Source organism: Trichomycterus rosablanca, chromosome 25 (assembly GCF_030014385.1).
Source record: "Trichomycterus rosablanca isolate fTriRos1 chromosome 25, fTriRos1.hap1, whole genome shotgun sequence".
Taxonomy (NCBI): domain Eukaryota; kingdom Metazoa; phylum Chordata; class Actinopteri; order Siluriformes; family Trichomycteridae; genus Trichomycterus; species Trichomycterus rosablanca.
This window is the reverse complement of record NC_086012.1, coordinates 12,438,699-12,582,877: the sequence shown is the minus strand read 5'-3', so window position 1 is coordinate 12,582,877 and position 144,179 is coordinate 12,438,699. Positions and strand designations below refer to the sequence as shown.

General features: G+C 39.5%; 10 protein-coding genes across 13 annotated transcripts in view; 6 read left to right on the top strand and 4 right to left on the bottom strand.

Moving 5' to 3' along the window:
* Positions 1 to 1,171, top strand: part of abhd8a (abhydrolase domain containing 8a) — a 10,568-nt gene extending 9,397 nt beyond the window's left edge. For both annotated transcript variants that reach the window (XM_062987680.1, XM_062987679.1), the window contains one exon: positions 749 to 1,171. In XM_062987680.1, the coding sequence (XP_062843750.1) occupies positions 749 to 940 (192 nt within the window). In that variant the 3' untranslated portion in view covers positions 941 to 1,171. The remainder of the gene's footprint in view (positions 1 to 748) is intronic.
* A 43,687-nt stretch (positions 1,172 to 44,858) lies between these two features.
* On the top strand, positions 44,859 to 46,596 carry LOC134302904 (neurturin). The gene is made up of 2 exons (XM_062988156.1): positions 44,859 to 45,105; positions 46,160 to 46,596. The coding sequence occupies exons 1-2, from the start codon at positions 44,859 to 44,861 to the stop codon at positions 46,594 to 46,596; spliced, it is 684 nt and encodes a 227-aa protein (XP_062844226.1).
* An 8,133-nt stretch (positions 46,597 to 54,729) lies between these two features.
* On the top strand, positions 54,730 to 58,304 carry capsla (calcyphosine-like a). The gene is made up of 4 exons (XM_062987868.1): positions 54,730 to 55,021; positions 56,411 to 56,588; positions 56,683 to 56,892; positions 58,077 to 58,304. Exons 1-4 carry the CDS (start codon positions 54,948 to 54,950, stop codon positions 58,176 to 58,178), a joined length of 564 nt encoding a protein of 187 aa, XP_062843938.1. The 5' UTR covers positions 54,730 to 54,947; the 3' UTR covers positions 58,179 to 58,304.
* Positions 58,305 to 60,765: 2,461 nt separating this feature from the next.
* Positions 60,766 to 74,817, bottom strand: ranbp3b (RAN binding protein 3b). Of its 3 annotated transcripts, none has more exons than XM_062987933.1 (17): positions 74,789 to 74,817; positions 70,922 to 70,980; positions 70,541 to 70,577; positions 70,248 to 70,334; positions 69,301 to 69,372; positions 68,438 to 68,503; positions 67,989 to 68,102; positions 67,702 to 67,826; positions 67,369 to 67,488; positions 67,173 to 67,267; positions 67,011 to 67,086; positions 66,417 to 66,510; positions 66,164 to 66,288; positions 65,879 to 65,999; positions 64,718 to 64,860; positions 63,354 to 63,564; positions 60,766 to 61,592 (listed from the first exon to the last, which is right to left on the bottom strand). In XM_062987933.1, the coding sequence occupies exons 1-17, from the start codon at positions 74,808 to 74,810 to the stop codon at positions 61,546 to 61,548; spliced, it is 1,614 nt and encodes a 537-aa protein (XP_062844003.1). In that variant the 5' UTR covers positions 74,811 to 74,817; the 3' UTR covers positions 60,766 to 61,545. The 3 variants fall into 3 exon arrangements, with proteins under 3 accessions (XP_062844003.1, XP_062844006.1, XP_062844005.1); XM_062987936.1 differs by having other exon boundaries at positions 67,702 to 67,802; XM_062987935.1 differs by having other exon boundaries at positions 67,989 to 68,090.
* A 15,982-nt stretch (positions 74,818 to 90,799) lies between these two features.
* Positions 90,800 to 94,396, top strand: ccl25a (chemokine (C-C motif) ligand 25a). Its single transcript, XM_062988003.1, has 4 exons — positions 90,800 to 90,863; positions 92,747 to 92,864; positions 94,097 to 94,213; positions 94,315 to 94,396. Exons 1-4 carry the CDS (start codon positions 90,800 to 90,802, stop codon positions 94,337 to 94,339), a joined length of 324 nt encoding a protein of 107 aa, XP_062844073.1. The 3' UTR covers positions 94,340 to 94,396.
* A 6,602-nt stretch (positions 94,397 to 100,998) lies between these two features.
* LOC134302229 (serine/threonine-protein kinase NIM1) lies at positions 100,999 to 103,735 on the bottom strand. The gene is made up of 3 exons (XM_062987264.1): positions 103,522 to 103,735; positions 102,460 to 102,728; positions 100,999 to 101,691 (listed from the first exon to the last, which is right to left on the bottom strand). The coding sequence occupies exons 1-3, from the start codon at positions 103,733 to 103,735 to the stop codon at positions 100,999 to 101,001; spliced, it is 1,176 nt and encodes a 391-aa protein (XP_062843334.1).
* Positions 103,736 to 107,787: 4,052 nt separating this feature from the next.
* pnhd (pinhead) lies at positions 107,788 to 113,858 on the top strand. The gene is made up of 7 exons (XM_062988193.1): positions 107,788 to 107,860; positions 108,779 to 108,874; positions 109,065 to 109,204; positions 109,660 to 109,936; positions 110,725 to 110,906; positions 111,872 to 111,930; positions 113,708 to 113,858. Exons 1-7 carry the CDS (start codon positions 107,806 to 107,808, stop codon positions 113,856 to 113,858), a joined length of 960 nt encoding a protein of 319 aa, XP_062844263.1. The 5' UTR covers positions 107,788 to 107,805.
* A 4,353-nt stretch (positions 113,859 to 118,211) lies between these two features.
* admp (anti-dorsalizing morphogenic protein) lies at positions 118,212 to 120,705 on the top strand. Its single transcript, XM_062987948.1, has 5 exons — positions 118,212 to 118,518; positions 119,211 to 119,347; positions 119,452 to 119,574; positions 119,695 to 119,890; positions 119,981 to 120,705. The coding sequence occupies exons 1-5, from the start codon at positions 118,212 to 118,214 to the stop codon at positions 120,406 to 120,408; spliced, it is 1,191 nt and encodes a 396-aa protein (XP_062844018.1). The 3' UTR covers positions 120,409 to 120,705.
* Positions 120,706 to 121,263: 558 nt separating this feature from the next.
* Positions 121,264 to 136,056, bottom strand: LOC134302227 (GRAM domain-containing protein 2B-like). Its single transcript, XM_062987263.1, has 11 exons — positions 135,964 to 136,056; positions 128,344 to 128,416; positions 127,948 to 128,051; positions 126,015 to 126,110; positions 125,744 to 125,815; positions 125,324 to 125,392; positions 125,013 to 125,133; positions 124,676 to 124,732; positions 124,009 to 124,108; positions 123,467 to 123,574; positions 121,264 to 121,521 (listed from the first exon to the last, which is right to left on the bottom strand). Exons 1-11 carry the CDS (start codon positions 136,054 to 136,056, stop codon positions 121,506 to 121,508), a joined length of 909 nt encoding a protein of 302 aa, XP_062843333.1. The 3' UTR covers positions 121,264 to 121,505.
* Positions 136,057 to 139,046: 2,990 nt separating this feature from the next.
* Positions 139,047 to 142,132, bottom strand: LOC134302669 (uncharacterized protein DDB_G0287625-like). Its single transcript, XM_062987844.1, has 11 exons — positions 141,781 to 142,132; positions 141,519 to 141,632; positions 141,124 to 141,432; positions 140,872 to 141,000; positions 140,459 to 140,779; positions 140,196 to 140,324; positions 139,979 to 140,119; positions 139,703 to 139,882; positions 139,523 to 139,609; positions 139,298 to 139,417; positions 139,047 to 139,214 (listed from the first exon to the last, which is right to left on the bottom strand). The coding sequence occupies exons 1-11, from the start codon at positions 142,109 to 142,111 to the stop codon at positions 139,069 to 139,071; spliced, it is 2,007 nt and encodes a 668-aa protein (XP_062843914.1). The 5' UTR covers positions 142,112 to 142,132; the 3' UTR covers positions 139,047 to 139,068.
* Between the last annotated feature and the right edge of the window lie 2,047 nt (positions 142,133 to 144,179).

Sequence of the window (144,179 nt, the reverse complement as noted above, 5' to 3'; positions counted from 1 at the left end):
ACGTAGCAAACAGGATCACCGTGAACAAAAGTCTTTCTGTGCTGTAAGAAGTGTTACGTACGTGCAGAAGTCATTGTGGGGGTGGCAGATGTGTAATGATGGGAAAACAATAAAACAAAGACGTCCATTATTTTAATGCCAAACATTAAATGGTGTCTAAAATAGCTGCTTGAGTCTAAAATTGATTCATCTTCGAGATGGCAGAGCGATTATGGAGATTATTTACCAGCTCATAAGACAGAAGAATGGGTTCTATATGTCCAAAAATATGTGGACAACCAACCATGGCATGTATTCATACACCACCAACCAAGTGGTTGAGGTACTGCCAGGTACTGTTGGGCCCTTGAGCAAGGCCCTTAACCCTTGATTGCTTAGATTGTGTACTACTAGTTGCTTTGGATAAAAGTGTCTGCTAAATGCCGAAAATGTAAATGTAAACTGCACGACCAAAAGTATTCGGACGCCACCGACTGCAAGACCAAAAGTATTCGGGCGCCATCAAATACATGATCAAAAGTATTCAGACGCCATCAAATACATGATCAAAAGTATTCAGACGCCATCAAATACATGATCAAAAGTATTTAGACTGCTGAGCTGCAAATGCACCTCTCTAGTTTTAAATAACATATCCCATAAGGTAGGGGCATTTGTGAAAGGGAATTGGACATTACTAAACTGGAGCAATGGGTGTATAAATTTCACTAAAATTATACATACAGTATATTATTTTTTTTATTTCCAGATTCTCCTGTTCGCCTTCCTCAAAGTGATCGAAGAGGGCAGTCACATGGTCATGATGGAATGCCCTGACACAGTCAACCCACTTCTACATGAATTCTTTCTCTGGGAGCCAGACATCTCCAAAACAAATTCTGCTCCCGATGCCACCGTCGCTCCGACCGGCCCTACAGACAACGTGCCCCTTAACAAATAACCAAGTAGGATTTGTACTTCGGAGGTAAACCAATCAGAAGGCTTTTGTCTGCAGGCTGCATTAAGTGGAGTCTTCACCCTGAGGTATGGGCTGTTTTTTCTGGAGCCGAGGTTTGAGCTGATGTTTCGAGCTGGTTGCGCCATAAAGAGCAAGAAAGGCCCAAATGGTGACAGACACTCTGCCAACACTGGCTGGAGGGTTAAAGAATAAAACCTGATTTCACAGCAGAAATGGTGGTTTATTGCATCTCAATGGCATATATCTCTACTACCTATGGATAAACACCTTTCCTTATTGTGGTGTCTAAACAAAATGGAAAATGAATGGAACTCGGGTATATTTACATGCTTGGCTGGACCAAATCAGACCAAAATATTTTAAGCCCATACAGGCTGAATTACAAATTTGTCTCCATGCTTGTGGCAGTGCTTGTGAATCTACTGTGCGATATTTTATGACCTAAGACCTAAGCAGTTCATCAAATCAGACAAGAGAAAGGAGCTCAGAGTCAATATGCACATCCAAGGATGTCTTGTTTTTCTACATGATGCTAATAGTGATGGTACAACAATACAGAAGTGATATTATCATCATCCTCTTTAACACATGCCTAGAGCCCCAGAAGGAGCAGAAAATGGAGAAGCTGGAGCTCAAAGGACAAACAAAAAGGAAAATCGTATTTAAATGTGTCACCTTCTGACGATAAAAAATATTATTCAACACAAATGTCACCATATTGTGTAATATACTGCCTATATATATACAGGGGTTGGACAATGAAACTGAAACACCTGGTTTTAGACCACAATAATTTATTAGTATGGTGTAGGGCCTCCTTTTGCGGCCAATACAGCGTCAATTCGTCTTGGAAATTACATATACAAGTCCTGCACAGTGGTCAGAGGGATTTTAAGCCATTCTTCTTGCAGGATAGTGGCCAGGTCACTACATGATGCTGGTGGAGGAAAACGTTTCCTGACTCGCTTCTCCAAAACACCCCAAAGTGGCTCAATAATATTTAGATCTGGTGACTGTGCAGGCCATGGGAGATGTTCAACTTCACTTTCATGTTCATCAAACCAATCTTTCACCAGTCTTGCTGTGTGTATTGGTGCATTGTCATCCTGATACACGGCACCGCCTTCAGTATACAATGTTTGAACCATTGGATGCACATGGTCCTCCAGAATGGTTCGGTAGTCCTTTGCAGTGACGCGCCCATCTAGCACAAGTATTGGGCCAAGGGAATGCCATGATATGGCAGCCCAAACCATCACTGATCCACCCCCATGCTTCACTCTGGGCATGCAACAGTCTGGGTGGTACGCTTCTTTGGGGCTTCTCCACACCGTAACTCTCCCGGATGTGGGGAAAACAGTAAAGGTGGACTCTTCAGAGAACAATACATGTTTCACATTGTCCACAGCCCAAGATTTGCGCTCCTTGCACCATTGAAACCGACGTTTGGCATTGGCACGAGTGACCAAAGGTTTGGCTATAGCAGCCCGGCCGTGTATATTGACCCTGTGGAGCTCCCGACGGACAGTTCTGGTGGAAACAGGAGAGTTGAGGTGCACATTTAATTCTGCCGTGATTTGGGCAGCCGTGGTTTTATGTTTTTTTGGATACAATCCGGGTTAGCACCCGAACATCCCTTTCAGACAGCTTCCTCTTGCGTCCACAGTTAATCCTGTTGGATGTGGTTTGTCCTTCTTGGTGGTATGCTGACATTACCCTGGATACCGTGGCTCTTGATACATCACAAAGACTTGCTGTCTTGGTCACAGATGCGCCAGCAAGACGTGCACCAACAATTTGTCCTCTTTTGAACTCTGGTATGTCACCCATAATGTTGTGTGCATTGCAATATTTTGAGCAAAACTGTGCTCTTACCCTGCTAATTGAACCTTCACACTCTGCTCTTACTGGTGCGATGTGCAATTAATGAAGATTGGCCACCAGACTGGTCCAATTTAGCCATGAAACCTCCCACACTGACAGGTGTTTCAATTTCATTGTCCAACCCCTGTATATACAGTGTATCACAAAAGTGAGTACACCCCTCACATTTCTGCAGATATTTAAGTATATCTTTTCATGGGACAACACTGACAAAATGACACTTTGACACAATGAAAAGTAGTCTGTGTGCAGCTTATATAACAGTGTAAATTTATTCTTCCCTCAAAATAACTCAATATACAGCCATTAATGTCTAAACCACCGGCAACAAAAGTGAGTACACCCCTTAGTGAAAGTTCCTGAAGTGTCAATATTTTGTGTGGCCACCATTATTTCCCAGAACTGCCTTAACTCTCCTGGGCATGGAGTTTACCAGAGCTTCACAGGTTGCCACTGGAATGCTTTTCCACTCCTCCATGACGACATCACGGAGCTGGCGGATATTCGAGACTTTGCGCTCCTCCACCTTCCGCTTGAGGATGCCCCAAAGATGTTCTATTAGGTTTAGGTCTGGAGACATGCTTGGCCAGTCCATCACCTTTACCCTCAGCCTCTTCAATAAAGCAGTGGTCGTCTTATAGGTGTGTTTGGGGTCATTATCATGCTGGAACACTGCCCTGCGACCCAGTTTCCGGAGGGAGGGGATCATGCTCTGCTTCAGTATTTCACAGTACATATTGGAGTTCATGTGTCCCTCAATGAAATGTAACTCCCCAACACCTGCTGCACTCATGCAGCCCCAGACCATGGCATTCCCACCACCATGCTTGACTGTAGGCATGACACACTTATCTTTGTACTCCTCACCTGATTGCCGCCACACATGCTTGAGACCATCTGAACCAAACAAATTAATCTTGGTCTCATCAGACCATAGGACATGGTTCCAGTAATCCATGTCCTTTGTTGACATGTCTTCAGCAAACTGTTTGCAGGCTTTCTTGTGTGGAGACTTCAGAAGAGGCTTCATTCTGGGGTGACAGCCATGCAGACCAATTTGATGTAGTGTGCGGCGTATGGTCTGAGCACTGACAGGCTGACCCCCCACCTTTTCAATCTCTGCAGCAATGCTGACAGCACTCCTGCGCCTATCTTTCAAAGACAGCAGTTGGATGTGACGCTGAGCACGTGCACTCAGCTTCTTTGGACGACCAACGCGAGGTCTGTTCTGAGTGGACCCTGCTCTTTTAAAACGCTGGATGATCTTGGCCACTGTGCTGCAGCTCAGTTTCAGGTTGTTGGCAATCTTCTTGTAGCCTTGGCCATCTTCATGTAGCGCAACAATTCCTCTTTTAAGATCCTCAGAGAGTTCTTTGCCATGAGGTGCCATGTTGGAACTTTCAGTGACCAGTATGAGAGAGTGTGAGAGCTGTACTACTAAATTAAACACACCTGCTCCCTATGCACACCTGAGACCTAGTAACACTAACAAATCACATGACATTTTGGAGGGAAAATGACAAGCAGTGCTCAATTTGGACATTTAGGGGTGTAGTCTCTTAGGGGTGTACTCACTTTTGTTGCCGGTGGTTTAGACATTAATGGCTGTATATTGAGTTATTTTGAGGGAAGAATAAATTTACACTGTTATATAAGCTACACACAGACTACTTTTCATTGTGTCAAAGTGTCATTTTGTCAGTGTTGTCCCATGAAAAGATATACTTAAATATCTGCAGAAATGTGAGGGGTGTACTCACTTTTGTGATACACTGTATATATATATATGTATATATATATATACATACATTGTTCATTTTACACAAAATGAGTCTTCATTTGCTCTGTAAACAAAACAATAAATAGGATTTGTGGATTGAAAACAGTGCAATAAGCAGAAAACTGTCGGCAGGAGACTTTAAAGGTCTCCTAGCAACCAAAACGGGAGGAATAAAGAAAGTGATGCTGGTGTATTGATCACAGCACAACACAGACAACTCAGAAATGGTTCTAATATTGTAACAACATAATGAAATAAGCTAGAACTGTCAAAATACTGTTAATATAATGTATTCCATATATGGTAATCATTTAGTTATGACATCATAACTAAAATACAGTTCAGACCATCATGTCCGGTATAGTTAATAATAAAACAACACGGTACGATGTTAATCCGAATCTGAACTGATGTCAGATCAGGCTTTGGGACGATGTGCGAGACAAGTAAACAAAACCAGACAGGATGTGATAAGCAAGGCACAGATCTAGGCAACGGAAGGAGGCAGGTTGCTATGACAACAAGAACCGAATGCCTGCATAGTGAAAGTCCAATAATCCAAAACTAAAGTGCATATAGGTCGCAGAGAACAATAATAATAATCAATAATCACATTTTAACATGCACATAAATACAAAATGAACTTGTCCATGCACCCATTTGGAGGCTTTACATTACATCTTGTAAACCACAGTGGGACCAGATGGCCACCGTTTTTATTGATGAAGTATATTTCGTTTTGTGTTTTATTTTGATGCATCGTTTGTGTTGCCTGGGTCGCGGTTAAAATCACAAACAAAATGTGGGACCCTGTTCTACGTAGAGGAACACAGTCACAGGCGTGTAGCTGTTTATCAGGATGCAGTTTAAGTGATGCAGCAAAACAGTAAAACTGAAATGATGCAGCTTTAAAACAAGTTATTGGATGAACAGAATATCATACGCTGTTATTACAGTTGTTATAATCCACCAAGGTGAATATTGAAATAGATCCTGTTCCTGCATTTCCAACTGGAAAAAAACCCCTGATCAGTTACATGTAAAGCTGTCTGGCTGGACTAATTTCTTAAAAGCACAAGTCACAAATTTTTTGAGACTAAACACAGTAGTAGTGCGTGTTTTTTAAATTCCTTTACATCAGTCGTTTTGGTGGAGGGTAGCAGCAGAACTGGTGCCACCAGTAACACTGTGTGTTAGGCAGGAATACCCTGAACAGGGCACCAATCTATCGCAGGGCTTTGGCCATCCACCCCCCACACTTGAGGGTTAAGGGCCTTGCTCAAGGGCCCAACAGTGACAACCTCGCAGTGGTGGGACTTGACTACTAGTCCAGTACCCTAACCACTAGGCTACAACATCCCTCTAATAGAGCGCTGCACCACCCAATAACTGGTACTGCATAGTTTCTAACCAGTATCCAGATCTATGCATAGTAGCATAAATCTAGTTAAAAGTATGTGTCCAGTTAACGCCATATTTTTTTAAAAATCAGAAAGCACTAATGACCACAGACAATCTACTCATCACTTTATTAATCGTGTTACTAACTCTTAGATTAGTAATCTTCAACTATACATTTAGAAAGTTCTTTATTGACCAAAAAATTAATATAAGGCCTAGAAATGTTCTGTTCCAGACTGAAAAAGAGAATCTATATAAACTAGACACATCTAACCCTAACCACACGTCTGCCAGGCAGACACTATTAAATCATATTCTTTGCAAAGAGCTCACCCTTTATGTTTGAATGACTGATTTAGCATAGCCCAACGTGATTTATTTGCTTACATTATGTACAATGTTAATAGATGTGAACAACAAAGTATCTATTCATAAGAACAAACAAATATTTTTGTAATGGGAGCATTCAGGCACCACAAATTTACTACTATTTTGCTATTGTACAAACTACAAGGGATCTTCAATAAGTTTCCACACTTTTATATTTTGGTTATAAGCGGTGAGGGTAGGAGGGAGGAGGAGTAATCGGTCGTGTCTGAGAGATTGAGAGACGCTTATAGTCTGGATATAGCACCATCTGATTTCCACCTTTTTGGACGCTCAAAGAAGCTTTAAGGGGAAGAAGATTTTCATGTGATGATGTGAAAGCAGCGCTGCACCAACCAAAATAATTTTTTGCTGATGGCATTAAAAAGTCGGTACAACGATGGGAAAATGCATCGAAAGGTGACAGTGTAGAAAAGTCATGTCTTTTGTTTTTTAAATTCTTAATAAATAGTTTTTAAAAGTGCTGAAACTTTTTGAAGAACCCTTGTATTTTGCAAAACCATTTTTGGCACTTATAGCTTTGCAACACGGTACAATTACCCACATCCCTTAGATAAAGTCCATAGATTTTCAGGTCAGAACATAAGCTGTCATGCAACCTTAACCTTTTTTTTCAAATGTAGTTATTTTTATTAACAGGTCCAGATTGACTTGTCCCAAAATATATGCTGCCTTAATCATTTTTTTTTCATGATGTGTAATACCACAGTAACATTTACAAAGAAGCAGCACAATACTGTATAATGATGCTCCCACCATCGTACTTCACTGTGGGTGTGGTGAGCAAACCTTTCTTTTTCTTTTTTTTTTTAAACGTGACAAGCTGAATTATTGCCAAAGAGTTGGAATTTTGTTAAATTGTTAATTGTTTTAAATTTTGAATGCTTGTAAATAAATTTTTGTTTTTCATGTTTATAATCAGACAGCGTTATTGATATACATTTAAAGTGGATTTTAATGTGCAATATTATATAACAAACAAGTGTGATTGAATAATTGATTCTTTCCACTGTCTAATGACTGTATAATAATAATAATAATAATCTTCTTCTTCTTCCTCGGCCTTTTCCGGTTCGTTTGTGGGGTCGGCTCTCGGTGGATCGTGATCCGCATTATTGATTTGGCACAGTTTTTACGCCGGATGCCCTTCCTGACACGACCCTCCCTATTTATCCGGGCTTGTGACCAGCACTACAATGCACTGGTTTGTGCATCTAGTGGCTAGGTACCTATAGGACAATTCAGTGTTTCCAATTAGCCTGGTGGCATGTTTTTGGACTGTGGGAGGAAACCGGAGCACCCGGAGGAAACCCACGCGGACACGGGGAGAACATGCAAACTCCGCACAGAAAGGACCCGGACCGCCCCACCTGGGGATCGAACCCAGGACCTTCTTGCTGTGAGGCGACAGTGCTACCCACTAAGCCACAGTGCCACCAAATAATAATAATGATGATAATAATAATAATAATAATAATAGGATTTAAAATCTCGACTCATTATGAGCACATACTGTATGTGGTCTGGGTGCTTAGCAACTTGCTTTGTGATTGGTTACATTAAGGGTACTTAACCCTTTTTAATTAGTGGCCCTATTTTAAGGGTTAAAAACGTCTACCCCACGACAACCTCATTCCCTATGCTAGTGCGCTTTATTTCCAGAGTGCATATTTAAGCCACATTCATTGGCCCTGAATGCCCAAGGTTAAGAACCACATGGCTGCACTTTGAATCAGTCAGCCAGCAGAGGTCAAAATTGCATCAGTTATGAGGAATCTCCGTCCGGCATCCCACCCTGTATGAACAACATTCCGACAAGCCAATAGTTGTTCATGTAGGCGTCCATCCTGCTGGATGGCAGAGCTGAGATTCGAAACGACAAGTTCGAAATGTCAGCTCTGGTGGGCTAGCGTATATTACCTCTGCGCCACCTGAGCGCCTCACTGGTTCACAAACCTAAAGTGAATTATAGTATATGTTATATATACTACCAATTTAAGTTTGATTTAGGAATGATGACTATTCAAGGGCTCTTAGATGCACCATTAATACATTTACAGCTTCTAAATGACCCAAAATAAAGCACAATTTTTGCTGCATAATCTTCTAGGTCCAAAAATAAAGGCTACACCAGTACACAATGTGCATCCCTCTTTATATTCTGCACATATAACGACAGAATAATAATAATCTTGGTTGTTATTATTTATATAATGACAAAATAATATTCTTTGTGGACCTTGGTGAGTGATTATGTGCTAATAAGGTGTGAAGGAACATTGAAGGCTAATGTGTTAACACTAATGCGTGATCTTTACCTGCCAGTACAAATACACCGATCAGGCATAACATTATGACCACCTTTCTAACTAACTGTGATGCACTGTGTATTCTGACTCCTTTCTATCAGAACCAGCATTGACTTCGGACATTGACATCGGACCACACGTGCCATTAATGAGCCTTGGCCGCCCATGACCCTGTCGCCGGTTTACCACTGTTCCTTCCATGGACCACTTTTAATAGATACTGACCACTGCAGACCGGGAACACCCCACAAGAGCTGCGGTTTTGGAGATGCTCCGACCCAGTCATCTAGTCATCACAAAACTCGCTCAAATCCTTACGCTGGCTCATTTTTCCTGCTTCTAACATCAACTTTAAGGATAAAATGTTCACTTGCTGCTTACTATGTCCCACCCACTAACAGGTGCCGTGATAGAGATAATCAGTGTTATTCGCTTCATGTTATGCCTGGTCGGTGTATTTATACATTTTCCTAAACTTTACAAAATGCAGTGATAACTATGCCAACTACAAATATCTACGTGTAAGTATGAACTTTATAAAAAAGAGGAAACATATTAACACGACTGTTTAAACTTCACTTTGAGAAAATGAACCCGTGATACATGTTGAATGACTGTAAAAGAAGCAGCTTCGGGTGCAATGGTGTACGTGTCTACACAAGCATATTGGAGTTCACGTACGGGAAAGGAAGGACTGACGTTTAACGGCTTGCATATTGTAAGAGGTTTTTGAAATATTTTAAAGCTGTCAGTCAAGGGTGCTCCAAGCTTTCAGCTCTGAATAATAAAGCTATAATAAAGGGACTGACGTTGAGGATAAAATATGTATTTTTCTCCTCTTCTCTCTTCTGAGTATGTGTGCAATGTCAGTGCTACAATGTACTACTGTTTGTGTTTCAATCTATGCCAGAATCTATGTTACAATATCTATAAAGTACACACTGCCTGAAATGTGTGGATGTACAAAATAAAAATCAACATAAAACCTGCTTTTGTTATGTTGTCTGTATTTGTATGAATGCTGGGGATGATTATTATTAATGATTATTATTATATATATTTATTTTATCAACCTACATTGGTCAAACATAGGAACGAAAGGGGTCAGGGTGGTGACAGGTGTTATTTCACCAGGAAATACTGGGCACATAGCAGGAATACCCTGGACAGAGCGCCAATCTAGCACAGCTTCTACCACCAAGACATAGCCGATCATGTCTGTGTGGACGCCTGGCCGGCCAATAGCACTGCTGAGATTCGAACCAGGCCTCAGCAGTGGTCTACGTGTAATTTTACTAACAGTTACTCATTTGTCCTTAGTAACTGCTTTATCCAGGTCAGGGTCGAAGTCTATTAACAAAGCCTATTAAAGCCAATGCAAACTAGAAACAGTGCCGGTCCATTACGGCAGCCGTCCCCAATCTTTTTTGCACCACAGACCGGTTTCATATAAGATATAATTCCACGAACAGGTGGGGGCGGGAGGATTTAAAATAGAATAACTATAGAATGGAAAATCAATGTGAATCCTGAGCTTTTTTCGCTGCAATGAGACGCTGCTCCCACCTAGTGGTGATTGGGGACAAAAACACCCAAAGTGTGTTGGAAATATAATTGCTCTTGTAGCGATCTCTAATTAATTATTCTTTCTGTGCGGCCCGGTGGTTGGGGAACACTGCATTACAGGCCTCCTCATACCAACAGCTATATTCTAAAATTAAATAGTCAAACATGTCCCACTAGTGACACTAAGCAGGAATACACCCTGAATAGGGCACCAGTCCAACTTAACCACACTCACACAATTACACACTCACTCACACCTAGGGGTAACTTCAGAGCACCATCATCTACTTTTATACTGTTTATTTGTTTTTTATGTTACCCACTTTAGCCTGGTCTGGGTTGAAGTGGGTGTGTCGTGACCTTAGAAGCATATGGTATACAACCTGGAGGGGCCACCAAACCATTGCAGGGAGACACACACTTACACATTCACTTACACACACCTAGATGAAACTAAAGTAGCCAGTTCACCATCTGCACGTTTTCAGGGAATGGAAGGAAATCAGATATGGGAAGAACATGCCAAACTCCTAGGATAGGAATCAGCGATAAAACGGGAGGATTAAACACCTGTATCTCAATGCTTGCATACTGAAATATTGAAAGAAAGACCATGACTATATTGTGTTTTGTGTGTGGCTAAGAAGATGTAGTTTTACAAGCTACCACACGATGGCGCCACTAAAAAAGAAACGCAGTACAGTTATTTTGCACTTACAAAACAAGCTATACCAGGGGTGTTTAAACTTTTCTTGATGGTTGGATGGTTGGTTGGATGGATGGATTTATAGATATTACTTTCAATTCAGCGTTTAGACCTAAACAATAATAACAACAAATTAAGTAGTTCAGCTATTTTGACAGAATTTGGGGCTTTCACTGCGTTACATAAACCTCTATCTTAATGCTTCCTAAAGATCCCGACCAAGACAAAACACAGATTCTTTCTATAATTTGTTTGTGAATTATCATTTGTGCTTGAGCATTTTTTAAATGCATTTTCTCCCTCTTTTAGCGAGTCCAATTGCTCAATTGTGTCATGCTTCCTCTCTGTCTATGCCGATCCCTGCTCTGACCGAGGAGATCGAAGCTAACCCACGCTCCCTCCGTCACGTGAGCAGCAAGCCGCATGCATCTCATCACCCACACATTGACGAGTGCTGCGCCACCTAGCGTTGTGTACGGAGGGACACACCCTAAGAGCACTACTTCCTCATCTCCGTGTAGGCGCCTCTAATCAGCCAGCAAAGGTCGTAACCGCACCATTCTGACAGAGAGAGACCCGTCCTTTACTTCGGCTTTAGTCCCGCCCACCTGAACAACAGGCCAATCGTTGTTCATGTAGCCGCTCAGCCCAAGCCGGCAAGGCAGAGCCGAGATTCGACACGATGTATTCGAGATCTCGGCTCTGGTGAACAGCGTGTGTTTTACCGCTGCGCCACCTGAGCGGCATTGGGCATTTTTAAGAGAAGTGCAAGGAGGTGGAATCTAAAGAGAAAGGTGAAATCTGTGCAAAAAAACCCCACAAAGAATATCGAGTGCACACAGACTACAAAACCAGAATCCTGGATATTTTTGGTGATTTAGAAATCCAGGCCAGATGCATTTTTTAGGTCCAAAAAGAAGGACATGTCCGGGAAAAAGAGGATGTATGGTCACCCTATGTATATTCCACAATACCAAACATCATCAGCATCATCTTACTGAACCCACATTATCATATAATCACATAACCCCTGCTGAGTGCATATTTCTGAACTGACTGAAACATCAGTATGACTCACGATGCATGGATGACTAAACGTCTGATGACTATCAGCTGGAATCACCTCTTGGCACCGCATGGCATCACAGCTTTAGCACTTTTATAAAAAACACTTTAATGAAGACAGAAACGTCACACAGGTCATGACACGCTCAAGCGGTCTGAATTCGTAGCATCGTTTTTATATTGTAAGGTTCTGGGTTCATCATTGTAGTTTTATTCTTACTGACGTTAGAGCTAAAACAAGTCATGACCAAACTGGGTTTACTTAGGCAAGGTGAAATTGTTATACAAGGTACATTTAGATCCATTAAGGAATGCCAAATATTCAGGTTCTATTAGATACATAATAAATATAGAACTACAATCACAAAATGATATACTTGTGTGATTATATGCAGACACATTACATGCAGTACATCAGTATTATCAGTATATGGTAACATACTGGACTAGTAATCAAAAGGTCACTGGTTCAAGCCCAGTAACTGCCAGGTTGCCACTGTTGGGTCCTTGAGCAAGGCCCTTAACCCTCAATAGCTTAGACAATATACCGTCACAGTCCTGTAAGTCGCTTTGGATAAAATGTGAACATAAATATTAACTGCCAATAGAAGAGATGTGTTAAGCCTACAGACCCGAATCAAGTCAGCCTTGATGGGACAGTGACCACATCTCATATTTAATAGCAAAACAGTGAACTCTTTAGACCCAGCTCTGCCATCCGACTGGGCTGGGCGCCATATAGGAGCTCTCTCATAACAAACAATTACGACCTCTGCTGGCTGATTGATGGCACCCACACTCAGTTGATCAGGGCGTGACACTGATCCGCATATGAACTCGCCTTGTGCAGAGGGGGCGTGTGTCAGTCTCGCTCTCCTCAATCAGGGCGGAGATCGGCATCAGTAGAGAGAAAGCGTAATGTAATTGAGTAATTGGATACGCTAAAAGTCGGGAGAAAATAGTGAACACTATTATTGTGTTCACATTTACTGATTCTTACTGATTCTTACTGTAACTGTTATGGTCTAAAGTGTAAATAAAGAAAACTAATCATTTTAAGGTTTAAATTTGTTATTTCTTTCTACACAGTAGTAATAATTAGTGCTGTTTGACATAGAACAGCTTGAGAATTTCTCCTCCAGTGTGTGTCTATAGCAAAGCCTGAGCAATACATCGCTCCACTGCTGCTTTGCTTAATTATACAGAAATGTTTACAGGAGCACCGACCATGGCAGCCATGGTGGAATGTCCTTGGTGTGCTCTTTATGCTATGCAGTAATGTAAATAAACATTTTAGGTCTCAGCAATAAGCCAACAGTTTTCTCTGAATGTGCACCAGTGGATCGTGTTACAAGTAATTGGTTCCACCATTGGAGAAGTGTTTATAAAATGTGTTCTCTTATAAAATCTGACGGTACAATGTTCATTAGTTAATGTATCTCTGAAAGTGTCATTTTTTCAGACATTTTTAGTAACCGATGCTGAGAGTTGAAGGAAAGTTGTTTTGTAGAATTTAAAAATGTTTGGGCATTCTGATTGTTGTATTAATAACCAGATGTTCTGTTAGTTTGGGATTATATAGAGATATTGCAAAGTAGTATGTTTGTAAAGTAGATGCTTCTAAACCTTAGAATTTTTCATAGAGCATTTTCTCAGCTCTGCTACCAGTTGGCACAACGGACAGTGCCTGCAGCAGACAAACTTGGCATTCGAGTCTGCTGGGTGGGAAAAGTACCTTTTTAGCCTGCTTTCACCCTGTTCTTCAATGGTCAGGACCACTACAGAGCAGGTATTATTTAGGGTGGTGGATCATTCTCAGCACTGCAGTGACACTGACTGATGGTATGAGTGGATCAAACACAGCAGCGCAGCTGGAGTTTTTAAATATCGTGTCCACTCACTGTCCACTCTATTAGACACTCCTACCTAGTTGGTCCACCTTGTAGATGTAAAGTCAGAGACGATCGCTCATCTATTGCTGCTGTTCGAGTTGGTCATCTTCTAGACCTTCATCGGTGGTCACAGGACGCTGCCCACGGGGCGCTGTTGGCTGGATAATTTTGGTTGGTCCATCAGCGCTGCTGTGTCTGATCCACTCATACCAGCACAACACACGCGAACACACCACCAGTGTCACTGCAGTGCTGAGAATGATCCACCACCTAAATAATACCTGCTCTGTAGTGGCTCTGTGGGGGTTCTGACCATTGAAGAACAGCATGAAAGCAGGTTAAAAAAGTATGTAGAGAAACATATGGACTACAGTCAGTACTACAAATATGAACTACAAAGTGCTTCTATATGGTAAGTGGAGCTGATAAAATGGACAGTGAGTGTAGAAACAAGGAGGATGTTATGGCTGATTTATTACCAGCTTTAAGTCAAAAACAAACCCTTGTCCACAGATATGTCCAGGTTTGATGAGCCTGACTTTAACCTCATTCAACACCTTTAAGATTAATTAACAACGACTGTGAGCCAGGACGTCTTGTCAAATTAGGGTCGTACCTGATGAATGCTCTTCTGAACGAATATAAACAAATTCCCACAGGCGTTCAATGCTGTGGGAAGCCTTCTCATTCTCAAGACTGCCATGCCATGCAGGTCCCTTACAGCTATATTAAAATTTTTGTTCATAATGTGTTGCAAATGTGTTGGCGTGTTTGTGTTGTTTAGTTTTCAAATATATTTACATTTCGCTAATCTAATATAAGTGCCAGTCTTTCATCTGTGGAAGCTCAGTTCCCACTGCAGTACTAAATATACTCAAGTCTAATTATTTCTCTCTGTAACCCAAGCTGTCGACGTACATGACCTTGCTGAGGGTCCAAGGGTCCAGTAGAAACGTTTAAATAACACACATCCTTTTACTTTTTCCCAGATTTCCTTTTCTTTGTCCCCCCCCCCCCCCCACACAGCATTAAATGAGTAAATAAACAGAAAACACAAGAGATGAAAAAACAAAGGAGTGAATGAGTCAGTGTTTAAGTCTGGCTGTCACCTTTAGTCCCGGCAGGAAAGAGTCACCGGGTTTTCACAGAAGCTTAAATGCACAAGTTAAACCCCTGATGGTTTTATTTCTAATTCAAACACTGGCACACAATACACACGAATTCCTAAAAAGCTTCAGGTTACATTACTTATAAAGCTATTAGTCACAGCAGCACATATATTCAGTCTAACGGACAAATTAATCCAGTTTTCTTGGCCGGCATTGAGTCACAGACTTTCCCCAGTTAACTCAATTAGGGATGTCCCGATCCGATCTCAAAGATCGGAATCGGGGCCGATCAAGGCATTTTTAACTGATCGGAAATCGGCTTTACTAATGCCGATCATAACCCAATCTTTTGTTTTACGTCAGCATGTCCGCTGTGTGGAAATACTTTAAATTGGAAAATGAAACGAGTCCAACAGCGGTGTAATGTCTGTAATGCGAGCGTTTCACGAGGCGGTAGGAGCAGAGCTGCGTTCATTACTGTAGAATTTTACTGTTTATATGGTGTGTGAGTCGAGGATCACTCCGGTTCACAAAACAATAACTTTTAATCCGAGTATGAAAACTTCAGGACCATAACATACAGCTTTTACGAGTTTACGTGCTACAAGACTGAACGACATCTCAGTATCAAGCACTCTGATTGGCTTAATTATGTAACCGAGCGTCGTAGTGATGCACTCGCTTAATAAAGAAATAAAATACACGGTATATTCACAAATTGTCGGGAGCAAAACACTTTATTAACTTCTTCTGTTACTGTACTGAATCGCGGACAGCTAGAGCCGAGCACGCTATCCCATGCACTATGGAAGCCCCAAAGGGTCAAAACACACTCACTCCATCAAACCACTGTCACAATACAAGCACTTTAAGAACTGGCTGGGTGAAGTGAATAGCACTGATTATCTCTTCATCATGGCACCTGTTAGTGGGTGGGATGTATTAGGCAGCAAGTGAACATTATATCCACAATGTTGATGTGTTTTACAAAAGAGGGAGAAAGAAACCGTGATGAATAGAAACACTTCCACCTGGAGCAAATTAACACTTAACAAGGCACAGGAGACTTTCAGAGGAACTTGACACATCAATCATCTTTGTCTCCATGACCCATCTCGTGCACGTATTTGGAAAGGCAGTAGGACATAATTTCATAAACAAAGCCACGCCACCAATCTCCACGGCAGGTAGGCTTGTTACACTATGGCTTTTCTTGAGAATATGATTTCCTTGTGCCTATTCAAATTAAACTATTGACAGCACTTATTAGACAAGGTCATGAAAAAAACCCCAAAACAGTCTTCTAAAACTCAGACAGCTTTGCCCATGTGTGAATCCACAGAGGCACGGGTGAAAAAGAAGGGGTCGAAGGACTAATTGTCTACGCTAAATCGGGAGAAAAGGGGAAAAATACATAAATAAGAACATATAAATATGTGTATTTCAATTGTTAAGTTAAACACGTCCCTTACAAATGTACAGTACATACACTGATTCACCCCTTCAGATTACTGCCTCTGTTCTGCAACAAGAAGCTATTGTATTGCCAATTCATATTGACATCACAGTGAATTCAGAGGAAGCCAGGTTATGTTTAAGAAATGTCAGCAAATCTTAGTTCATACTTACAACTGAGTACATGCTGATTACTGTGGGTTTAGAAATGTTTTGACTCATAAATGATTTGAACAAATTTGCTTCTGTTGTTTGGCCCGACCATCCATCACTTTAAACGTGAGCGGAGTATCAATATCATATAAACTTTTCACAATGTTATATACAGTATATAAAACGCCAAGTTATGATATTTTGTTTTACATGTGCAGGTCAACATGCTTAATGAGGCTCTTTCTGGTGACTACAGACATCCCAAGTTGGAAAAACTCATTTCAGGGAGGTACCCCCGGACCTCGACCCCCCAAGCCCAAAAATAAAAAAATAAATAAAAAAAGCTAAAACACCTCTCGCACACACCAAAGGATATGGGTGATAACAGAACTTTTAGGAGCTGCTAACTGAGCTACTAAGCTAACTGTTCGTGTCACAAACACATTAATGTGTATTACATAGTGCACTAGATAGTGTGAAAGATAAGAATTTATGTTCCTTACTTGGTGCACTAGATAGTGTACTAGATAATAGACTTATGTTTCCTACATAATGCTTTAGGTAGCGTATTAGGTTCCCTACACTAAACTGTATATCAGATAACAGAATTTATGTTCCCTACATAGTGCACTAGATAATGCATTCATGTTCACTACATAGTGCACTAGAAAGTATAACTAGATGTTGATTTGTGTTCCTTACATAGCGCACTAGATAGTGTATTACATAATTAATTGTTCCCTACATAGTGAAGTAAATTGTATATCAGATAACAGATTTATGTTCCCTACATAGTGCACTAGACAGTATATTAGACAATTGATTTATGTTCCCTACACAGTGCACTAGATTGTATATCATCTTCAGCATTTAGCAGACGCTTTTATCCAAAGCGACTTGCACAATGAGCCGAACACGATGAGCAATTGAGGGTTAAGGGCCTTGCTTAGGGACCCAACAGTGGCAACTCGCGTGCGCGTTTGTGTCGCTCTTGGCCGCTCGTTCTAGATTCCGGGAGATTTTATCTGACTTGCGGGCATCAGGGAGCCGCTATGTATATGCGGGAGACTCCCGGAACTTCCGGGAGACTTGGGATGTCTGTGACTACTGCATGTTTACTACTTGACTAGCATGGTAGGACTAGTATAATGCTCGTCTGTGGGTTTGCTCCCAGGGGAACTGGTGTATTGCTAAAAGTGGACAGACATTTTTTTTAAAGAATCAGGCATGAGAATATTGTTGGATTTAAATGGGCATCCCAACTTAAAATGCATTTCTGGAATGGCCTAAAAGCCAAAGATGGACCAGCCACAAGCTACCTTAAGAGAACTAATAAAACCCTACTCTGTACCATGCAACCTTCGAGCCACTAGTCTTGCTAGTATTGATTCTCCACACAGAACTCAAGGAAGACAAGCATCAAGTGTCTTTTTGCATCTGTATTTGCTCAGTCTCTCACACGGTCTTCAAAAGACGATTAAAGACCATCACCTCTTTACTAAGCATTTAGGCTGAGCAATAACATGCACGTACTAACCTTCTATAGCCAAACAAAACTTGTCAACTTAAACTAGAGTAGAGAAATGTTTACTGTGGAAGGACTTCTGTAAGTTGCTCTGGATAAGATCGTCTGCTAAATGCTGTAAATGTAAATGCCTAAAATAATATACAAATTGTTTAGGAACTACTATCATTCACAAAAAAAGACTCCCATGGCATACATGACCTGTTAAAGTGTATGAACTACTTACTGGGTAGGTGTATCTAAACTTTTCACCTTTACAGTAATAATCAAGGCTCAACACCAGCTGAGCCCAACAGCTATAGGGTGTATTGTGTAAAAAAAAATCAGGGATTGGGTTTCTTTAAGCATGCAGCCACACATAAGCCTAAAATCCTCATTCACAATGACAAGCCTCAGCTGGAGCCTAAAAAAGTGGAAACATATTCTCATTAACAGTGAGTCACGCCTCGTCATCTGCCAGTCTGACTAATACATTTGGGTTTAAGCAGATAGAGGGAGAATGCTACCTGTCTGAACACAGAACAAACGCTAAAGTTTAATAAAGTTTAATAAAGGGTGAAATGTTTCGGGGCTGGCGTTTGTTATTTGTGGTTCGTGCTGGGCTCCAAACGCCTGTGGAAAATTTTATTGATACAAAAATGGATGCCAGAGACCCTGTGTACAGTCAGCTTTTCTAAAAGTAACTGTTTGCAGTGTTTGCAGTGCACATTTCTATTACGGACTGTTAATATGAAAATGATATGTTTTTTTGCTTTTTTGCTTTATGCTTTTGTTGTGTGACTTAACTGGAACGCAGACTGATTTCTGAGGAACATCCTGTGATGTTCACATGCAAACACGGACTTAGAATTTCATGTAAATCTAATCAGTGATGGAACGAGTCTTCCGAGCAATGCCTGCTTTTAGGTAAACACACATAAGAGACAATACGAACACAAACAACCAAAGTTTAATATAATTATGAAATCATTTCTACTCTAAATGTGTCATTTACACCGATCAGCCACAACATTAAAACCACCTCCTTGTTTCTACACTCACTACGCTCCACTTACCATATAGAAGCACTTTGTAGTTCTACAATTACTGACTGTAGTCCATCCGTTTCTCTACATACTTTTTTAGCCTGCTTTCACCCTGTTCTTCAATGGTCAGGACTCCCACAAGGCCACCACAGAGCAGGTATTATTTGGGTGGTGGATCATTCTCAGCACTGCAGTGACACTGACATGGTGGTGGTGTGTTAGTGTGTGTTGTGCTGGTATGAGTGGATCAGACACAGCAGCACTGCTGTCCACTCTATTAGACACTCCTACCTAGTTGGTCCACCTTGTAGATGTAAAGTCAGAGACGATCGCTCATCTATTGCTGCTGTTTGAGTTGGTCATCTTCTAGACCTTCATCAGTGGTCACAGGACGCTGCCCACAGGGCGGCGTTGGCTGGTAGACTATTCTATCAGCACTGCTGTGTCTGATTCACTCATACCAGCACAACACACACTAACACACCACCACCATGTCAGTGTCACTGCAGTGCTGAGAATCATCCACCACCTAAATAATACCTGCTCTGTAGTGGCCTTGTGGGGGTCCTGACCATTGAAGAACAGGGTGAAAGCAGGCTAAAAAAGCATGCAAAGAAAGAGATCGACTACAGTCAGTAATTGTAGAACTACAAAGTGCTTCTATGTGGTAAGTAAACTCCACCAATCCTGCCAAGTAAAGTGTTAAAAATGTAACCACAGTCAGTCCAGGAGCTCATTGATGGCTATTAAAAACAGTTAATCACGGTCCAAATCTTTCAACATTCTTAAGTCTCAAGAAGAAAAAAAAAATGTAACTGCTTTCTTATGCTAACAGAGATTTTTTTGGTTGTTCTTGTTGAACTAGTCGAATGGAATCCGAGCACTCGCCCAAAACAGGTCTTATCATTAATTTTAAGCTGCTGAAACATATATGTCACGGTTCACAGTCAACCGAGTCTTCCATTGTCATTGGCTTCTGTACAAGAATGTAGAATTCTTTCTGAGAGATATTTAAATCAATAAATTGTTTGTAATTGTTAAAAAACTATGGACTAAAAGTAATTGAAAAACTAGACTGCCATGATGTGTGTGTCCCTAAAGCTGTGTGTCAACAATGAGTTAAATGCAATCAATCAAATCAGAAAATATTGACATTACTCCCCAAACTGGCACCTTGGCATGCATGATTATGGCAAGTCTTCACATGTGTTGCTACATTAGTTTGAGTAAACACTCTAGACAGACTAGAGATCACAAGGATGATCCAGAACCGTGAAGTCTGCAGGTACGTGCTTATGGACAGATACTTTAGATCAGGCCAGAGATTTTAAAAAGCTAAACAGAATTTAAGTATGTGGTGACAGTAGATGACCTGAACCCTACTGAACACTGGTACAGACCATCATCAACCACCGGTACCTGACGTTACAAGTGCTCTTTTGATTGAATGGGCAAACTCGCAGACACAAACCAATCTTCTGTGGAAAGACATATATGGTTTTGGAATGGGATGTCAGGCATGTTCACGGCCAGGTGTCCACATACTTGGGGCCATATAGTGTAGCAACAACTAAAGTCTGGTTTAGTGCTAATTTAAAATGCTCTTTTATTTTCTATGGTTAGAAATCCATGGTAGGTGGTAGAACTGTTTATTTTTTTTTCGCTATCTGATTATATCAGGCTTAAATTTCCATTTACAGGGAAAGAACACAAACAGCACAAAGCAGTTGTACTCAGACTGGATTAGGACGTTTGGTGGTAAAATAATAAGCAGAATTTAATTTTACGATATTAGTGGTTTCTGTTTAATGTGAATCTGAACAACTGGCTTCATATTAATAGGCTTAATTTCAGAAAAGCAAAACTACGAGGCACTCGGGTGGCGCAGCGTAAAACAGGCCAGCACACCAGAGCTGGGATTTCGAATGCATCGTATCGAATCTCAGCTCTGCCATCCGGCTGGGATGGGCGGCTACATGAACAACGGTTGGCTGGAGCAATTACGACCTCTGCTGGCGGACTGATTGGGGAATAATGCTGATCAGGGTGTGGCTCTCTGTGCACAAGGCTGATCCGCATATGGACTCGCCTTGTGCAGGTGAAAAGATGCAGTCGGTACTGCACGTGTCGTCAGTTGTGAAGTTCTTCAGTCAGCAGCGGAGGGCTGTATCAGTAGAGGTGAAGCATAATGCAATCAGGGTAATTGGATACGACTAAATTAGGGGAGACAATCTGAAAAGAATAGAGAAAAAAAAAGCTAAAGTACACGCCAAGACAAACAAAGTTGTAACAAAGATCATATTAATAAATATTAGATATTGTTTGTCTGTATTTGCCTTTTTTTTCTTTATGCATTTCACCTTTACAGCGCGTCCAATTGCCCGATTGCGTCACGCTTCCTCTCCACCAACGCGATCCCTGCTCTGATTAAGAAGAACGAAGCTAACCCACACCCCCTCTGACACATGGGCAGCATTCCATATGCATCTCATCACCTACACGTTGACGAGTGAAGTGCAGCCTAGCGTTGTGTACTGAGACACACACCCTGACCGCACTCTTTTCTCATCTCTGTGCAGGCGCCATCAATCAGCCAGCAGAGGTCATAATGGCACGAGAGAGAAAGAGAGACGCCATCCGGCTTAGTCCCGCCCATATCTGAACAACAGGCCAATCGTTGTCCATGTGGCCGCTCAGCCTCAGCCGGCAGGCCGAGCTGGGATTCGATACGATGTATTCGAGATCCCAGCTCTGTTTCCAGCGTGTGTTTTTACCGCTGCGCCACCTGAGCGGCTCGTATTTGTCATTTTAATCTATTTATTTATTACCACACTTCACATGTAGCCCAAAATCTTCTGCAATTGTGGTTTGTCCATAAGCTCCTCTAATACATTCAATAAAAACCGTACACACTTGAGCCTCTAATCACACTTGACGTTTTTAGACAGCTTGAGAAATCCCAGTACGTAAACAAATCATCAACAGCTCATTTTTATTTCCAGTAAAGAAACAATGGTGTGTCCGTCTGAGCTTAAACAGAGCGTACTCCCATCCATTCCATGTCGACCGGCGTTTCTGAGCTCTGAGTTTATTTTGTCCCGTTCAATAAACATAATTACCAAAGCCACAAAACCACTTTGGGTGGTTAATATCACAGCAGGGTAATTCGCAGGGTCAAAATATTTACTTCTCTGCCCACATATCGAACCAAATCTCTTGACTTGACGATTGAGAATGTTCTTGTTTGTGTTTTGGCGATAAACTGACGCCTGGGTTCAGTTATTTACACTTGACGCCGGTATGTTAACAGAGATGTTCACAAATCACAAAATACGTGTAGAGTCAAGTCACGAGTCTTTAGGCTAGAGTCCGAATCAAGTCACGAGTCAGCTCCACTTACCATATAGAAGCACTTTGTAGTTCTACAATTACTGACTGTAGTCCATCTGTTTCTCTGCATGCTTTGTTAGCCTCCTTTCATGCTGTTCTTCAATGGTCAGGACCCCCACAGAGCAGGTATTATTTGGATGGTGGGTCATTCTCAGCACTGCAGTGACACTGACATGGTGGTGGTGTGTTAGTGTGTGTTGTGCTGGTATGAGTGAATCAGACACAGTAATGCTGCTGGAGTTGTTAAACACCTCACTGTCACTGCTCTGCTGGACTGAGAATAGTCCACCAACCCAAAATATCCAGCCAACAGTGCCACATGGGCAGCATCCTGTGACCACTGATGAAGGTCTAGAAGATGACCGACTCAAACAGCAGCAATAGATGAGCGACCGTCTCTGACTTTACATCTACAAGATGGACCAACTAGGTAGGAGTGTCTAATACAGTGGACAGTGAGTGGACACGGTATTTAAAAACTCCAGCAGCGCTCCTGTGATCCACTCATCCCAGCACAACACACACTAACACACCACCACCATGTCAGTGTCGCTGCAGTGCTGAGAATGATCCACCACCTAAATAATACCTGCTCTGTGGGGGTCCTGACCCTTGAAGAACAGCATGAAAGCATGCAGAGAAACAGATGGACTACAGTCAGTAATTGTAGAACTACAAAGTGCTCCTATATGGTAAGTGGAGCTGATAAAATAGACAATGAGTGTAGAAACAAGGAGGTGGTTTTAATGTTATGGCGTAACTAATGTGGGACTCTTGTTGAGTCATTCTTACGAGTCATGAGTCAAGTCCGAGTCATTTGAAACGAGTCCGAGTCAGGTCTGAAGTCGCTGTGTGTCCCCATCTCTGTATGTTAACGCTGGCCAGACGGTGCAAGGCTTTTACATTGAAGTGAATTGAAAGTACTGCTGTGTTATGGTCAGAATAACTTGGTTACTTATTTATTTACTGATAAATAAAAAGAATAAAATTGTTTTTTGTCCTGAGTGATTGACAGTAGAAACAAACACGCTGTCAGACATCATAAAGACGCAACGAAACCGATAAGAAACAAAGATGCATGATTTGTCGACCCGTGACCATCATAAAAGCTTTGATTCTTCTCTCATGTTGGACTCAAATGTTCTGCGCTGCTCTCAGGTATTTATTTATTTGGAAGATTAAAGTGCTGGAGGTTTGCCTGTAAGCCGTCCATCTGTTCACCATTTGCTTTATTTTACACACCCAACATTCACACTAAAGCAAATGCTTGTTTGTTTCTTCCACTCTCTACACATCTCTTCCTTCTTTCTCTTTCTCTTCATTTAAACTCTCATTTCCTTGGCACACCTCTCCTCTGGTTTATGTCCTCAGCTTGCGAGATGTTTTGGTCTGGAATGACTTCCAAAGGGAATCGTACCCGACAGTGATTGAAGACTTCACTTAGTAGCCAGAGCAGCTGAAGGCCGCACGAGCTTCGGGACTTCTCAAGTCTTGCGCAACGGCGAAGAAACCCAGGAGGTCCGTCCGGTCCACGGCGTAATGCCAAGGTCACCGTACACTTTCCGTCGACGCGCGGCCAAATCGGCAGTTCACGAAGCATCTCTCAGAGGATCGGAGTGACCACGCAAAGGCCACCAGCTGGTTGTCGAAGAGAAACACGCAGTAGTGAGAAGGTGTCACAATCCGCCGGGCAGAGCGTTCCGCCTGACCCGGGAGGCGACGCCAGGGCAATGCCGCATGCGATTAGTGAGACAACGGTAATCTGATCCAGTGTGATCACTGCTCCGTCTGAGGAGGAGCCTCCACCTCAGGGAGGAGAGGCAGAGTGCAACCAGGAGGAGTGCACGTACATGTACACAGTCATATTCTCACACGCCAATACACTGGTATTTACAGAGGATCAGACTGGTAAATGTGTCCACCACGCAGGAGACGGGCAACGCTCACCCCACCAACAAGTAAGTGAAGATATGAGACTTTTCTAATCATGCAGTCAAATTCAATGGATACGTGGAGGCTTTTATGGTTTAAATTTGGACTTATTTGAAAAATCTAGCAATATTATAATCAGGAAAATTAATTTATCAGATATTCTACTGTGAATATTTACTTTTACCACAAAGATTTGGCCATTTTTATCATTATTTATTACTGGATGTTCTTGCAACTATAGAAGTAAAATGTTACTATGATATTACTATGATGTTACTATGATGTTACTATGATGTTACTATGATGTTACTATGATGTTATTTTGCCTCCACTTACAAATCTCAATTCCAGAAAGGTTGGGACAGCATGTGAAATGCAAATCTGGCCAAATTTCTGTTACTATGATGTTACTATGATGTTATTTTGCCTCCACTTACAAATCTCTATTCCAGAAAAGTTGGGACAGCATATGAAATGCAAATCTGTCCAAATTTCTGTGTTACTATGATGTTACTACGATGCTATTTTGCCTCCACTTACAAAACTCAATTCCAGAAAGGTTGGGACAGCATGTGAAATGCAAACCTGGCCAAATTTCTGCGTTACTATGATGTTACTATGATGCTATTTTGCCTCCACTTACAAAACTCAATTCCAGAAAGGTTGGGACAGCATGTGAAATGCAAACCTGGCCAAATTTCTGCGTTACTATGATGTTACTATGATGCTATTTTGCCTTTACCTACAAATCTCTATTTAAAAAAAATTGGGACAGCATGTGAAATCCAAATCTGGCCAAATTTCTGTATGTTGAAGGCAAAGTCAAAGCCTCCCAGAGGGGGGTGGATATCATCACATGGGCTTTGAAATATTTTGACAAACTGTTGTCAGTATTCAGTGCTGCACCCACAGATGCAAGTCAAGACTGTACTATGTACAGATCAAGCCGTGTGTCAACAATGTAAAGACATGGCGCCCACTTCTAAAGGTTTAAGCTTAGTGATTGATGCACCATAAAGATGTACGAGGGATCTTTAAAAAGTTTCCGCACTTTCATATTTTGGTTGGAACTGGTGTACGTTCAGATTAAAAACAACAACAGATTAGCGACTGTATTTTGCCGTTTTACTTAGTGCCTTTACTTTCCTAGTCATTGTGCAAATGAATGTAATTTCCGTAACAAGAAGGTTCCAGTTAAAAGCTTCAACTGATACGTTTTGTTTTCATTGCAGAACAAAAGCACGCGATAAATCACAGCACAGCAGCCAAAATCCCAAACACAGCAAAAGAAAAATCATAACCACTGCTTACCTTAGCTTATGTTCTTCCAGAAGCTATTAAATTTATAACCGTGTGTCCCATTAGGAATATAATGCGTTAGTTTGTAAATGTGCTTATAATTAAAAACCTCCAAACTTTTCCCGGTTGTGAAGTAAAACACTAACTCGTTGGAAAGCCAATCAAGCGTTTCATCGACACATCATCTGTGTGACGCAAACTGAATAAATGCAAATAACAGCATTTCTTACTAAAACTTTAAATCAGAAGGTCTGATTGGTTCAGAAAGCGGTCTTTTAATCATTAGCAGCAATTCTGTAGGAGCGTTCCATTCACCCCAGTTGTTCCTGTGAAGTGCACTAGGTAGGGTATTTTTCACCATTTTATGTGCGATGTCCCATCTCTGCGTAGCAGTATAGATGCACCAACAGATTTCCACTCCAGACACCACTTGGCAGTCAGCTTATTTATTTATTTTTATTTGAGGTGCTGTTTTCCTAATGTAAGCCATGTAAATGCAGTAAATGTGAAACCTACACATGTAAAATGCAAATAAAAGGGCGGGTTGTTTTTTAAATATTTGAAGGTTTGTAATGAATGCAGCCTGCAGAAGGTCCATTAAAGAATTTGGAAATAATTCCATTTGACACTTAAAGGTACATCATCTCGGGCCGCTCGGGTGGCACAGCGGTGAAAACACGATTGGCCTGTTGTTCAGATATGGGCGGGACTAAGCCGGATAGGGACTCTCTCTCACGACTGGTGCACAGAGATGAGGAAAGAGTGCTCTCAGGGCGTGTCTCTCCGTACACAACACTGAGCTGCACTGCACTCGTCAAAGTGTAGGTGATGAGATGCATACGGCATGCTGCCCACGTGTCGGAGGGGGTGCGGGTTAGCTTCGTTCTCCACAATCAGAGCAGGGATCGGCATTGGTGGAGAGGAAGCGTGACGCAATCGGGCAATTGGACGCGCTAAAAGGGAGGAAAAGGGGAGAAAATGCATTTAAAAAAAAGGTACATCATCTCAGCCAATAAGACACGTTCATATCAGCCATCAAACATTTTAGCTGTAAAGATGTAGTTTGGATATAGGTGTAGTTTTGCTGACCCTCCTTTGCCAGCCAATCAACATCTGTTGCATGCACAATTTCAGATAAATGCTCCTGCTCGTCCTTCTAATCATTTTTCCTTTTTATGTCTTAGGTCTGAACCAGCACAACCAGAGACACTCAGAGCATCTGGATTCATGATTGCACCACAATCACCTTAGAAACAATTTCCATTCTGGTTAAGACAAAACCTCATCCTGCCAGACCCGGACTTGCCCGTCGCAACCTTTGAGAATCAGCGAAGTCTGCCTGCTGGGTATCCTGAGTCATATGAGTGATGTCAAGCCTGGAATCAGCGTTACCATGGCGAGGAAACTTCAGTAGTAAATTGTTACTACCATTACATTAATACTGCATCCAGACAACCAAACCCAACCCAACCCAACCTAAGCCAGCCCAGACGAGCCAAACCCAGCCTAGCCCATCTTTGCCGGGAAGTCATTTCTTCCAGACTACATGGAGGTACAAAGCGTCGGGGGAGCACGGTCTATCGGGCGCAATCCTGGATTACAAAACAAAATGAGGGATTTCCCCTCCCAACCTCTTCCCTGAGGTCAACCCTTAGCCGGGCACTAGGTAAGGACACGTCTCCTTCTGTTGACGTAGGTTGCGGCTTACAGCCTGCCTACTACATCCCAACGAACCAGGGCACACGTACATCTGAGAAGTGCACTGTTCATAGACGGGTCTTCAGATTTAGACAAGCAGATTTGAAAAGTTGCATTGCGTGTGAAAGTGAAATCAGGTACGAGTGTTTAGACAGAATAGTTTAGACAGGAAATGCATGTTAGGTGGTTTCGACTAAATACTCCCGGACTTAAATCCCTGCAGAGTATTCAGTTATTGTTAATTTCCTGTGAGTCATAGACCCTGAACTTTGTACTGTATAGCGTTCGTTTCATGGCATGACACGTGAAAAGACCTGAGTAAATGAGGAGAAACTATTAAGACTCATGTTTGAACAGCGATCTGTAAACTTCAAATTTTAGGTGATTGATCTGCTGATAAATGGCGACTTTTACAGCAGATTAAATTTGATTAGTGGGTAGTGATGTATTGCCTGAGAGGAAAATGGACATAAGGTACAAACCTTTGTTTGTTTGTTCGATTCTTAATGCCATGACAGCTGCTTTGACTATTATCATGGCTGTTTAAAGGGTTCCATCTTTAAAAAGTCGCTTTTTTCCATATCTTATGCGGCGTTTTTTTTTCTCTCCCCTTTTTCTCCCCCTTTAGCGCGTCCAATTGCCCAATTTGCATCACGCATCCTCTCTGCCTCTGCCGATCCCTGCCCTGACTGAGGAGATAGAAGCTAACCCACTTCCCTCCGACACGTGAGCAGCAAGCCGTATGCATCTTGCCACCCACACATTGACGAGTGCTGCGCCACCTAGCGTTGCGTGCGGAGAGACACACCCTAAGAGCACTCCTTCCTCATCTCCGTGTATGCGCCTCTAATCAGCCAGCAGAGGTCGTAACTGCACCATTCTGACAGAGAGAGACCCACTTCCGACCTTAGTCCCGCCCATCTGAACAACAGGCCAATCGTTGTTCATGTGGCCGCTCAGCCTCGGCCGGTAAGGCAGAGCTGGATTCGATACGACGTACTCGAGATCCAGCTCCGGTTGCAGCATGTGTTTTTATCGCTGCGCCACCTGAGCGGCTTGTGGCATTTTTAAAGAGCCTATATTTTATCGCTTTATCTGTAATCTGGGCTCTATTATAATTAGGGCTGGCACCGATCCGATACTCAATGACTAGTTTGGATATCGGAATGATAAAGACATGTAATCCGATACGATACTGTTGCTTAATGTAAATAACACTTAATGTAAATAAGGCCATTGTTTCTGTGTAAAGCAAATAACACACGAAGATACGTTTCAACAGAGTGCCGTTTATAGCCACTCACTCGGCAACTGCCCTAACAAGGTGCATCTTGGGCCGCTCGGGTGGCACAGCGGTAAAAACACACGCTGGAACCAGAGCTGGGATCTCGAATACATCGTATCGAATCTCGGCTCTGCCTGCCGGCTAAGGCCGAGTGGCCACATGAACAACGATTGGCCTGTTGTTCAGATATGGGCGGGACTAAGCCGGATGGGGTCTCTCTCATGACTGGTGCAATTACGACCTCTGCTGGCTGACTGATGGCGCCTGCACAGAGACGAGAAAAGAGTGCTCTCAGGGTGTTTCTCTCTCTGTACTCAACGCTGAGCTGCACTGCACTCGTCAAAGTGTAGGTGATGAGATGCATATGGCATGCTGCCCACGTGTCGGAGGGGGCGTGGGTTAGCTTCGTTCTCCACAATCAGAGCAGTGATTGAGTGGCATTGGTGGAGCATTGGTGGAGAGGAAGCATGACGCAATCGGGCAATTGTATGCGCTAAAAAAGGGAGAAAATGCATAAAGAAAATTGGTACATCTTGATGACATCATTAACATGTGCCACTGATCTACAACTCATCCGCAACAGCCATTCAGAAATGAAAACACACTGATCTACTTAAAATCATCTACATTTACATTTTCAGCATTTAGCAGACGCTTTTATCCAAAGCGACTTACACAATGAGCTGAACACGATGAGCAATTGAGGGTTAAGGGCCTTGCTCAGGGACCTTGGTGGTGGCAGGGCTTGAACCGGCAACCTTCTGTTTACTAGTCCAGTACCTTAACCACTGAGCTATCTACTACTGCCACATTTAAAAACACTGTTTAAACACAATAGAAATCGCTTTATAAATGATATATATAAATGATCTTGTCCCGGCTTGGAGATCTCTCACATCCTCAACGATTAATCCATTAGTGTTATGAAATAAAACAAATTACTCCGTTTCCCGTTTAGCCACAGACGTCCTCTTCAAAATCCAGCAGGGTTTAATCATCTAGAAACAAGACAGAACTTTAACGGAAAATCTCAACCAAGCTCTGTGGCAATTCTAATTGGTCCATCGCGTTTGATTGGACACTTTGGACGACACGCTGTAAAACAGTGTTTTTAGATGTGGCAGTAGTAGATGATTTTTTTAAATGCTAAAAGTTTAAGATCAGTGTGTTTTAATTTCTGAATGGCCTATTTACATTGTGTTATTTACATTAAGTGTTATTTACATTAAGTGTTATTTACATTAAGTGTTATTTACATTAAGCAAGAGTATCGGATCGGATTACACGTTTTTTTCCTTCCGATATCCGATCCAGTGATCTGGGCCAATATCATGGACTGATACTGATACAAAGTATCGGATCGGTGCCAGCCCTAATTATAATAAAGTCTTTCTGTCTCTTATTTCCAGTCCTTCATATCTAGCATGTGGTAAAACCTTAATACCAGCTTTAGCACCACTCAAGTCCTCGTAAGGCACGACTCTCGTATCTGCTCTGCCGTTAACGGTTCAGATTGATGCGTTCGAGATTTGTTTTCTCTGCCATCCCTGCTCCGACATGCTCACCGGAGCGGCATTCAATTCCAGCCAAGGCTTATTCAACAAGGCTTTTAAGCTGCCATCACATCTAACAAACCTTTAAGTCTGAATGTTTTTACAGAGGATGTTCTCTTTGTCGTACGGGATTACGCAAAACCTCAGAGCATGTAAAGGCCATTAAGACTTTAAAACTATTTGGAAATTTATAAAGTTGATTCAATAATAAAAGCCAACCCTGAATTATCCATACTAATGAAGTAGATTTAACACCTTTTGCAAAAATGTTTAATGGAAACTGATATTGCAATAGAAAATTGGCAATCTGAATAGCCCCATTAGCATTACGCAATGCCCCACCCACAAGTCTCAATCAGAATGTTAATTGGCATTGACTGGTAACTGATATTGATCGGTCATGTCCCAACATTACAGTCTATGTCTGCATGGGTTTGTGTTTGTGTGTTTTGTGTAGTAATTTGTGTGCTTTTGCAGTCCATTCATTATCCGTCACCCCCCGTACCACATTTATTGATCTAAAGGGACCCCAGAGAACCATTATAAGTAAGTTATCCAAACTGAGTCATGTTTTCAGCTGCTTCACTTTGACATCTTGGACATTTTAATTAAGCAATTACTAACTGAATTGCCGTAGGATTGCTAGGACCACCTCATAGTGCAAATTACCCAGTAAACGTGAGGCTACGCACATGAAAAATTGTTAATCGTTGTTCGTGTTGTTCTGATATGAGTATATCAGGTGCAGCAGTGTTGTTGGGATTTTAGGCACACATACCTTATGAGCACTCAATGTACATTCAAGGTTGGAGACCTTGTATGCACAATGTGTGTAAATGCACAATAATATTAGCAAAATTGTTATATTTATTAAAAGGGTTTCAGGTTTGCTGGTTTTTTTCCACCTTTATCTCCCAGCTTAGTCATTTCCAATTCCCGATTGTGATACCTGATCTGATCAAGCAGAGCCAAATCAGCACACGTCTGCAACCACTTCTTATCACCTACCAGTATGGAGAGAATCACTAGGCTCCATATGACTTCCCCGCCACTCGTGCTGGCACCCGGACCAGTCCTGGAGATCACATATCTCAGCGGCAGTGGGAAGAGACCCGTCTGTCCTTGCCTCACTCAAACACGGCAAATTGTGTTTGTGTGGAAGCCCGGGCCAGGTCAGTGACCTTGAGAATTCAAACCGCTGTGCAACCTGAGCGCCGTTTATATTTATTTATAGTAAAATTGAGCCGAGCACACTTAGTTCACCATTTAAAGGTTTAGAAAATAATACAACTAGATTTCTTTCCATTGTTTTTTTAAAAATGACTGCCACGTGACTCGTGAGCTTAGATGATCATGTTTTACTGTTCAACTCTAATTTATAGCAGGTCTGTAATACAACATTTTCCAGGAGTCCATTTACATCTGGTTGTTACAGGCATACTGAGTATCAGGAATGTAACTGGATAGAGTTTAGTCACATAAAAAATTCAGGTATAAATTCTCCCCTGGTGGTTTTAAAACAGATCCGATAGCTGGGACCAGTTTAACAGGTGGTCCGAGCCAGATTTTAGCCGCCGCGTTATACAATTATACAAAGTAAGTACATCTGGTTTCAAAGCCAGATTACATCACCCACATGGTCTATAAACCTCGAGGTTGGCACTTTCAAGGAAATTAAAAACACATTATTATTATTTTTGGATCTGAACTGAAACCATGTACAGAAGAACTTGTTTTGCAAGTGTTATAAATGAATGTGCTTATTATATGCAACACTTGTTGGACTGGTGTATCTAAATCTTACCAGTATTTTTAAACCATTAATAGAAAAGAATAGAAGCCATTATTTGTCATATACACAGATCAGCCATAACATTAAAACCACCTTCTTGTTTCTACACTCACTTTGTAGCTCTACAATTACTGACTGTAGTCCATCTGAGTCTCTGCATGCTTTGTTAGCCCCCTTTCATGCTGTTCTTTAATAGTCAGGACTCTCACAGGTGGTGTGTTAGTGTGTGTTGTGCTGGTATGAGTGGATCAGACACAGCAGCGCTGCTGGAGTTTTTATACACCTCACTGTCACTGCTGGACTGAGAATAGCCCACCAACCAAAAATATCCAGTCAACAGTGCCCTGTGACCACTGATGAAGGTCTAGAAGATGACCAACTCAAACAGCAGCAATAGGTGAGCGATCGTCTCTGACTTTACATGGAGGCCCCACCTCGCAACTTACAGGAGTTAAAGGATCTGCTGCTCAGATCTTGGTGCCAGACACCACAGCACACCTTCAGGGGTCTAGTAGAGTCCATGCCTCGATGGGTCAGGGCTGTTTTGGCATCAAAAGGGGGACCAAGACAATATTAGGAAGGTGGTCATGTTTGTGTATGCTAATCTGTCTGAGCGTTCCACTGATTTTCAGCATATAGACTGTATAATGAGCTGCAAGCCTAAATATATACACAAACGTCATTAAAACAGGCAGAAAACTAACAAATCTGATTTAAACAGTCCAACCATCTGTCTCAACATTGCCTGGTGCTCAGTACAGAGCTGAATAAGCATAAGAAATAACAGCTAAAAGGCTTTCACTTCACAAGAATCAGAGTAACTACATCATAGTAACATAAGCAATCCATACGTCAAAGCTTCTGCAAAACGGAACATAAACTAAGGTGTGACTAAAGCATTACGTTGCAAAATTTGTCCTTTCTTTCAAATAAAAGAAACACACACTGAAATGATTAGCATACGTGGGCGTTCGGTGTGTGTTGTCGAAGGAAGAGGCCGCCAGGTTAGCCCCGCCGGCTGCTTTCGTAGCCCGAGAGCCGATCCCAGGTTTTAGCCCACGTGACTGTAGATAAAGCAGGTCGAATTAGCCTTAATCCGGTCTTATCTTTGAAGAACAGTGCTTTCATTTTCCTACTGCTACTCATCCTCCTACACACCTTCCAAAGGGCCAGGAGGAGGCCAACAGCCAACTACGTCCCAATTTTCTTCAAATCTTCGTGAGAAAAAGCTTAAAGCTCTATTGTTATCAGGGTTTGGAAAGTGTGGGTTCAGGAATAGGTTTGGTTTGGAGTGTTTAGATTGTGAGAGGAGAGAAAGCTGAGAGTTAATGTTACGCTGGTTTGGTTTGTTTGAGTAATTGATTGTGATGACAGTGTTTATAAAGAAATCAAATTCAATGAACACTGCGTTTCCTAAATCAGAAATTCTTCTTGTATCTAGTTGATTGTGCTGTTTGATACCGTTATCTGTATTTTTACGAGGGTTCTTCAAAAAGTTTTTTAAACTATGTGAAAATAGATGTAATTGTTTTTGAAATTCTTAATAAACAATCACCTTCGGATGCATTTTCCCAGCGTCGTACCAACTTTTTAATGCCATCAGCAAAAAACGTTTTTGGCTGAGCGTATAGCCACTGATGCAGCGCTGCTTTCACATCATTATCACATGAAAATTTTCTTCCCTTTAAAGCTTCTTTGAGCGTCCAAGAAGGTGGAAATCAGATGGCGCTAAATCCCGACTACAAACGCCTCTCAGTCTCTCAGACACGACCAATTACTCCTCCTCCTACTACCCTCACCGCTTATAACCAAAATATAAAAGTGTGGAAACTTATTGAAGATCCCTTGTATAATTAGGACAAAGGTAGCAGGTAGCATATAGCATAACCATAGGTCAGATTTACATTCACGTTTACAAAGCGACCTACAATTATCACTAAATACAATTCAAGCAGGCAACAGGCCACCACGATCACTAGTCTAGTACCTTAATTGCTAATCTACCACTGTCCGATGATGATAACGCTACATTTTCTTGATTTCTAATCTTCATTGTAAAGCTATGTTTACAGGGACATAAAGAAATACATATTGATATCATATGCATTGTTGGACAGCATGCAGGACTGTGGGTTTAGATATTTTTATTAGGGCTGTCGTTAAGTGCGTATATTAACGCGTTAAAATTTTAATCGCAATTACAAAAATGTTACGATTTTTATTGGGCTGTGTTTGTGCCACTTTAAACATGCGTCACTGTGGTAATTTGCGCTGCTTTAACACAGCAACATTGTGTTTATACTGTATAACCATAACACGGCTCTTTTTCCAGTTTGCGGTCGTGAGTTAGAAATGACGAGCTGCTGCTGCTACATATTGCGAAATATCGGGTATTTTAAATAATCGTGTTTGTTCTCAAAAAGCGTGAGAAATCATCACAAGACAACATTACAGTTATTAATTGATGTTTTAATATCATCTTTGGTCAAAGCATGCCTTTGTCTCATCGGGCGTCTGCGCGCACGGATGCGCGTTACAAGCTAAATGAGCTCAGACTCAGTCTAACTGTATTTCAGACTGATTTGGATGGAAAGTCCATGAACTGTACACGTCGTGGGAACATTACAAACACTGGTGTTTAATGGATCGTAATGGACTCTAGACGCTTTAACATAGTAGGTCGACATGACGTTATACGTCTAGAAATGGTCCGTATAAGTACCCCGAGTGCCTGTTTTTAGTGGCAGGGTTATGAACAGGAAAAGATCCTCACTTTTGCCAGATAATGTGAACAGATTTGTCATTTTAAATAACTGGATGAAAGAAAGTTTCTATTATTATGAGTCTGAAGCACTGCTGGTGGCTACTGGAGAAGTTCTGTTGCATAACTAAGCTCTAGAACTTCTAAAAATGTAGCATATAACACTGAGGAAAAAGGCGAGAACAAAGCAAGCATCCCGACAAAATAAAGCCTATCACTTATGTAACAGAGAGACGTGCGCCAGCTAGTGGACAATTACTGAACTACTGGTCTTGGTACATTTCTCACTGAAATTTATAGATTTACATTCGTACCTGGCATTTGGTTTTCCAGATTTTGTCTGTTAAATCCGAAATCCGTTAAATGGAGGTCCGTTAAATCGAGGTTTCACTGTATATAAATATGGCCCTATTTTTCCTGAAGTAAAGCACTTTGAATTGAGAAAAATGAAAAAGCAAAATCAGCAGCGTGGGAACCAGCTAAATGTGTTCACAAGGTCAGAGATGACATTTGGTCTCTAAACACATACACGCCCGCCAAATAATGCCTACACACACACACACACACACACACACACACACACACACACAAACAGCAATGCCGCTCACCGGTCTCATATCGGCATCCTCTGAATACCTGCGGTGCTCTTTCATAGCCTCATGAATCAAACCCGTTTGTTTGAAAATATTCCCCATGGCCACACTCTTGAGGATCTGTATTTCTTGATCCTGAACTCAGGATCCTGAGTGAATTATGCCGTCCATATGTTCTGTGTAAACTATATTTTCATCTCTTTTTTTTGTAATCTGGGACTGTTGAGCGAGTTCTGTTTCATACAAAGCCACTGTAGAGACTGTGTTGCTTTACTGCAGCAGCATTGGATTACAGTAATAATTCATGCTTGAACACTAACATTGCCGACAGTGAATGAAAGTTCTGCTCAGGGGAAGAAAAGCAATTGACTTCATAAAAATGATGTTCTCTGTTACATAAAGTACTTTTTCTGTACGCACTTTAAATGGGATATGTGGAACATGTTCAGCTGTCATCACTTAAAAACCACTTGCATCATTACGACTTCTCTTATTTATACAGCCTGGAGGTTATTTTAGTCAGTCACACTTTGCAGTGTAATAAAAATCAGGTCGTTTTTTTCTGTATGCCTTTAAACTACCTGCGAACCTCAGATTTTATTCCATTATACAGTGGGACCTTGATTTAATGGACTAAAAGGGGGAGAGCACTGGTCAGTAAAATGCGACTGTCCGAAACAGCAAGGTTTTTTCCAGGTAGGGCTGGGCGGTATATTGCAAATATCGATATACTCAATATTACTTTTTACACGATGTTAAAATTGACCATATTCGATATATTGATAATGCGTAGAATACACAAGTTACCATTTCAGAACATTTAAAACAGGAACATTTCCTTCGCGTATGAGCATGGAAACTGAATCACTGAGTCAACGAGTCAGAAACGACTCTTTTCAAACGAATTATTCATTGGAATCGAATCAGGGAGCTGTGCTCTTATCTACCGTTTTGCGTAAACAACTCCGTGAATCAGTTCATTTGTTAAAGAGATTCAGCTGTATAAACCAATCAGAGCTTCCGAATTCAGATTTTGGGCGGAATCTCAATCTCTTTTCATTGGTTGTTGTATAAGTGACAGTTTAGTGAACAAATTATCAGTTTCAGCTTTTTACAGTGAAAGTCAAGAGAATAAATGATCCGAGACGGTTTCCGTTAGTTAAGTGGACGAATACAGTTGGAAATGGATTTATATATTCTGGAAACATACAAGATTTGAAGAAGAGAAGCTCAGGTAAGCAGCGGTTATGATTTTATGCTGCTGTGTGGTTGATCTGAGTTGCGGTTTTGCTGTTGATCGTGGGCTTTTATTTCAAAGTAAATCAGACAGCATAAGTGAAGGTCTGAAATATGAAAATTCTCATCTGTGTTTTGACCTCCCCTCTGCGTCCACATAATTGGTTGGAAGTTTTCCAAATTCAGTTACCCGACTCGTGTTTTTAGCTGCTTCACTTCGACATCTTGGACATTTTGAATAAGCGATTGATAACTGAATTGCGGTAGGATTGCTAGGACCGCCTCATAGTGTAAGTCAACCAGTAAACGTGAGGCACTTGAACGCTACACTAAATACAAACCTTCAAGTTTGAATTTCACAGCAAATTGAATATTACACTGGAAAAGCTGATGCACACGTCTCTCCGTTTACATGAGTGATAGGCTGTGTTTTGTCGGGAGACTCTCTCTGTTCTCGTCTTTTTCTCTGTGTTTTATGCTTAATTTTTGGAGGTTCTAGAGCTTAGTTACGCACCAGCGCTGCTCCAGTAGCCACCAGCAGTGATTCAGACTCAGAATAATAGATACACTGAGTCCCAATATACGATACCACCACCCAAGGTAAATTTAATTTCTCCCCAGTAGTACAGTACACCAATTTTAATATTTTTTACATGTTTTACATTACATTACATAACAGTGCTCGCACCTTTTTGTCTGTTAAATCGCATAAGGTTCTACTATGTTATAGATCTTATTTTTTCACTTAAAAAAAAAGCACTTCACAGGTTGGGAATTTTAAACAATCTGACCTGACGTATTTCAGATTTTGTCCGTTACGTCTGAAATCCGTTAAATAGAGGTCCGTTAAATCGAGGTTCCGCTGTATATAAGAACCTACCTAATTCACACCTGTTATAGTTAGATTAAAAAAGAATATTTAACTGCACACTTGTATTTAATGTCATGTAAGGTCAGAACTAATGACAAGAACACTGACGGGCAGATCACTGGAATGCTGATTTTGTTTTATTCGAATTACCATGAACCCAGCATGCACACAGAGGCATGGAGGTAAATACACATTAGATTGATGTGGGTGGACATGTCGGATAATATAAAGCATTAACAACAATTTCACTGGAACTCCGAGTACAAATTAACATGCTGTTTATATTTACCCTCTCTTTTATATTCGACCACTGAGCGTGTCCTTAAATAAGCAGCTCCGAGCGTGTGAGAACTGTGATGAGCTGATAGGGGAGGATTCGGACAGAAAAAGAAACCTACAGTATATAAAACGAGTACCTGACTGGTATTGTGTTTTTTTCTGGTATGGCGAGTTTTTGCAGGTACAGACATGATAGTCTCTGTGTTCCTACAACCACCAGAAAACTTCACAGTTCTATAGCAAGACTGGAATAGAACTGGAATAGATTTTTACTATGTATGTAGGGGAATAACTGTCCAACAGATCATTTCAATTCTATAAACAGTGTGCAGCAATGTGAAATGATCAGTTATAAGAGAGTGCTACAGATTTAGATGATCTTCAATATTAAAAACGTTAATAAAACAGAATGGTCTAAGTTAAGACATTATTGCTAGAAATAATCATAATAATATAATAATATAATAGTAATAATAATAATAATTTTTTCTCTCATTGTTTGATATGAAAGCAACCATGGGTATAAAAAAGGCACTATATAAATACAACTTATAATAACAGTTACAATAAAAATAATAATATGATAATAATAATATGATAATAATAATAATAATAATAATAATAATAAGACAATAATAATAATAACAATAATAATAATGATAATATAATAATAACAATAATAATAATGATAATGTAATAATAGTAATAATAATATGATGATGATGATAACAATAATAATAATAACAATAATAATAATGATAATATAATAATAACAACAATAATAATAATGATAATGTAATAATAGTAATAATATGATGATGATAACAATAATAATAATAACAATAATAATAATGATAATATAATAATAACAATAATAATAATGTAATAATAATATAATAATCATATGATGATGATAATAATAATAACAAAAATAATAATGAAAATGTAACAATAGTAATAATAGTAATATGATCATAATAATAATATTAATAATAATAATAATATGATGATAATAATAACAATAATAATGATGATAATATAATAGTAATAATAATATGATAACAATAATAATAATAATAATAATAATAATGATAATGTAATAATAGTAATAATAATAATATGATAATAATAATAATATTTTTTCTCTCACCTTTTGATATGTAAAGCGACCTTGGGTAATAAGAAAGGCGCTATATAAATAGAATTTATTATAATAATAGTGATGGTAAAAATAATAACAATAATAACAATGCTAATAATAATAATATTTTCCATATATTATAATAATACCAATAATAAAAATAATAAAACTAATAATGATAATAATCATACAATATTTTTTTCTCTCACCTTAAGAAAAGTGCTATATTAATATAACAAATATTTTCTTTTAGACTGAGGGTTGTTATTAAACCTTTATCCAGTCAGTACGAAATGTCACGCCCATCCACAGAAATACCAATAAATAACCATAATGCAGTATAAACAGCTACAGAGGGAACAGATTTCCTGATTATTGATCAGTATGTGCCAGCAGCAATGATCTTTTAATAAACATGTAGGAAGTTCCCCTCCACGGGCCAGTCGTGCTGGACAAAACATTTCGGTCTGGACCGGCGGGGCTGGCAGTAAGATAGGAACTGTGTAACAGGATAACACATTTAATAACGTCGACTGTTGGACTGTTGATTCCCGCTGATCTCCAGTCTCTAAAACTGCATAATTACGACATAGTAGCAATGAAGTAATGTTTCCATTTAACTTATAGCTCATGATCTTCCAGCAATTTTCACAGTTTGTGTCTCTAACGCAGGTAATTACACGTCTAATGGTGAGTACATAAACATCTATTAAGAGTGGTTGCCCATAAAGTGCGAAGTAATCCATTAATTGCAGAAAAAAACCTGCTTAACGGTGGATGGTAGCCATTCAGTTTACCAGGGCAATCAATCACGCTAAGAGCATCGACTGATTAGTCATCCTGCAATTAAGTGACAAAATAGTGGAAAATAATTACTGGATTGCGTTGTGTGGTGTTAATGTGCTTTAGAGACTGTGAAACTGCCAAAATGTTGTCATTTTATATTTAAGTATATTAAATATTACACATCATGCCTTAATATGCATCTGTGTAATCGACTTACTAAAGAGTAAAACTTCAGTGCTTGGGTGTTTAATCAAATACTTGTGAAATATGTTATCTTTTATTTCCATCTGTAGGAGAGGAATAAAAGCCTGCCAGTAGAATAATGCCATTTCTCGTCCTCACTTATTCAAGTTGTAACAACTCCAACGCAAACAGAGCAGAAGATTAAAGTGAAACAAGCTTATTCCTCATAAATGCAAATAAATATAATAGAATTCCAAACTAACAGCAATCTGCAGCTTGTTCTGATGACAGAATTCAACGTGTGATAAAGACAAGAAATCGTTCAATATTATTACTCTGGATTTAGATGTCGTCTTGGTGAGAGATATCTGACTCCAAACCTGCTAGTTCAATACAAATAAAAGAACCTCTGACAGATAGACAGAATTATATTGCGATTGTGATATTATATAATATTATATTTAATTAATTCAATCAATCATGCATTTATTGTGTTTTACCACCGGATCAGGATCTGATTTATTGGGCAAAAGGCAAAAAAACACCCCAATCAGGTCACCAGTCCATCACAGCATGGGCACGCACGCACGCGCACACACACACACACACACACACACACACACGTCTTTGGACTTGGGGGAGAAAACCCACACAGACACAGGGGGAACATGCAAACTCCACATAGTAAAAACCTGAATCTGGGAATTGAACCCAGTTTTTATACTTAATATTTATCCCTATATATATACCTATACATAAATCAATGTATATTATTACTTCTATTGTATGTACTTATACCTCTAACCAATATATTGTATATATTCATAACTATGTCAATGTTTTTATTTCTATATTTATACTTATATATCTGTATATAGAGTTTATAAGTATAGATACACTACTGCTCCTATTATTATGCCAGATGCACAATTTGCACATACATTTTGCATACTGCATATTGTATATATGCACGTTGTACATTCGCTACACTCTACTTACTTCATTTGTACTTTTGCTTTAACCACTGGTGGCCAATAATTTCCCTCGGGATAAATAAAGTATCTATCTATCTAGTATTTTTTAGCATGCTTTATTTGTTTAAAGCTACTCATAAGTCTGTTTCAAATTCTATCAAAAACAAAGTGTTAACTGGGGTTTAGTGATTCTGTAAAATTTAATGAAAAATAAAAATCCAACCACTGTACATAAATCAAAAATGACCAACAGTAACACTACAGTTTAAGTGTACTGCTCAGTGCTCATACACCCAGTGTTGACCACGTACCATGTGTTTGGGTTGCTGTGTTTGTATTAAAGCCCAAAACCAAACCATCTGTAGTAACTGCAGACGTCATTAATAGATGACTAGGGCGCTCAGGTAGCGCAGCGGTAAAACACGCATGCACACCAGAGCTTGTGAGTCCGAATCTCAGCTCTGCTACCGGCAGTCCGGGCGCCTACACGAACAACATGAACTACATGAACAATGATTGGCTCGTTCGCAGGATGGGTGCCGGAGGGGATTCCTCAAAACTAAAGCAATTATGACCTCTGCTGGCTGACTGATGATGAGGATCAGGGTGTGACTCTCCGTGCGCAAAGCTGATCCACATATGAAAGTTGCAGTCGGCTACTGGACGTGTCGGAGGGGGCGTGTGTTAGTCACGGCTCTCCTCGGTCAGGAGTGAAAGTCAACATCAGTAGAAAGAAAGCGTAATGCAATCGGGAAATTGGATACGACTAAATTGAGAGGAACATTAGGGGGAACAATGCAAAACAAGAAAGATGACCAGATCAATAGTGTGCAGTGCAACTTTGGGTTTACCTTCAGAGAGAGAGTCTAGTAAACATGCACGCTCATAAGAGCGACCCTGTGGTGGGGTTCTTGTTTAAAACCCTGCGCTGTTAAATGTATTAAGGACCTGTCTATCTCTAAATTGCACAATCACTTCCAGATCCCAATCTGTATCAGCCAGGTCTAACTGACTCATATTTACCATCCCACTGAGACCACCACTCATCAAGTCTGCCAAAATAATATCCTGTTAAAGCTGCTAGGATTTGTCCATAATCACGACTCATCTGCTCAGAGAGTGAATGATCCTCCTGTTAATTATGAAAGGCTTGTGAAGGGGGAATATGATTGGAAAACTTATAGGTTATTATAAAATAGGCTCAGAGCACAGTCAGGGAAGTTCAATCACGCTAAAAACACATACACACGTTCACCTCAACGAGAGATGTAACCATGTTTGGCAGGTCAGATCTGCTTCCCCTCACTAAAATCAACAATTTTATAAGAGGGAAATGAAACGCACAGGGTTCTCACTTTCACAGTTACAGACGCTAAGTGTTTGGACATGCTTGTAAATAGTGATGTGGGGTCCCCACCCTGGCGGATGTTCTACACCCTGTGGAAAAGTGAGTAAAGAATGTTAAAAAAAAAAAAAAAAGCACGGCATGACCTGTGGCATCATAAGACAAAAAAATTCTTTTCATTCACTGAGAGCAAACAGAAGTGTGTTTGTGAATAGAAAGGCAGGAATGGGATTTAAGGGAAGAGAGACTGGATCTAATGTGTAGGCGTGAGTCATTTCCTAAATATGATTCTGAACATCACGCAGGAATCTGTTACAGCATATGGTGAAGGTGGTAAAATTACTGTGCTAAGTTTGTTTGATTAAAGGTGGTGCGGGGAAAATCATAATCAGCCGCATAAAAGCTTTAAGTAATCATCATTGAGTCAACAAATGGCTTCGAACATTAAAAATGGGTAATTAATGGTCTTAATGCAAGTCTAAATACTTGGCTGTATTTAAATAATCTTGTTTGGGTCGCATCTACTCCTTGGTTGACGTGTTCAACTCAAAAATAATACTAGATGGTTTTAATAAAACAGCCTTTATAACTAGGGATGTAACAATGCACCACAAGACAGTTAAAAATCGGTGCACATGTGCCACGATTCAAATCGTAATTCATATAAAATGAATCGATATTCACTTTAAACAGCAGAGGGCACTGGCACTATTCACCTCGCCTGGTTGACGCCACTACAGGGTTGCCAGGTTCGGAATTTTCCAGCCAAATTTATTTATGTGAGGATACTTTCTTTATTTGTATTCATTTATTTATATAATGTTGGATTTGTTTTAAAAAGGGAAATGTGCAGCATTGTTTTTGCATAGTTTGTACCTACCTCAGAAATAAAAGGGCATTCATTATTTAGATAAATAAAAAATTGTATTTTATTTTTTTTAAAGAAATAATAAAAGGCTAAAACTTTGTCATAATTTGTCTTCAATTTCATTTTGTTTAAAAAAAAATCTGGAAAAAATCGTATTGTGAATCGTATCACATCGTGGGTATAGTGTATTGTTACATCCCTAGTTATAACCTATATGTTACTTTTTGTAATCATCTAATCAAACTCCATGCCCACGGGCCAAATCCGAGAGCTTAAAAGACATACGATTGTCTTAAAATACACTGTAAAATCGTACATAAACTGCATCTCCCACGATGCATGCCGATTTTGATACCCACAAAGTGACCGCATCCTGCCACTAGATAGCAGTGTTTCTACATCAGCGTTTAACTGAGGCGGTTTTCTAACAAGTGGTGTTGAGAAATTTTTACAAATAATCCCAAAATGTGAAATACTAGCACGCTAGCACACCAGAGCTGGGATCTCGAGTACAATGTATCAAATCTCAGCTCTGCCATCCGGTCACATGAACAACGATTGGCTGTTGTTCAGGGATGGGAAAGCCGTGCAATGGTGCAATCACGATCTCTGCTGGCTGATTGATGGCGCCTAGGGATGTAACGATTCACCACAATACAGTTAATAACCGATTCAAAAATTCCACGATTCAAATCGATTTACATATATAATGAATGGATATTCACTTTAAACAGCAGAGGGCGCTGGCGCTATTCACCTCGCCTTGTTGAACGTCAATGGCGCTAAAACGTGTGGTTGCCAAATTCGAGGATTTTCAGCCAGATTGGGCTTAATTCAAAATTGTTTTGTATAGTTTGTACCTACCTCAGAAAAAAAAGGACACTCATTATTTAAATAAATGAAAGATAACCACAAATACAGTATTTTATTTAATTTTTTAAGAGAAATAATAAAAGAAAACTTTGTCATAATTTGTCTTCCATTTTAGTTTTAAAAAAATCGGGAAAAAATCGTAACGTGAACCCAGTATCGTGAATCGTATCGCATCGTGGGTAGAGTGTATCGTTACATCCCTAATGGCACCTGTACAGAGTTGGGGAAGGATGCTGATCAGGGTGTGGCTCTCCGTGCACAAAGCTGATCCGCATATGAACTCACCTCGTGCAGGTGGAAAGAGGCAGTCGGTACTGCACACGGGTCAGAGGGGGCGTGTATCAGTTGTGAAGCGCCTAAGTCAGCAGTGGAGGGTTGTATCGGTAGAGGTGAAGCATAGCGCAATCAGGGTAATTGGATATGAATCGATTAGGGGAGGAAAATGGGGTAAAAAAAATTGGAGAAAAAAATAACTTGCTGTACCAGAGAATGGCATCAGGGGGACCTTGCCTGATAACGGTTTGGGTTAAAGGAAAGTGGATGAAGACGGGGAGGGAGGGATAAGGGGATTAGGTGAGCACGTTTTCATGTTCTATGTATATGTTTTTCCCCTGAATTTATTACTGCATAAAAAATAAAGAAACTAGAAATGCAAAGAAATCATTTTTAAACATTATTTTCTTGGTGGCGCATTAAAGGGTTAAGTAAACAACGAGGCTTCATGAAATCTTTTCTGCTTTTGCTTTCTGTCTTGTAGAATTTCAATGCTCCACGTCATTCTAAGATGAAGTTATGGAAAAGGGCCATTATTGCCGTCGTACTTCTTAGCCTTGGTCTCTCACTCCTGCTCGCCATGATCGTGATACCTGCCGGGTCCTTTAACCCCTGGTCCTCGACAGCGTCTCTAATTCAGAATCCTTCGTCAACAGCACAAGCACCAGCACCATTATCGTCTTCGTCGTCGCCCAAACCACTGGGTCTTCGCCGGGTGGCTAGATCGACCGACGACATGGGCTCTCTACTGTCAGACTGTAAGATCAACATTTTTGATGCTATTTTATTTGAATTTGAATTAAAGTGGAGGATTAGGGTGTCACTGGGCACATTCATGTAGCACCATGTCCATAAACTGTGGGTTAACTAGCACAACAGCATTGAGAAATCCAGCAGAATTTCAGGAGTGACGTGCGTTCCTCAAGCAGAATGCACCAAAAAAATTACTTCACATTATCACCACCTCCTTGTTTCTACACTCACTGTCCATTTTATCAGCTCCACTTACCACATAGAAGCACTTTGCAGTTCTACAATTACTGACTGTTGTCCATCTGTTTCTCTACATACTTTTTTAGCCCCCTTTCATGCTGTTCTTCAATGGTCAGGACCCCCACACCCCCACTACAGAGTAGGTATTATTTGGGTGGTGGATCATTCTCAGCACTGCAGTGACATGGACTGACATGGTGGTGGTGTTAGTGTGTGTTGTGCTGGTATGAGTGGATCAGACACAGCAGCGCTGCTGGAGTTTTTAAACACCTCACAGTCACTGCTGGACTGAGAATAGTCCACCAACCAAAAATATCCAGCCAACAGCGCCTGATGGGCAGCGTCCTGTGACCACTGATGAAGGTCTAGAAGATGACCAACTCAAACAGCAGCAATAGATGAGCGATCGTCTCTGACTTTACATCTACAAGGTGGACCAACTAGGTAGGAGTGTCTAAAAGAGTGGACAGTGAGTGGACACGGTATTTAAAAACTCCAGCAGCGCTGCTGTGTCTGATCCACTCATACCAGCACAACACACACTAACACACCACCACCATGTCAGTGTCACTGCAGTGCTGAGAATGATCCACCACCTAAATAATACCTGCTCTGTGGGGGTCCTGACCATTGAAGAACAGGGTGAAAGGGGGCTAAAAAAGTATTCAGAGAAGCAGATGGACTACAGTCAGTAATTGTAGAACTATATTGTAAGTGGAGCTGATAAAATGGACAGTGAGTATAGAAACAAGGAGGTAATTTTAATGTTATGGCTATGGTACAAAGACCTAATTCATTTGTTTTGTTTTGCTCTTTCAGTTTCCTACCTGTTTCAGAGCTTTACAGAGAGCGAGCTGGAGAAGGTGATCGGGTCTCTGGTGGACAGGAAAGTGGGAAGGAGGACGAAGCGGGAGAAAAGAGACAGAGACGAATGCTCGTTGCACGAGGTGGTCCTGACAGTAAGCGAGCTGGGCCTGGGCTACGAAAGCGACGAGACCGTGCACTTCCGTTACTGCAGCGGGAGGTGCACGGTTACGCGGCGCAACTACGACTTGGTGCTGGAGCACATGCGCTTGAACGATGCGTCCGGCGACAGAGGCTGTCCGACCGACGAGGGCAGGTCGAAGAGGGAGAGGGGACGATACAGCCCCTGTTGCCGACCCACCAAATACGAGAAGAACATGTCTTTTTTGGACAATAAATCAAAGTTCTATACAATCCGGAATGTGACGGCCAAAAAGTGCGGCTGCGTATGACGCGGCAGGGGAACGACTGAGAAATGTGATGGAAGCACCGAAGTGTGTGGCGAATGAGGCCACCAAGGTCAAACAACTCTCCAAGGGAACGGACGTGTTGTAAAAGAGAGGATACAGTTACCACCATGCTATGAGCGGAAGGTCAAAGCCATAACCATGAAAGCATGCGGACGTGAGTTCATGTGGTTCATAATTCAAGCTGTAGACTGGAATGTTGTGTTTGACCCTCTGGAAGTTTGGAAGGTGGGCTGGAAGTGTGTCATCACACTTCATGGCTCTCACAGCTATCACTTTCGGTCCTGAAATACAACTTATACGATCTTTCAAAGACAGTGGCGACCACACCTGCAATGATTTAAATCCTAGATGAATTTACTACAACTGACTTCCATACGGACAGAGGTTCTGCAGACCAGAGGCATTGTACAGAATCGTCTTTTTCACAGATGCTTTTTGAATATAAATGTATGAAGTTAAACGTTACTACCTCATTTATGTCTGGAATAGAAATAAATCTATTGAATCTAGCTGCATTTACATTTACGGCATTTAGCAGACGCTTTTATCCAAAGCGACTTACATTACTATGACAGTATACAATCTAAGCAATTGAGGCTTAAGGGCCTTGCACAAGGGACCAACAATGGCAACCTGGCAGAGGTGGGGCTTGAACCGACATACTTCTGATTACAAGTCCAGTACCTTAACCACTAGGCTACAGCTGCCCTATTCCCTTAAGGTCATTGATGGACATTGTTTTTCAGGTCAGATACTGTACATATCAACATGCACCGACACTTAACGGAAAACTTAACTCATACTTAAGAAAGGCAATAAATATCAGAGATCATGGCCTGTAATTGTTTAATGATTATCATATTCAAATTTGCCAGTTGTGTTAAGAAAGACTGTTACAGTTAGCCAGTACAGAAAGCAGAGACTGAACAAGTACAGTCTATAGTACATACAGTATATAGTTACATGGCCTGTTAGCTGCATAAATCTGCATAAACATCATGATTCGTTTCCTTTTCATCATCCACTTTATCCTGAACAGGGTCACGGCAGGTCTGGTTCCAGAAGGAAACAATGGGCGCAATGCAGGAATACCCTGGACAGTGTGTCAATCCATCACAGCTCTGCATTCACCATACCCCCCCCCCCCCCCCCCCCCATATACTATATGTCAAAAAGCCCCCTCAATACCCGTCCTGTATGTAGGAGTATGTTAGGATCTCTGAATCTCTAGGTTGAATTTCAGTACAGTGTACGTATTATTGGTATGAAGCAACACACAGACCTGGTATGTAACTCATTCACATCTAATGTCAAGTTCACACTACACAACTGGATCTCTTGTAATCGGGAGTGTCGATGTGCATTTCACACTACACGACTGATCGGCAATAGGGGGTTGCACACTACACCATCTATCACCAACCGGAATCGCAGACGAGCTTCTCTGGTCTCCCAAACTACGTTTTGTCACGAAAACAAACGCGAGAAGTGATGAGGGGTTTAATGACACCACGTCCAAAAATCTGAGTGGATTTGGCTATGATTGTTCTATGGTGAGTTGGAGGTTAATAAATATTTTTGCAATACAACGTTGGTGTTATGTTTTGTAGAGAACGATCAGGTCAGAAATACCGTAAAACTTGTATGCATTCTGACAAACTACTGTATATTATTCCCCTGTCCCACCTATTTACAACTTCTCCCTGCGTTTCCCCTCACACCGTATCTTGCGTTCTCATTGGCTGTTCGACATAGCACTCATTGCCAGTCGGGCAACTCAGATCCAGATATCTGACATGCTAGAAATCTCGCTTTGGTCGGATCGAGTCGTTGGGTAGTTCACACATGGTGATTGAGAGCCGAGTTTCGATCGCCAAGCGAACGCCGAGTTGCTCCCGAGCCGGCAAATCTAGCGCTGACCAGTCGGCGAGCGAAAATCAGGGCAAAAGTCGTGTAGTGTGAACCAGGCATAACAGACAAAAGTGTCTCCACTAAAGGAAGCTACTGGCACTGTAGTGGTAGTTTTGTGTGTGTGTGTGTGTGTCCTTGTTTTTACTCAATATAAGCATTAAATTCCTAAAAGAATAATATGCCAATATAGGAAGATCATTCTACAGACAGTACTTAACAATAAAGAGGTTTTCATGTGCTAATATATATACGTTTTTACAGCAGCATTCAATAAAAATACTGCATGGAGAAAATAAAGCAAGTAGATTTCATAATCTATTTTACATTCTCATAAATGACACTATGTATTTTATTATATTTATATTTTGTATCCTTTGTCAGGCAATGATTTGATTTTAAGTGCTTTATATGGAGCAGTATGACATATTATTGTGAAATAGGATCTTTATGCTAATGTAATGTACAAGAAATGTTTTGTTTCATGTCAAATTCATTGTGTACATCATGTAAAGAAAAACTGAAACACGTATAAGTAGCTTCACCCTGTTTAACCTATTTACATAGTTTACCGCTGGCTCATATTTTCCATACCAGCAGCTTGAATGTTGATGCAGTGCATCCTTATTGTGAATAATCAATATTTATTAAAATAAACACGGAGCGTATATTTATTTAGATACTTTAGACCAAAGGGAGACAAGGACGTATTTATTTAAAAATGAAATATACTTGTGCCAAAATGACATTTTTAACAATTCATCTTCTTAAGTAACTGCTGAATAAACATACTCAGCTTTACCCGAAAAGATTGAGTGTTTTCCTTTTCATCTACGCCCCAAGTGTTCCTATTCCTGTTTAATCCAAGCCACACGGACTGCAGATTGCAAACGGATGGGTGACTACTTCATCCCTAACGAAAAGATAATAAACACGGATAAATACACAGGGCTCACAGGAATGCTCTCGCTGCAGAGAATCACTGTTTAAAACCCTTTTCTGTGAGTTTAGATAAACATTTTAAAAAAGCCATCCCAGAGAGGTGTGTATTCCAAGTAGGTTTTTTTTAAGGTGATATCTAGTATCTGCACCAAGACACTTGGCGCTGATTTAAATCAGTACGGACGTCAGCAGATCCAAGAACTTTCCCTCAGTTAATAGACACCATGCTTCTATTGAGGATTCCAGATTGAACGCAAAACATTTTCCAAAGGAGAAAATGTTTAAACATGGACAAAAAGCACATTAATCATGCAAGGGATGGGTTCATTCAAAAGTAAACCAGTGAATACAAAAAATAAACTACAGTGTGTTCAGTGCAGTAAATAAAAGCACTCATCCTGTCCAGGGAGTTTCCTGGCTCTTTCTCAATGAATCAAACTCACAGGACCACCACAGAGCAGGTATTATTTAGGTGGTGGGTCATTCTCAGCACTGCAGTGACACTGACATGGTGGTGGTGTGTTAGTGTGTGTTGTGTTGGTATGAGGTATGGAGTTTTTAAACACCTCACTGTCACTGCAGGACTGAAAATAGTCAACCAACCAAAAACATCCAGCCAACAGCCAACTCAAACAGCAGCAATAGATGAGCGATCGTCTCTGACTTTACATCTACAAGGTGGACCAACTAGGTAGGAGTGTCTAATTGAAAAACTCCAGCAGCGCTGCTGTGTCTGATCTACTCATACAAGCACAACACACACTAACACACCACCACCATGTCAGTGTCACTGCAGTGCCGAGAATGATCCAACACCTAAATAATACCTGCTCTGTAGTGGTCCTGTCGGGGTTCTGACCATTGAAGAACAGGGTGTAAGCAGGCTAAAAAGGTATGTAGAGAAACAGATGGACTACAGTCAGTAATTATAGAACAATATGGTGAGTGGAGCTGATAAAATGGACAGAGTGTGTAGAAACAAGGAGGTGGTTTTAATGTTATGGCTGATCGGTGTAAATAATAATTACAGACAAATGCTGTAAGGCTGTAAATGTGCTGTAACTACAACAAAATCGCTGCCCTTATTTTTTTTCAGTTGGGATTTATTTAACACAGTCAAGATAAACAATTTACTGTAAATAATTCAGTAAAACAGGTTATAAAATCTGCCTAACTCATAAAGGTTTAAAAAATACAGTCTCTTGTGTTTATGAATTCTGCACACATGAAACCAATTATCGGCACCTGAAAGGTTTCTCCTGGTCATCGCATTCACATCATTAAATCATTAAGAAAGAAAACGTACTCTCTCACTTGCTATGTAATCCTGTCCAATGATTTTCATCTCATTTGTGGAGCTGCTTTCACCACTTTGACAAGCAGTAGAAAGACCGTAAACACCTAGAGGCCTTTGATGACCGGCAACTTCTTCCTAAGCATGTTTAATGTGCTGATTATTTATTTATTTTATTTTATTGGGATTTTAATGTCTTGTTTTACACTTTGGTAACATTCATGACAGGACAGGTAATTACTAGTTACACAAGATTCATCAGTTCAAGTTTTTATTGTCAAACACAGTCATGGACAATTTCATGTCTCCAATTCACCTCACTTGCACGTCTTTGAACCGTGAGAGGAAACCGGAGCTCCCGGAGAAAACCCACGCAGATATGGGCTGATTAACCTAAAATGCTAAATATTTGTCACAGGCTAACATATAAGCTTCAAATTATTCCTAAATAGTTGGGATAGAAGTTAAACAACCTCTGCATCAAACCAAAATCATTTAAAATGATGATTTTCAGTTACTTTATAAATGACAGTTAAAAAAATTTATTGTGATGTGCACCCAGTTAAGTAATGTGTTCAAACTTAAAAATGAACTTGTTGGGTCTTGTTTTACTCAATAAGCTGATAACAATTCTAAAGCAAAATAAACCTTGTGCTAATAAATAAATTATATGCTCCTTAAAATATTAATATAAGGGTTATAGGCCTGGGTTGTAAGTGGTAAGTGTATTTTGACCACTTGGGGAAAAACTGTATGACATTGTATTTTTAGAGAAATGTACAAACTCAGTTCCAAAACAATTACTTGCTTTATTATTAATTATGATTATTATTTATTATTATTATTATTATTATTATTATTATTATTATTATTAATTATTATTATTATTATTATTATTATTATTATTATTAAAGAATTGTATTCAATTGAACGAAAGCTACGTTCAGGTGTTGAGTTTTGATTAAGTCGAATCGAAGAGTCGATTCCACCAAAGACTCTTCTCGATTCCAAAACCAAAGCAGCATTAATTAACATAAAACGGCGTTATAGTGTATAAACAAGGTTACAACTTAACATTTTATTAACTTCACATCTCAGTTATTACACAAAATGTCAAATAGTTAAACAGCTCCTTTTAAAAGCCAGGGAACAATTCTGTGCAGTGGCATCACTAGTAGTAGAGTCAGTAGTTGAACTTTTGTCACTTACAGCGTGGTAATGTCACTTAACTTTATTTAAATAGCTTAAAAGTCCTGTGGAAGATTTGTAAACGCTCTAATGTTTCTCTTTTTACAGTGCACACATTTTATATTTAATTTAGCAAGTCGTCAACCATGCGTGTGCAAAACCGATACCTGGGAGTCGAGTAGGAGTCAATTATTTAAGTGGAGTCAATTAATTGATTCCAGGCATTAAGAACTAAGAGTCAACTCTGATTCATTAGAGTCGATCTCACTGAATCGGGTTCAGCTCTCGTTATTGCCAATTAAAGGTGATACTGTGCATGTAATGTGTATATTTTGCAGTCAAATCTATTGCAGTTAGAGTAGCTGGAGTAAAATCTACTTTTATTATTGCTATTAATTTCTGCCCAAATCATATTGTAGTTCTGCATGACATGAGTTGCATGAACACCATGCATGAAAAGTCAGTTTCCAGAAATCTGAAGGTCAATTTTAATGCTTTTGCTATAAATAATAATATTAAAAATAAATTCTGCACATGCACTGAACTTAAAATATAATATATTGTGTAAGTAATCCGCCATTTAATTTGTTTGACCTTGTTTTGAAGGTGTTCTGTCTGGTGTTCTGACATGTCTCAGCTTTGACTGGTCAATGCTGGTATTAAGAAATACTGTATATATAGTTCCAATAAATCAGCATCATAAAAATGCTCTTAGATTTTAGAAGTTGAAGCACAAGCAGCCTGCCCTTCAAATGAACTGTTCTTGTTCTTGCTAACAATGGGATCTTTATTTGCAGTTAAATGGTTTCATTCCTTGATTTTTTCTCTCTCTTATTCAACTTTTAACATCCCTAGACACTCAAGAACGTTAAGCCATGCAGGTTCAGTCAGATACACAGGTCAGGTAGCAACAAACTACTGGTTTTGGTTTTAGAATTCCTTTACATTATGTTTTCTTCTTTTTTCAGTTATGATTTTCTATAGATTTTTTGCAAAACCCCAGAAAATTCCACTTACCACATAGAAGCACTTTGTAGTTCTACAATTACTAACTGTAGTCCATCTGTTTCTCTGCATGCTTTGTTAGTTCCCTTTCATGCTGTTTTTTAATGGTCAGGACCTCCACAGGACCACTACAGAGTATGTACTATTTAGGTGGTGGATCATTCTCAGCACTGCAGTGACACTGACATGGTGGTGGTGTGTTAGTGTGTGTTGTGCTGTATGAGTGGATCAGACACAGCAGCGCTGCCGGAGGTTTTAAATACCGTGTCCACTCTATGAGATACTCCTACCTAGTTGTTCCACCTTGTAGATGTAAAGTCAGAGACGATCGCTCATCTATTGCTGCTGTTCGAGTTGGTCATCTTCTAGACCTTCATCAGTGGTCACAGGATGCTGCCCACGGGGTGCTGTTGGCTGGATATTTTTTTGGTTGGTCTAGCAGGGACAGTGAGGTGTTTAAAAACTCCAGCAGCGCTGCTGTGTCTGATCCACTCATACCAGTACAACACACACTAACACACCACCACCATGTCAGTGTCACTGCAGTGCTGAGAATGACCCACCACCTAAATAATGCTTACTCTGTAGTGGTCCTGGGAGAGTCCTGACCATTGAAGAACAGCATGAAAGGGAACTAACAAAGCATGTAGAGAAACAGATGGACTACAGTCAGTAATGTACGTAGTTGTAGAACTACAAAGTGCTTCTATATGGTCAGTGAAGCCGATAAAATGGACAATGTGTATAGAAACAAGGTGGTTTTAATGATATAGCTGGTCGGTGTATTAAAAGAGATATTAAATTAACAATTGTATTTCCGTCAGGTCTTGTAAGAGTGACATAGAGCTTATATCTGCTGTGTGTATGTAGTAGCCTTGTTCATTATAAATAACGAATCAGCATGGCTATTTATAGCTGTTCCTGACTGATTCCTACATCGTTTTATTGTTGTGACTAAAAAGGCAGTTTAAAGAAATCTCATTTCATTAGAAAGTTCAGTTTTTATGAGCTTCATGCTGCGTGTTTTACTTCAGACTTACCCCAAATTTAACAGCCATTTGGGGCGGAGGATCATTTCACTGGCAGAGAATCTAAAACTAAGTGCTGCCAGATTTAATATCCAAAAAACTGCCCTGTTTTCATGGCAATGGTTTATTCTAACCTTTCTGATGACTAATAAACATAAATATTGCTTGCTTCGTTAAATGCAATTTGTTTTTTACAGTTTGATCAAAGACACACGTTATTACCGCACCCAAGAATGTATCTGATAATACGGCAAACGTGCCATGCTAACTACTGGAACGAAAAAATCGAAAGACTCTTTATATCCATCGCCCTTCTGGTGCAGGTTTTCCCAATGTTGCAACACACTTTGAACACATCTCTGGGTGGTAATTAATACCACATTAATACTTCAGCAAACTGTACAAAATAAAGGGTCGTTATTAAGTTCTTAAAGCTTTAATAACGCAGTAACCCAACTTTAGGTCATCCAGACGATTTCGACTCTACCAGGCTGGTCAGTTTCGTCTTGTTTATCAACCACAACTTTCTTGGGGGCTCCTAAGTGGTGCAACAGACAAACATTCAGATTATTGTTATAAAACTGTGAGTTCAATCCTTACAGTTCTATCCTTTGTCAGGAAATCAAGCAAGCATCATCGTCTCGTTTTGTTTTGTAAATGCTCGTATTGTTGCCCAGCTACAATATTTGCATTTCAGTTACCAAGTCAACCGAGCCCCTTAGGGTATCTACTTTTTTGTTTGTCCACAAGCCTCATTTATTCCCATGCCAACCTGCACTCCCCGTCCCACCTTCAAAGCTTCTCAGTCTGTTTGCAGTTGACCTGAGGGAAATCATAGATGCTCCAGGTTGCTTTGTGGTGTTTGTAAGGTTTCAGCAACCCTACTGAACGACACAGTCTTGAGGAGGCGTGCTGGTGTGTGGTATCTGGAGTGGAGCTCTGGACACGGAAATTTTGGAAAAGATAGGATGGCAAGTGCACTGGAAGAGCTGAGGCAGCAGTGTCTGAGTAGAGGAGCAGCTGGCATTAAAGGTCTGGGCAGGTAAGAAGCAACATGTCTTTTTTTTGCATACATATAAGATTGCATACAGAGAGATACAGGGGAAATTCAGGGGGAAAAAAGTACCATTAGGTGCAGTGTACAGTCTATTTAAATTTTGACACAGTTACAGTATTTACAGGATACTTTTACCCAAAGCGACTTACAATTCTGCAAGCAATTGCGGATTATGGGCCTGGGTGCCCTACAGTGGCAACTTGGTTGTGGTTGGGCTTGATCCAGCAACCTTCTGATCACCAATCCAGTACCTTATCCACTGAACTACCACCATTCTAAATGTTTACTTGTAAGGGACAGTCTGTATTTGCTCCGTAATGGATCAAACAGTTTATCTATGGGTTGCCACAGTGGCTCATTTTGGTCTGGACACCTGATTTGGCCCATGTGCCCTTTGACACAACCCTCCTAATTTTTAAAAAGTAATTCTAAAACTGCACCGTCTCAGCTCTGCTACCAGTTGGCTGGGCCCCCCGAAGCAGGCATAATTGGCTAGTCCCTGTAGCAAACAAAATTTTGTTTGTCTAGTCTGCCAGGTGGGCAAAGGGTGGGGTTATCAACACTGTGTAAGGACCTTGCACAGGTTGCCCAGGGCGCCTGTAGAGAAAGTGGAGGAGTGCAGAGATCAGGGTGTGTCTCCCGTACCCAAGGCCTAACTCACATACAAATCTGAAGTATGGGTGAATAAGACTGGTGATTGGTGGACTGTGCACATAAGATAAGATAAGATAAGATAATCCTTTATTAGTCCCACAGAGGGGAAATTCACATTGTTGCAGCAGCAAAGGAATAGTAAAGCACTCAGTACAAAAAATATAGACAATAAGAAGTACAATGTGTAACAATAATGACAATAAAAAAATATTTACAAATAATTGCACTGTAATAATTTCACATGAGGAAAGTTGCACATTGTTATGAATGATTTAAAGTGTGTGTGATCTTTCTGGAACAGTGCTGCTTATACAGTCTAACAGCAGCAGGAAGGAAGGACCTGCGGTACCGCTCTTTCCCACATTTGGGGTGAAGCCGCCTGTCACTGCATGGGGTGGGATTCGTTCTCCAGCATGGATGCCAGCTTGGCTAACATCCTCCTGTCTCCCACCACCTGCACTGGGTCTAAATACATGTCGCATGTCGGAGGGAGTGTGTAAGGCTATTGTGTGCGGAAGGCATATATACACACCCTCTTTGGACGCCATCGGGGTCCCCAGCAGAGAATGTGCTGCGCTAAATTGGACGAAAAAATGCATTAAAAACTGTCAACCAATTACTCCTTGTTGGTGTGCCCTACACCAACCCTGATCAGCTTGGGTCAGGGTGAATAAATTCTACTAACAATGTAAATGTATTTTCTTTTGTTGTTGCAATCAGGACCTTCCGTATCATGGACGATGACAACAGTAAGTGCCTGGACCTGAAGGAGTTTCAGAAGGGGCTGGAAACGTATGGTGTGAAAATCGAGACGGAAAAGACCAAGCAGATCTTCACCATGCTGGATAAAGATGGAAGTGACACCATTGATTTCAATGAGTTTCTGGAGAAACTAAGGGTAAGTGACCAGACAAATTGGTCATTTTGACTTTGTATAATGTTTCAGAACATGATCATGTATGGTAGTGAGCTCATATCACATGTCTCTACAGCCCCCTATGTCAAGTGCCAGAAAGGATGTGATCTCACAGGCCTTCCAGAAACTGGACCGCACCAAGGATGGAGTGGTGACTGTGGCGGACCTACAGGGAGTCTACAACTGCAAACACCATCCAAAGTTCAAGAGCGGAGAGCTGACCGAAGAACAAGTGTTCCACTCTTTCCTCGACAGCTTTGACTCACCGCATGACAAAGACGGAAAGGTAATCGTCAAATATAATCTATTGATCTATTATCAACAACAATATTCTAGGGGTCTCTGTGGGGTTCAAATCCCCACAGTTTTGTCCTTGCTCAAGAAACCAAAAAAGCATCTTTAGCTCTGGTTTCTGGGTGGGAGGGATGATATTCCTGGACATGTGAACTACATCACGTTCATACTCATTAATCAATTAACAATCTACAGTGAAGATCCTGAACACCTTTAGGATGAATTTTTATGCTGTCCATGAGTAAGGTCTTCTTGTCCAACATTAATGCCTAACCTCTACGCATTCGATCAAATTCTCTTTCTCTGATTGGGTACAAATTCCCACATACATGCACCCAGATCTGGGGATCCAAGGTTCGAATCTCTAGGAAGGAGGGATGGCCGAAACAGCCTAGCCATTGTGAGGCACATTTGTCAGTGTGCTCTAAGTGCTGGTCCCGAGCCCAGATAGAAAAAGAGGGGTTGCATATATCTGGCATAGAAACTGTGGCAACCCAAAAAATGTGTGAGCAGCCGACAAAAAAAAGCTGGGGTGACACGCCGGGTAACCTGCAGGATTTTTGGCAGGTCCATAAGGCAGTTTGGCCTACAGAAATTGACCTCAACAGCAATTGTAAGCCAGTGAAGGCACAAGTTCCAACAGACACGCTACAAAGTCATATCAGAAGATTGAAGACTGAAGGCAAAATTGCAAGCGGCACGGTGGCTAAGTGGGTAGCACTGTCGCCTCACAGCAAGAAGGTCCCGTGTTCAATTCCCAGGTGGGGCGGTCCGGGTCCTTTCTGTGCGGAGTTTGCATGTTCTCCCCGTGTCTGCGTGGGTTTCCTTCCACAGTCTAAAAACATGCAGCCAGGCTAATTGGAGACACTGAATTGTCCTATAGGTACCTGGCCACTAGGATGCATAAACCAGTGCATTGTAGTGCCGGTCACAAGCCCGGATAAATAGGGAGGGTCGTGTCAGGAAGGGCATCCGGTGTAAAAACTGTGCCAAATCAATAATGCTGATCACGATCCGCCCGCATTCCCTAACGGGAGCAGCCGAGGAAATAGAGAGAAAAGGGCAAAGGGCAAAATTCATGTTCCTTGAATTGCTCTCAATTAACTATCCAAAACAGAATTAAATCAGTTCCTTAGGTTTTGATTCTTGAGCTGATGTGTCTCTTATCTATGACAGGTCACTCTGGAGGAGTTTGTGAATTACTACAGTGGGGTCAGCGCCTCTATCGACACTGATGAATACTTTGTCACAATGATGCAGAACGCATGGAAGCTGTAATCTCCACTCCATTGGTCAAAATGAGTTATTATTAATTTGTTAATGTGGTTGTATTTGTGTATTTGTTTAGAAGTGTAACGTATGACTTAATAAACTCAGCGCCTTAATAAACGTGCATTTACGGGAGCAATTCTCAAGCTGGTCACTTTTAGTAATTAAGGTACTGGACTAGTAATCAGAAGGTTGCTGGTTCAAGCCCCACCGTTGTGCCCTTGAGCAAGGCCCTTAACCCTCAATTGACCTTATACTGTCAAGGTACTGTAGGTCGCTTTGGATAAAAACGTTTGCTAAATGCCACACAAGGGAACCTTGATAGTGGTCTTCAAATAATCAAATGAGACTCTACTGCCCTCTAGTGGTAATTCAACCAAATCACATGTGTCCCCCACCAATGCCGCACAAAGCCCTCACCTGTACACCACTTAACTTACCATTTAATCTTACGAATATTTGTTTTACTAAATGGGCACAAATTCCCACAGACACACTATAAAATTGTATACAAGTCCTCAGAAAATCAAAGGCTTCTTTAGCCAAACAGTAAAGGGACAAACTTTGTGTTCTATCAGTACACTAGCAGCAAAAAGAACAAACAAAATGAGCATGTACTGCCCATATGGACTGTGTTTTTACTGACCACTTCATCTTGGTCAGGATTGCAGTGGGTCTGACTTTGTGAAGACACTGGACCTTATGTGTACAAACCAGAATACACGGAGAACATACACACATACATAAAAACTGTACAGTGACCAGAGGCAAGGACTAATCTCAGTTCTCCAGGACCTACACAGTATATACGGGTCTAATTACTGCAGCAACAGTTTAGGGAAGGCCCTTTCTTGTTTCAGCATGACTGTGCACCTGCGCACAAAGAAAGCTCTATAAAGACATGAAGAAAAGCTCAGTTTGAAGAAACTCGTGTCCTGCACAGAGCCCTGACATTAGTCTCAGAGAACAGTTTGGAATGAACTGAAACATCGACTGAGGCTTTCCTGAATGGGCACAAACACCCAAACACACAGCACTTCAAAGTATTTGGGGCTTTTGTTATAGCTGAAATGATCACAGTGGTCGCTATGTTTCATTTTAACATTCGTTTTAAAATGAGATGTCCAACAAGTTTATGGTCAGGTGTCCAAATACTTTTGGACATATACCGCTCTACAAGCTGACCCACCATGCCATTTGTCATAGAAACAGTTCAACCACAACAAACACGGGTTATATCAAATAAACTATAAAACATTTAGCCATTAATTCATCTCAAGTGACTGATTTATCCTGGTCAGGGTCACAGTGATCTCAGGCCAAACACAGGAACACAGCAGGAGACTTAAATACACCCGGTCGACTTAAACACAATCCATTCCCTCTACTTAAAGTATGAATACATGTCTGAATACATGTTCTGCATGCTTTTTATATAGTTGGAGGAAACTGGAGTGATCACAGAACACCCATGTGGGCAGTGAGAGAACATGCTAAACTCCACACAGATAGTACACACAGATGAAGATCTTAATCTGTATATAGTACTAAGATGTCACTCCATTCAAAATAACCAGAATAACCGTACACCGGTCATTTCATTCTATAAAGTTATTTTACACTAGGTGTTTCAGCCTGGTCAGGGTCACAGTGATCTCAAGCCAGACACAGGAACACTGCAGACGACTTAAATACACCCGGTCGACTTAAACACAATCCATTCCCTCTACTTAAAGTATGAATACATGTCTGAATACATGTTCTGCATGCTTTTTATAAAGTTGGAGGAAACTGAAGTGATCACAGAACATTCATGTGGGCAGTGAGAGAACATGCTAAACTCCACACAGATAGTACACACAGATGAGGATCTTAATCCGAATGCGATGATGTCGGTCACAATTCAAAATGAGTCACTTGCACTAAGCATCAGTTTAAAATGTTATGTTTACACTACACTACAAGTGCTTCATTCTGGTCAGGGTCACACTGGGTCTGGAACCACCTGAACAAGGAGTCCACAGGAGTCACTTACACCTAGAAGTGATATAGAGCAAGTCCACCTACTGCGTGTTCGACAGGTGGGATGAACCCGAAGTACACAATTAGGAGAACATACCCAAGACATCAAAACCAAAAGAAGGAGAAAACAAGTGACGCTTGACGTTACACAAAAATTTATTTCAAAGGTCGTCCTTTTTTAACTTGTATTTTTTTCTAGTTGTTTTGTAAAGGAAATCTGAGACATGGTTTTCTAGTAAATGATATTATATTCATAGAAATGTACACGAGAAGTTTTAACGTCCGTTCTTAAATGCACTCGAATCTAACACACAGAAAAATCCTCCAGTAGACTGTCGCCATGACTTAGAAACGGATAAAAGTTACTTAAACAATAAAAAAGAGGTAACATATAAACTATAAACATTCAGAAAATGGAAAATAAAAATAAAAATTCGATTCAAAACTTTCAAATTTCAGCATTTTTGTTCAATCAAACAGAAATGACCAGATCGGGCAAAGTCGATTCCCTTTTTGCTTTCCTTTGAGCCAAGCGGTGGAATTATGGGGCAGGACAGATCCACAATAGCAAGAGTTCGAATGTTGGTTTAGTCCTTTATTTATACACCATTAAGAGATCTATCTACCATCATTGCAGACTAGGAAGAATATTGGCTTAAGGGTGACCGGAGATGCTTGGTAAAACTATAGGAAATAAGTTAGAGTAAAAAGGTTACAGATATCAAAAAACAGAACAGGATGAACGTCCATGAAGGTTTAATCGAGTACATGAAGCTATTGAATGGTCTGAGTTTTGAACGGTGGTCTGACTGAATCCGAGCACGAGAGACGGCGAGAGTTACATTGAGTGGGGCGGGAAGAGAGCGAGAGCAAAAAGGTAAAAGTAAAAAAAAAGAAGAAAAAAAAAAGAAAAAAACGTTCTGTGGTAGAAATTGCAGCAGTGACGTGTGCCGTATCCTAAAACAGAGAGAGGAATATACCCTCACGCTCATCAATATGATGAGCAGCCAAGTCCAAACCCATAAATGGAAAAGTCTCTGTTATTCTTTTTCTGGGTTTGTTTGTTTGCAGTCCAGGAAAAAAAACCAAACCCCTCGAAACAAACAAAATGATAAAAACAAACACAAATTTCTTTTTACTGAATTCAAAATTTACAATAAACGTAGAAGGGGAAAACTGAATGAACTACGAGTTTTAGGTGAGAGACGCTGGAGTTCTGCTACAGGGTCGGAGCTGAAGGGCTCGCAGCACTGTGCCGAAAAAGGGTCGTGGTGGTTAAGGCCGTCTCACCTGGACACCCGCACAAAACCAACCCTGTTGAGCAGTTTTTTTAGTCAGGGAGCTGACCAGGGTGTTATGTGCTCTCGGCTGCCGGGGCCTCGGCAGACGTTTCAGAAGTGCCTGATGGGAAAGAAAAACATAGCATTGATGTGATTAGATTAGATTTGTATCTAATGCAAGGTAAGTACACTTGAATGAACAAATGACATTTATGCTTAGTTCACACTACACAACGGTGATGAGGGTGGACACACTATACGATCCTAACCAGGAGAAATCCTACTTTATTTATGCATTGTCTCCCAATTTAGCATAGTCAATTTGTCTTCCGCTGCTGGGGGATCCCCGATTGCATTCGAGCTGGGTATATTGCCCTGCATGCAGCCCTTAGCCGAACCCTTATGCACTCTGCACAGGTGCCTCTCTATCTGCCAGTCAGGGTCCTTACACAGCATTCGAAGACCCCACCCACATAGTCCGGTCATCCCGCCCTAGCAGAAACGTGTCTGCTGCAGGCACTGCCAATTATGCCCGCTAGATGGCGCCCAGGCCGAGAAGTTCAGAATCTCTGCGCTGGTGTGCTAGCAAAATATCCCGTCGCACCACCTGGGTGCTACCAGGAGGAATCTTGAGACGAGTCTGTCTGGTCTCTCAAACTACGTTTTGTCATAAAAACACACCCACCGGGTTTAATGATACCCTGGCCAAAAAAGCCCGTCGACAACAAGCGAGTGATCAGAGTTTGCGCGCGGATATGTTCTGATCTGCAGAGAGAGTTGGAGGTAAATAAATATTTTTTGCAATGCAAAGTCGGTATGATGGATTTGCATGGGCGATAAGGTCACAAATACTGTAAAGCTTGTGTTTACGCCAATGTATTCTGATAGAAACTATATTATGTCCCTGAACCACAAATGTACAACTCGTCCCAGGGTTTCCTATCACTCTGTATCCTGCATTCTCATTGGCTGTAGTTCGACTCAGCATCCTTATCGCAACACTTTTAACACTACAGGATCTTGAGTGGAGGACAGATCCAGATATTTAGCATGCTTTTGTTGTTGAACATTGATGTTCGAGCCCCAAGCAAACGCTTATTTGCCTCCAAGCTGCCACATCTTTCAGCAAGCAAAAATCAGGGCAAAAATCGTGTCGTGTGAACCAGGCATCTGACATGAGCTACAATTATGCTTGAAAGAGTTGATGGAAAAGGAGGAAGTGGACAATTAGAGGAACAATGAACGAGCCATTAAGTAGCCGGAAGACAGGATGCTCTGGAGAAACACTATTCATATGGTCGCCATGAGTCAGAATCCACTTGACAGCATTTAATAATTATATTGCAAGTATTAAATGTAGTTTCCAACAGTCGTTCCAGCTACCAGAAACAAACTGTTCAAGGTGGCATTGCTATATTTATACCCGTTACCTACCAGCATTTATCCACACAGGCGGCTGTTGCTGTGCTTAGGGTTTTATTCTGCTTGAACTTTGACCAGTTTGCCTTATATGAGACGAAGTGCTTATATGATGTACACAAAAGCGAAGCACAGACATAGAGGAGCGATACGGATTCTTACTGCTTCACATCACTCTGAACTGTTGGATTCCACTTTCAGTTAGCTAACTCCACACAGAAAGGACCCAGATCGATCCACGTGGGAATCAAAGCCAGGACCTTCTTGCTGTGAGGCCACAGTGCTACCCACCGAGCCACTGTGATATTTATTAATAATTCTTTTGCTAGGTTTTTATATTGTCTTAATGCATCTCAATTGAAATGCCACCCAAGTGGTAATTGGCTAATGGGAGTCGGTCATGACTTAAAAATGGTGCATCCCTAATTCAGTTCCAGAGAAAAGAAATCGATAGGAATCATACCACTGGTGGTGGTGTTCCCCGCAGCAGAGATGTTACTGCTGTTGTTAGCAAGCTCGTCGTCGTCGTCGTCATCGCTGTCGTCCTCGTTGGATTGCGTGACCTCAGTGTGAGGCGGGGCAGTGCTCTCGACTTCCTGCTCGGCGCGGCTCCGCAGGGCCAGGATACGGTGGTGCAGCGCTGCAGCAAGCTGCCCGGCATCCTTCGAACTCGCCTGCGGGAGAACGGCACTCGTCAGCGTGTTTGCTCTTGTACAGCACTTCTGCATTAACATGCTCCATGGACAATTTCGTATCTCCAATTCACCTCACTTGCACGGCTTTGGACTGTGGGAGGAAACCGGAGCTCCCACACAGACACGGGGAGAACATGCAAACTGCACACAAAGGACCTGTACCACCACCTGGGAATTGTACCCAGGACCTTGTTGCTGTGAGGTGACCGTGCTACCCACCCAGCCACACACCCTAATCAAACATTTGCTGTTTTATAAATACATAAAACATCAAAGCTCAAAGCTTGTGTTATTGTACAGGTAATGGCATGTAGTTGACATGAAAACCTTGCTTATAGACATTTTAATTTTAATATCCGACATACATCCCATAAAGAATCTCTAGCATGGCTTCTTGTAAAATCGTTTAAATCTCGTTAGACAAGAAATGTAGGGTCAGCAAGACCTTCAAATTTGGAGCTATTGCATTACTAGCGTCAATTCCTGAGGATAATGGAATCAGACGTCACATCTGGGTAACGTCTGAGTGTTTTCTTATAAAAGCCAGCCAGTTTCTTCAAAGGAATCCTAGAATCACAGACATGAGGACATATTTACTGCCTTAATTTATGGGTATGAAAGCAGAACGGCTCTTAAATCGTTCCAAGTCTAGATCGACTGCCAGGCAGCAAAATATTTAAGGCAGATAGAAGGGGACATTTGTTTGAAAAGTGTACATATATAAATATTGATCTTTATGATGGCTAAAAGTATTTGGACACCTGACCAATGATATAGAGCAGGGGTTTCACATTTAGACCATGATCAATTCATCAAAACCAAACACAAAACGAATTTATTAATAAACATAGTGGCAATCTGGTCCCACTGTGGTTTACAAGGTGTAACATAAAGCCTCCTAAAGGGGGCGTTCGTGTACACGGTCATTTTTTTATGTGCCTGTTAAAATTTGTTTATTTAATTATAATTATTTTTGTCTGCAGCCCATTTTTTTGGCCAGAGTTAACCCCTGATATGCCGATGTATATTTATCTGTTAATCAAAATAGTGCGGGAAGAAAGACCACAACACACAAGTACGTGTCTGAGTAGCGCATGTACACACACCCACGCACTTATAAACACAGACGTACCGAAATGAGGAAGACCTTCACTCCCTGGTCCTCTGTGTCCATGGCAGTGATGCGAACGCTCTTCTCACTGGCTTTGTCAACCTGCATCTGAGGCCACAGCTTAGTGTTCAGAATCAACCGCAGACTACCCTGGGTGCGCATGACTAGGAAGCAAACAGACATAAAAAATGCATTAATGGAGAGAAACTGTATGCAAATGTTATCACAACATTCAAAACCAAATTTTACATGTACAAAAAATGTAAACACTTGAAATTATTTTATAACTGAAGACAAAGAGCAAGTTGGGGGGTTTTTAATTAAGCAACAGAACACGAGAGGGAGTGTGTTATCGCGAATAACATCACGGCTGTGATTCGGTCGCAGGTAACACACGACCTCAAGTGTTCTATTGCTTTTTATACAACAGTTTTTACAAAATAAAGAAAGAAAAGAAATCAAAGAAGCCCTGAATTTCATAATAAATACGCTTTAATATTGACAAAACCTTCCGCCAAAAAGTAGTTCCACAACGAATATAAAATGTAACACTACAAAGCAGACATCCCAAGTTGCAAAAACTCATTTCAGGGAGGTAACAAGAAGAACAAGAAGAAGAAGGCAAGAACCTCCGAAGGGAAAAAAGAAATAAAAACCTCTTGCACACACCAAAGGATTATGGGTGATAACAGAACTTTTAGGAGCTGTTAACTGGGCTATTAAGCTAACTGTTCGCGTTACAAACACATAAATGTTCCCTACATAGTGCACTAGATAGTGAATTAGACAATTGATTTATGTTCCCTACACAGTGCGCTAGACTGTATATCAGATAACGGATTTAAAACGCGATCTGGAAAAAAGTCTGTGTCGCCTGCGTGCGCGTTTGTGTGCATGAAGCTCGTCGTTACTGGCAACGCGTCAGCGGAGTAATACAGTTGTGGTGTGAAGAGGCCGTGCTGTTATCACGAATATCAGCACGGTTAGAACGCTTCTCAACCAATCAGATTGTAAGGTCGGAACTAACTGTTGTATAATTGTAAATATACAATTTGATGACAGATAATAGAAAAACTATTTGAAAACAGATTTTATTAATTCAACATTATTTTAAAAATAGGATGCACAGACACTGTAATATCAAACAGTGAACATGTAGGTGGTATAAAAAGCTGCTCTTACCAAGCCTGGACTGTAACGTGCCGTCATCAGTAGAGGCCATGTCATTTAGTCTTAGCAGCCCTCGACCTCGCTCAATCCACGACTGAGCTGGCTTATCGAACACAAACAGCTTACACTGCATCTGTGGACAAATCAGAGAAGAAACTCTATAAGAGCCACGTCTTAAATATCTATTACATTTTACACAAAACCAGGCTGAATTCAATCTAAATGCTGGCAGGCACAAGCCCACTGTCATTAAAAGGGGCAAGTGTAGTGAATATCAAGGTAAGCATGCTGGTTTACCTGCAGCACATTGCTTTCTGACTCCTCCCCGGTCCGAACCTCTACTTTCTCCAAAATGCACTTCTTGGCCGTGGCTTTGGTGTATGCTGCTGCTGATTCCTCTAAAGACTCTGTCACGTTATGATCTGAATGCACACGCAACATTAAACCATATTAAAATGGATATCAAAGGTGATAATGCTCTGTAAGTGCATTTATGTATGGCAGTGTGTATTTTATATGGCATGTTATCCATATTGCGAGGCCATCATACTTTTTTCTGGAGTTGCTTCCTGTGATGAGGGCTCTGACGCTGAAGCTGTCTCTTTACTCGCCTCTGCTGTTGAATCACCGAATTTTGGCGGACTCTGAAAGAAAGGTCACAAAAAGGTTGGTTTTAACTTTATTACTTATTGTAACTGATCTGTGAACTTGAGATCTACAGTGATGCAATGTCCCACAAGTTTAAAACTGTAAACTGCATTATTATGGGCACATCTGGTCACAATAGTGACATGAAATCTACTCCCAGCATTAACACTTAATACAGGCACTCGGGTTGTGCAGCGGTCTAATGAGATAGTCCAACACTGCTGAAATCCTGCCTGCACAAAAACCGTGAATGATTGAATGCAGTGTTTGACTCTCCATACACAAAACTGCTCTGTGTGTGAACCTGCCTGTGGCAGATAAAAATAAGAGCTTGGCTACTGCACACTTGGAATGGCTCTACCCCTACAGTAGGGATCTACCCCTACACAAACTTAATACACCTGTCCTACATCCAGGTTAATTTCAGACCTGTAGAAAATATTGTCATAACATCTTAAAGCCAAAATCTTTAGAATTTATTATAACATCGGCTTACCAAGACTCTATCTGACATATTCTGGCCGAAGACAAACTTGGCTCCTTTGTCTGTGTTGTTTGTGGCATTCAGGGAGCTGAAAAGAGAAAACATGCTCAGTTTCAGATATTCGCTTAAATGGTGTAAGATAGAAAAACACACAGAACTGAAGAACATCATTACCTTGACGTGCCCATGTACTGCAGGAAGTAATTAGTACTTTCAGATTGCGAGTCCTGTGTTGAATCTTTAGACTCACTGACTGAGTTTTCATCCAACTGCAAACAATGAATTAAAACGTTTAAGATTACGTTAATTCTGAATAGCACTAATTACACTTAACAGACAAATGTATGTGGGTTTTTAAGTGTTTACTGACCTTTGCCCTGTCTTTGATATTCTGCCCGAACACAAACCCCGAGTCAGATAGAGCATCCTTTTTCTGTGTATTCTCCTCCATCTTATCTCCATCGTGCGCTGCTCCCTCTTTGTCTTTCTTCTAAAAAAGCCCACAAAACAAAAGAATAAAATTGACCAATTATGGCCAAATATAAAAAAATACTTATATAGTTACTATCTACTTTATTTACAAGTCAATACTAGGACTTCTATGACCGCCCTTAACACACTATTGTGTCTAAATACAACCCATACAGTTGAAAGTCAGGTTGTAAAAGTACCTGCCAAATGCCTGAATAATATCTGTGCTTACCGGCGATTTGTCTGAACTCTCACTGTTGTTCAGGAAAATTGACCGACTTTCTGTGGCTGCTTCTGGAAACTTCCCTACACCATTTGTTCCACAACTTGAGTCTATAACAGCAACATCAGTTACTACTGTAACATCAGTTAAAAGGAGGGAAATGCATTATTAACACACAAAGTACACACACACACACGTCTTTATACTGGTGAAAACTAAATAGTGGGTGAAGTTTTATTATCTTCTACTTAAAACCATTTCTGTGTACATGTAAGTGTAAATGTAGAACTACTTACTGCTCTTGCTGGGTTCGGTGAGGGTCTTGGTGGCTGGAGCTTGCAGAACTGCAGGTCTCAGGACGCTGCGCTGCTGCTCCTTGGGCTTTTGACTGGGTACGCCTGAAAAAGAGCCTACTAATGGATTGGATCTGAAATTGAATGGTCTTAAAGAGCCAGTCCTAAAACTTTAAATCTACACTAAAGTAAAGTCCAGTTCTTATGAGTCAAAAATAAAACACACAACAAAGCTTTAAAACTACAGGGACGCAAGATTAGAAACAGTCCATATCAAAAGCAGCACATTTGCTTTAAGCACACAGTAATTAAGTTATGATGTATTTGGTTTTAACTAGCTGGATGCACATGAATGCTGCTGTTTATGGCAAAATTTAAAACAACACACCACCCTGGTGTCCACAAAAAGAACTTCTAACTGGCTCACACAACATGGAAAGAGTAAGTCTTACCTGCACTGGGAGCTTGACCATGGATCAGAGTAGGCGGTTTCAACCGAAAACCAACTGGCTTCTCTTCTACGAACAGTCAACAGCAAATAAAACAGAAGAGACAGAGGAATTGGGGGGGGGAAACAACCTTTAGTCACATAATAACTAATATAAGCAGTGTTATTAATAATTAAGAGAATAGGGCTATACAAATGTAGACGATTTACTTAAAATTTTTATTTTATGACAATGACCTATTCAGCAGATTTTCAGCCTCTCTAAAACAAATGATTCCTTTCAGCTTCTCCCACTACACTAGCTGCGCACTACACACAGTTTTTACACTGAATGCCATTCCTGATGCAAACCTCATTTATCTGGACCTGGGACCGGCACAAAGGGTGCACTGGTGTGTTCCCACAATGGCTACGTTTACTGCATTTGTGAACCCAGCCCGAGATTCGAATCCATCAGATCTCTGGCACTGCTGTTACCAGCAGCTGCTCTCAAAAATGATTAATAAAATATAATGACCATGCATGTTTTGCAATTTCCTCTCATTATTTCCTTCTTCATTCTGATGTGACCTGCACACTGTCCTCTCAGGCCCTGAAAACTTTAATGATTACTGCATGAACACAGAACGAAAAGGATGTCAAAATAATGAACTAGCTGCATATCTGCTGGCAGCACCAGGTTCCTGTACTGAATTACAGTATGTGCAACAAGATGTAATACATAATACATAAAATGCATCTGTATAACAGACTTAAATGAACCCTTATTGTGCTTTATATTTTGTGTCTCGGATTACTGTCCCGCTAAAAAATAATGACGACAGAAGTGCAGTTGTGATAGCAGCTTTTTGCTGAGTGCTCGCTCACCTGGCTCTGAATCCGAGTTGCCTGTTGGAGACTGGCAGAAACTTGATGGCATGAACACATTATTCTTGGAAACTGCAGCAGGAGACACACAGTAAAAGACAGTAAGACTGGGGCACGACAATAACTAAATTCCTTCTTTTGTAGTCCTTCTGACACCAAACTGGCATCACATCAAAAACACCAGTAGTTTGTGGTATGATAGTACAGTGCTTTGCATGACCACAATTATTTGCTTGAAGTTTACATGAATACATAGAAAAGCCTGAAGTCAAGCCACCTTAAAAAGAAGCAGTTGAGTCAGTTTACTTGCATAATAGTTTGGCCTGGGAGACTGGTAAACAAAATAATTATTCATGGTTATGAAACTTATAAACGTCATGTGACTGAGCCTGCTATAACCACAAACTGGATCAGACAACCATATGACAACAAACTACTAATAAATGCTTTACATGTCAAAAAATACATCCAGGATATGACTTGACTATGACATCAAAACTAAAACGTAATTAAATTAGACACAAAAAATTTTTTTTTTTGCATTACATTCATTCAGAAGTCATGATTATTTACATAAGGCAATGACAATGTGTGCAGGCAAGCAAGCGTTAAATTACCATAGACCTGCTTAATAGGCAACCTGCAAAACAGAGGCCTCTGTGCTCCTGCTTTTTCTGACCATGTGATTGGCAACGAACTTCAGTCAAGATTTTATGTTGCAGGAATTTTTCCTGTGTCAGTTGTAATGTAAAGCCAATGACCTACTTTTTAGTGGTCTATTTTTTCTAGTAGTATAATGCGCTAGATAATGCGTATAATCCGTTTGTCTCTCCAATATTGGCAAAAAGACTGGTGTTTTATATACTTTTAAATAGGTGTCAAACTAGCCCTATTTATATGACTGAATGTCACATATTAACAGCAGCTATTAATACTTGTCATATTACCTGAATGTGCAGGTGGGAACTGTGTTAGGGATGAAGTTCTTTCTCTCTTCACTGGTGGACAGTATTCTCCATCCTCTCTGTCTGAATCTAACAACAATACAGATTTACATTTACTACATGGCATCATTTTCTTACTGCAGAGATTTGTTAACATTTATGCTTTTGAAGTATAACGACTGGGTTCTGTAAACAGGATTGATTCTGGATCATCTTGCCAGACTGCACAATTTTTGTACATCTTATTATAAAAATCTAAGTACTTTAGTATGTAATACAACTACAGACACACTTACCTTCACCATCCTCTGCACTGGATCCTTCAGCAGATCGCTGCAAAAAGATAAACATGTTTTACACAGAGAGAAGCATTACAAAATTAAGGCACCCTTGGAGCCGAGAGGGTTAAGAGTCTTGCTCAAGGGCCCAACATTGGATGCATAACATACGTAGCTGGTATTCAAACCCACATTCTTCTGATTTATAGCTCAAAGCTACCCACTAGGCTACTGTCTTAATAAAATTAAAGCTATACTAATTCAACTTAAATAGTCTAATTAAGCATTTAGAGCAACGAGTCTATTATAACAATGGCTTTAAAACCATTTTAAAGCCACAAGAGACAAACACATGGTTAGTGCTTAAAAATATGATCCCTAGGATTAAGTCAATCCTACCTTCTGTGCCTTGTCCTTTTGAAAAACAAACACTGGAGGAGCTATGGCAGGCTTCTCTGCTGAAAATACAAAACAGAAACTAAGAAATTAAATCATAAACAAATGCTGAAATTAATGACATGCACTAATACTTTATAATGCTCATTTAGTCCAATGTCCTTTTAAAACATACATATCTGGCTGAAATATATCATAGAATATATTATAGAATCAACCAGTGAAATAAAGGACATTGCTGATTTTGAGAAAGGTACATGGAAAATTTATGGAAAGCAGGATTCACTGTGACAGAGTATCTAGTAAGATGTTAGCCTGAACTCCATGTCACCATGATGAGAAGTGGAGCACAGATTGTCTACAAGATACATGATTTTAGTCCCATGATCATACAAAGCTACAGCTGACATTTCTACACCCGAAACCAACAAAGGACAGTAACACAGCGATGAGTCGATGTGGCATAAACAGATCAATACTGAAATGTTTAATCAACAAAGTAAGCTAACCATGTAGCGGTAGGTTTCTAGCTGAAATGTGAAAATGGTTTCTGTCAACACACTGTTCATGCAGGGTCTCGGGTCTGGGTTACAAAGCCATTTCTGGGGCTCTGGGATTCCAGCAAAAGACACTGAAAGCCATCATCTCCAAAGTTGGAGAATCTTTCCAGAAGCGGCTGGCGTACCATCATTTCTTCTAATCTAATGAGCTGTGTGAGGGCCTCGCTCACCTCAGATAAAGTCAGTGTTCATGATTACACCGATAGAATGATATCCATTAAGAGGTTGCAAAATGAAGTCCTGTTGACCTTGATATTTTCAGTGTTTGCAGTTATAAATTGTTATAAACTGCTGTAATTTAGGCACATCTGAAAATGAAACCTGTGTGGTTTTGAACGTATCAAAACTATGGCTGGACTGGAGAGTTAGGGGAATCCTAAGCTCTGGGAAGTAATGTGCAGAAGGGCTTCCATTACACTCTGAGCTCATGACCTGATTTAGCAAAACACATCACTAATACTTTGATAGCCGAGTAGTGGTAAGCCTTATTATGACCCTTATTATAGAGTATAGGCCTGGGGAAACAACACTAGCACACAGCAAGAAACAGCAGTAAAAGCCATTACTGAAAAATAAAGTTTGCAAACTAACCCACTCCACGTAAAGGACATTTGTTATATAAGAGGTTGAGAAATTATGAAATCTGTAATAATACATCAATATGAATGACCTAAAAAGCAGTACAGCCATCAGTCGGCTCCAGAAATAGTTGATTCTTTTGCTAATGCTGTTGGTAAGTCCAGAATGTTTTACTGTCAGACAGTTTTGTCTTTTGCATTTCCCCTGGTGTCATTAATCTGCAGGAATTCAACATACTGTGTTACAACGTGCTTAAGGCCACAGCATCAGTCAGTCGAGCAGACATGTAAACATGTCTTCTAAAATAGTAATAAACTAGAGATGATTGTAATCTAATGATCTGTAAAAAACAAGCTAAATGATGTGTGACTGTGTGCATATGAAAAGGGACCTTGGTTATAGTCATTAATATAGCTTGCATTTGAATAAGTACTGTTTATAACATCTGAGTTCATATTAGTGCCACTCAAACAAAAATTAGGTATGCATTTTACAAAGTACCAAAATCTTGTATTTTAAGCCAGAAATACAAAAAATAAACCAGCATACATATTACGACCCTGCAAGTGCTGTTATTTTCTACAGGTGGAAAATACAGTAATATTGAATTCATTTAAAAAGCAACATGTAGGGATGATCGGGTGGCACAGCAGTCTTATGTGCTAGCACACCATTGAGGAGTGATGAACCTTGCAAGTTAGAATCTTAGCAGAACCATCGACTAGGCAAACACCACACAACTAACTGATATAGGTAAGGTTGGACTGTGTCTTCACATGCAGCCATTGAGATATGCGATCTCTGAGACTAGTCTAGGAGCCTGTGTGAATGGCCTTAGTATGGCTCTCTGTACGCAATACAGTTCTTTGTGGGCACCCATCACTGGCAGGTGATAAGAAGTGGCTGCAAACTGGACATGCATTGGAGGGGGGCGTGTGGCGATTCGGCTCTCCTAAATCATCGAGAACTGGAAATGACTAAAATGGGAGATAAAAGGGGGGGAAATAAATCACAGCTACTTGGCCCTTTTTATTTTAACGTCATGTTTTAAACACTTTGGTTACATTCACGACAGAAAACGGTACTCACTCATTACACAAAGTTCATCAGTTCAAGTTTTTAATGTCACACAGTCGTGGACAATTTTGGTTCTCCAATTCACCTCATTTGCACGTCTTCGGACTGTGCGAGGAAACTCACGCAGACGAGGGGAGGACATGCAAACTCCACACAGAAAGGACCCAAACCGCCCCACCTGGGGACTGAACCCAGGACCTTCTTGCCGGCCACTTTTCATTTAACACTTTAATTAGTGAACCTGTGTGAGTATGAATAGACACTACATTGCCAAAAGTATTCGCTCGTCTGCCTTCACCTGCATATGAACTTGAGTGACGTCCCATTCTTAATCCATAGGGTTTCATATGATGTCGGCCCACCCTCTGCAGCTATAACAGCTTCAACTCTTCTGGGGAGGCTTTCCACAAGGATTAGGAGTGTGTTTATGGGAATCTTTGACCATTCTTCCGGAAGCACAGTTGTGAGGTCAGACACTGACGTTGGACGAGAAGGCCTGGCTCGTAGTGTCCGCTCTAATTCATCCCAAAGGTGTTCTATCGGGTTGTGGTCAGGACTCGGGTTGTGTGCAGGCCAGTCAGGTTCTTCCACACCAAACTCGCTCATCCACGTCTTTATGGATCTTGCTTTGTGAACTGGTGCCCAGTCATTTTGGAACAGTTGGAATACTTTTGGCAATATAGTGTATGTTTATATATACACACACACGTGTATATGTATATATATATTTATATATATATATATACTAATACATTCACACATACATGTTTGTGTGTATTTCTACACATGCTCAAGTAAACTATATATTTTCATAAATAAATAAATATTTATAATTGACGTATAGATTTCTGACAAATGTATATTTCACATGGCTTGCACCAGCTTTACTATGTTTCCACAATGAAAGATCAGATTATACTCATGTAAACTCAGAGGTTTACCATGATCAGATTACTCAAGTGCATGAAGACTCGCTAATCAGATGATTACCACAATCTGCTTTCTCTCAGCTACCGAATAATACCGTGAATTTCAAACATTTTTAAGCACTTATTCGTTTGTAGTTGCAGAAAAATGCGAACCAGTAAAAAGAAACGGAACACCGTGACCTTACGTTACTTGCTAACTGAAACTAACGTGCCGTTTCTGAGAATTAATATAGACAGTAAACAGACTGTCTAGCTTATAGATAACACATGCACGTCTCTTATTAATAATCCACTATTGTAACATTAAATACGGCATTATCTCTGCTATTAAAAGCGCTCGACTATAGCAAAGTAGCAGATATTAGCTAAAGCTGCGTACCCGCCTAAAATGAGCAGACAGACAGGCCGGAACAGTGGTGTGCAGACGAGGCTATTCAATCACAGCTAGCCTGTACAGCTAACACATGCTAGCACATCTACGGGCACTTTTAACCAGCGCGGCCAGTGCTAATCATGCTAAGTGCTAATAGCAGCTACATTAGCTAAACATTGACACATTATCATCTGTACAACAACCGCGGTCTTAAAAACAACCCCAATTTCACTCACGAACAGAATACTGCAGTGCAGTGCGCCATAAACAAACAGCTCTTCATTCTAGAACGCAATTAAACGCGTTTATTTCAGTGTTTTTGTTGTTTCATTGCCTCGCTTCATTTACCTACCTTCGTTTGCCAAGTCCGCCATTTTACTTGTCCGCGCACACCCACAATCCCCCGCGCCTCAGCGGCCTATTTCTACCAGAGAAACAAAAAGCTGCTCGAGCAGCCGGAGCTGACAGAATGCTAATTAATTCTGTTTATTCTTTTAATAAAAGTATTAAAATGGATTGTTACTTAACGTTTTTACTATATACGTATACATACACAATATACTATATGTATATATAGCTAGAATTATCAATAAACATTAGCTTAACATTGATAATTTGTCATTTACACAAAATATAATATTGTTAAAAACAAATTAATATACAAGGCAAAAATTACATACATACATACAGCAGACTGGTATGTGTGGAAAAAAAAGTATCATTTTTAAAGTCTTTTTTTTATGTGCTAGCCTTTATTCTTAATGGATTGTGAACAGTGTCACTCATGTTCCAGTAGTGTTCAACTCATGTTTAACTTGCATCTGGTCATCTAAACAAACTCCCTCTTGATACCATGAAGTGCAGTCAAACTAGCCCTGTTTATATAGGCACAATCACTTTTAGCTGGTCTTGTAGGGGTCATCATTAAACCTTTACAAACATACACTGATCAGCCATAACATTCAAACCACCTCCTTGTTTCTACACTCACTGACCAGTTTATCAGCTCCACTTACCATGTAGAAGCACTTTGTAGTTTTACAATTACTGACTGTAGTCCATCTGTTTCTCTGCATGCTTCGTTAGCCCCATTTCATGCTGTTCTTCAATAGTCAGGACCCCCACAGGACCACTACAGAGCAGGTATTATTTGGGTGGTGGATCATTCTCGGCACTGCAGTGCCACTGACATGGTGGTGCGTGTTAGTGTGTGTTGTGCTGCTATGAGTGGATAAGAGTTTTTAAACACCTTACTGTCAGTGCTGGACTGAGAATAGTCCACCAACCAAAAACATCCAGCCAACAGCACCCCATGGGCAGCGTCCTATGACCACTGATGAAGGTCTAGAGATTCAAGAGTTTTATTGTCATGTGCAGTGCACAGAAGAACCAGCAGTTACACTGTACACTGAAATTCTTACTTTGTTCGTCCTCCAAACATCAATAAGTATTATACATAAAACAAAATTAAACTAACAGAATAAAACTTAGTATAAAACCTTTTTTTTTTTAAATAAATAAATTTAAACTATAAAAAACGTTTTATATACAAAGGAATAAAAATAGAAATAAACTAAGGCAGTAAAAAAGGCACATAGCAGCAGTCATAAAAGGTGCAGAAGAATAATGCAGTGTTGAGAATATACAGTGTATCACAAAAGTGAGTACACCCCTCACATTTCTGCAAATATTTCATTATATCTTTTCATGGGACAACACTATAGACATGAAACTTGGATATAACTTAGAGTAGTCAGTGTACAGCTTGTATAGCAGTGTAGATTTACTCTCTTCTGAAAATAACTCAACACACAGCCATTAATGTCTAAATAGCTGGCAACATAAGTGAGTACACCCCACAGTGAACATGTCCAAATTGTGCCCAAATGTGTCGTTGTCCCTCCCTGGTGTCATGTGTCAAGGTCCCAGGTGTAAATGGGGAGCAGGGCTGTTAAATTTGGTGTTTTGGGTACAATTCTCTCATACTGGCCACTGGATATTCAACATGGCACCTCATGGCAAAGAACTCTCTGAGGATGTGAGAAATAGAATTGTTGCTCTCCACAAAGATGGCCTGGGCTATAAGAAGATTGCTAACACCCTGAAACTGAGCTACAGCATGGTGGCCAAGGTCATACAGCGGTTTTCCAGGACAGGTTCCACTCGGAACAGGCTTCGCCAGGGTCGACCAAAGAAGTTGAGTCCACGTGTTCGGCGTCATATCCAGAAGTTGGCTTTAAAAAATAGACACATGAGTGCTGCCAGCATTGCTGCAGAGGTTGAAGACGTGGGAGGTCAGCCTGTCAGTGCTCAGACCATACGCCGCACACTGCATCAACTCGGTCTGCATGGTCGTCATCCCAGAAGGAAGCTGACGCACAAGAAAGCCAGCAAACAGTTTGCTGAAAACAAGCAGTCCAAGAACATGGATTACTGGAATGCCCTGTGGTCTGACGAGACCAAGATAAACTTGTTTGGCTCAGATGGTGTCCAGCATGTGTGGCGGCGCCCTGGTGAGAAGTACCAAGACAACTGTATCTTGCCTACAGTCAAGCATAGTGGTGGTAGCATCATGGTCTTGGGCTGCATGAGTGTTGCTGGCACTGGGGAGCTGCAGTTCATTGAGGGAAACATGAATTCCAACATGTACTGTGACATTCTGAAACAGAGCATGATCCCCTCCCTTCGAAAACTGGGCCTCATGGCAGTTTTCCAACAGGATAACGACCCCAAACACAACCTCCAAGATGACAACTGCCTTGCTGAGGAAGCTGAAGGTAAAGGTGATGGACTAAACCCAATTGAGCACCTGTGGTGCATCCTCAAGTGGAAGGTGGAGGAGTTCAAGGTGTCTAACATCCACCAGCTCCGTGATGTCATCATGGAGGAGTGGAAGAGGATTCCAGTAGCAACCTGTGCAGCTCTGGTGAATTCCATGCCCAGGAGGGTTAAGGCAGTGCTGGATAATAATGGTGGTCACACAAAATATTGACACTTTGGGCACAATTTGGACATGTTCACTGTGGGGTGTACTCACTTATGTTGCCAGCCATTTAGACATTAATGGCTGTGTGTTGAGTTATTTTCAGAAGACAGTAAATCTACACTGCTATACAAGTTGTACACTGACTACTCTAAGTTATATCCAAGTTTTATGTCTATAGTGTTGTCCCATGAAAAGATATAATGAAATATTTGCAGAAATGTGAGGGGTGTACTCACTTTTGTGATACACTGTAGCAGCAGTTATTTTAAGGTGCAAATTGTGCAACATTATGTGCAAGTAGCAGCAGTCATTTAAATGTGCAATAGTGCATTGTAGAGGATGTTCAATGTTCATGAGGTAAGTTGTGTATGTGACAGTCCATGTTTATTCACAAGCCTGACTGCCTATGGGTAGAAACTGTTGGTCAGTCTTGTTGTTCTGGCCTTTATACTTCTGAAACGTTTGCCTGATGGTAGAAGAATGAAGACGTAGTTTTGGGGGGGTGTGCTGTCCTTAATTATGTTGTGGGCTCTCCTGACCACCCTGGTCTGATAAATGTCCTGTAGTGCAGGGAAGGACGTTCCAGAAATTCTCTCTGCAGTTTTTATCACATGCTGGAGTGCCTTCCTGTCCTCTGCAGTGCAGTTTCCGTACCAGACACAGAAGATGACCAACTCAAACAGCAGCAATAGATGAGCGATCGTCTCTGACTTTACATCTACAATGTGAACCAACTAGGTAGGAGTGTCTAATAGAGTGGGCAGTGAGCGGATACAGTATTTAAAAACCCCAGCAGCGCTGCTGTGTCTGATCCACTCATACCAGCACAACACACACTAACACACCACCACCATGTTAGTGTCACTGAGGTGCGGAGATTGATCCACCACCTAAATAATACCTGCTCTGTGGTGGTCCTGTGGGGGTCCTGACCTTTGAAGAACAGGGTGAAAGTAGGCTAAAAAGGTATGTAGAGAAACAGATGGACTACTGATGTTTCACTAGAAGGCCTGGCTTAGAATCAGCGTTCCAGTTCATCCCAAAAATGTCCAAGGGGGTTGAGATTAGGTATCTGTGTGCCATTAAAGTTCCTCCACACCAGGCTTATTATACTCTGTCTTTCTGAAACTAGCTTTGTGCACAAAAGCACATAAAGCATATAATTTGTTTGACATGATTATTTTTTTTACACTTGTTAGCAATGGGTATGGCTAAAGCACCTGCACTTAATCATTTGAATGAGTATCTACAAATAGTAAACAGAAAATACAGCATATTTTGATATACTAGCAACTAGATGTTGTATTACAACAGGTTATGTAGAATCCAAGGAATCTCTTGGTATTAGTCTGTGATGGAACAATTTAGGAATTTCCAAAAGGATTCATCTTGAAGAGAAATGTACAAAGAACCTGATTTTTAAATGGTGCTTTGTGCAGGAGTGTTGTACTTTTACCACCACTAGATGGCGTAATATGTGCAACTACCTTCATAACACTAAAAAACAATCGTACTTACTGCTAACATTAGGTACCTTTCTTTAGTAATTGTTTCACCTGGAAATTACATTCTCACCCATTTATTTTCTTACTCACTCACACGTAGGGGTAATTTAGAAAGTGTATCTTCCTACAGGCGTGTTTCAAGTCAAGTCAAGTTTATTGTATAGCGCTTTTTACAATGGACATTGTCTCAAAGCAACTTAACAGAATTCAGGACCAACATACCAAAAACCCCTGCTGAGCAAGCCGAGGGTGACAGTGGCAAGGATGAAACCTTGAGAGGAACCAGACTAAGGGAATGTGAGAAAACCAACATGGACACACACAATCAAAAACATTTATTTGTCTTTAAGTTTTGGTTCTTCTGGTTTGGGTTTGTGGTAGGTCCACAGCATGCTTGGATCCACTAAACACAAAGCAAGAACACACCAGACAAAGCACTTAATTCTGTTTAGTGTCAGTTTATTTAACCTTAATTTAATTATTTGAAGAATTTGAGTTACTCTAGCCTCCAAAGGAGGATAAATCAATTTTGAATCAATTTTCTCTCAGTGTTGGATATTTGTAAAGCTGCTTTTAGATCAATTTCACTGTATAAAGTGCAGTATAAAAACTGACTGATTTTAATCCCATTACATGGAAATGGTGCCTAATAAGTTCTATTTATGTAAAATTCGGGCGGCACGGTGGCTAAGAGGGTAGCACTGTCGCCTCACAGCAAGAAGGTCCTGGGTTCAATCCCCAGGTGGGGAGGTCCGGGTCCATTCTGTGCGGGTTTCCTCCGGGTGCTCCGGTTTTCTCCCACTGTCCAAAAACATGCAGCCAGGCTAATTGGATACACTGAATTGTCCTATAGGTACCAGGCCACTAGGATGCATAAACCAGTGCATTGTAGTAACGGTCCATAGCCCAGATAAATAGGGAGGGTTGTGTCAGGAAGGGCATCCGGTGTAAAAACTGTGCCAAATCACTGTGGGCCAGTGATAGCTCAGTGGTTAAGGTACTGGACTAGTAAACAGAAGGTTGCCGGTTCAAGCCCGGCCACCACCAAGTTGCCACTGTTGGGTCCCTGAGCAAGGCCCTTAACCCTCAATTGCTCATTGTGTTCAGCTCACTGTGTAAGTTGCTTTGGTTAAAAGTGTCTGCTAAATGCTGAAAATGTAAATGTAAATCAATAATGCAGATCACGACCCGCCGGCGACCCCTAACGGGAGCAGCCGCGGAAATAGATAGAGAGATTAATGTAAAATTGATCATCACTTTAGCTTATTGGCATCGGGTTTCTTCATTTAGTTGGTCAAATGAAGACATTAGGATGTTGCATTATTATGTTTTTTTCAATTCAGTCTACTCATCATTTAAATCTTAAGTCTTTCCACAGGTTTCCACAGAAAAGCAGTAAAATGCATTTAAAAATTTTTAAAATATTAAATTATACTGTAGTTCATTGAAAAATTAAAAGATCTAAAAGCATATATAAGGATAAAGTGTTACAAAACCCCCAAACAGGTTTAATTTTACCTGAATATTGCTACTTTAAACAAATTATCGGTTATACATTACTCGAACCTTAGATTACCTTTCACTTCACAGTGTGAAAGATTATTGAATTCATCCCCAAGGCCAACTCCATGTATTTACATGTTCCATGTGCACAAAGACATGATATGGAAAAGAAAAATTGTGATCTGATAAATCAGCAGGTTGATTGAGCTGATTTTTATCTAAAAATGATGGTGTAATAAATCATTATGTAGGGAAACCTATTATGTAAGGAAAAAACATGGTTAAGCGGAGTGATTCTCAAACTGTGGTATGAGTACCAACAATGTTGGAGTGTGTCTAGGGTTAGGGTTAGACTTCTATTAACAAGTAAAATCCTTTCTAAGTTGCTAATGTTTTATAAAGTTGTGTGGGATGAACATAATCTTCTAACCACTAAAGACAAATTTCAACTTTTCGGACCTTTAATTCTAGCAATTAATTATAAACGTTTCCTGCATCAGTTTCTTTTTTAAATTCGTGTGAAAAAATATTTAAAACAAGCCACATCATTAAAGCCTTGCAAGTACTGACAGACTTTTAACATACCATAATGTACTTTTATTTTGTCTAAATATGCAGAAAGCTTGTAAAACTGCTTTCCAGGACTGTTTCCAAAGTGTTTTATTTTTATAGAGCCATTAATCTGACATTAATTATTCTTAATGATGGCCAAATTAATCATTTTACTGACACGTGCAAAAGTTACCTCATTAACGAGGTATAAAATATGCCTTAACAACATATCTTATATCTTAACAACACCCAAGCTGCTGATTACCTGCTCTTTATACTGATGCCAAATGCTTTACATATGCCAGGTAAATATGGCAGGAATAGTGAACGTTTTGAAGACTAATAATGTAATTCAATACATTGTTAAGAAAAGCACTGAATCCTCATGGGTTTAAATGCTGGTGTGCAAGAAAGAAGCCAGTGCATACCCCCTGCAGGTGATTCAAATTCAGTCATTTTCAATTTCTCTGCCATTGCACCCATACCAACGTTGGCTCAGGAGAGTCGCTGAACAGCACCCATCCACTCAACGTGTGTGTTTTTGCCAGCTGCTTCTCTACTCTTCAGAGAAGGGCCTTGATGCCTGTCTTCCTTGAGTTTTATTGGGTAGATCAAGTCAAGCTAGAATTGTGAAAAGAAGGTTTGTTAAGTGCTCTAAATGCATTAGTTGTGACAAGTGTCCACATAATTGTGTCCATGTAGTGTACTATTATGCTTTATTCATAGGTCCTTCTAAAACCTTAATTCAGAAATTGTTGGGACAGTATGGAAATGCAAATAAAACGTGCAGACAGTATGAACCCAGGATATTTCACGTTTTGTCAGGTCAACTTCATTTCATTAAATGAAAATGGTAATATACTGTACATTTCATTTGCTTTTCCATACTGTCACATTTTCTGGGTTCTGATTTGGGATTAAACCTGAGAAGCCTGTTTAAGTAGCAGGTCCTCAGGCTTATACAGTGTATCACAAAAGTGAGTACACCCCTCACATTTCTGCAAATATTTCATTATATCTTTTCATGGGACAACACTATAGACATGAAACTTGGATATAATTTAGAGTAGTCAGTGTACAACTTGTATAGCAGTGTAGATTTACTGTCTTCTGAAAATAACTCAACACACAGCCATTAATGTCTAAATGGCTGGCAACATAAGTGAGTACACCCCACAGTGAACATGTCCAAATTGTGCCCAAATGTGTCGTTGTCCCTCCCTGGTGTCATGTGTCAAGGTCCCAGGTGTAAATGGGGAGCAGGGCTGTTAAATTTGGTGTTTTGGGTACAATTCTCTCATACTGGCCACTGGATATTCAACATGGCACCTCATGGCAAAGAACTCTCTGAGGATGTGAGAAATAGAATTGTTGCTCTCCACAAAGATGGCCTGGGCTATAAGAAGATTGCTAACACCCTGAAACTGAGCTACAGCATGGTGGCCAAGGTCATACAGCGGTTTTCCAGGACAGGTTCCACTCGGAACAGGCTTCGCCAGGGTCGACCAAAGAAGTCGAGTCCACGTGTTCGGCGTCATATCCAGAGGTTGGCTTTAAAAAATAGACACATGAGTGCTGCCAGCATTGCTGCAGAGGTTGAAGATGTGGGAGGTCAGCCTGTCAGTGCTCAGACCATACGCCGCACACTGCATCGACTCGGTCTGCATGGTCGTCATCCCAGAAGGAAGCTGACGCACAAGAAAGCCCGCAAACAGTTTGCTGAAGACAAGCAGTCCAAGAACATGGATTACTGGAATGCCCTGTGGTCTGACGAGACCAAGATAAACTTGTTTGGCTCAGATGGTGTCCAGCATGTGTGGCGGCGCCCTGGTGAGAAGTACCAAGACAACTGTATCTTGCCTACAGTCAAGCATGGTGGTGGTAGCATCATGGTCTTGGGCTGCATGAGTGTTGCTGGCACTGGGGAGCTGCAGTTCATTGAGGGAAACATGAATTTTAACATGTACTGTGACATTCTGAAACAGAGCATGATCCCCTCCCTTCGAAAACTGGGCCTCATGGCAGTTTTCCAACAGGATAACGACCCCAAACACAACCTCCAAGATGACAACTGCCTTGCTGAGGAAGCTGAAGGTAAAGGTGATGGACTAAACCCAATTGAGCACCTGTGGCGCATCCTCAAGTGGAAGGTGGAGGAGTTCAAGGTGTCTAACATCCACCAGCTCCGTGATGTCATCATGGAGGAGTGGAAGAGGATTCCAGTAGCAACCTGTGCAGCTCTGGTGAATTCCATGCCCAGGAGGGTTAAGGCAGTGCTGGATAATAATGGTGGTCACACAAAATATTGACACTTTGGGCACAATTTGGACATGTTCACTGTGGGGTGTACTCACTTATGTTGCCAGCTATTTAGACATTAATGGCTGTGTGTTGAGTTATTTTCAGAAGACAGTAAATCTACACTGCTATACAAGCTGTACACTGACTACTCTAAGTTATATCCAAGTTTTAGTTCTATAGTGTTGTCCCATGAAAAGATATAATAAAATATTTGCAGAAATGTGAGGGGTGTACTCACTTTTGTGATACACTGTATATTTAAAAAATAACATGTAACTGATGAAATGTAGGGGATACTGCTAATGTGTTTGTTTTTTTAGGCACCATCAATCTGTGCTTAGTGGATCATCATATTTTCTGGCTCTTTTGTGAAATTTGTTGTTCAACTGCACTGCAATTAATCTATCTGGACAGGTATGATCATGAGCTGGAAATAGAGCGTGCAATGCCAACTTGATCCTAATGATCCTTATTTTTTTGTCACTTTGCCGAGTTGATAAAAGTTAAATAATTGTAGACATGCAGTTTGGCTTCAAAGTGAGCCACAGCTTATGATCTTTCCTAAAACGGTTTTGGTTTACTTAATACTTTGTTAAATTAGGTGTACATAATTGCAAATATTTGAAGAGAATTATGGATTTTATCCAAAGGACATGTGTGAGCATCTACCAGCCGCGGGATTCATACTTTAAACACTTCCAAAGTATTTATTCATCTATTAGCTGGTTTAACCAAATAAATAGTGTTAATTCCACAAAATGCTTCCAGAAATCCGTTGTAAGCTCTAAGCTTTATATTTATATGAAGACTAAATTCTTTATTCAGTCATTTATCTTCAGTTATCTTTCATTCTGATGGCACTTAAGTGGATGTTCTGGTAGCACAGAGAATCACATACTCACTTACATTTATGTATTTACACCTAAAAAAAAATTAAGATTACCGCTCAGGTGCCGCAGCAGTAAAACACGCGCTAGCACACCGGAGCTGGGATCTCGAATACATTGTATTGAATCTCGGCTCTGCCATCCGGCTGGGCTGAGCGGCCACGTGAACAACGATTGGACTGTTGTTTATATAGGGGTAGGGCAGGGTCTCCTCGTAACTGATGCAACTACGACCTCTGCTGGCTGATTGATGGCACCTGCACAGGGGCGGGGAAAGCTGGTCCGCATTGGCACATGTCGGAGGGGGGCGTGGGTTAGCTTCGTTCTCTTTAATCAGAGCAAAGATTGGCATTACTTCAGAGGAAGCATGATCCAATCGTGCAACTGGACGCGCTAAAAGTCGTGAGAAAAAGGGGAGAAAATGCATAAACAAAATATACATATAAAAACATTGAGATCCAGTTTAGCGTGGTCACATACATGATAGTTTTGGCGGATATCATGAAGGAGGGTTAAAAATGCCACCCAGGCAGAATTGTGAGACACCAGCCCTACCTGCAGCACCACAGTGTCTTTAAAATCTGGAAATCATACTGGTACTGTAGTGACTGCTTCAGCAATCATTCATCTTTATGTTGTAATTTTCCCTAGTTTTGTATATTTGTCTCATTTTTTGATATATCCAGTTTCCTGTGTAATTAGGACACATGCTGGTGAGGACTGCTGGCTAGCACATGCCCTCTTTGATGTGTGAAGATATTGGCTGCTTTTTTACACCAGGCTTGGACAGATCCTTACAGAGAGCTTTAACATGTATGGAGGACCACGCTACACTCTATATACTCACACTATTCTCATGCTATACTGCTCTGCCTCTCATGCCGATGTCTCAAACAGACATTAGGAATTGCTGTTGCAATGGCAAACAAAATAAATCACCACATGGCCAGTTGTGTCTGTCGGGTGCCCAGTGGACCAGTGGCACCACTGAGACTTAAACCTGGGACTAATTAGAACAAGTCTTGTTAGACTGCTGTCTCAGAAATTCTAAGATCTGAAACTGCTACTGGTGTAAAATGTTATTTACACTAATGCCACCAGTGATCCTGATCTTGGTAAAGTCATCTTTTGCTGAAGCCATTCCAGATGTTTAATCTGAATCTAAAAGAAACCTGTGATGAGCTAAACAAGCATGGATGTAAGAATCTGAAGGATCTAAAGTGATTATGTGTGGACAAATGGTCTCAGATCTCTTCCCATGTGTTTTCCAGTCTAATTAATCATTATAGGAATAGGCAAAGCATAAATGAAAGGCTGCCGAGAGTTGTGGCATAAATACATTTTGGGGATTTAATAAAAATGTAGCTTGTATTAATATTTTCAATTAAAGAATGAAGAAATAAGCATGAAGTCTGTTTGTACAGCCTGGCATGGTCTTGTTTGCAGGTGCCAATATTTATGAAGGCAACTGTATCTATGGATGAGCTTATCATGCAAAACAATATAACATTTTAGCAACTGGTCACAAATGAGACTTATCTTTTTGCGTGTGTTTGTACTTTTTCTGGATCCGCATCAACATTTAAGTGCAAAGCGTAATTAAAACGTAGGAAACTGTAGGAGAATAAGTCTGTCAGCCGCGGAGCACTTAAAACAATCCTTTTAGATTGGCTCATCAGTCAAGAGTGAATTTATCAAACAGCCGCTTTAAAGTCTGAAAGTGCAATTGTGAAGTGTCATTCAAGGCAATCAAAGGGCGTTAAAATGGGATAAAGAGGTTACAAGGGCGAACCTTTAGACTTCATGGCGAAAACAGACAAGAGCACAGTGAAAGTCAAAAAAATCTGTCAGAACATGTCCTTACCTTAATAGTAAAAATAGCCCATGGATACAAAACTGCACTGACTCCTGCTTAAGAAGCTTATCTGATATCTGTATCGTTTTGAAATAAGAGGAGCATTTACACTGAGGTTCTATGAGTTAGTGATTACCCACACAAAAGCTCTATGAAGCCTTTAATGACAGCAGGCAATTAGTAAAAAAAAAAACACAGTTTGAGCTGGCAACATTTAATGTAGGACACATACAAAATACTCACCTTTTTAATTTTATTTCTGTATGTAAACACTGCTTTATTTAGGTCAGGTGAAACTGCAGGTTTAGTTTTATCACGAAACACTAGGCACAAGGCAAGAATGCCAATCCTTCACAGAGCTTCAGCCTACACTGTATGTCCAAAACCCATTCCACGTATTGAATTCAGGAGTTAACACCTGTTAACAGGTGTATAAAATCAATTATAAAAATTTGTTCTAAGTAGTTTGGGCAAGGCCCTCTGTTCCAGGATGATTGCACCCAGCATGATTTTATGGATTGAGGTCCATAAAGACAAGGTTTGTTAGCACACTGAGCCCTGACCTCAATCCCAGTCAACACTTTTGGGATGATCTGAAATGTCGCTTGTAAGCTAGGTCTTTTTTTTATCCAACATCAGTGTCTTACCTTTCAATGAATCTTTTGACCGGATGAGCTCCAGTTCTCACACACATGTCAAAATCTTATGGAAAGCCTACCCAAAAGAGTGGATGCTGTTATAGCTGCAGGGTTGTCCAAGTAATGTGGTGGTTGAGGGCTACAGTAAAACTACCACCAGACTAAATGTAGGACCCAATGCAATGACTGGATGTAAACAGAACAAAAGAGGAGTTGCGCACACACACACACACACACACACACACACACACACACACACACACACACACACACAATGCCTTGTCTTTATAAGTAATTATTTTTATTTATTAAAGGGAAAAATTACATTCACTGACCACCAAAATGATTTAATGATTAAAAGGGAATGTAAGGAATTAGTCAAACCAAAAGCCTGACAGTGAACAAATGGGGTGAACCGGGTGAATCAAATTAAACTAAAGACTACACTAAATATAAGGTGACAGCACAAGGTGGAACTGCAACCAGGATCAGTACGTTAGCTGCTTGGTCCACCTACACCAACAACCACAGCCCCAATGATTCACTCTCAACTCTAATGAGAAGAAAGTAAAACACAATTGGTTGGAGAGTCGGTTCACTAAACCGACTCTGAGAGTCGCTTACAAATGAGAAAGCGGATCATTGATTCAATTTTAATAGAAGTTCGTTTATTAAAGTTTAAATAAAAAATACAGTTATGTGACTGAAGTAACACAACACGACCTTATACTTTACCACCTGTGTGCTGAACTGATGTCCGGACTTTGTTTAAGAAACCGTTGTGGATGATTAGCGCTGATGAGCGCTATGATTCTTGGGGTTTGTAGTCCTACTAGAACTACAACTACTAGTACCCTGTGCACCCCTCGGCGGTAGTGGGTTTTGCAAGCCGATTCAATACAGTCCAACAGGCTCATGGTCACATACATTTAAGTTTAAGTATGTCATTTATACTTCAAAGAACGTATTAAACATGTTTGCAATGGTTACAGTGGTTAATAACTACATATATTAGGCAATATTAACAAATGCAGCTCGAAATTAAGCTAATTATTATTTAATAGGCATGCAGTGTCAAACTGTGGACTGTACTTTTATATATCATGGACTGTACTGCAGATGTAAAATGTACTTGCCGCAGAGCATTACAAACATGGATGGATGGATGGATGGATGGATTGATAGATAGATGATAGAAAGATAGACAGACAGACAGACAGACAGACAGATAGATAGATACTTTAATTATCCCAAGGGAAATTATTGGCCTCCAGTAACTAATACAAATACAAATAAAGTGAGTAGATAGGTGGATAGATGTACATAAACTGGACAATGCTCAAACAACATGGACAATTTATATCCTCTGTAAGGAAATGAAACTAAATGAACCCTCTCCAGTTACACGTGGTCACAGCTTTACTGAAGCCAGCGGAGAGACTACAAATGAAAGCGCGTCTATTCTGACAAGTTCAAACAGTACTGTTTGTTGGTTTAAGTTTCATAAAAATATTTTTACCCGTAATGTCTTATATTGCAGAAATGTTTTTTTTGGCAAGAACAAAACGAATTCTCAGTAATGGAACATGATTCTGAGTTCAGTTCTCTATTTCATACATCCTTATGTAAGATACCAAGAGGGTTCTCAAGGTCACTGAGGGGGCTAAAAATGCATACACACTTTTATAAATGTTTTTTATAGATCTGTGGACTTTTTTCAAAGTTGAAAAAGGAGACGTCCTTTGTTGTCTGTTTAAATTTAGCATTACATCTAGTTTTCAGTACACTTTTGTTGAAGTGTGGATATACTTTTTGGCCCTCTACACTTTAGCGTACCTAATTACTCGATTGCATTATGCTTCCTCTCTACTGATGTTGATCTCCACCCTTGTTAAGGAGAGCCGAGACTGACACACGGCCCCTCCGACAAGTGTGCAATAGCCAACTGCATCTTTTCTCCTGCACGAAGCAAGTACATATGCGGATCAGCTTTGTGCATGGACAGCCACACCCTGATCAACGCATTATTTACTGTCTCTGTGCAGACGCCATCAATCAACCATGCATCAGTTATGAGGAATCCCTGTCCGGCTCCTACTCTGTATGAGCAACAGCCAATCATTGCTCATGTAGGTGCCCAGAGCTGAGGTTCGAAACAATGATTTTGAGATGTCAACTCTGGTGTGCTGTGCCAATGGAGCACCCAAATACCATAATATAGTGTAAGTAAATGGTTTTTCATGTACCCTTAACAATACACAAATATATATGGTTTATAGAATAGGTTATCTAGAAAAAGATGATGATGATGTGTGAATGAAATGGCTTTATTTGTCATATATACATATATATATATATATATATACAGTATATATATATATATATATATATATATATATATATATATATATATACTAGTCTACCACTGTTCAAGAATTTGCAACAATTAACAGTTAATCATGATTGACTAGTTGTGAATGACAGTTAGACCCACTCCAAGCCCCTTCAATTATCTAGACTTTCAGATTTCAGTTTAAACACGTTCATGCCAGTCCTGAAAGAGCTGCAATCCTGAGGACCTCCTTTTTTGCTATACATTTGCATGTATACGTAAAGAGGAGTCAATTCTCTGATTCCATTCAGCATAATACAAAGCATTGAAGGTTTGATTATACAAAACCACTGTATAAGGATGGAGGACAGTGTGAGGTATGAGGACAGTGATAGCTCAGTGGTTAAGGTACTGGACTAGTAAACAGAAGGTTGCCGGTTCAAGCCCCACCACCACCAAGTTGTCACTGTTGGGTCCCTGAGCAAGGCCCTTAACCCTCATTTGCTCTTTGTGTTCAGCTCGTTGTATAGGTCACTTTGGATAAAAGAGTCTGCTAAATGTATAAGGTAGTGTTTTCCAATCATGAAATGAAAAACAAGATTCTACAATTCTATTCTTATTGTATCAATTAAAACCCTGATGTGCACATACAATAATAATAATAATAGTAATGTGATAAATAGATTAAAGGTCATTGATTGAAGAAATAAGTGTGTGCATGCACCCATAAAGTACTATCTATCAATCACTCTGTAAAGGGTGTGTTTACAGTCTCAGATGTCAAGACTGGCCTCATTATAAAAGGGCAAGGTTTCAAAAGGTGTGCAGACTCCTGGATATCAGCAGTAAAATCTGGTAAACTCTACCTTTCCTTACACTGACTCAGGTAAGAATACCAAGACGCTACGGCAAACCCGAATACTACAACAAATGACATTAATATATTAATTTTGTATTATTTTATGGCACAGTTTAGCTGTTTATTTGTAATGAAGCATGTGGGTTCAGTGCTTTCATTGTTAACCTGTGCAGAGTTCACATAATCAAAGCAAAAATGACCAGATAAGTGTGCAAATAGGGTCAGTAACAGTAACAGTAATGTGAATGAGAAATAGAGGATTCATGTGCAATTCTGATATTTAATAGTCAATCACTATTCAGATTCCAAAGTGTGGACATACAACATATGACCAACAGTATTTGAACTATACTGTAAACTTGTAGGATATCCTACTCCAAAAACACAGCCATTAATATGGAGTTTCCAATCCCTTTTTTGGGCTGTCTTTAGGAATTTGTGTCCATTTAATCAAAAGAGTGTCTTGAGACCAGGCTCTGTTAAACCATTTAATGTGGAAACAGTTTTTACCTCATTTTATACAATGCACATAATCATAATACCTTAATGAAAAATTACAATATTTTTTAAATATTTTAAATATATTATTTTAATATTTGAAATATTTTTGCTGCCTCTATAATCTGTAATAAAAAAAAAAACATTGTATAAAATTTTATAATAATAAAAAATAGAAGCATTTTGGTTCCCTGCTGTATTTATATACAGACTATTGTAATGCAAGAACCTTTTAAGTCTCTTTTATTGAGTGTACATTATCACATTAATGCACACTGCTTATTTATTACATGGGAACCAGTCCAAGTGTCAAGGCTACGCATATAAATGAAAGATGCACATCAGGCTGTAAGGGAATTGCTGTATCTGATAAGTTTTATGGTTGTTTTGTGTTTGGCCGCATGCAGCGCGCACTTGAATTGCAGAAGCACAGAGACACTTCAAGCCATGAGAATCACCCTGTTGTTCTGCTTCCTGCTCCTGGGCGTCTTGTACCTCAGCTTAGCACAAGGTACTTTTTACATGACATGTTTAGCAAATATATTGTTAATGCATTTATTACAATCCAAATACATGTAAAGATGCAGGACATACATTTTAAAGAATATATATTTGGTGCCCTGTCTGGTTAGGTTCGAATCTTAGTGGTGCTATTGGCCGGCTGGGTGTTTGATTGATTGATTGATTGATTAATTACTTGCAGTGTTACGGCAGCAATTCACAAACATCACAAGATTCACACAAACACGTCCATGTACTGCGAAAGGAAATAAAATAGAATATAAACAGATGTGATCGGCTATGGATGAAGGGAGGGGGGTAGCCAAACTGGATTCACCGCAACACTGACCACAATAAAGCGGATGATGAAAATGAAATGGATCAATATGCTTGCTATATGGACTAGTAGTTTAGTTTAGATGCTTTAGCCACACTGCATTTTTGCTACCAGTTGTATGAATCAATTATACAAAATATGCCCTTATCTTAGGGGTAACAGCATGGTTAGAATTACAGGGGGGATCGGGAGGTCTGACCATCCTAATGAATAATCTGACCCCTCTCAGGGGAGTTATTAATTAGTTAATTTACAAATTAGCTGATGTTGCCATTCATTTAATCTGATTCAGGCTCATTACTGTTCCAGCCTTACTGTCGCACTATATACAAATCAAAGTCCTGCAAATGCTGTTTTGACTAAATTGGCACAAATTTGCATAGACATACTCCAGAAGCTTGTGGAAAGCCTTCTCAGAAGGGAGAAGGCCGTTATGCCAACAAATGGGTAACTCCATATTCATTTCAGTGGTTTGGAATGGGATGTTCATGGTCAGGTGTCTGCATACTTTTGACTATAAGGTGTATGTTATTTAGTTTCACAAACCTCCTTGTTCAGGGTTGCGGTGGGACCAGAATCACCCAGAAACAGAGGGTGAGGGTGCAAGTACACGACTAAAGCGAATTTCTAGAATTGTTCCATGTAATGTTTTAGCTTATCACAGTTTAATGCATGTATGGTACAGTAGGAAAATCAGTGTGAATCCTGAGCTTTTTTCGCTGCAATGAGACACTGCTCCCACCTAGTGGTGATTGGGGACAATAACACCCGAAGAGTATTGGAAATGTAATTGCTCTTGCAGCGATCTCTAATTATATTATTTTCCTGTGCGGCCTGGTAATAAATGACCGGTCCGCAGCCCGGTGGATGGGGACCACTGTTGTACAGTATAGGGGCAAAAAAATATATGGACACCCCTCCTAACTATGGAGCTCAGGTGTTGAAGCCACACCCATTGCTAACATGATTATCAAATCAATCGTAAAATTAACTACATGCTTTTAATTATGTGCCAACAGTTTGCTGAGAGCCCTTTCTGTTCCTGGTTGACTGTGCCAATTAACACATTTACAGCATTTAGCAGGCACTTTTATCCAAATGACTTACAATTCTAACTGAAAACAAATTGAGGGTTAAGCAATTGAGAGTTAAGGGCCTTGCTCAAGGGGCTCAACAGTGGCACCTTGGCGGCAGGAAGGCTTGAACCGGCAACCCTCTTATTACTAATCCAATACCTTAACCACTGAGCGGTAGCTGCCCACAAAGTAAAGTCCATAAAGACATTGTATGAAACTGTCTGACCTCAGCATTGACAAATGCATTCCATCTTTGAAGCCCTGTAGAACAATAAGGCTGGTATGTCACACATGACCAGGGTTTTTAATGGAATGAAATAAATAAATAAAACACTGGCAGAATTACCCATGTTACTTGGGAATCACGCTCTCAGAGATACCCAGGATTCATGCCAGTGTGATTAAAATACATCAAAGTTGTTTTACGCAGTTTCAGGTCGAAAGTATCAGGAGTTTAATAGTAAACTGTTTCCTCTGTAGGTTCATATGAGGACTGCTGCCTACGCTATGTGAAACCGATTAATTCAAAAATTATGAAAAAAGTAATAAACTACAGAAGACAGGAGCTTGATGGAGGCTGTAACATCCCTGCCATAGTGTGAGTTATATGTGATGTTGTCTATCGTACTTTAAATTTACTATGAGAATGCTTTCTTACTGAAATTTTGTGTCGTTAAAATCAAATTACTGAAATAAAGCAGTAACAAGTGTTTTAAACTCAAATAAATTTGTGTCTATACCAAGGCAAAATGTACATTTTCGACATTTAACACACATTTTTATCCAAAGGGACTTACAGTACTGTGACAGTATACATTGATCAGCTATAACATTAAAACCACCTCCTTGCTTCTACACTCACTGTCCATTTTATAAAAGCACTTTGTAGTTCTACAATTACTGACTTTTGTCCATCTGTTTCTCTGAATGCTTTGTTAGCCCCCTTTCATGCTGTTTCACTCTTTTGTTCAACGGTCAGGACCCCCACAGGACCACCACAGAGCAGGTATTATTTAGGTGGTGGTGTGTTAGTGTGTGTTGTGCTGATATGAGTGGATCAGACACAGCAGCGCTGCTGGAGCTTTTAAATACCGCGTCCACTCACTGTCCACTCTGTTAAACACTCCTACCTAGTCTGTCCACCTTGTAGATGTAAAGTCAAAGACGATCGCTCATCTATTGCTGCTGTTTGAGTTGGTCATCGGAGGATGCTGCCCACGGGGATATTTTTGGTTGGTGGACTATTTTCAGTCCAGCAGTGACAGTGAGGTGTTTAAAAACTCATACCAGCACAACACACACTAACACATCACCACCATGTCAGTGTCACTGCAGTGCTCTGAATGATCTACCACCCAAATAATACCTGCTCTGTGGTGGTCCTGGGAAGGTCAATTGAAGAACAGCATAAAAGGGGGCTAACAAAGCATGCAGAGAAACAGATGGACTACAGTCAGTAATTGTTGAACTGCACAGTGCTTCTATATGGTAAGTGGAGCTGATAAAATGGACAGTGAGTGTAGAAACAAGAAGGTGGTTTTAATGTTATGGCTGATCAGTTTATTGTCTGCAAAGGGCTTGAAGCAGCAACCTTTTGATTACTAGTCCAGTACCTTAACCACTAGGCTACAACTGTCCTGGAACTGCCCAAGAACTCAAAATTTAGTGTAAGCAGGGAATGGTTTTACTGCAGAATTATGCCTACCACAGAAAAGATACTTTAAGCTTAATCCCAACCCTAGACTTGAATGCACAGCCAGGATTGCAAATTAGATCAAAATCTGGTCACACTGCCTCTGCTAATGATCTTTTTTTTATTTAAATCCTTAGATTCAAAACGAGGTCTGCCCGAGTGTTCTGTGCCAACCCTGATGAGAAATGGGTTGTGACCCTGATGCAACAAATCGACAGAAGGCATGTGTCAAAGAGACCAAATACATCAAAAAGGTAACCATCTACCTTAGTCACAACCACCTTACTACACTTAAATGGAATGGAATAAATGGAAGGTATTTGTACATATTTAAGCTGTTTTCTCTTTTTAACAGACGTAGGCCGGCAAAACGGAACTGAGAAGCTGAGGAGCTGAGCGCCAGACACTAAAATGTCTGGTTTGTTTTTGTGCCAGGTGATGTCGGTGCACTGGCTATCCGGTGTGCATTTCAGCCAGAGGTTTAGTTTTGCTGCTAACAACATAACACGTTCCCTCCATTATGTTAGAACCTGTTGCCTATAATGCAGTGCAGAGGTATAACCTAAGTGCTAGCCAGATGGCTGTATGACCAATTTACTGGAAGATAAAACAATGTATAAACACTGTTTAATGGCTAGTGACTTCAGAACACTCGATAACACTATAATCCAAATGTGGGTGAAACTGTTTTGCGGTCTAATCAAATATTCAGCCAATTTCCGTATGAGATTACATTGTGTGGAGTAACCTTTAAGCTGGTGTGTATATTGCATTGTATAAGCTGTGTATAGTGGGATTACTTTTTTGTTTTTTTGTTTTATGTAATATGTAATTCTTGCCAATAATTGCTTAAGTAAAATGATAAAATCTCTAACTTCCAGAAAGCTACGCCTTAAAGGAACAACAGTTTTGTTAGTTGAAGTGTTTCAAAGACTTCAATCAAATTTGGAAATATTGATAACGTTCATAGCATTTTACTTTCAGTTTTAACAATAAACCTATTGAGAAGGGCACTTTATTGCAACAAGTACTTGTAGATGTTTAACCAGACCTCTTTAAATGCTCCAATAAGTGAGACTGTAAAAAGTACTTTAAGTTCCACAGTCAGTTCATTATATGAAACTTTGATCACATCTGTGTAATCAAATGCAGTGTGTAATCATGCATTACCCTGATCTAACGTTTAGACACGCACAGAAAAAAGCTGCAAAGCTGTACAACCAATCCCGTACAGCATGGTATAAAGATATATCGTATAGCATACAATAACATACTGAATAAATAAACTACTGCTTATATCTAATAAAGTTCTCATGTTTACACCAAGCTTTTGCTGTGTATCTTGTTATAAACCACAAACTTTCTAGTTTACCTTTACACAAACAAGTGAGCCAAACCTTATTTTAGTATAATAACCAGCCCTTATATCAATTTTATATGTAAATAAGAACATACTTTTATTAAGCATTACAGTATATGAGGGGCAGCACGGTGGCTAAGTGGGTAGCACTCACAGCAAGAAGGTCCTGGGTTTGACCTCCAGGTGGGGCGGTCTGGGTCCTTTCTGTGTGGAGTTTGCATGTTCTCCGTGTCTGCGTGGGTTTCCTCCGGGTGCTCCGGTTTCCTCCCACAGTCCAAAAACATGCAAGTGAGGTGAACTGGAGACTGGAGTCCATGACTGTGTTCAATATAACCTTGTGAACTGATGAACCTTGTGTAATGAGTAGCTACAAACAAACACTATATGAGCAAAAGTATTGGGACATCCCTTCTTATCTTCGAACGTATGTGTTTCAGCCACAGCCATTGCTAACAGTTGATATAAACTAATTATACAAAAAGAAATGAAATGCATTCAACTTTGCAGCAACAGACTGTGCCCCTGTGTACATAGATGCTCTATAAAACATGAAGAAAAGCTTGGTTTAATTGACTCCAGTGACCTGCACATCAGCCCTACTGAACAACTTTGGAACGAACTGGAACATCAATTGAGGCTTTCTCAATTGGCACAAATTCCCACAGATATACTTCAAAGACTTGTGAGGCGTCTTTTTAGAAGTGTGGCTGTTGTTATAGCTATGGCTATACTTGTTTTTGAGATGGGATGCCCAACAAGCTTATTGTCAGGTGTCCAAATACTTTTGATCATATGGTGTAAATTGCTCTGGTGGTACTTAGACCTTAAACTAAGACATCCAATTCACATCATTTAAATAAAATTGTGCTGTTTTGGCACCACTGAGTACCACCAGTAGTATTTTTTACCAGATAGCAAAGCCGTATTAATTAGGTAACCCAGTAACGATTCCCAAACAGCTTAGATACTCGCTCTTAATTATCACTATCACATTAACATTAAAGCCAGTAAAATCAAAGCCATTAACTGTTACTAATATCATATACAGTATGTGTGAATGTTGTGAATAATGGTGCCTTTGTTTTTTAAAGATATTAAAATATATAAGATGTAAAGATGTTGTCAATATTGTCTCTTTTAAACTACATAATGAATATATACAGTCGATGAGTTTGACTGTACAATTAATACTGTAGTTTACAAACAATAGTTGATGATGCAAGTTTTTGGAGATGTATTATTTCCAAGAGTTGTGTTTGAGTAGCCAGGATTTCTAATATCAGTGGTGTCTATCTGTATTTTTTCCTGCTTTTTTAAAATGCCCCCTTTCCGATTGCCCATAGACAATTAAACAAAACATAAGGGTTAAGGGCTGTGCTGTGTTTAAGTGTCCGACAGTGGCAGCCTTAACCTACTGATTTCTCATACAGTGCCATCTCAGGGTTAAAAATCATGCACATTCATCAGAGGTCTTAGGCTTTGTCCTACACTGATTGAGATTTTCTAAATCTTTTCATACTAATATGTACGGTAGATGGTGAAAGACCTAAATTATTTGCATTACCTCTGTTAAGTGCAAAACGTTCTATTGATAATTTTATACTGATCATTTTCTCACAAGGTTTGGCACAGTGTGGTGAGCAATGACCCATCTTTGCTTGCAGGCTTTAGTGGATCCTCCTTTTATGTCCAATTATTATACCCTTGTCTGTTATCAATTTACGTAGTTATTGCTGAATGGTTCAAAACAAAGTAACTTAAATGCTGTATTCTATACATTTTGGACTTGGTTTGCACTGTCCCAACATCATTTGTGGGTTGCAGGCATCAAATTCAAAAATAAAGTTATATATACGTATATACTGTATATATATATATATAGATATACTGTATATACAGTATATCCCAATTTTGCATATAGGCAATTTGTCTTCCCCTGATAAAGACCCCGATCACATCCAAGGAGGGTATATTTGCCTGACACATACTCCTTGCAATGCGTGCACAATCCACCAACCAGCTCTTATTTGCCTCAAAAACATAACAAAATCTAGGATGGTTTGAGATAAAGCAAAATAATTTTAAGGTAAATTTCTTTTTTTTTTTGTACATTTACTGCAATGCAGCAATCTCACTGACATCAAAACAGAGACATAAAGAGCACAATACATCATATCTAACAGTAGGTACAGTATTGTTGGGATTTTCCCTTTCCTTTTCCAAACATACTTCTGTTCATTATGAAATTTTTCATACTACTAAGTTAATAATCACATTCGCTAAATGTAGTTTTACCTAACAGATGTCCCTTGTCCAATCATTTGGCCACAATAGCAATATATTTGAAATCTGAATACTGCCATAATATCCTCAAGAAATAGGTTAAAGGTGTGTAACATGTTCATGTTATGTCATGTTGAAGAGGAATTTCGTGTGTTATATTGTTTACAGTTGCAAAGTGCAATGCAAAGTGCATAATAAGAACTATTCCAGTAAGTACGCGAAAAGGCAAACAATAGGGTTTGCTTTAGAAGACATGAGAAATCAATCAATCTCATGTACCTAAGATTACGCTGTCACTGCATTTGGACTTCATTCAGGCATCAAAACGGTTTCTCTTCTTACCTAAGCTTACCGCTGACATTGTTCTCATTTCTATGCTTAGCTGATTGTGTATAAGCTGCCAGGTTATATTACAGTTGCCAGAACAGTGCATGTCTGAGCGTGGAGCTCATATTTTTTGGGAGTGGGTGATTCGCAAATGATGTTTTCTTTTTCAATCCTAATTTTATTTCCCAGATGAAGTGCGGCCACGGCCAAGGCATGTTAGCTCAGATAGCATCTGCATGAGACATAACTACAGACTTGTCATATTTAGTGATTTATTACCAGTAGACCCAACTTGGTGGTCTTGATACATAAGTCTTTGTTTTATTGAGTGAGTTAATAAGTGGTCAAGTTGAGGACATGGTCTGGTTCTGACATCATGATTGCATTTAGATATCAGATAAGCCACAAATAGTTCAGGCTCAATTGCTAAATGTAATACTTGCATGGAGTGTTGTTACCTGGAATTTTAAACAGTGCATAAATTTGCCAAAATCCGTCTGGTTGTTTTTCTAAAAACACGCCTCACTGCAAACCTGTCCAGTAGGTCCTGCATATTAGCATTTTACTGGTGGACCATTCACCATCCAATTATATTCATTTAATTAATCCCTGATTTTATAGATTGGTCAGTGTGGGTCCAAGCGTGGGGCCCGCTCTGAAAGGGGATGTTGGCATCTGCACAAGTAAAAAAAAAAACATCTGTGAGGAAGAAACCGTGATAAATAGAAACACTTCCACCTGAAGCGAATTAACATTCAACTAATTCAGGTGACTGTTGGTTAAAAGGAAGTGACTTGTTAATCATCTGTGCCTGCATGCCCCCTCTGCCGGCTATAAATGGCAAGGCAGAAGGACATGATTCTGTAACTTCCATAACGACACCATTCACATTCCCATTAATCCTGACCAGATTGCCAGTCCCTATTATTAATAGTGTTGCTATAACGAAATGCTACCACCACCTTATTCAGCAATGGGAATGGTTTTATATTTACGCTACGCTACTTTAAAATCAGGACAAAAAGTTCAGCTTTAGTCTCATCGCACCATAAAATTTTCCTGCAGTCCTTTAGTGTTCTCAGAGCGAGAACTTTAAACAGTTTTAAACACAGTTTCTTCTTTGCAGCTCCCCCTTAAATGCTTGGTAAATTAATTCATTCAAACAAAACTAAAGTATGGGCTTCATTTCAGGCCCTTAGGTTTCTATTGTGATTTATAACACATGCGTTGCCTCGTCAAAGCCGTGTTAGGTCCTGAAAACTGTCTGGATTAGGATCAGAAATACATTCACACAGAACTCAACAAGTCTGACAACGTATGTAAGCTTTCTAAATACCTCCGTTCCTGAAAGCCTGTCGGGACAGTCAGAGATCTTTCAGCGGCATCGTAAGACAGGACTCAAGGCTATGTCAGAATCGCAAAAATAAAGACTTAAGAAGAGTTACAGAACATGCAGTCTCGATACATGACCAAGCACTTTGATTCCAGTGTAGTAAATTGTCACGGTACAGAAACTTCATGTCAAAGTATATAATATTTCTTGTTGGTGGTAGTGCTGAAGGGTATTGCTTCTGGGTATAGTTCAAACGTCTGCTGGGGTACGGATGATTCATTTAAGCATTTTAAAAAAAGATACAATCAGTTCTTAAAAAGCCATTAATCAAAAACTGTGAATACATCAATCAATCAGTAAGTACTGTGTATCACGGTGTGTCCTAATATGTGACACACCTACAATTTCACCAAACATTTACACAAAGATCTTGTTTATACTGCAAAATTAACACTAGTTTTAAAAAGGTATATTATTGTAAACAATTAAAAATAATACAGTGACAATTCTGTTTTATTACCATTTTATTCAATTCAGGGTTACGGTGGGTACGACTGGACACCCTGAACAGGTCGCAGTCCATCACAGGCAAACACATAAACACACACCTAGGGCAATTTTAGTATCTTCAATTAACCTGACTACATGTGTTTGGACTGTGAGAGGAAACTGGAGTCCACTCCACCTGGGAATCGAATCCAGGAGGCAACAATACTACCCACTGAGCCACTGTGCAATCACTATATTAAAATATATATATATATATATATATATATATATATATATATATATATATATATATATATATATATATATATATATATATATATGTAAATGTTACATAAGAATCAATTTGAATTTATTGAATTTGAAATTAATAATAAATAGTAAACTGCTCCTGACTTTACTTTTTTTTTTAAAGACATTGGTTAAGATAATTTGACACAACAAGCAGCAATTGTGGTGGTGAAGTAGTTTCCTAAAGCTTTCGGTTATAACAAAGTTATAAAACATTTGAATGGAGAAATCTATAGGGCTGTAGCAAACAATGCAAACATTCTGGTTAGTGCAATTGGTTTAATAATCTGCAAGTAGAAAATTCATGGATACGGCTGAGCGGCCACGTGAACAACGATTGGCCTGTTGTTCATATAGGGGTGGGGTATTAAGCCGGATAGGCCTAGTTGACCCTGATTTTGGATCAAAACATTCACAAGTCACTTTAAAAGTGTATTACAAAGATATGTAATCTCTGCCAAAAAGTATGTGTTATGTACTCTAAGAGAACAGTACAGGTCTGAATGCTTGACTCCCAGGTCTGGTCGTTTGCTCTTTTATGATTTCACATTTTCTGACATGATTGAATTTACTAAAGAGAAGTAAATACACATTTTTGGATACTGATGACAGTTCCATGATGACAATGGCTGATGCAAATAATATACGTCACCACATCTAAACCCAACTGAACACCTAGACATGCTAGACGTCCTATTTGTAGATTGTAGATTTGTAGATTTTATGCCAAGCCATCCTGAAACCATTCACCCATGTTGATCCAACACCTTACAAAGTAACCTTTGGTTGGTTTTCCATTTATCACATAACCATAAAACATCCAACGTGTGATTTATTTTGGTGTTTATGTGTTCTATTCAAATGTTGAGATAAGACTTCACCATAAAAGTATGGCTTTGACATGACTATCAAGTGACCTTTGCTGAGGTTGCTAACATTCACAGAATGGAACATACATTAGAGGAGTTTTGTTTCCAGAAAGTCCTCTCCACCGACCTCCTCCTCTGAATACGATGCAAAACAATACGATACACCCCAGTTAATGGGTTCCTGCAATCCAGCTCTGCATTGTTCCTCAGAAGAACTTCTGTAATTCCCAGATTCTCCAGTACTGCTTTTACTGTATGCTCTTCCATGCCTAGAACCTTTGACGGGTCTGCCACGATGTCTGGGATACTTGGGGCTTGAGGGTATGGCTCTGGGTACTCAATGCCCCTTAACCAGATGCTGGACATGACCTGGTTGAGGGAAAAGCGTTCGATAGGGACTTGCCTCAAAAGTCCCTTAATAATCCTCTGGCATGAACCAGGCACAAACGCGGGAATGGTGTAGGTTCCACACAGGATGCCCAGTTTCAGTTTGTTCAAGCTGGAGCCATTAAAGGGGAATGTGGCTGTGACCATGAAGTAAAGCAGAACACCTAGAGCCCAGAGGTCTACAAAGTGCCCAGCATAGCCTTTGTCTTGAAAAAGCTCAGGTGCAGCATATGGTGGAGAGCCACAGGAGGTGGTGAGCTTCTCATTGGGATGGCACTGGGTTCCAAAGCCAAAGTCACCAACTTTGATGGTGTAGCCGGTGCTGTAGAACACATTCTCTGCTTTAAGGTCGCGGTGGATGATGTTGTTGTCATGCTGAGAGTAGAGAACACAGAATGATTTTATTAGAACTAGATTGATGATTACTTAGTCATGTGACTTTACCAAATCACACTAAAAGCCATCTTTAAAGGAAAGAAACTTCCAGCATCTCTAGTTTAAACTATAGTCAGTGTTTATTACTTACATTATAGTAATGACATTCATTCATTCATTCATTCATTTTCTTATCCGCTTATCCAATCAGGGTTGTGATGGAGTTCTGGAGCCTATCCCAGCATTTCAATGGGCGCAAGGCACACAGTAACACACATCGCAGGGCAGACACACACACACACATACTGTACATAGGGCAATTCAGTGTCTCCAATTAACCTGGCTGCATGTTTTTGGACTGTGGGAGGAAACCGGAGCTCCCGGAGGAAACCCACGCAGACACGGTGAGAACATGCAAACTCCGCACAGAAAGGACCTGGACCGCCCCGCCTGGGGATCGAACCAAGGACCTTCTTGCTGTGTGGCGACAGTGCTACCCACTAAGCCACTGCGCCGCCATAGTAACGACATACTAACAATTAGCATGATGACAAATGGGGTAAATTTGTGTGTAAGATGATGTCAAAGTCCTAAAACACCCAATGAAGGTGAGGTGATGAGTTCTTGAATTCAACAAAACATCTATTATTTACCTAGGGAACCTATCAACTATATCTAGGCACATACTTAAAACTACAGATCTCCTAAAGTGTCCAAATAAGCTATCATTCTCATAAATAAACCTAGATTGCTAGCTAAGTTACTCACCATGTGTCTGACAGCAGCAAGGATCTGAGAGAACACCAGTTTACTCTCCATGTCAGAAAGCCTCCCTCTGGTGGAGATCCTGGAGTAAAGCTCTCCCCCTGAAGCATACTCCATGACCAGATACACTCGTCTGAAGGTTTCAATCACCTCATACAGTCGAACTATGTTAGGATGGGAAAGTTTCTCCATGCATTCAATCTCAGAAGATAACATCCTCTGTGAGGGCCTGTTGAGATGCAGCTTGTCCAGTATTTTGATGGCCACTTGCTCTTTGGATAGTGAAAGAAAGTGAGAAGGTTGGGGTTTCCAGAGAAGGCAGATATAAAAGAGAGCATATTATAAATTCATTAAATGTATCTGGAGTTAAAAAAAAAAAAGGTGGTTCTCAAAAAATGGTTCTCAAACAGGGTACCATCAAGAGTCCTCAGTGAGATTAGTCATTAGTCCATAATCATTCACAGATGAATGATAAATTAATGTGTTTGGTACATAAACAAAAATAGTAATTTTCTGTTTTATTAATTTAGGCAGAATGTTTTCCTATCATAATGACAAATAAAGATCAGACTACATTTGATAAGTAATAATGAAGCGGCACGGTGGCTAAGTGGGTAGCACTGTCTCCTCACAGCAAGAAGGTCCTGGGTTCGATCCCCAGGTGGGGCGATCCGGGTCCTTTCTGTGTGGAGTTTGCACCTGTGTGGGTGCTCTGGTTTCCTCCCACAGTCCAAAGACATGCAAGTGAGGTAAACCCTGAGACACTAAATTGTCCATGACAATGACTGTGTTTGATATAACCTTGTGAACTGATAAATCTGGTGTAATGAGTAACTACCGTTCCTGTCATGAATGTAACCAAAGTGTAAAACATGACGTTAAAATCCTAATAAACAAACAATCATATAAGTAATTAATGCATTAATACACATTTAAAAAAAGGTTCAGAAACTAATTTTTACAAGTTATATGTAAAAATGCTTGACCTAATAAGAAAACAACAACAACCAAAAAGAAAATACACTTTGAACAGAAATTAAAAGACAACATGATCTGATTCCATACCTTTGGTGAGGTCATGGATGCCTAGTCTGACCTGGGCAAAGTTTCCACTGCCAATTATTCCACGCAGCTCGTAAAAGCCAATGCGCCGACCAAACGTAAGATCACAGATCACTTTCTCCGAGTGTTTCAGGTCACACACGGCCTGTGTAAACGGTGTGTGCTTAGCTCGCATCTCAGAGGCCTCTTCAACACTTTCTCTTTTCAGTTCCTTCATTCTGGACACAAGGTAGAACACCATGTACAAAACAAAGATAGATAGATAGATAGATAGATAGATAGATAGATAGATAGATAGATAGATAGATAGATAGATAGATAGATAGATAGATAGATAGATAGATAGATAGATAGATAGATAGATAGATAGATAGATGGATGGATGGATGGATGGATGGATGGATGGATGGATGGACGGACGGACGGACAGATAGATTGCAGGACAACACAAACACATTTACAGATTCTTCAACAAGTCACTTTTTTGGAATTATTATTGTAATTATAGGGTCCTCAAATTTAATACTATGTTTTTATTATTAATTATTTATTCAGCGTAATAGTTTGACTTGCAGCTTTGAGCTTTGAAAGCGACTATTCAGAAATTTTTTGTATTTAATCCAACTAATAAGCGAATAGGCACATTTGTAAAATTGTATCTAATAAAGTTGTATCTAATGTTTTCCTTGAGTCTTTAAGCATGTGAATTCAAACTACCTGTCAGAACTTTAAGTTAATACATTCGCAACCATCATTCACTTAATAAGCACTCATGAAGCAGTCAGACTATAAATGTTATGATCATATAACTTAAACCATGCTTACGTCTTAGCTGTACATAGCAAACTCACTTCTTGAAGTTCTTCTATCCAACACTGGTCAGATTAATAAAGCACAAGTCACAAAAAAGTGTAGAAATGCTCCTAGATCTTCACAGATCTTGTAGTTCCTTCTGATATTTTGCTCCTTTGATAAATTCCATATCAAGCTTCTGATTGAAACTTGATAATTAATTGAGAACACTTTACAAGCACTCCTAAACTAAACTGTGTTCCCCATCATGACTCTATCGAATGCTGCTGTATATTAAGCCTGTCTAATCCAGGAGCCAGACCTACTGACTGAGCTGCAGACAAAGCCATCATTCACAGACATAGAACACTCAGTCATTTACAGTGAAAGTAATGGGATTATAGATTTCTACTGTCTACTACTGGCCTCAGGTTAGGTAAAAAGTACAGACAGACACCTAACTAGGTAGGCTAAGACCTTATTAATTTCTCTGACGTACACTACTAGCAGATCATACATGCATGCATATGACACTATCTACCACTGGGAGAGTGGTAGCCTAGTGGGTAGAGCTTTGGGTTATCAATCAGAAAATTGTCAGTTTAAATCCAGCCTGTGCTTTGCAGCCAATGTTGGGCCCTTGAGCAAGGTCCTTAACACTGTCTGCTCCAGGGGCACTGTACAAGGCTGATCCTGTGCTCTGAACAAGCTTCCAGACAAGCTGGGATATGCGGGATATACATTTCATTGTACTATACTTGTGTATATGTATATATGATAAATAAATAAAGGCATTCTTCTTATACTCTGTATATGTACCAATGTTTCCCATGTAAATTACATAAGTAGATCTTTAGGTCCATTGTGGTTATTTGGATCTATAATGCAGGTTGTTTCATGCTATGTTACCGCTATTCACGTAGTACAGAGTCAAGTTTCTGTTCTTTGATCTCCTGTTTGAGCAATTTCCACCTCACTCATTACAATCATTGATCTTTAGTTACACCTTTATAGCAACACACACTCTGATCACCCTGATACCAGTTTAGTTTCTCTCTCTGATCCAGTTAAAGCAACAGCTAAGACACCTCATCAATCATTCACCAATAACTGCAGCTAACACTTCATGGTTCATTAAGGTTAACAGGAAATGCTGTCTGTAATGCATTTAGGTCCTGAAATCCACAACTTTACCATGATAATAGAACAAAAGACAGTTTTGAAGAGTACAGAAGTCATTTGACATGTGGAAACACTTTAATGTCCAACAATAATAGGGGTTAGTTAATGAAGTTGGCAGTAAGCTGATTTGTTTACATTTGTATTTCTTTCTTTTATACTTATTTAGACTTTCACTTCACCATAGCCTTTAATGTTAAAAAATGCAAACATGGCAGTTCCTTTTTAAATGGCCAGCATAGTTGGAAAATATACACTGCTGTATTTCCCCAGAGCCAGCATCATAATTGGGAATGTATTTTTGCCTCACAGCAAGATTAGTCAGGTTTCTTTCTGTGTGAGGTTTGCATGTTCTCCTTGTGACTGTATGAGTTTCCTCTAGATGCTCAATTTTTCCCCCACAAGTCCAAAGATAAGTTACAAAAAACAACTAAAAAAGGCCCCGAATGTAAGTGTAAGTACTTGTGTGCCTTGTGATAGACTGGCAACCTGTCTGGGACCCACTGACTTATAAATGAATGTTGTCTGTCAAAATGTTTGGCAGATGTACAATTGCATGCATTAATATATTTGTTTAGTCTGCTGTACATCTTTGTTTAGTCTGCTGTACATCTTTGAGGTGGCATGGTGGCTCACTGTCGCCTCACAGCAAGAAGGTCCTGGGTTCAGTCCGTTCTGTGTGGAGTTTGCATGTTCTACTCGTGTCCGCGTGGGTTTCCTCCGGGAGCTCCGGAATTGGAGACACTAAATTGTCCATGACTGTGTGATATAAACTTGTGAACTGATGAACCTTGTGTAATGAGTAACTACCGTTCCTGTCATGAATGTAACCAAAGTGTAAAACATGACGTTAAAATCCTAATAAACAAACAAACTGACATCTTTGTTTAGTCTGCTGTACATCTTTGTTTAGTCTGCTGTACATTTTTGTTTAGTCTGCTGTTCACCTTTGTTTAGTCTACTGTTCATCTTTGTTTAGTCTGCTGTACATCTTTGTTTAGTCTGCTATACACCTGTTATTGACTTTGGCCCTAAATTTAAGTTGCATTTAGGACATTCAAACTACATAATATAAAATTTATAAAGTAACTGTAGAAAACCGGGCAATCTTTTCACTTTTTATTAAATCACTGCTCGCGTTTCTGTCTAGTTGTCAAATGAACATGACTGTTGTTTTTTCGAGGTTGTGGGGGCAGTTGAGCCTAGCTGTTAAGGTACTGGACTAGTAAGTAGAAGGTTGCTGGTTCAAACCCCACCACTGCCAGGTTGCCACTGTTGGGCCCTTGAGCAAGGCCCTTAACCCTCAATTGCTCAGACTGTATACTGTAAGTTGCTTTGGATTAAAGCGTCTGCTAAATGCTGAAAATGTAAATGTAAATGAGGGTGTGCAGTTGGAAGAGGTGTGTGACATGAATAAAGCAATGAACAAGATAAATCTGTTGTATCTTGGGAAATGATGAGATAAAGACAAGTCTAAATTAAACAAATTCAAGTTAATAAATCCTTAAGAACAATGGAAACACATCCTAGACCTCGTCTGTACATGAGGTCAAGACCAGACACAAGTCCATCAACTTCGGAAAATTTACATTTATTTAAGAACAAAAATGATCCCTGTGTTTAAATAGAAATGAAGGTGTATAATGTGCCTTGTGTGCTTTAAACCCTAAAATGTATACATTAAACCCTAATATATGTACAGTAGTGCCTGTACTGTCTCTTTTAAGACACTTCCTTTACAGAAAGAGAAAAGGAAAAAAGGAAAAAAGGAAAGTGACTGTGTATGTGTTGCTTTGACCTCAAACCATTTGTTCTTGTGCTGAATAAACATAAAGGTGCTGCTTTCTTCAGCGGGGGGTGCTTTGCTGCCATCACAGCCAGTTTTCTTGCTACAGACCCCGTTTTGCTTTAACGAGAGGTGCTAAACACCTTCCTCCAGAGATAAAAGGTGAATAATGCCTTTCAATGAGAGGTGCTTAGAGCCTCAAAGCCCCTTAAGCAGTTCATTAGAGAAAGGATGGACGTGGTCAACGCTGCAACCCACTGAGATCTCAGGGCACAAAACAAGAGATCTTTACCCTAAGAGGTGAAAAACTTTGCCTTTGATCTGGCCCCCACCTTGAAGCAACATTAGAGTGATGGAAATTTGATTATTTCTCGCCCCTTTTATTTAACACCAGTTAAAAGCATTTAGCCAGTGACATTTGTGGTTAGAGAGGAGAGACATATAAATATCTCCACAAGCTGGGACAGTAAGGTCAGTCAGGCTAGACAGAGAGTTTAGTGGGACACTGTTTAACACTGAGGATTATTACTATGGACATGGTGCTGCTGTGCATAGTCGTTCTTTTCTGTGTGTGCCATCAGAGCTGTAAGTACCCTCTTTCTTTTATTCAGACACTTGCAAACATACTGTAAACTGTGGGTATTATCTGCATGCAATCAACTGTTTTGAACTTGACTGTGATTGAGACATAGTTGAATTACTCTGTTTACCTGCACATGGCTTTGTCAAACGTAATTACTGGAAGGCTACAGTCCTACAGAGATTTGTTTACCTCCTTTTTTACTCTCAGAAATTTAAGTACCGAGTTGCAACTCTGCTTGTCACTGGGGTGGTACCGTTATGGATTTTGTACCCCTATTATGTAATACTTTACATGTATTGTGTCTGTACACTTAACCAGCAAGCAGTTATCCTGTGTAATTAGCTGATTTGTAAAATCAGATACAAAGCTAAACTGTGCACTGTGGTTTAAGAACTCAAGACTGACATCATGATCCAAAAAAAACATTAATATCAGTTTAGGAAGGCTAACAAGAAAGGTAGAACTTCTGGAGATAAAGGCAGAAAGGTGTTTTAGACCTGTCAAATTTCCAACATTAGCAAACTGATCTAATGTCTTGAGTGGAAAGTTGAGTTTGAACCACCCTAAGAAATTACAGTATCATTACAGGACTGCAAATACATCCCCCCCATAAAATTAATTAACTAATGCATGGCCAACATCTTTCTTTTGGCCACATGCTCTTACCAGCTAATCAAAAGAATTAGGATGCACTGTTCAATGTTCAATTAGGATGCACTGTTCCCCTTTCACTCCACCTTTGGGTTTATGACTTACAAATAAAAACATGACTGGCTTCCTTGCTAAATGACTAGCTTGCAGGGTGAAATCACCTCTAGATAAAAATGACCCTTTAACGAGTGCAGTTCTTAAAGACAGTATGCATTAAGGTTGTCAGTACTGGTCATTTACACTGTGTGTTCTGTTTGGATCTTTTACAGTAACGGCTGTGTTGCACATGCATGCTGAGCCAAGAAACCTGTTTGCAGAAAGAGCCTGTTGCAGACGTCAGAGTCACTTTATGTACATCGGACAAGGTAAGCAACCAGGCTGCCATAGCGCCATCTATCTCTCCTGAACAAACTAACCTAACAGCTCTACATAAACACTTCATACCCATTGCAAAATCAGTGTTTCTGAATCCTGTCAAATTAGTTGAATGTAATTCAATGTAAACTGTTTGTGGTTAAGTGAACACAACATTTGTTTCCACGTGTCATTAATCAGATATTACAGGCAGTCCAGTGAACGTGGACGTGGGCATGTGCCGAACACACTGTGGCCAATCACGACCTTCATCCTTCGAGGCTGGGATGCAAAGCTACTCTAGACATTCTTCCATGCTGGACTTACTGAGAGACAAAATGGTAAGAAAAAGGACATAATAAATAATAAATAACACATATGATTATTAAGGCCATTCGTAAAACCAAATCATAGAATGTCAAGAAATGGAACTGTGTAGAAACAATGTTCCTCCTAGGTTCAAAGATTGGACTGTTTTTTTAATGTACTGTATATGGGTTATTAATAAATACATATTTTATTACAAATTATAATCTAATCAAAATATTAGATTATCACATATTGGAAAAAGTCTGGGCATAAGGCTGAAAAAACCCTCCCCTGCAGGGTATCACACACAGCCATTTACTCAAACCGTGGCACAATTTAGAGTAGATTGCATGTTTTGGGAAGATGGAATGAACCTGAAGTACTGAAAAAACGTATACCAACATACAACAGTAAAAATGCTTTTGGATATATTCTGTAATATTTACAGAATTTTTCATTAATTTGAGCCTGTCCCCCTTTCCTGCAGTTGCGCACTCAAGCTGCCCCTTCTCCTGAGCTTGTGGACTTTGGTAGAAGTGCTCCATCATGTGGTGTGAGCTCAACCTGTGAGCCCACCGGCCTGCGCGTGGACAGAGTGATGCTGATGGAAGGGGTGAAGGAGCTGGAGATCATCGAAGACTGTCACTGCGAGCCTAAAGTCACCCAGTGTCTCCGTGCACCCTCGCTCAGAACGTACTTCTTTGAAACACCCTATGAGACGGTCATCGATGTTGGAAAGTGTGTGGGCTCGAAAGGGGAACATGGTAAGAAAAGTGAGAAAAAATATATATAAAGAATAAATGCTGATGCTTAACAGTGAGATTATACATATTAACTCACTTTTTACAAATGTCAGGTCAGGATTATATACAATATATAGTATATCTGCAAAGAAGATAGTTGTTATCATAATTTTGGCTGTTGCAGTCAAGACACTGTTAGATCTTACAGTTGATCAGTCATGATCAGCCACTGCAATACCTTAGGGATCAATCTCGATCAGTTTTTCATCTCTTCCTTAATCATACGTATGATGACTACTCGATTCACCACGTGATTGTCGTGTCTCTTAATCTCCCCATACGTATGCTTAAGGAAGATACGAAGGGCTCTGGGAAAACTGATCAACCCTGAGGTATTGCAGTGACTGATCAACTGTAAGATCTAACAGACACCAACACACATAATTTCATTAATGCAATGAGGCCTGGATGATTTCAGATTCCATGGATATCTTGGATCCCCTTTCTTCCCGGGGCTCTTGGAATAATCACTGTTTTCCACTTATGGCACTACTGGCAATACTGATGTTGCAGAAATCTGCTATCTAAAAAAATCCACAATAATTGACATGACCTGGTGGTATTGAAATTCCATCAACTAACTTAGCCTCAGAACAACCTTCTTAGTTTATATAGCTAAAACACACTAACATAATGTGTCTGTAATATCTATACACCATTAATATCAGTTTTCAATTCACAAAATTAAGTCAGTTACAGCATACAGAAATACACTCTATATTTTGTATTATTTGTATTTTGTTTTACAGAGGGCTTTTCCTGTGTGCCTACCAAGTTCGACTCTGCCCTTGTGGACACTCCGAACAAAATGGAGCTAATTCAGACAGTGGCGGGGTGTGATATGAAGGAGGGCTGCTACAGAATCCCTTATGTGGAATATCATTACGAGATCACGCACAGTGAAGACGGCCATAAGGAAGAGAAACTGAAGGTGGGTTTAAATAAAAATGATAAGTCACTACATTAAATGCATTCAGCAGATGATTTTGTGTTCCAAGTTGTGATCTAAGGGTCTTGCTTAAGTGCCCGACAGTAGTAACATGACACTGGTGGGTCTTAAACCAGCATTTTTTGCTTAACCAATGAGCTACCAATGCACTCGCATTGAAATAACTGGTGTAGTCCAAATGGTTTATTAGTGTATACTGTATTATTAGCATTATACAGTACTTATGTTTTTGAAAGGGTCTTAAAACCCTTAAATTTCATTAATGCCTAATTTACAAGCAGAAATGATCCTGTGCTTAAGCAATGGCTCTCACACTTGCCCCAGCTATCACATAAAGAGGAAGTTAGTCATTTCCATTTGGTGTTAACCATGACTAATAAGTGGGCTCCATTTGCCAGACACAATGGCTAAGCCAATGATCCATTTCCCCCAACCCTAATACACATCCTACGTTTGACACCCAAGTTCTCATGGTGTGAGGCTTACTTCTCGTGTTCTTGTTACGTATCTCTTCACGTTTAAAACCCATTTGAAAATACAGATTTACTAAAGCTGCATAAAACCAAGCAGTCTTACAACCTTGTCATTATTTTATTTATTGTACAATCCAGCAGGACAAAACCCTCCAAATGGAGACCTTCAATTTATATTTAAGTTTGTTACATCAGTTCCAAACATTGTCTATATGTTGTGTAGAATTTGGATTCAACAAGCAAACGGTCTGAGCTTTTGGGCTCGTTGACTTTTGGGAAACTTGTTGACCATCTGTTTAAGTTGTAAGAAGTGTGAGGAGGGGAGGATCACAAATGGTCCCAGCAGGTGCCAAATCAAAGCGTTTATCATGTTAAGAGAACGGCCTTCCCCTGGGTTTAGAGGGCTCTGGTGAATGTTAGCGGCTTGCGGTGAGCTGATTGCTTCTCTCTCTTGTTTTGCTAATTGGCTTGCAGGAAATAGATGTGGGTAGATGTTTGGGAAGCTGCACCTCAGGAAACCGCTGTCTTCTCAGGTATGTTACAAAACAGCTGACACAACACAGCTAAGCAACACACACACACTGCACATAGGAACATTTGTGCTTACTCAGTTCTACTTTGTTCATGTTTAAAAAGTTATTAATGCAAAATAGAGTGAACTTAAGGAACAGAAGTATATAGGTTACATTCCAAATAACAAGGAAAGAACATACCTATGGTAAAATGCTATGTGCACCAATTAAAGACATATGAGTGTCATTCATAATTTCATTCAAATAAAATAAAATGTATGTTGTGTATGCTGTAATCTATACCTTATGTACTCTGTAGTAATATTCTCACATGGTGCATATAATCACAAACATTAGAATACAATATAAGATACAAGACAATACATAAAACAATTATTTTACATACAGCTCTATATAGCTAAACTGTCGTGTCTAAGGAGTTTGGCAAGTTCCACAAGTGTCTACATGTTTCCAATGTGTCCTCCTACTTCCTAAAAACAAACAGAATGAGGATCACATACTCATTTCAATATAAGGGAAATTTAAAACGGTCTAACAATCCACCTACTGGGATGTTTAGAAAGTCTCAGGGAAACATATCAAAACTCATTTACATTTTTGGCATTTAGGAGTTGCTTTTTTATCCATAGCGACTTACAGTACTGTAACAGTATACTGTCTAAGCAATTGAGGGTTGAGGACCTTGCTCAAGGGCCCATCCGTGACAATTTGGCAGTGGTTGGGCTTGAACCAGCAACCTTTTGATTACTAGTCCAGTAACCACTAGTCTACAACTGCCCACATGCAAATATATTTTACGTAAGGGCTAAAACTAGGTCCTCAGGACCCTGGTGATACATGTCAGCTGCAGTTTAGCTGCAGATATGGGTGTGTGGTTGCACCACTTGACATTTTTGGAGTTTGTAACACAGCAGACAGTTATTAATACACATACACATTAATAGCAAGAGTAAAAATAGTATATACAGTACGGTATACACTATTACTTATTATTTATATACTTAATATATATACACTGACACAGCTTTTCTAAGTTTTGAACTCATGTGTATAAATCGATTATATAAAGGAAATTATATGCTTCCAACCTTATAACAGCAGATTAGGGAAGGCCCCTTCCTGTTCCAGCATGACTGTGCCCCTGTGCACAAAGCACACTATATACGGATATGAACTTTAATGGTCTGAACAGAGCCCTGACCTCAGCCCCACTGAACAGCTTTAAAATTAACTGAAATATTAGTTGAGGCTTTCTTGACCAACATCAGTGCCCAGCCATACAAATGCTCTTTTGACTGAATGGGCACAAATTCTAGTAGACATACTTCAAAGCCTGAAGAGTAGCTGTTGTTCTAGCTGAAAAGATCACACAGAGGTCACTCTATGAAATGGGATGTCTGACAAGGTCCTGGTCAGGTGTCTGAATACTTTTGGCCATATAGTGTATAGTGTATTTTTTACTTTTACAGACTTCACCTTAGCTGTATCTACTGCACAATATTTACATATGCATAGCTTTACATATGCACAAACATGTTTAAACGTTACCACAAAAGCGATAGGAAGAGGAGGAAGTGATAAGGTGTGCAGGAAAATGTACATATTTAAATCCAGACAAATGACCTTAGAATAATAACAACATAGCTGAATTCTATTGTTTTACAAATTCCTACCTGTAGCCTTGAGTCATGTGTTATACCCTCCCTATTACACACCTAGCATACAATCCTGACATCATTCATGTCTAACTTACTGTTTTTATAACCCTCTTATGCAGGAGTGGATCAGATTCTGCAGAATGTCTGCTGTGGGCAGAGGGACAAGGAAGTGCATGTGTTCCACAGGGATACGAGAGCCACACGTTTCTCAATCAGCACGGACAAATCCGCACCGTTCTGGCCATCACTTCCTGTCTCTGCCAGTCTTAGGTCCGACATCCTCACATGCACTGCGACGATCAAGAGGACTGAATTACCAACCATATGAACTGACCGAATTAATCATATAAAGCTCTATTAAATATTATTACACAATAGCACCACTCCATGAGGTTTGACCTGTTAATTACTGTTTTAATTTGCTGACATGGCTCATGTTTAATGAGGACTTATATGCATCTGTTCCTGTAATATATGTAAATTTGTAAATATGATTTTGTAAATAAATTTGATGTCATTAATTAAAGTTATATACATCAGTGTCTACTTACTTTCTTGGCTTGTGTGAACAACACCAGAGCCCAAACATACAATAAATATATGGACACAAATTCCTACAAACAGTGAGAAGCCTTCTCACAGGAGTCACTGTTGGAATCTCCAGAAAGCTCATGGTCTGGGGTCCAAATACTTTTGGCCATATAGCGTAAGTGTATTATCTGTGGGATTACTAGAAGGATTACCTGGATTTGTAATGTAATTGATATTAGTTCAATTGCATACACATATTTTCCTTAATCCTTAAACCAGGTACTTAACCTGTAATGTAAACCAGTAATATCTCTATATTTAAATTTCAGATTTCAACGCCCCAACTAAAGTAAAGCTTGCTGGTAGACGGAATTTAAATGTAGGCTTGTGTCACTGCTTCAGGTCACTGCTTTATTCTGGTCAGGGTCACGGTGGATCCAGTTTCCCCTGGGTGCAATGCAGTAACACACCCCAGACAGAACAACAATCAACTGCAAAGTGCCCTACCCCCATCCATCCCACAACGCCCATCAGGTCATTGCACCACTGGGGATTTGAACCCTGGATTTCAGTGGTAGTGGACTAGTGCCTCATGTAAAATATAACAATAAAAACATTATGTAGGCACTGTGGTATATCAGGAACTGTGGGTGCTGCACAGGGTTTAAACTTTGCCTCTAGACAATATTTGAAGGGAAATTTGTTATGTTCTCTCTAAATCTGCATTGTTTTATGGGTTATTTGTTTTTCTCCTACCTGCCCAGCATTCCATGTGATTCTGGAGCCACTGCAGTCCTGATTAGAATGAAGTGGTTATTAGAAATAAACAAAAAATATATTTAATCATATTACTAACATTGTTCATATATTAAACTTGCAGTCTGTGTAAGATTGAATCTTTGATTTCGAATTATTTAGGACTACGTCATTAACAATAATAAATGAAAACTAATTTTAAAAATATCATTTCATTAGTTAAATCACAGTCTTATCTACTCTATTTTTAAACAGAAGATAGCTTTTAATACAAGTATACCAGCCAGTATTGAGCTTCTTCCACTCTACACATCGCTCATTAAAATGTGTTACTTTTTCAATACTTAACATGCAAGTTATTGGTTTGGGTAAACTTAAAATCACTGCTTTTTTCTAATTATAGTCTTTTACAAGGTACCAGTAGCTAACTGTGTTTAAATTTAGTGTGCAGTTCTGTGTAACCAGTGCCATCCTATTTCATCTCCCATGGATTTTATATTTATATCAAGACAGTGTTATTCTTTTTTGTGAAAATGATTTTTGTGGAAAATGAATTAAAGAATACTTAAAGAAGATGTTAAGTATTGATTTTGTTAATTGTGCATTTCTATCTAATCCTTTATCTATTCTTAGGTAAAGTTGGTATAAGAGAAACTGTGTTTGTAGAGGAGTGGCTGTACAGCACTGCTTTCATGTTGCTTTACAATAGCTCGACTTAAACGTCAATAAAGAAATCAGGCGATAGCAAGTGTGTGTGATTTACTATAGTCTGGTGAGAGAAAGTGCCGGCACATGTAAACCACTGATTATATTTGTGTAAGTGTCGCTTAAGCTTTGAAGCTGGATAAGTCCAGTCTAAGACCTTAGGTCTCAAGTTAAACTGTTTATTACCATGTAAGATAACTATATTTAAGGAAATTTGAATTTTTGTATGAAAACTTTATTCATAAGCTTATATAATAATACTGTAACATTCATATACTGTAACATATACAAATATACAAATTTCAGTACACAGCTAAAAAGCATTGACGCATCAAGCCTATAAGTACTTAAAAAAGAAAAGTATGTATTACATTTTAATTTTAGCAGATTTACTTATTTTATATCCTTGTTTTATTTAGTTAAACCAGACTTTTAAATATAATGTATGTCATTTAGGCCTTGCAAAGATTTACTCATTTCAGTCTTGCTGCTTTTGTAAAAAGCTATTTTGAATAAAATTGAATAAAGCAATAACAACAAAACAATTTTGTTTGTAACGCTTATAAAAATAATGAGCGTAATGTGTGTTAATGTTTTGTATACTGCAAACTTTTAAATATCATTTATGTGATTTAAGCCCTGCAAAGATTTACTTATTGAAGTGTAGATGCTGTTGTGAAAAGGGGTCTTTATTTGGACAAAATTAATTTGAATAAAGCAGTCACAACAAAACATTATTATTTGTAATGGTCATAAAAATGATTAGCATTTATGTGTGTTTGTGTGTATGTTAATATTTTGTATATTATAAAGAGTATCATTTATTGTTTATTTGGTTATCTCCTAACTGATTTATTTAGTTAAACCAGACTTTTAAATATCATTTATGTGTGTTTATGTGTATGTTAATATTTTGCATATTATAAAGAGTATCAGTTTATTGTTTATTTGGATATCTCCAAATTGATTTATTTAGTTAAATCAGACTTTTAAATATCCTTTATGTGATTTAAGACCTGCAAAGATTTACTTATTGCAGTGTAGCTGCTTTTGTAAAAAGGGGTTTTATTTGGATAAAATGACTTGTGAATAAAGTTGAATAACGCAATAACAATAAAACAATATTATTTGTAATGGTAATAAAAATAAGAAGCATTTATGTGTGTTGTGTATGTGTGTACTCAGGGGCGGATCTAGAAAAATATTTATGGGGTGGCGAGAGGGGGGCAGGAATTTTTGAGGGGTGGCAACATATGGCAGACGTATTTATACTGAATTTAATCACAGTTATAACAGTTTGATGAGAAATAGTATGTACACACTACAAAAGGGCACGGGCTGCCATTTACAAACTCATACAGACAAACTTAATCTCATGCAATCAATGTCTTGCATTTAAGGTTTCATGTGAAACAGTTCATATTAGGAATAAGTGACCATACAATGTAATCTCATTAATAGGAGATAAAAGCATGGTAACACTACTGTAGGTGGGGCATTATCATTATCAAAGGAAAGGCATTAAGGTAAGACACAGGTGATGAGTGGCAGATGTATGAGAGGGAAAGCAAACAGTTTTTGACTGTGTCAGAGTGGCAGCGTTGCAAATTGGCCATAACTTTTCTTTTAATTTGTTGCTGCCAACTGGGGTGGCAGCAGGGGTGGCAAGGCTTTCTTTTAGGGTGCATTTGCCACCCTATGCCACCCCGGTAGATCCGCCCATGTGTGTACTAATGTTTTCTATATTATAAAGAGTAGCAGTTCATTGTTTATTTGAATAACTCGAATAATTTGAATGACCTTTTTTTAAAAAAAAAGCTTATTTTTATTTTCAAATCCAGTATGTACAATTAAGTAGTTCTGTTTTATTGTGATTTTGTGAGGTTTGTCAGTGTGCTATGTTTTCATTAACAACCCATGAGCTGTACCATTAAAATCAAGGGATTTGCGACTATTTGTATTAATGCTAATTAATGGGTCGATTAACATACGGCCTTTATGAGATTTAAACTCTATTGTTCTTGGAAATATGTCGCTTAAGCGAGTGTTTGAGCAGGTGTTTTAAACATATCAAGTTTGTTTGTCAAGGTAATTGTTGTTCCTCTATCAAATTATGCTCGTTTGGTCGAATTAATGGATCTATTTTTAAGGACGTTAGCCGCCTGTGGTGAGCAAACTTCCTCACTGAGCTTGTTATGTTGCCTAGCATGTTGTATCTGTACCACTTCTGAACACATTTAAAATACTGGGAAATAAGAAAATGGGTTTATTATTTAACTATTTTATAATAAAATATATATTTATACACGTTTAAGTAAATAAATGTGTGTAGTTTATACATGTGACTTTACATTATTTGGCGGTGTGATACAGAGGGTGAGAGGTCTGTAATCACCGGCTCAGGTTCACACCTTGTTAACACCACAGTTTAGCTCTGCGCTACACGGCAGCGATTATTGACTGACATTCGCGACCAAATCGCACCTCTTTATCACTGTTTACCGACGTCCTGACACATTTCATATAAAATCCTAAGCTCATGGAGGTTTCAGTCACTTGCTTCTGTGAGAACGAAGTAACCACATCGTTATTTAAACGGAGTAGGAGAATTTCAGAAGGATGTTTTCTACAATGTTCATCATTATCATGTTTTTCATCATTGCCTGCATGATGAACCTCTCTATCAGCAGACCTTCTCTCGACAATGAGGATAACCGCTTTCCAGTGGAGAACGAGTCAGAAGAAGTTCGTCTGGCTGCTATTAAACGACTTTTGGAGGTGTTTGGGATGGAAGACCCTCCAGCTTCTGTGGTTAGAAACCACAAGCAGCCGCCTCAGTACATGTTAGACCTTTATAACACAGTGGCGGATGTGGACGGTGTGACCAAAGACCCGACTTTACTAGAGGGAAACACAGTCCGCAGCTTTTTCGATAAATGTAAGTTAAATTCTTATTACTTTATATTTAAAAAAAAACAGTACAACACGAACAGCATACTTTAGATATAATATTAATTTTTGCAACTTGCGAACTAGCGAAAAAATGTGTTAAAATAGTGGAACTATTTGTTGTGTATTAACTTGTTTATGCACTAATATACTTAATGTACTGCTTATAAGGTTTCTGATTAACAGTTAGTAATGTTTAAGTATTTGCAACTATGCATGCATAAAATGTGACGTTTTAAGGCATACAAATTTTAAGATACAAATGTAGTCCTATATACTTTTACCATAATTTTACATTAAAAGACTTGTGTTATGTTCATTGCATAAGATGACTGGTTTGTAATGTGTTTATGAATCAGCCTAACCATTGCTTAATCTTCTATAATAAATAAAATAAATAATAATAAATAATAATAAAATGTATTTAATTATTATGTGTATTTCATTCATTGTGCATTCATTATTTGTTTACATTTCACTTTTATGAATAATTAAGGCATGAAGAACATAAGTATTGATAAAAAAATATCAATACTTATGTTCTTCATGCCTTAATTATTCATAAAAGTGAAATGTAAACAAATAATGAATGCACAATGAATGAAATACACATAATAATTAAATACATTTGGACAACAATGTTTCATTCAATTACCTGTATTCTTTTCTTTCTCCAAACAGTGCACAGTGAGCAAATTGCATTCGTGTTCAACCTGTCCACAGTAGCCAGAAGTGAAAAAGTGCTCACAGCCGAGCTACACCTGTTCAAACTGAGATCTCAAGCATCCCTGACATTCAGCAGACATCATTTCTGCCAGGTATTCAATTTATACCAAGTTAAGACTGAAAACTGTTTACTTATTACCAGTTCCACTGAAAAATCAAGTGCCAAACTCAAACAAGATAATATTTCTGTCCACAGGTCAGTATCTATCAGGTTCTTGATACCGCCAAAATGAATATTTCACAAGGAAGGAGGCTGGTCTCTTCACGACTTATTCCCATACAATCCACTGGCTGGGAGGTTTTTACCATTACACAAGCGGTAAGTTTGTCTAAAATACTTCTCACAATCTAAAAAACACATTTAGACACATTTATAACAGGTTTTGCTTATATTGACACGATAAAGAATTAAATTTATATATTAAATGCATTTTTTTAGGTCCGCTCCTGGATTTCGGGTGAGCATAGTAATCTGGGTCTCCTGGTAACAGTGCGGACTCTGGCAGGCATTCAGACGGATCTGAGGACTGTTCGCTTTGCCTCTGGACAGAACCACCACCACAGCAAACAGCCCATGCTGGTCCTCTTTACTGATGATGGCAGACGTACCACTTCTTTGGAGGGACCCCTCAAAGGTACAGTATATTTAAAATACACCAATATCTAGAGTTCAGAACAAGCACTTGAAAGTTTACTTGAAATGAAACATTTTACATTTCTTTCAGGTTCTGATGATACTATAGCTGGTCCCAGACTCCCTCTACCCAACCTTACACTGCCAGCGGCCAAGCATCGCGTTGCCCGATCTCTCGACTATGAGGACGACAGAGAAAGGACGCCATGCCAGCGTCTGCCACTCTACGTAGACTTCGAGGAGATTGGCTGGTCTGGGTGGATCGTGTCTCCTCGAGGCTACAACGCCTACCACTGCAAAGGCTCCTGCCCCTTTCCTCTGGGCCAGAACATGAGAGCTACGAACCATGCCACCGTGCAGTCTATTATCAATGCGCTCAAGCTTACCAAAGGCATAGAGACTCCGTGCTGTGTGCCTGACAAACTCTTCTCCATCAACCTTCTGTACTTCGATGATGATGAAAATGTCGTGTTAAAGCAGTATGATGACATGGTGGCAGGAAGCTGTGGTTGCCACTGAGATCCTTAAGTTAAGCTGTATATATTGTGTATGAATGTGTGAATACCAATTCTAGTACATGTACATAAGGTGGCTACACATCTAACTGTAATAGCACTGCAAAATAGTGTTTAGTAGCATATATCCAAAAAATCTGGACCAGAACTAAGCAAAAATGATGGACTGCAGAGATGAGTTACATGGTCCTTCTTACAGCTTTGTAAAATATGTAAATAGATAAATTCTAATATATAGAGGAGTTCGAGTGGGTCGCTTGTGAAAGCAATTTGTATATTGCATGTTGTGAACTATTATAAATGCTAAATAAAATGTAAAAAAAAAATGTTGCTCTTTTATATATTTTTATTATATATATTTATATATATAAAAAAAATTATTATATAATTTATTAATTTATTATATATTTTATTTATATATTATATATTATTTTATTATTAATTTAATTTATTTTTATTATATTTAATAATTTATTATATATAAATAAAAAAATAGAAAAAAGCCATAAGTTTTAAATAGCTTTAATAAAACATGGCTTGCACGAAATTGTTTTCCTTCCGGGGTTTTATCCCACCCCAAGTGGGATTAACAGGTGGTTTGGTTTCCCCAAAATCACAGTAAGCCTCAGCAGGTTTTCACCCCCCCCCTTTCCTTTAGACACAGCCTGTATGTAGATGCCCGACAGCTCTGCCAGGGATTGGAACCCTGGATTCCAGCAGTAGTGGGCTAGCATAATGTACAACTGCACTGCCAGAGTGCCTTTAGACATAATTACTTACAAAAATATATTAATTCAATTTTAAAATATACTTAAAGATAAATGCTTTGTACAATCAGGGAGAAAACAGCAGAATTGGATTGATGTTGTTTTACAGTCGTACTGATTGTAATGTCTTTTCACTAGTATAATGTATCAGACTTCAGAAGGTCTTGTCACTGTCATTTCTGGAATATGTATATTGTATTAATATTGTCCATGTGGTTATTTTACTTGTGGTAACTTGTAAGTGGTGCTGCTGACTGGATGTTGAGCCGTCTGGATCAGGCTTTTCTTAACGATCCTTTATTGTCCTCCTTCAGTCTTTTAGTCTCTTCAGGGGTCACGTTTCTCTGTACCTGAGAAGCAGGATGAGCACTGAGTTACAATTGAGGTTAACACACACATACACGTACACACACCCACACAGACATTTAACCTGCTTTACCGGTATTGATCAAATGAATTTTTTTCTACATGTATTTGCATAATGCAAGTATCTGCATCTTTTCACCGAGCAGCAGTGGATTCTTAGAGAGTCTTTCCACCGACTTTTTTGTTATATATAAAATATTTGACTCAAGTTTGTTTGTTTATTAGGATTTTAACGTCATGTTTTACATTTTGGTTACATTCATGACTGGAACGGTAGTTACTCATTACACAAGATTCATCAGTTCACAAGGTTATATCAAACACAGTCTTGGACATTTAGTGTCTCCAATTCACCTCACTTGCATGTCTTTGGACTGTGGGAGGAAACCGGAGCACCTGGAGGAAACCCACGCAGACACAGGGAGAACATGTATTGTGACTCAAGTATTGTGATGATTAATTTAAAACAATTATAATCAGCTATAGCAAAGAAGAAGAACAGTTAACAATGTTGAATCAATTTTTTTGGGAATCTTTAAGGACTCATAGGAAATATAGTACATTATTATTATTTAAATTGGTAGGCATTATATTGTTTTGTATCAGATTTAATACTGCTTTTTAAAAATACATAAACTTAAATTTTTTACTTCAAACTGCACTATCGAAATAGGGTTTAAGGGTTGAAATGATTCAGGAGCATTTTTTTTATATTACTTGGCCTGTTATGAACAGCCAAGTAATGATGATGTGAAAACAAAAACACAAGCTTTTTGTGTCAAAATTTTAAAGGGTTTTAAGGGTGCAACAGGGGTGTTACCGGCACTTCTGATGTTTCTGTAGATAAAAGCAGTCATCTTTTATTGTTTAAAAAATACTTTTGCTATTTACCATGTCACCTAAACTCACAATGAAGAGATTTAACTCTTTACTTGAACTTTAATTCAAGAAAATGCTAGACAAAGAATGACAAGAATGTTGTGTGTGTGTGTATGTGTGTGTGAAGCAGAAACCGGTAAATGATAGGTGTGTGTCTGCGTCATAGGTAAGGTGGTGAATGTGAAAGTGTAACAATGACATTTAGACGAAAATCATGCTGAACGACTTTATTAAGGTTCAGCGTTAGGTTTTCTTTCATTCTTTTGGAGCTTGCTGAGGTTGTGGGATACTGTTTCTGTACAACATAAGACCATGAAATGGTTCAAGATAACTAAAATACTCTGGTACTGTCCTCACACATGCATAAGGTGGATTGTCTGCTTTAAAACGCCTTTTTTATATTTATATTTTGTTTATGCATTTTCTCCCCTTTTAGCGTGTCCAACTGCCCGATTGTGTCATGCTTTCTCTCCACCAATGCCGATCCCCGCTCTGATTGAAAAGAACGAAGCTAACCCATGCTCCCCCCGACACGTAGGCAGCAGCCATATGCATTTTGTCACCTACAGTTTGACGAGTGCAATGTGGATCAGCTCTGTGTATGGAGAGACACACCCTGACAGCACTCTTTTCCTGTCTCTGTGCAGGCACCATCAATCAGCCAACAGAGGTCGTAATTGCATTAGTTATGAGAGAGACCCTATTTGGCTTTTAATATCCCACTCCTATCTGAATAACAGGCCAACCGTTGTTCATGTGGCTGCTCAGCCCAGAGCTGAGACTCGATACGATGTATTCGAGATCCCAGCTCTGGTGTTCCAGCGTGTGTTTTAAAATGCCTTTTTTTGTGAGTAATCAGAGTGTCACTGAAAACATAATGTACAATACAATACATGTATGTGGACCCCTTGACTATGAGCTTTTTGGACCCAAAACCATGGTCATTAACATAAAGTCCTTCATCCTTTACTACCCATTGCATTCAGTACTGTGTATTCAGTTTCCATAGTATGTCAGCCAGGTGATTAGTATGTGATTTGTGTTACTCACTCTTTCTGTAGGCTGAACTCAGGGTTTTCTCCCAGTGTATTCAGCTGCTTTTCCAAAGCTGCAATGCGCAGACCGATGTACCCGGAAGACAGGAGTAGGAGCATCGCTCTGTGGACACGTATGTGAAAACTGACAATTAATTCCCAGCCAAATTTGCACGAGTACACTGACCGTCGACTAATCTGGATTTCTGCATTAGATTCAGCTGATGTTTTGGGCCATTGTCTTGGTAGACAGACAAAATGCCTAAGTTGTCATATATACTTTACAAATACATATGCACAGTACAATGCAAATCTCAGCATCTAATTATTTATTTATTTAATTTATTAGGATTTAACATCATGTTTTACATGGTTACATTAATGACAGGACAGGTAATCACTGGTTACACCAGATTCATCAATTCAAGCTAAATGTCAAACACAAACTGTCAACAATGGACATATTTGTATCTCCAATTCACCTCACAACAACCTCACAACATCGTATACATATGGAAAGATATAGAGATTTATAGTGTTAAATGATTGAGTGCCTACAATATCAAGTAGATGACGAGGACTTTGTTGACGTTGGTTGTGCTGCTTGTGGAGAGGAGGGATTTGATCTTCTTGGTTACCATGGTCACCCAGGAGACAGCTTGTCAAAGGAAAAAAAAGGTAAATATTTAAATATTAGTGCCTAAATAAAACAGGATAAAGAAACATTATTACATTTTTAACTTTTATATTGTCTATGTGTGTGTTAAAAGTTTCTGCTGTATCCAAGCAACGGTACAGATGCATCAGGAGCCATCCAATAATCACTAGAAACACATCCTAAACAGGACCATCACACACTTGCCCATTTACTCCATTTCTTTGGGTCTATTTTAAGTTGCAAACCCCTTTTTTTTTTTTTTTTGCATGTTTTGGGAGGTGGACGGTAACTGGAGCATACAGAAAAAGCCCACCAGAGAGTGACCAGAGACAAGGTTTAAACCGGAGTTTAAACCTTCAAGACATTTTTATGTATTGAGATTTATTGTAGAGTAAATATTTAATTGTCTACATTAATGTAAAATAGTTTAGACAAACTTGTATATAATTCTTGGACTCCCCATTTAAAATGTAACACTTTACCAGTAATAATTAGTAATACATATTCTGCACAGGAATGTGTGTGTGTGAGTGTATGAGAGAAAAAAGAGAAAGAGTTCATATTTACCCGTGTTCTCCTCTCTGTTGGTATTGCTCTGTGTTGTTGAACCACTCTTTGTCTGGGCTGTAAAACAGTCAGAATTCTGCTTTACATGACTATGAAATGAGATTTGATCTTTAGAACAAGGATTTTACTACCCAACTTTTTCGTGTTAAACAGTGTACATAATTCCTGTTATTACATGTCTGAGATCCAAACTTATTATGGACCCTGATTCTACAGTCGCAAGACTGAGCTACTCTCAGCTGTGTGGTGTGGTGTGTATGAGTAAAGTTGCCTGTGCTTATTATTTTTTACCTAATTTGATTTAATTTTAGTTCCATTTTAAACTGAGTTGACTGACCATGGGAGCTTTTGGAGCTTGATGATGGATGAAGCACATTTCTGCCCCTCTTCTTATCCCTCTCTAGGACAGAAATGCATTGACTGTCCGCACTGTCCTCCTGACTGGAGTAACTTGAAATCTGTAAACAGAAAATAATTTAAAAGATGATCATGGATTAAGAATTACATTTTTTTCTGAATAAAGAGGATAAATTAAGCAGAAACAGGCAAACAAAAGAAAACCATTATATTAAGGCAATAAGAATGTGCTACACTTTTGCCCCAGTAAATAATGTACTATTTTTTAAACTTTTTTAAATCTGTTTTTACCGCGTCAGCTTCCAGTTCATAGAAGTTGTCTGCAGAGGATACTTGAGGGCTGCCATTGGCACTTATAACCTGAATAGAGAACAGAAAAATAAGTAATAGGCAACAGAGGCGACAGTGCTACCCACTTAGTCACCATGCCTAATTCCCCTTAAACTGGTGCTGCTGTATCATCTCAGGGCAGCTAAACATATCTAAAGGAGAGCACTAACTGTCCCATTTTATATACACTCATAATTCGCTGGAATTGATCTAATTAACAGTGAAAAGAGGAATGCTATCTGTTTTACCTAGACAGCAAGGCCAGTTAAATACAATGCGTTTAATAAACATTTAACAATTACCTTTGTTGCATGACCTCTACAATCAGCGAGTGAATTCTCATTTTAAAGGGTGTATACTAATAACAACAATATTACTGACCTTAAGTTGGGGACATATGGTCTGCAGGAATTTAAAACATGCATCTCGATTCAGTAGTGACCCAAACAGGTACTGAAACACACAGAGACACGGTGTGACAATTTAAACTGAAGAAAACGGAGCATCTAAAGTGACACACAATTCATTGCCAGACTATCATAAATAATATTTATTTTATAAGAAATCAATGTCTGCATTGGTACAACTGTCCGTTTTATCAATAAAACTGTTTGTAGCTGTTTGTACAGCTATTAATAATAAAAGTGTTTACTTTTTCGCCACTCTTGGTGATGGAGATGGCATTGGGTACGACCCGTGCTGTATTCTTCTTCTTTATAAACTGGATCTCAGATAAATCAATTTCAACCTGGGTGAGGAAAAATAAAGCATTAAATGTTTAAAATACTTTATTCATTTCTAGCTAAGTATTATTATCATACAGTGTTGCATTAGGCTAGTATTGATATAGAAATTTGGTAAGTGTATATATTTTTTGTCCAAGGTGACTTACAATTGAGAACAAATATAATGCAAGCAATTGAGGGTTAAAAGCCTTGCTTATGGACTCAACAACAGTAACTTCTTAGTGGTGGGGCTTAAGCTAGCAGCCTTCTGATCACTATGTCAGCATCTTAACCCCTATATTACTGCATTAATGATAGTAATGATAGTGGTAAAGAGTAAGATGGAATGCAGTTACTGAAAAAAATAATGTTACAAGGAGCGAATTAAGCTAAAATCAGCAAAAACAACCTTATCGCTTCATGTAAGATACAGTAAAATTCATCTGGAGTTTTTTTATGAGGAGGTTTTGCATATACCCATGTATTTGTGGTACACCAAACAGATTGTGGGCTAATGTGAAAGACTTATTTCAACAGCAGGTCTTAATTAACATTTAACTTAATTGACATTAATGGCATTTAAAATGTCAAACGGATAAACCAGTATCTGAAGGTATTAAAAAACAGGTATTTTAATATCTTTCAAAATTTCGAAAAAAAAAAAAAGAAAGTTGTATAAAATTTTAACACGTGTGTTAATGCAAAATGCAATCAAAAATGTATTAGTAATAAAAAGAAGTCACGAATCGATTCTTAGTTCAGACTCGACTCAATAGAATCGATTCGTGTGGACCAAGTGTGCAGTAGCATTAGCTTTTGTGTAGCATTATTAGTATTACGACCCTTTAACAACCTTGTAATTCAGAGGATCCAGTGATGTACAAGAGAAAAATTTACACAGGACAAAACGTACAGGGTTCTGAACATGTTTATTTAGCACAGGATTCGCTAGAGCCGATTTTTTTTAAAACCCCATTCAAATTTACCATAGGAAATCTGAGTTAGACCCGGGTCTCCAAATATGGGCATAACGAGGTAGAGCCGGACCAGGTGTTACGAGTCAGATTAATGCGCGCGGCGGTGACTGGTCTTTGTAGTTCTATTAGAACTATTAGAACTACAAAGCGTTAATCCACGCTTCCTGTTTCTGTGAGATGTAGTGAATGTTTAACGCTTTAAATAAATTACTAATTATAAATTAATTCGTAATTATTAAATTACTAATAATAATCTATAAATAATAAAAAGGGCAGTTTAGCCTAGTGGTTAAAGTACTGCACTAGTAATCAGAAGGTCACTGGTTCAAACCCCACCACTGCCAGGTTGCTGCTATTGGGCCCTTTAACCCTCAATTGCTCAGACTGTATACGTACTGTATATATAAATGTGAAAAAAGATACTGACAAAGTCTGATTTCTTGCTTATTTGCAACAATCAATTGCTCATCGACGTCCAACGGATATGAAAATAGGTTTGTTTGTTTATTAGCATTTTAACGTCATGTTTTACACTTTTGGTTACATTCTTGACAGGAAACGGTAGTTTATCTTCACACAAGGTTCATCAGTTCACAAGATTATATCGAACACAGTCATGGGCAATTAAGTGTCTCCAATTCACCTCACTTACATGTTTTTGGACTGTGGGAGGAAACCGGAGCTCCCGGAGTAAACCCATGCAGACACAGGGAGAACATACAAACTCCACACAGAAAGGACCCAGACCGGCCCACCTGGGGATCGAACCCAGGACCTTCTTGCTGTGAGGCGACAGTGCTACCCACTTAGCCACCGTGCCGCCCGATATGAAAATAGGTATTAGTTATCAATTATTATGCATTGTGTTGATTATTGGTCACACCTTTGTCTCTTTTAGAAGAACTGAAGAGTGGAAACAAACACGCTGGTCTGATATAAACATCTTGCCATGGTAGAGCACTTCTTTTTGAAGGGCACAGGTGAAAACTAGAAAAATGAAAAACACACACACACACATCGTAACACCAAAGTACTTTAGCCAAAGGTTTTTTAGTCCTAATCTCGGTCAGTACTGCAGCATTTGTGCTGTTCTACATGAAAGTTAATCACCAAGTCCTGGATAATGCAGGTGTATTTGTGTATAAGGTATAAGTAACCTCTTGTTCCTTATGAATGCTACTGAGAAGCACTGAGTTGTGTAGTGGGACTAAAGTGAGCATTTTGGATGCAATGCACATTATTAAATATATTGTGGGTATGTTCTAAAAACAAAACCTACCATTGATCAAACTCTCCGTTTCTGAAATAGCTGGGAAATGTTTGTGGAATGATTTTTTATGGTTCTTCAAACTCTGTAAATCAAAAAGGGAAACAACTTTAGGACTGCAGTATGTCTAAATTATTTGGAAATGTCTGAGGGACATGCGAATGCCACATTCTTGTGGGGTATTACTACTAACATACTGTAAACTGAAGATGAAAAAGAGAACTCACGTTGTGCCAGGTTACTGTATCTGCATAATCTGATCCTTTCTCTGTTGTGGTGGTGGTCCTGTTAAACACATGTCAGTGTATTTGCATTTAAAGAATAATCAGATAACTGTAATAAATCACATTTGGCTATACTGTTTTAGAATAGTATATACCGCATATATACGGTGCCCCTTGAAACCATAGGGTTAATTAAGGGCCAGGATTTGAACCCACTGACTTTTAGATTTATTGCGCAGACAGAGTTAATTAATTCATCCTCATCATCGGCTGTTCTACCGCTGCGTTGTCCTATTCAGGGATGTGGTGAGTCCAATCCACTGGGTGAAAGGTAGGAAACACCCCAGACAGGTCGCCAGTCCAGAGCCACAACCATAAAGATTATTAAATGTAGCATATCTGATTCCCTTGTGTTTAGTCATAAGAGCATTAATAGGGTCCACAATAGTCCAAGATAATAAGATCACGATTCAGCTCCAGCCAAAAGCCAGTCAAGTTCTTTCTACACAAACAACGTAACTATCAGGAATGTAACAGTGGCGCCCACGTACTTTCAATTTTACGTGCTCTTGAATTCTAAGTTACTTCACAGTGATAATCAGATGCTGCACTTTGAAGCTGTCACACCAAATCTCTGAGCTATTCACAATAAAAGCACCATCAGCAACAAATTTAAAGACTGACACCAATAAATTAACAACAAAAAAAACTTTTATTTAAATTACTTCTATGATAAAACAATGACTGTGGTAAAGAATCTATTGACATATTGCACTTTACCTTGTGGAGCTGGTCCTGAACAGGTTCTTGTTCAGGTTTTCCAAATGTGCTTCATCCAGGCCTCGACTATTTATCACCTCAGAAAACCTCCTCATTTTACTGTCCTTGTTTTTTGCCACAAGTCCTCCACCATCGGTACAGTAACTAGAACATGAACATATCATACTGTTTCTGGGACAGAACAAATAAATGTAATGCATATGTTTTTAAAACATCTTTTTAACATTTGTGATTCATTCTTTTAGTTATAAGCTCAATGAGTGTTGTGGTTCCCAACTACCCAAAATGAGATTTAATCAAAAATGTAATATTTGTTTAAAGTAGTTACTGGTGATAACTAACTGGTAATAAGTGCTACTGTATCTGCAGCCATATACACACTGTTTAAATGTTTACTGTAAGGCCGAACACTAATAAGAGTTCAAAAGATGTGCAAAATACAGTTGTAGAATGGTAAGTACAAAAAGTCATACATTTCACACTATGTTTGTTTGTTTACTAGGATTTTACCACACTTTGTTTTACACTTTGGTTACATTCATGACAGAAACTGTAGTTATTCGATACACAAGACTCATCAGTTCACAAGTTCAATGTCAAACACAGTCATCAACAATTTTGTATCTCCAATTCACATCACTTGCATGTCTTGGGACTGTAGGAGGAAACCGGAGCTCCCGGAGGAAACCCACACAGACACGGGGAGAACATGCAACCGTCCCCACGTGGGGATCGAACCCAGGACAATCTTGATGTGAGGTGTACCATTTCACAGTACATGTATGTTTATAAAATAAACACATGAATACATAAAATCATTTAATCAGAAATGGCTCTGCAATTCCCAGGCCTATATCAATAACTCAACTACATATACTTTGAATAAAGAAGCTACTTGCCAATACTGAAATAAATAAATGTAAAATAAAAGTATTATTTACATTGTTTTGTTTGCATAAGACATTCTACACATGATGAATCTTTTGTATCATTAATAGATCATACCATTTAATATGGTAAATTCAACCAGTCTGAACACGGCTCATTAATGACATAATGTTTTTTTTAGTATCTGTAGCTTCTTGACCATGTCACTGCACTACAGGTCATCCAGGGTCTTCATTCTAAGGCAATTTAACATTTCGTCCACATTTTCTTAAACACATACCAAATTGTGGGTTATGTTGGTAGTCATCATTAAAATCCACCTTTAAAAATGGTTAAAATACTTTTATTACTGTGCTAATTGCATTATATCATTATTTTAGATGATGACAGTAATAAATAACCAACTGTCTGCATACTGTATTTGGTTGGACTGGCACACTTGGAAATGACAATATACCTCAACTAAATCTTATTTTAGCCCTGTCACCTCACAGCAAGAAGGTCCTGGGTTCGATCCCCAGGTGGGGCAGTCCAGGTCCTTTTTGTGTGGAGTCTGCATGTTCTTCTTGTGTCTTTGTGGGTTTCCTCCAGGTGCTCCGGTTTCCTCCCAAAGTCCAAAGACGTGTTAATTGGAGATACTAAATTGTCCATGACTGTGTTTGATATAACCTTGTGAACTGATGAACCTTGTGTAATGAGTGACTACAGTTCCTGTCATGAATGTAACCAAAAGTGTAAAACATGATGTTAAAATCCTAATAAACAAACAAACACTTAAAGAAAGAAATGAAAGTACAGGACTCATAATCACAGACAAGACATAAACAAAATGGTAAAGAGCAGCTTTAATTGTAGTGGTTTATAGTAATAAAAGTTGTCAATAGATAGTAGATAAAACGCAGGCTAAAGAGAGAGAAAGAACTTACCGTCCACACCAGCTACCGGGACACTAACGCTTCACACACTTTCTGTATTAATGTAACAAAATGTGCAGCTCAAGGCTAAACAGAGCATGTCAAACCCAACACTTCACTTTGCTTTATTACAGAGGCTTCCACCCCCCAAACCGGTATGAGAACTAATTCTACCTCTTACATTCACATAGCACATGCTCGCAGGCTTTTACCAGACTTGATTACAGTAGTTGTGCCGTTCAGCTTAAATGAAAATGACAGCTGAAAAGAAAAGCTGAGAAACCTGTTTGATTTTTTCCTCACAATAGTTAAATCACACAATAGTTAATAAAAACAAAGGTGGAGCTATAATCACTTTAATGTCACTTCTCAAAAAAAAGATTTAGTATAAAAACTGCTAAATGTTCACAGCTACACCATTTATTAGTCCATTTTTATTTGTGGATAATCTTTTAACATTTTTATTTATTCAGTAGCTGATATAAATGATTCAACAACTAAAGTGTAACTAATCTGGAAGGTATGTAGTTACGTGAGTAAGGAATGTAAGTCTAGATCTGCCATTGCGTTCTGAGAGCTTCCAGTCTATAGTGTCTAGTGTCTATATATACTGATCAGCCATAACGTTAAAACCACCACTTTGTAGTTCTACAATTACTGACTGTAGTCCATCTGTTTCTCTGCATGCTTTGTTAGCCCCCTTTCATGCTGTTCTTCAATGGTCAGGACCACCACAGAGCAGGTATTATTTGGGTGGTGGATCATTCTCAGCACTGCAGTGACACTGACATGGTGGTGGTGTGTTAGTGTGTGTTGTGCTGGTATGAGTGGATCAGACACAGCAGCGCTGCTGGAGTTTTTCCACTCACTGTCCACTCTATTATACACTCCTGCCTAGTTGGTCCACCTTGAAGTCATTAACAATCGCTCATCTATTGCTGCTGTTTGAGTTGGTCATCTTCTAGACCTTCATCAGTGGTCACAGGACGCTGCCCACGGGGAGCTGTTGGCTGGATATTTTGGGTTGGTGGACTATTCCCAGTCCAGCAGTGACAGTGAGGTGTTTAAAAACTCCATCAGCGCTGCTGTGTCTTATCCACCCATACCAGCACAACACACACTAACACACCACCACCGTGTCAGTGTCACTGCAGTGCTAAGAATGATCCACCACCTAAATAATACCTGCTCTGTGGTGGTCCTGTGGGGGTCCTGACCACACAGCATGAAAGGGGGCTAACAAAGCATGTAGAGAAACAGATGGACTACAGTCAGTAATTGTAGAACTATAAAGTGCTTCTATATGGTAAGTGGAGCTGATAAAATGGACAGTGAGTGTAGAAACAAGGAGGTGGTTTTAATGTTATGGCTGATCAGTTTAGAATAGCCAGTCCACTTTTTATTGGATGCTGAAGTAACCACACAAAGAAAACATTCCAAACTCCACACAGATCTTAACTCATCCAACATGTTGTATGTAATTATTGAACTAAAAAAATTATAATGACATTCACCCATAATCAGGGAACCTCACAACTTAAAAACTAGAAAATTTTACAGCATCACGTCACTTACCCCAGGCTGTCCAGTGAAAATTTTCTCCATCCATGGCGCAAAACCAACAACCATCTACACTAGCCTGTAAACTGTTTCCTCCTGCTGTGATTCTCAACTGATCGACTCTTGTCATCTGCACCACAGATCACATAACTGATAACATCTCCAGCCATTAGGCCCAAACCAGCTCAACCCCTTAAGCAGATAACAAGGCTAAAACAGTCTTTCAACCATGCCCATTATATTCAAAAGCCACACCCCTGCCGAAATGTGCCACGGATGTCCTAACACCCCCTGACCTAGGTTTAAATTAGGCCTTATTTGAATACCCGTGACTACTGTGTGGTTGTGGGTCCAGACCTTTATGCACATTATGCAAAGTTCATCGTGATCAGCTGACAGGAGATCCTGGGCGTGTTTGGTTCAGATAAGCATCAGATAGGTGCTCACAATCTGATGAACTCTCAGACAAACTGTTATGAAAATAGTACAAAGGTAGAAGGAAAATAACTCAACACAACACTTATTGCACAAAAACACAGGTCTGTGTACAGTGCTGTAAAAAAGGAATTGCCCCCTTCCTAATTGTGGGGCTGTTTGTCTGTTTACCACCGTTTTATCGTGATCAGGGTCGCAGAGGGTAGGAAACACCTCAGACAGGTCACCAGTCCATCAGAGGGCAACACAACAAATTGAAAAAAAAAAATCATTGTTCATTGTTTCCATTGTCTGTGTGTAATTACATAATAATTCGTCTTATGACTGAGTGAATTAACTCTACTTTACCACCTCCCAAACAATTGCACTATTGTTTTCAGAGTAGACTCTAAACATTTGGCAACCGTAAACAGGATAAAGTGATTACTGAAGGTTTGCCTGCTATTAAGCATTGAGTTCAAACAATACTGAGTTTGTATGTGATTATCTTATTACTATAAGACTATAAGTCCAGTTCACTTGGTGAAAGGTAGGAAACACCCTGGACTGGTTGCCAGTCAATCACAGAGCAACCATGCATACACACACACACACACACACACACACACACACACACACACACACATATACACACTTATACCTGGGGGATTTTAGTATCTCCAATTAACCTGACTGCATGTCTTTGAGGTGGTTCAGTGGGTAGCACTGTCTCCTCACAGCAAGAAGGTCCTGGGTTCGATCCCCAGGAGGGGCGGTCCGGGTCCTTTCTGTGTGGAGTTTGCATGTTCTCCCCGTGTCTGCATGGGTTTCCTCTAGAAGCTCCGGTTTCCTCCCACAGTCCAAAAACATGCAGTCAAGTTAATTGGAGACACTGAATTACCCTATAGGTGAATGGGTGTGTTTGTATGTGTGTGTGTGTGTGTCTGCCCTGCGATGGACTGGCGCCCCGTCCAAGGTGTTTCTCTGTGCCTTGCGCCCATTGAAAAGCTAGGATAGGCTCCAGCACCCCCCATGACCCTGATTGGATAATGCAGTGACACTGACATGGTGGTGGTGTGTTAGTGTGTGTTGTGCTGGTATGAGTGGATAAGACACAGCAGCACTGATGGAGTTTTTAAACACCTCACTGTCACTGCTGGACTGAGAATAGTCCTCCAACCAAAAATATCCAGCCAACAGCGCCCCGTGGGAAGCGTCCTGTGACCACTGATGAAGGTCTAGAAGATGACCAACTCAGACAGCAGCAATAGATGAGCGATCGTCTCTGACTTTACATCTACAAGGTGGACCAACTAGGTGGGAGTGTCTAATAGAGTGGACAGTGAGGGGACATGGTATTTAAAAACTCCAGCAGCGCTGCTGTGTCTGATCCACTCATACCAGCACAACACACACTAACACACCACCACCATGTCAGTGTCACTGCAGTGCTGAGAATGATCCACCACCCAAATAATACCTGCTCTGTGGTGGTTCTGTGGGGGTCCTGACCATTAAAGAACAGAGTAAACAAAGGTTACAAAGGTATGTAGAGAAATAGATGGACTACAGTCAGTAATTGTAGAACTACAAAGTGCTTCTATATGGTAAGTGGAGCTGATAAAATGGACAGTGAGTGTAGAAACAAGGAGGTGGTTTTAATGTTATGGCTGATCAGTGTATACAGAGATTAAAAGAATACAAAAAAGTGGGTCACTACATTGTAGGTTAAAACATTATTGTGTTCTTTCCCACTTCATTGGGATTTTTTGATACACAACCAATGCAATGAATAAGGCAGCTTAGTCGTGCAGCTTGCTTACGGTGGACTTTTTATTATTATGATTACTATTATTATTTAAAAATGTGAAAAATACCCAGAATAATGTGGTGACACTCCAACACCAAGTTTTTTCATAGTTTAAGATATAACTTTACACATAAAAACAAGCTGCACAACCACTATCAGACAAGATGATCACACTAGGAATCAAGAACTGTGACAACAGTAAACCCAGATATAACAAAGCAAACCAGATTAATCCAGTACATTCCGGATTTACCAGTCTTGCCCATTTTGAGCAGCTACAGATAAAGGAGTGTTTGCTGTTCAACAAAGTGGCAGTGACTGTTCTAAAATACTGCATGAGTGAGTGAAAAGAGCACTGAGTTTGTTTTTCATACGGAGGGGACCCATGTGGTCCGACTTAATGAATTAGATGAAATGTGGAGGTGTCCTGTCCTATTAACAGGTTTTTTATCAACAGGTCTTGGGCGGCAGGTGGGTAGCACTGTTACCTCGATTCCCAGGCGGATCAGTCCGGGTCCTTTCTGTGTGTTTTGCATGTTCCTGTGTCTGTGTGGGTTTCCTCCGGGAGCTCCGGTTTCCTTCCACCGTCCAAAGACGTGCAAGTGAGGTGAATTGGAGATACAAAGTTGTCCATGACTGTGTTTAACATTAAAGACTTGAATCTTGTGTAGCGACTAACTACCTAACTACTTGTCCTGTCATGAATGTAACTAAAGTGTGTAAAAATGATGTTAAATCCTAATAAATATCAAATATCTTAATTTGCCTTTAATAATTTACTGTTTATATTAACCATGCCTCAATCAAAGTAGATTCCAGACCCTAAAATATACATTGTAGAAGAAGAACATTTAACTCTAAGCACAGACCATACCTAAAGTATGAATAGTACAAGTGTTTATCTGTTACTAGTTTAGAAAATGTTTGTATTTTATGACTTAAGGAAAGATTTAGCCACATTCAATGCTAATAGGTTCACAAACCTTTTCTCTTTTCAGCTGCACCAATCAGTGAGAAGAGTTATAAACCCTTAAAAATGTACATGGAACATACCCCAGTGCTCATACCTCAAAACCATGCTGTCCTCACTGGCCGCTGATTGTCGACGCCTCCACTTGCTGTGGATCCTCTCCATCTTGACATTCACAGCAACACCCAAAGGATTCAAATGTTTTTATCAGCATATGACACACAAATGGAGCAGTTACCTGTGGCTGAAGGTGCATATGTCATAACCCAGGCCGTCTTTAGACGTGACGTATTAGGTTACCTGCTGTTTCCTTGGACACACGTCCTATAAGCAGAAATAAGATACAGTACAAGCAAAGGGAGACCTCTACTAACTATTGAGTTCAGGTATTACAGCCACACCTATTACTAACAAGTATATCATATCAATTTTATAAAATAAATGCTATACTTTTAACCTTGTGGTCACAGGGGTGTCAAACTCATTTTCCCTGGGGACCACAGCAGCATTATGGTTGCCCTTAAAGGTCCATTTGTAACTGTAAGATATCGTTAAACAGCCTGTGACACCATATCACACACCATTCTTGGACAATTTGTTGTTTTTTGGAGGCTAAATTTAACACACTCCATGCTTGGTGTCAAAATGCTGCTGTATATTGTACTTATTATTGTACAGTATATTGTAAATCGGCATGCATTGTGGGAGATGAAGTTTATGTAAGATTTTTACGATGTTTGCTTTAAAGCAGCATAGACTTTTATTAAGACAATCATACATAATTAATTTAAAGCAAAACTCAGGAGAGTTTAACAAAATGTGTGGCACTTTTATCCCTTTAATGATCTGTTCAACCATTATTTTAAATCAAAATATTTGAGTAAAATAAGCTGTATTTAAATAATCTTTTTTGGGCTGTATCTACTCACTGAATGGCATGTGTTAAACTAAAAAATTATTGGTATTCTTACTTTAAGAAAACACCATTTCTAACTTGAAGCCAACAGCTGAAAAATCATGAATAATAAGTTGGATAAATTGAGTTCTTGTTCAGATCATTATAGACGTGCTGCATGTTCCTCAGCACCATGAATCTCTCCTCTGCCGGTCTAATACAGAAGTTATCTGAGGAAATATTTGTCCGTAGGTGAGTTTTTAAAAATAATGGACGTGTCGTTATGAGTTTTGCAGTCAAACAAATTTAGTGAAACGTTTTATTTGTGGTTCGAATGTAATCGGTAAAAATGGGAGGTAGATATCTGAACAATGTTAATGCTAATAATATGAAAAAAAAAACGCTGATGCTGCAGCTTTACTTTGTTAATCATTGTTAACTTACATCAGTGTGTTGGAGCTTCTGAAATGTCCATATTTGCGTGTGTTTGGGTGAACGACGCACTTTTAGAAAACTCCGATAGCGTTTAGAGAACGTTTGCACATGCGCATTCATGTGTTTAACCACCGTCTAATTTACAAGCGCAGATTCACCAAACCAGCGTGCAGTCCGTCACACAGCTCACATCATTTAACTTTCATTTTGTAGTAACGAGTAACGAATTTACATACAGCGAATGTAACGGAGTAAAAGTACACCATTTCTTTAGAAAATGTAGTGGAGTAAAAGTGAAAGTTGCCGAACATTTTTATACTCCAGTAAAGTACAAGTACTTCAAAAAACTACTTAAGTACTGTAACGAAGTATAATTACTTCGTTACTATACACCACTGTTCCAAACCCAAACTCTAACCTTAACCATTGTTCTTAACCCAAACTCTAACCTTAACCTTTGTACTAAACCCAAACTCTAACCTTAACCATTGTTCTTAACCCAAACTCTAACCTCAACCGTTGTTTCAAACCCAAACTCTAACCTTAACCTTTGTACTAAACCCAAACACTAACCTTAACCATTGTTCTTAACCCAAACTCTAACCTCAACCGTTGTTTCAAACCCAAACTCTAACCTTAACCTTTGTACTAAACCCAAACTCTAACCTCAACCAAACTCTAACCTCAACTATTGTTCTTAACCCAAACTCTAACCTCAACTATTGTTCTTAACCCAAACTCTAACCTCAACCGTTGTTTCAAACCCAAACTCTAACCTTAACCTTTGTACTAAACCCAAACTCTAACCTCAACCAAACTCTAACCTCAACTATTGTTCTTAACCCAAACTCTAACCTCAACCAAACTCTTACCCTAACCATTGTTCTTAACCCAAACGCCAACCTCAACTATTGTTCCAAACCCAAACTCTAGTCTTAACCATTGTTCCAAACCCAAACTCTAACCTCAACCAAACTCTAACCTCAACCATTGTTCTAAACCCAAACTCTAACCTCAACCAAACTCTTACCCTAACCATTGTTCTTAACCCAAACTCCAACCTCAACTATTGTTCTTAACCCAAACTCTAACCTCAACCAAACTCTTACCCTAACCATTGTTCTTAACCCAAACTCAAACCTCAGCTATTGTTCCAAACCCAAACTCTAGTCTTAACCAAACTCTAAACTCAACCATTGTTCCAAACCCAAACTCTAACCTCAACCAAACTCTAAACTCAACCATTGTTCTAAACCCAAACTCTAACCTCAACCAAACTCTAACCTCAACCATTGTTCTTAACCCAAACTCAAACCTCAACTATTGTTCCAAACCCAAAATCTAACCTTAACCATTGTACTAAACCCAAACTCTAACCTCAACCAAACTCTAACCTCAACCATTGTTCTAAACCCAAACTCTAACCTCAACCAAACTCTAACCTCAACCATTGTTCTTAACCCAAACTCCAACCTTAACCATTGTACTAAACCCAAACTCTAACCTCAACCAAACTCTAACCTCAACCAAACTCTAACCTCAACCATTGTTCTAAACCCAAACTCTAACCTCAACTATTGTTCTAAACCCACACTTTAGCCTCAATCATAGGAGGATAGAGTTTGGATTAAGAACAATAGAATAATGTGTATCTCCTATCTTCTGGTTTGGGGGTGAACACTAAAGCTGGAGCTAATTACTCGCTGTTGGTCTTAAAATGCCTTAAAATGAGCTGCAGACTTTCATTGTGTATGGAGCATCAAAACCGGGAGAACTTCAAGTCTCAGATTCAGATCTGCTAAAATGTTGCAATTAGACACTTAAATTATTGCAGAAAGAGTTTTTTATTAGTTTTTAACACTGGTGTTCTTCAAAATCATCTTTTCTTCATTTGGTCTCGTCCTGGGTCTTGGTTTGGTCTTTTTGGAGATCTGAATGGTTGCTGTAGCTTCACTGGCATTGGTCTGATCTTTAAAAGCTGAAGTGCTTGTATCTGAGTGAAGGACACAGTAAATCAAAGTTGGTTTGCAGGTTCTTGTTGGTTGCTTGTATCTCATGTTGCTTCCTCATACTGACCTTCTTTGTTGTTCTTTTTGTTGTTACATTTTCGTCCTCGTCTTCCTTTCCTGGTCTTTTTCTTGCATGGATCCTCAGTGTTATTAGCAGGATTGTCTCGGTTTATGACGTTCTCTCCATCTTTAATAAACGATGCATTAAGATGAAGATAAAAACAGCTATCCTGACACCTACTGGACTTCTTCTGCTATTAATGGGATCTGATCCCCGGTATCATTTCCTTACCCAGAGGAGGCTTGATATTGTCTCTATTCATCAACAGTCCAGCATTGTTGCGTTTGTTACTGGACTCCATGTCAGCAATCTGTTTTTCTGTAGGAACATGAATAAGCATTGCATTGAGATGTGGGTTCTTCTGCTGGATCCCCATTACAGTAGCAGCCAGCATCTGTTGGCTTCACTCACCCAGAATCTGCCTACTAATCATTTTCTGCTCCAACAGGTTCTTCATGACTCTAATAAGGCCTTCAAACTGCTCCTCATCAATTATCTGAAGCTTTGTGAAGATTTTCTCAGCCTCCGTCATTTCTGTCTGAGCTTCAGCTTCAGCTCCAGTGTTGGTCCCACCCGGGATCTCGTTTTCCACTTTCAGATGAGAAAACATCCTCAGTTTAACTCTGGTGCCATTTTCACGATCCTGTTTATTTCTGTTCTGGATCTACTCTGAGATGAGATACCTACCCTCATCTATGTTGTTGTTGTTGTTTTTGTAGTTCATTTTTCGTTCTCGTCCTCGAGTTCCTCTCCTGGTCTTTTTCTTTCTCTTGAAAGCATCATCAGTGTTAGAACCAGGATCGTCTCGGCTCACGACGTTCTCTCCATCTTTAAAAAAGAAAAAGTACTTTAATAATCTGGCTCATGCTGAAGTTTCTGATTGAAGGCTTTAGTTAATGCTCACTCTCAGCTTTGGTGATTATTTCATTTTCAGCATCCTGGGTGATGTTCTCAGTCTGCACGTTCATCACTTTTGTAGGAGTTTCAGCCTCGGCTTCAGCATCCACTTCAGCATCCAGCATCTCGTTCATTCCTTTTACATGAAGAAATATGAACAAAGTTATTAATTAATCATGTTATTGATTACATTTCTTAATTTAATATTTATTTCGAATAATTAAAGGTTGCTGTGTTATCACACCAAATAAAATTTATTCATGTACTCACTCTGATGCTGGTTAATCGTCTCAGTCTCATCCAGCAAAAAGTTCTTTGGTTCCTGGATGTCTTTAATAGTTCCAGCAGAAATGTTCTCAGCATTGGCTGGCTCCACACAAGTACCATCTTCCTCAGGCTTCTGGAGAACCTTGTTTTCTCCAGCTCCCTCCTGCAGGTTTCTTTTACCATCCTTCTTACTCTTCTTCCTATAATCATTTTTCCTCTTTTTTTTGCTCCTCTTCTTTTCTTTCTGACGTTCAGTAATCTGGGTTTGATCCTCAGGCTCTGCCTGGTCTGAAAACCGGCGACGGCTCACGACGTTCTCTCCAGCTAAAAAAAAAATTAAAAATGTACATTAGTAATTTGAATCATGCTGGAGTTTTTGAATAATTCTTTCTTTGAAGGCTTTAGTTAATGCTCACTCTCAGCTTTGATGATTATTTCATTTTCAGCATCCTGGGTGATGTCCTCAGTCTGCACGTTCATCACTTTTGTAGGAGCTTCAGCCTCGGCTTCAGCATCCACATCAGCATCCAGCATCTTGTTCTTTCCTTTTACATAACAAAGTTAGTATTTCATCATGTTATTGATTCAATTTCTTAATGTAATATTTATTTCAAATAATCAAAGGTTGCTATGGTATCACGCCAGATAAAATTGATTAATGTACTCACTCTGATGCTGGTTAATCATCATCTCAGGCTCATCCAGCATCCAGTTTTCTATAGTTCCAGCAGAAATGTTCTCAGCATTGGCTGGTTCCACACCAGTACCATCTTCCTCAGGCTTCTGTGGAACCTTGTCTTCTCCAGCTCCCTCCTGCAGGTTTCCTTCACCATCCTTCTTACTCTTCTTCCTAAAAATATTCTTCCATATTTTCTTGCTCCACTTCTTCTTTTCTTTCTTACGTTCATCAATCTGGGTTTGATCCTCAGGCTCTGCCTGGTCCGAAAACCGGCGGCAGCTCACGACATTCTCTCCATCTTTAAAAAAAAAAGTACTTTAATAATCTGACTCATGCTGAAGTTTCTGAATGAATCTTTCTTTGAAGGCTTTAGTTAATGCTCACTCTCAGCTTTGATGATTATTTTATTTTCAGCATCCTGGGTGATGTCCTCAGTCTGCACGTTCATCACTTCAGCCTTGGCTTCAGCATCCACTCCATGAAGCATCTTGTTCTCTCCTTTTACATGAAGAAATATGAACAAAGTTATTATTTAATTATGTTATTGATTACATTTCTTAATGTAATATTTATTTCAAATAATCAAAGGTTGCTATGGTATCACACAGGATGTTAAACACTAGATAAAATTGATTCATGTACTCACTGTGATGCTGGTTAATCATCATCTCAGGCTCACCCAGCATCCAGTTTTTCACAGTTCCAGCAGAAATGTTCTCAGCATTGGCTGACTCCACACCAGTACCATCTTCCTCAGGCTTCTGGAGAACCTTGTCTTCTCCAGCTCCCTCCTGCAGGTTTTCTTCATCATCCTTCTTACTCTTCTTCCTAAAAATATTCTTCCATATTTTCTTGCTCCACTTCTTCTTTTCTTTCTTATGTTCATTAATCTGGGTTTGATCCTCAGGCTCTGCCTGGTCCGAGCGGTCCGAAAACCGGCGGCGGCGTATCGGCCAAAAGAACCACGAGAAGCTCATTTTCACAACTGTCCTCTTCAGTGTCTCAACACGGAATGATCAAGAAGGTGGAGGAGCACTGAACTGCTTTCAGCTGCACTATTATGACATCACACAGTTCTAGCAATTTAAAAGTAAACATGCTGAAATGCAGAAGGTTCAGTGTGATGTAATCACAACTGAACATTATTTATCATCTACAATATCACTGCAATTCAGATTTAATCTGATCAACACCAGGGGCACCAATGAATTATGGGTAGTGGATCCAACACCAAGCTCCTGAAATCCAGTGTGCAGAAGTATTAACACCCCAGTAGCAGCCTGAGCTTTTTTATTAATCTGCTTGAATTTTGTACATTTCTAATCAGACTAATTTCACGCCATGTAATTTCACTACAACACCAAATCAAAAAATTGATTGATTTAACCTGAGATAATTCATGTTTTTACTGGTGAACTTCATGTTATTTGTTAATAAAGATCCATTCGTGCATTTTAGGCCTGCAATACATTCCAGAGAAGTTGGGACGGGACAATTTAGGGCTAGTAATGAGGTAAAATAATAACAATCGAGGGCCACATCAGCATAATGGTCTTGTAACTGAAGACTGTAAAAAAATAACTACTCCTTAACATATTGTGACCCCTGTGAGACCATATCACACACAACTCTTGGACAATTTGTTGTTTTTTTGGAGGTTAAATTTAACACACTTAGCTCTGTGTTTGGTGTTGAAATGCTGATGTACAGAATATTGTACTCATTTACAACTAACACAGTCTCATAACACAAGAGACAAACCATTTTGGGATTATTTGTAGGTATTTCAATCCAATTAATGGAAAACCACCTAGTTAAACGCTGGGGTGGAAACACTGCCATCTAGTGGCGGGTCACAAAATCGACATGCATTGCGGGAGATGTAGTTTATGTACGATTTTACAATGTACACATTAAAGCAGCATAGACTTTTAGTTTAAGACAATCATACACCTTTTAAGCTCTCACGGGTCACATACAATGGGCTTTGAGTTTGACACATGCCTTAGAGAGAGCTCGTTCCTTTTCCAGCATGACTGGGTCTTTGGTGTGGAGGAACTCCAGTAATCAACACATAGGTCCATACCAATCATAATTTAGATTTTCTGCATTTAATGGACACTTTTATCCAAAATGACTTACAGTACTGTGACAGTATATTGTCTAAGCAACTGAGGGTTAAGGGTCTTGCTCAAGGGCTCAACAGTAGGGCTTGAACCAGCGACCTTTGGGTTACTAGTCCAGTACCTTAACCACTAGGCCACAACTGTCCTCTACCATATCTACGCCGATCTTTTTGCTCTGTAAACTTTGTCACTGTCCTGTATCCCATTTGTCTAATGACACGTCCTTGTTGTTATTCCTAAGCACAGAAAATAGTGACAATAAAAGAAAATAACAACATGACTACACATGTCCACACTTTTTTGGCTGGTATTTGAAGATTTTGCTCCTAGTCCTTGTTCTAAAACTTACCTTTTAAACAAGTGGTTCCTAAATTCAGGTGGTGCCTGGGAGGTATAGAGTAATTAGCTTGATGTGTAGTTTGGACTCAGAATCTATTCAAATATTTAAGCAGAGTCAGACACAAAAATAACAAGACAACAAATGGCAAAGCTAAAATGCTACAACAAAAATAAACTGACTTTCTGATAGAGTAACAAGTAAGCTACAACAGGACAAGAAAGCAGACTCAGTGAAGAACACGGTATATTCAGTTGTTAATTTTTTAATACAAAGTCAACATATCTACATACATGATTTCAAATAAATTGGCAGAGAGAAAAGGTTGAAAGTGTGAACACTCAGTAGCACTTGGCCTCAATATTTTTGCAAAGCATTTGTATTCTTGGGGTTTTCAAACTGGTGTTAAACTTAGTTCATTCTGTGTTACACTTTTCCTACTTTAGTTTCCTTTTCCTCCTATAAATTGTGTGAATGTGTGCGTTCTGTCATCTTGATCAATGTAGTGTAGTGTCACATTTCGGAGATACATTCTGTCAAAACCTTCCTGTATACATGATCAGCCATAACATTAAAACCACC

Bases quoted from the DNA above. Each gene is read 5' to 3' on its own strand.
- LOC134302904 (XM_062988156.1), top strand. From the start codon at position 44,859: ATGAAGTTATGGAAAAGGGCCATTATTGCCGTCGTACTTCTTAGCCTT. The intron at 45,106-46,159 runs GTAAGATCAACA...TTGCTCTTTCAG, and splicing joins GGGCTCTCTACTGTCAGACT to TTTCCTACCTGTTTCAGAGC.
- capsla (XM_062987868.1), top strand. From the start codon at position 54,948: ATGGCAAGTGCACTGGAAGAGCTGAGGCAGCAGTGTCTGAGTAGAGGA. The intron at 55,022-56,410 runs GTAAGAAGCAAC...TGTTGCAATCAG, and splicing joins GGCATTAAAGGTCTGGGCAG to GACCTTCCGTATCATGGACG. The intron at 56,893-58,076 runs GTAATCGTCAAA...TATCTATGACAG, and splicing joins CGCATGACAAAGACGGAAAG to GTCACTCTGGAGGAGTTTGT.
- ranbp3b (XM_062987933.1), bottom strand. From the start codon at position 74,810: ATGGCGGACTTGGCAAACGAAG. The intron at 69,373-70,247 runs GTAATATGACAA...CTCCTGCTGCAG, and splicing joins GTTCCCACCTGCACATTCAG to TTTCCAAGAATAATGTGTTC. The intron at 61,593-63,353 runs GTATGATTCCTA...CTTTCCCATCAG, and splicing joins GGGGAACACCACCACCAGTG to GCACTTCTGAAACGTCTGCC.
- ccl25a (XM_062988003.1), top strand. From the start codon at position 90,800: ATGAGAATCACCCTGTTGTTCTGCTTCCTGCTCCTGGGCGTCTTGTAC. The intron at 90,864-92,746 runs GTACTTTTTACA...TTTCCTCTGTAG, and splicing joins GTACCTCAGCTTAGCACAAG to GTTCATATGAGGACTGCTGC. The intron at 92,865-94,096 runs GTGAGTTATATG...TTAAATCCTTAG, and splicing joins TGTAACATCCCTGCCATAGT to ATTCAAAACGAGGTCTGCCC.
- LOC134302229 (XM_062987264.1), bottom strand. From the start codon at position 103,735: ATGAAGGAACTGAAAAGAGAAAGTGTTGAAGAGGCCTCTGAGATGCGA. The intron at 102,729-103,521 runs GTATGGAATCAG...CACTATCCAAAG, and splicing joins CATCCATGACCTCACCAAAG to AGCAAGTGGCCATCAAAATA. The intron at 101,692-102,459 runs GTGAGTAACTTA...CTCTACTCTCAG, and splicing joins TTGCTGCTGTCAGACACATG to CATGACAACAACATCATCCA.
- pnhd (XM_062988193.1), top strand. From the start codon at position 107,806: ATGGACATGGTGCTGCTGTGCATAGTCGTTCTTTTCTGTGTGTGCCAT. The intron at 109,937-110,724 runs GTAAGAAAAGTG...TTTGTTTTACAG, and splicing joins GGGCTCGAAAGGGGAACATG to AGGGCTTTTCCTGTGTGCCT. The intron at 111,931-113,707 runs GTATGTTACAAA...CCTCTTATGCAG, and splicing joins GGAAACCGCTGTCTTCTCAG to GAGTGGATCAGATTCTGCAG.
- admp (XM_062987948.1), top strand. From the start codon at position 118,212: ATGTTCATCATTATCATGTTTTTCATCATTGCCTGCATGATGAACCTC. The intron at 119,348-119,451 runs GTATTCAATTTA...TTCTGTCCACAG, and splicing joins GCAGACATCATTTCTGCCAG to GTCAGTATCTATCAGGTTCT. The intron at 119,575-119,694 runs GTAAGTTTGTCT...GCATTTTTTTAG, and splicing joins TTTTTACCATTACACAAGCG to GTCCGCTCCTGGATTTCGGG.
- LOC134302227 (XM_062987263.1), bottom strand. From the start codon at position 136,056: ATGGAGAGGATCCACAGCAAGTGGAGGCGTCGACAATCAGCGGCCAGT. The intron at 128,052-128,343 runs GTAGGTTTTGTT...TCATTTTTCTAG, and splicing joins AACGGAGAGTTTGATCAATG to TTTTCACCTGTGCCCTTCAA. The intron at 125,393-125,743 runs GTCAGTAATATT...TTCTCTATTCAG, and splicing joins CCATATGTCCCCAACTTAAG to GTTATAAGTGCCAATGGCAG.
- LOC134302669 (XM_062987844.1), bottom strand. From the start codon at position 142,111: ATGAGCTTCTCGTGGTTCTTTTGGCCGATACGCCGCCGCCGGTTTTCG. The intron at 141,001-141,123 runs GTGAGTACATTA...GTTATGTAAAAG, and splicing joins GATGATTAACCAGCATCAGA to GAAAGAACAAGATGCTGGAT. The intron at 139,215-139,297 runs GTCAGTATGAGG...TCCTTCACTCAG, and splicing joins CAAAAAGAACAACAAAGAAG to ATACAAGCACTTCAGCTTTT.